The 144,179-nt window shown below is 36.7% G+C and overlaps 1 protein-coding gene across 2 annotated transcripts; it reads left to right on the top strand.

Annotated features, from left to right (window-relative positions):
• The first annotated feature begins 5,809 nt into the window (after positions 1–5,809).
• Positions 5,810–115,612, top strand: FGF10 (fibroblast growth factor 10). Of its 2 annotated transcripts, XM_072605679.1 has the most exons (4): positions 5,810–6,442; positions 6,547–7,626; positions 105,671–105,774; positions 112,682–114,555. In XM_072605679.1, the coding sequence occupies exons 2-4, from the start codon at positions 7,281–7,283 to the stop codon at positions 112,877–112,879; spliced, it is 648 nt and encodes a 215-aa protein (XP_072461780.1). In that variant the 5' UTR covers positions 5,810–6,442; positions 6,547–7,280; the 3' UTR covers positions 112,880–114,555. The 2 variants fall into 2 exon arrangements, with proteins under 2 accessions (XP_072461780.1, XP_072461781.1); XM_072605680.1 differs by lacking the exon at positions 5,810–6,442 and having other exon boundaries at positions 6,524–7,626; positions 112,682–115,612.
• Positions 115,613–144,179: the final 28,567 nt, after the last annotated feature.

Genomic DNA, 144,179 nt, shown 5'->3' on the forward strand with positions numbered 1-144,179 from the left:
GGGTAAGGAGAGCAAAGGTTTGGGAGGAAACTTCAGGGAGCCTGTGCCAGGGCAAGTTCGGCTCTAGATTCTGAAACATCCCCTTGACATAGGTTTCTCAGCAGTTGTGGGAAAAGATCTGCTGCTGCAATTCAGCCTGGAGGTAAAATCCCACCCAGATGTGATTTTCCAGGTCCACATCCACCAGAATATCTCCCTACCTGCTGGCCAATGCCTGGCATTCCTTTAATAAAAGATAAAGTCTTTTATTACACAATTAGAGATAAAAGGCTTAAAATGCAAATGTTGGTTCAGATAACACATTAAACTCACTCATACTCAAGTACAATCAGCCCGATTGTACAATCAGATAAGTGTAAACCCCTGCTATCAAATCCTTTTGGTTTGGCAGTGGGAGAGGGGTAAAAAGAAGTGAGAAGTATTGAGTACCTTAAGTGAGAAAGAGAATTTCTACCAATGACCAAGGAGAAAAGGTACAAATATCAGAGACTGGAAACACAGAAAAGAAACCTAAAATCATGGGTGTAGAGTGGGATTCTAGAAAGGGATTTCAGAGATTATCAAAAGATTACTTTTGTTTTACAGGTAAATAAACTAAGGTCTACTTAACCCAGAAGTTATGTGACAGGTAGTAGAGATGAAGTTAGAATTCTGACTCAAAACCATCCCTCTTTCCACCATAATATGGCACCTCACCATAGATTTAACTTTACCAATGGCTGACCTTATTTAAATTGGGAAAGGACAAATAGAAGCCCTGGGAGATAAGAGATAGATCAATAGATAGATAGATGTACACACAGAGATATATGCATATATATTTGAAAGTATGGATTTATGTATCTCTCATAATTTCTGAAGATTTTTTCTTTTTTTGTTTGTTTTAGCTATAGAGATGGGGTTTTTGACCTTTTTTGTGTGTCATGGATCCCTTGGAAACTCTGATGAAAACTGTGGAACATTTCACAGAATAATGTTTTTAAATGTATTAAATATGTACGATTACAAAAAAAACCAATTATATCAAGATAGTTATAAATTTCAAATTCACAAACCCAAGTTAAGAACATGAAACCCTGTTGGAAAAAAAAAATCAATGTGAAAGGATAATGAGAATTTTTGTGCACAGAGGGACGTTTTCATTTTCCTGGCCACATTTTCGTGTTCAGAAAACAGTATTAGCTCCAGGGATGAAAGGCAGTCAGGATGCTACAAAGCTAAGCTTAATTTTAGACTTGGCAAAAACCTTTGCTTAACTATTTGGCATAGTAGTTATTCTTTGATTAAGTCTGAGGTTTTATGCAAATGCATCATCAGATGCTCAGAAAATTTGTTAATTTGGAATCTGACTTTCTAAGGTTGTAGACCTCTACTAAAACAGATGATACTGAGACAAGAATCTATGAAAAATCTAAACATATCTTGTTCAGTGTCTCTATCCCTGCTCATGGTATGGAACTTTGTAGAAATTTCCTCTTTACATAGAATATAGTAGCAACTGTAAGTACTAATTATTCATTATTCAATAATTAAACACTGAACTATTTTGTTAACTCTCTTTGTTATTGTAGTAGAGATGCATTAACTTGTAAATGAAGACTAGGTAATTGGCTTTGAAGAAATTCAAGGACCTATCCTTAAATATACAAGTATACAGAATAAACATGAGAATTGGAAAGAACATACTTCTCTTCTTCTGCCTGATCATACTTATTACCTTTGCACCTTAGAAAGGGGATTAGGAGTGGGAAAAGGAAAGGAGAGCAATAGAGAGATTTACTAGAATAAACCAAATTAACTAGGAATCCTGAATTCTTTCAGATCCCAGTTCTGCTGCTGAACTCTTGTGTGACCAGATAATTCATTTAACTTCTCAGAGCCTCAGTTTCCTCAGTTGTAAAGTGATAGGCTTGAATTAAGATGACTTTTAAAGTTCCTTCCTACTCCAAAGTACTATACTTCTAAAAGTGTCATCCCAAGATGCTTTGGGGGGTCATTAAAATCATAAAGGAGTAAAATCTTACATGTATACATTGCTGCAGGTTACAGCAGATAGAAAGTTGGACTTGGAATCAGGAGGGCTTGGTTCAAATTATGAATCAGACATTTACTAATTGCAAGTAACTTCAGTTTTCTTTCTAAAAACAAGAACAAAATTTAGTACCTCAATAATGGGTTCAACTCAATGCTCTCTGCAGTCCCTTCCAATCTTAAATCTAGGGTCTTATGATTTCCTTCCACCTCAAGACTTGAGCAACAAACAACTACCACATCATTCCCATAAAATGTTAACATTTATAAAATGGAACACCTCTTACCCTAGATTGCCACATGAGGAGACTGTGGGTCTTCATGCATTCAAGGACGGTTCAGCTTCAAAATTAGCAATTCCTGTATTTTGGAACTTGCACTCTCTAGGGTTGTACTATTGATTTAAAAATGAGGACTGCAGATGTCTACATAGAAAAGCTTGTCTGACTTTCAACCTGACTTATTATTATTTGCAACAGCTTACTGACACTGCCAATAAAATCACAGTTAATAGAATACACACACATCTCTTGTAATTGACCCACTGATAGTTGTGTCCACCTAAAACCATCCAGGAATATTCTGGTGGATGTGGACCTGGAAAATCACATCTGGGTGGGATTTTACCTCCAGGCTGAATTGCAGCACCCAGGAAATATCTACTTAACAAGCAGAAAAGCTACGGAAGCACCTAGTAGTGTAAAACCAGACTGCTTTTCAGCTCTTCATTATTTACACATTAAGGAATATTTATTGGCTGCAAAAAATCTTCCTTGAACACATGCTAACTTCTCAAAATACAGCTTTGCAAAAAGATATATTTATTCTTTTGGATGATGGCTTGATCCAAGATGATTAAATAGTGCAGGGTCCAAGGATGATGCATGTACAAACCTTCCAGAGTTTGGAGGAGGGAGAGGGAGGAAAAACCAACTATTTCAGAGCAAACTAGTAGGTACCATTCTAATTGAGAGCTTGCACTGTCTTTTTCAGACTTAGCAGAGAAACAATTAATAAAGGAACCCATTAAGGTCTGATTATTGCTGCTAAAAAGGGAGGTTGAATTTCAGTCCTTTGAAGTAACTGAGAATGATTCAGGCCTCATTACAGAGATATAATCTACATTCATACATTTATGTTAGTGATTCAAATCTATTGGGAGAGATTGAATTCCGTTAAATAGTGCATCTTTCCTGTGGAACTTTTCTCAGGCTTTCTCAGGCTAACCTAAGAGGTGACCCAACAATACAAAGTAGTGGGGTATTTAGGGATTCGACTGTGCTATAAAAGAAAGGCTATACAGAAAAGAGAAAAAAAGAATGAGATATAATCTAAAAAGCTATGTCAGCTTTTCATTTGGGCTGTTTTGTAAATGCCCTTCCTGTCATCACACAGTAGAGAAAAGGCTCTAAGGGCATTTCACAGAATGCTGGCACTGGAAGGGACTTTGGAGATCATCTCATACAATCCTCTCTCATCTCATACAATGCTTTGACAAGTAAGGAAACTGAGGCCCAGGGAGGTGACTTGATCAAGATCACACAACTAATGAGTGGCAGAGCTGATGCTTGAACTTAAAAAAAATCTTGAGTTTTTTTTTTTTTACTCCAAGTTACCATCCTATTAGTGCACCTGGAATAGCCTGATTTTAATCTTTACTTTCAAAAGATACTATTTTGACATAAACACTAACATCTAACCAATTGGGCACCTCAAGTTGTACTTTGGGAACACAGAACTCCTATACATGTATGTTGGAGGTGAAAGAGTTCCCCATGGGAGGGGAGGATGGGAGTTGAGGTTATCTGGCCTTCAAAGGGGGGGAAGGGATTAAGTTTTCAACCAAATGACCACAAAACTTCAACAGTATTCTTGGTTCCCAGTGCAAAGAAACTCTTAAACAATAATTTCCCATGTTTTGCAACTTTTGACAGCAAGGAGCATTACTTTATGGTTTCATCAAACAGAACATTTTTAAAACACGTAGTTTTGATTAGCTGTTGATTCAAATATTTGGATTCAACTGTGCTCCTGGGCTGAAACTCAAGTCCCTTAGAAACTCTACACTCAGTTTCAGGCATTTGTCAATCTAGGTATAAAACAGTGAACTAGGAGACTGAAATTAGCATTCTGGGTCATTTTAAAGTCACTACGCTTTAATTAAAGAGCAATATTTGGTTGATGCATGTTTTTTATTTCCTTCACTTTCCAATTATTAAACTACAAAAATCAAGTCTAATTAAATTAAACCCAACAATCTTCTCTGGTGTTTACCACACTATTGAAATCTTTATGAATAAGTATTTGGAGGACCATAAACAATGCAATTAAAAATACCAATTTTAGCATTAAACTGTTTCAACTCCAGTCCTCATAAATGCCACCCTGGAACATAAACATATAAACTAAACTTAAAGCTATTTTTCAAGTCAGTAAACAACGTAATTGAAAGTCATTTCAAATTTCCTTTTGTGAAGTTAATATCATTTAAAGTCCATTTTAAGAACTAGATTTAACATTTCTTTAGGGATTTTGTGCTGTCTGTAATGAAAATTCTATTTCAAAGACAGTAGAGAGGTACGAGATAGTTTTTTTTTTTAATTGCATAAATCATACCGATTTTTCCTCTCTAAATTTCAGCTGTCCCTAAATAACAGTCTTTTGACATAAGGTTGATTTTTATTTAACGAAATGTTCATGCTTAGTTAGGCAGTCTATCTGAATGGTAGATATCCAGTAGACATCCTGGGACTACTGGGCAAACTTGGATTTCTTCTTGCCAATAGCAGAGACCACTGCATCATTTTATAAACGGATCAATTTCTGGTAAAACTTTTTTTTTCCCCAGTTCGGGACTGCATTCTTCTTTACCTCACATGTATGTATAGCAGTGAGTACAAACCTTGAAAGGATTGGGGGAGGAATAGGACTGGGAGAAAAGGAAAAGGGGGGCGGGGAAGGAAGGGGCAACTCCTTTTAATGACAGAGTTTGTTTTAGTTTGTTTATTGTAAAACAGAGTTCCTTAAACATTAAATTTGAAGATGGAAAAAAAACACCCCTTTATGGCAAAGTGCAAAGGAAATTGCATAGAAAACAGACAGCAAGGCATTCAGACAGATTTTATGGTAAAATCTTTGCAATCCCAGTAAAGTGCCATTTGCTTTGAAGTGCACGCGTGATTCAGTAAATGACTCATGTTAGCAATTAGAAATTGGTCATTTGGGTCCCTGATTTCATTTGAGGCAAGAGAGGGGCGACTTTAAGGGGGTCGATAAATCTCTCTGGGCTTAAAAGACAGAGCAAGGCTAAAGTGTGAACTTTTTATTTCAGCAACGGAAGCGAGAAATCAGTGATTCATTAAAGCAAAGACCTCCTTGGAAGCTGGCAGAAGAGGAGGAAAGGAAACTAATTATGTCCTCTGTGTCCTCTCCCCCCTTCCCTTCTTTTCCGTGCTCGCCCTGACCAGGGTAAAATCTGCTTTTGAGGGTTGGTCGGAAATGTATTTTTTCCCCTTTCCCCCTCACCCCCTTCTCAATGAGAGAACGAGAAAAAGTCAGCAAAGCAACTAACTCCAGGTGGCTCTCAAGCACTTCACTGCCAAAAAAAAAAAAATGTCTTACGCTAGAAAACAAGTCAGAAAGGGGCTCCCTTGAGGGGATTGGTTCAGGCTGGAAGACAGCAAAATTAGGAAAGCATGAGTATACAACGCACGCTGGTGGCCAGTGCGCAGAAGAACGTTTTAGGAGCTATTAGGGAGAGTCACTGGAGGCTGCGGCTGGTGCCTCTACAGAGGCGAGGCAGGCTAGGGGGTACGCAGCTCCTGCCTCTGGTTCGGCGGCAAAAGCACTGTTCTCTCCCGGGTGCTCTGGATCTCCCCAGCTCTCCGGGTCTCTGTTCCCCCACCCCAACCCCCACCCCTTCTTTCCCTTCCCTCTGTCTCTCTCCTCCCTCTCTCTCCCCCTGGCGTTCTCCCGTCCTGGCGTTCCCTACTGCAGAGGGTTTCAGATGTCCCACCGCTGCCCCCCCCCCCCCCCCCCCCCCCCCCATCTTCCCATTCTGGCAAATAAGGTTTGACCACCAGAGGCATATCCCACCTCTGGCTTGTAATCGTTGACATTTGGGCTACAGCCTTCAACCTGTTTACAAGCGGTCTGGGGAGGGGAAGGAAAAAACAATTCAAAACACCAATCACCACCACTCCAAACAACAAGTTACTTTCTGGAGGCTTTCAAATCAACAACTACCTCCACCACTAAAAAAAGAAAGAGAGAGAGAGAGACTAAGAGAGGAAAGCAACCACCGGCATCCAACTGCAGCCTTCAGAGCCCATAACTCGGAAGCAACGGGCTTCTTTCTGTCTACAGCTGGCTAACTGGTTGTGGGGCTCAGGATAGAAAGAACGAACAGAAGGTGCTAATCTCGAGGGGCTCAGGCATCCCCCTCCCCAGTCCCCACCCCCATTCTCTTGCGTTTTTGTTCACTGTGCTGTCATCTGTTTTTTTTTTTCTTTCCAGACTTTTCCCCCATCTAACATGGTGAGGAAAAGAGTGAAGACGACAAAGTAGCTACTGGAAAATCTTGGGTGAAAGAAGGAAGATTGCGGGCCACCAGCAGCAGCCGCTACTACTGCCGCCCAAGTGACACCGCTTTCTGGGAAACTATATAGGCAGACCTCAGAGGATCTGACAGAGAGAGAGAGAGAGAGAGAGAGAGAGAGAGAGAGAGAGAGAGAGAGAGAGAGAGAGAGAGAGAGAGAGAGAGAGAAGACAGACAGAGCGAGAGAGAGGAGACAGACAGAGCGAGAGAGAGGAGACAGACAGAGGCCAGAGACAGAGAGACAGAGAGCGAGAGAGACAGAGCGAGAGAGACAGGGAGAGAGAGAGAGAGAGAGAGAGAGAGAGAGAGACAGAGACAGAGACAGAGAGAGAGAGGAGACAGACAGAGAGACAGAGAGCGAGAGAGACAGAGCGAGAGAGACAGAGAGAGAGAGAGAGAGAGAGAGAGAGGAGAGAGAGAGAGAGAGAGAGAGAGAGAGAGAGAGAGAGAGAGAAAGGCAGTCAGCCGTTCAGAGGTGATTTGTGCCCCTGAGTTATGGATGTTGGTGCGTTCACTTCAGGCCAGATCAGACCTCTGAGGAAGATAGCCAGCAGCAGCCAACAGCAGCTTTCTACTCGCCTTTTAACGGGTTTTACCCTTCCAGTATGTTTCTTCTGATGAGACATTTTCTAACGCCGAGAGTTTCAGTACAATGTGGAAATGGATACTGACACATGGTGCCTCAGCCTTTCCCCACCTGCCCTGCTGCTGCTGCTGCTTCCTGCTGCTCTTCTTGGTGTCTTCTGTGTCTGTCACCTGCCACGACATGGGCCAGGACATGCTGTCACCGGAGGCCACCAACTCTTCTTCCTCTTCCTCCTCGTCTTCCTCCTCCTCCTCCTTCTCCTCTCCTTCCAGTGCGGGGAGACATGTGCGGAGCTACAATCACCTCCAAGGAGATGTTCGCTGGAGGAAGTTGTTCTCTTTCACCAAGTACTTTCTCAAGATTGAGAAGAACGGAAAGGTCAGCGGGACCAAAAATGAGAACTGCCCGTACAGTAAGTAACGAATGCAATCTTCTCTTCTGCCCCCTTCCCACCCCTCCAGCCTCCACGGGGGAAAAAAATCTGTTCCAGATGTGACCCGCTAAATATCGATGTCCCCAACCCCCTGTAAAATGATTAAGTCAAATAGTTTCACGCTGGAGACCCCCCGCATCAGGCCGAGGACACCCGCTCCTTTCTTTTTCCCCACTCTCCCCACCCCAACCTCCTCAGCTGGCTTGCTGGGGGAAACCTCCACCACCAGAAGGAGGGGGCTCTTGTGCCTGCAGTTATCTCTGTGTGCTCTCTGAATGCATCCGATCTCCACCCCCACCCCTCCCGTTTGCGGACAGACCTCTTCTCTCTCCCCAGTAACTGCTCTAGAAAACAAATTTTGTTTCTGTTAGCTGGCAGCCTTGCTCAGAGTTTTGGGACGAGCCACCTCAATCTGAAAATAATTACCCAATGTCAATTATAGTGGTTTTATGGGAAATTTTATTACACACAGAGAGAAGTTTGATTCCACTCTTGTCGTTTCTTCCCATCCCAGTCCTACACCGCCCGTCGCCGCCGCTCCCCACCCACCCCCCATCATAGGACAGAAAAACATTTTTTCTGGTTTTGATTTTTGTGTGTCCCTCGTGTCGGTTTGAGTGATCGCAGTCCACGGAGTTAACTTTTAAGGCACCACTGCCGCTATTTGTCTTCTGCCTGCCTTCTCTCGTGGTAACATGATGCTCTTGTCTGCATTGTCAATAGCATATGGGCCGCTTTGTGGTGTCCTTTCGTCCTCTTCTCTTCAAAATCCTCTCATATTGCACAGCTATACTGCGGCAGCACTGTAAACATCTGGGACTGTCTTCTCGGAGACCTCACACACATTTCATTGTCATTCTTTATTTTCAAAGTAAAAGGCATAAAAGTCTGTTCCCATGAATATAGTTTATACTCCATAGAGTGAACTTTTTTTCTCAGAACAAATTGTGGAATGGGATTTTGGTGAGGTGTTTTTATTCCTATTATTGGAGAGTGGAGGAATTAATTTGTGTGCTTTCTTCCATCACTCGAGAAATGCCATTATTACGGAATTCAATTCCTTTCCCAGCCACTTTCAAATGGTGGCACTTGGAAATCGCTAACTGTTATTTGAATGGTTCTCAAGCTTATGTTTTGGTACATAGAAAAACAGTCAATAAATGATGAGATCCCAATCATTTTAATAGTCACACTTTGGGGGGGGGGCAATGAATTGGTAGTATCTTTTGTTCTTGTCTTTTGATAACTAACTCCAGGGTTTATATTTCTCCAGGTTAAACGTCTAGGGTAGACAGTGGTAGTGATGGTTGAAGGTGGGGTGGAAGTGACAACTTGCCATATCAAGTAGAAACTCATGGTAGAAATGTGGATGGACAATGCTTTTCTAAGTTTTTGCCCCATGGTATTATATGGTGTGTGTGTGTGTGTGTGTGTGTGTGTGTGTGTATTATATACACGTACATGTATTATATACACGTATATATAAAAGATGAATAAATCTATTCCTAATAAACTATCCCACTTGCATATTTTCTTCTTTAACTTCTCTTCCTCTGTTTTTCAAACCTAACAGCTTGTTTTCATGTTATGCAAATTATTTATAATTTTGATGTTTGAGATTTATGGTTATAATATCAGAAGTGCCAAATGTTTCACTTTGTTTTCATCCTTCTGATTCACAGAAGGTGATATTAGATGATGTCATGTCATAGTAAGACTGCTTGCACTAGAAAGTCATTTGTAACTATCATTCTTGAGATGATGTTTATAGTCCTGTCTGTTTTTGACCAAAATTTTGACTTAACACCAGTGTGTGCTTGAAAGATAAAATAGTTGTGGTTTTGTTTACTTAAGACTCTGGGGGAAAAGCTGTTCAAACATTTATTGACAACTGAGCATGGACTCCTCCTCTGTCTACTCCCCTGTCTTCTGTAGTATTTTTCTGGGTTTTCAACTCACAAAGAAAATTAAAGGGTGAGTGTTTATCTTGAGTGAACTCATTATATTAAGGCACACTTTCTTTATCACCAACTCCAGTCATGCCAAGTTTGTGTGTCTTTATGATGAGATATAAGGGGATCCTAGAAGAGTTGCTTTAAGATTAAAATTCAGAGGATGTCATAAAATCAGTCGTTTCTAAGAGAATGATTTGTGCTATTAACCATTTACTGAGATGACTCATTCAGCTCTAAACAACTATTTTGTGGGGAACCATTTCCATGTAGGGAAAAAAATAAAATATGATTGGTTTTTAGGGGGAAAAAGGGGTGGTATGAATAAATTAAGTCATCAAAACTAGCCAAAGTGTAGCCATGTCTTCTACCTGTGTTTGATCAAACTTAACAAGCACAGGATGTATGCCATCAACTTAAGTATTTTTGATAATACTATTTTATTCTTAGCGGTGCAACTGAAGGAAGGGAAAAAACGTTGAAAGGAGATTATTTTGATAAATTATTCCAAAGTACATACAGTTTAGTCTTTCCAAGAACATCTGTATGAAAACATTACAAGTGAAAAGCAGAGGTTGTACAAGTCCTAATTTCACATGTGCCTGGGTAATCAGAATGTTGCCACAATTTCCAGCTGGCCTGATTCAGCTGAAGTGCATGGTGTCATTAAGATATTGTCTAAATGTTGTGTAATTACATGTGAAGAACTAACTTGTGCCATGCCTACAGGCAAGTCAGCCAGCCCACCAAATGGTAGCCTGTTAAATATTAGGGTATCTAACCTCTGAAGTAGTGTGTCAGTTCCTTGTCCAAACCCACATTTCAGTAACATTTTCCTAAACAAGTTATTAATTACTCTCCATACACAAAGCTGATCTTTTAAGATTTGTTTATTTGAAGCTTAATTTTCGTTGTTACTTTTGACCTTAGTGATATGACTGCTAAAATACAGTCACAGCTTATCTTAGAGGTTACATGCCTGTGATATCCTGGGTAATTAAACAACTGTTTGAATGGGTCTTTGCCAGTAAAATACTAGCAAACAAAAGACAAATAGGAAATGAACCGCAAGTATTGCAAAAGCATATTTAAGTTTCTACCTTCAAAGATGATTCCCAGGGCCTGAATCATGCTAAAAAATATGATATGGGTTAAATAAAGGTTCTCTTTGGCTAACACTTACCATCTTAGTGATTGGAGATATTTAGCTTTTGAACCTTGTGTCTTTTCATGCTTATAGAATGACAAGAATGGAGATGAATTATGTCTCTTCTGTCAGAAGTCTGGGAAAGCTTGAATAATTCAGAGTAGCTGTACTGTGTCTGTCATTAGATATGTGCAGGCTAGGTTAGGCTTTGGTTTATCATTCTTTACATCTAGAGCTTTGCCCTTGAAACACAACCACTCAGCACTAGCTCTTTCCTCAGGGAAAGCCTGGGTACAGCTGCTCACCCCTCTTGCCCCAGTGCTAGTCTGAGAACCTTATTTCCAGGAGGGAATAAAACAGCTGGGGGTTTCTCCTGAGACAATCACTTAGAGAAAGGGGAGAGACTTGGGGAAATGCAAATAGAGCTCTCCAAGGAGTCTTGATAAACCTACTGGTCTCTTGGAACTTTCTATCAAGGTATCACAACAACTAAAAGTCATTGATTGTCCATAGTCAGCTTAAATGTATTGTGGTTTCCCTCCCCCTTTCTCAAAAGAACTAACTCAACTCAAGAACAGAATTTCTTTTTACTGTGAGCACAAATGAGAAGCAACCTGGCAGCATGTACAGAGCGACTGACCAAGACACATACTAGCTGTGTTACTATGGGCTGATCACCTAACTTCTTAATGCCTCTTGGCTATGCTACTCTCTAAAAAGATTACAGAGGGGTTCCTGATCGGTATTAGTAGAGAAATTCTCAATAAGAATGACAACACAGTCTTACCCTTGCTTGCCCCACCCCCATCTCTCAATTTCTCTCTGTCTCTATCTGTTTCTCTTTCTGTCTCTCTATCTATGTCTCCGTCTTTCTCTGTGTCTATGTCTCTGTCTTTGTCTCTGCCTCTGTGTCTCTTGTCTGTTTCTCTCTGTCTGTCTTGCTGTCTCTGTCTATATATCTGTCTCTCTGTCTCTCACTCTCTAAATATCTATCTCAGAATGTCATTATAGCAGAAATGGTATCTTATTGTTCTATACATGCTTTCTCTTTACCCCTCAAGGCATAGCTACCTAGAGTTGGGCAGTGCTACTCTCATCTTCTGGTAATATTTTTCACTTCTATAATAGAATAGTTGGGGGATATAATTGGTCCTGGATGCACAAACAATATGTAGACAGATCAATCTCACTTACGTTAACTGAGGTCATTAGGAATACATGGATACTTAAGGAAAAGCCACTAATTTCATTGTCTATAGTAATTGTTTACAGCTGACAGCCAAATGTTTAATTGTTCCCATGTGTAATAAAATAATCCCATTCTGAATGCCATTGGGAAATCAGGCTGTTATAGAAATGTCTTTCTGTATGTTGATCTCTGTGCCCAGAGAGCTAAGCAGAGATTAAGAGGTTGGATTTTAATTCTTTTCAAAATGATTTTGCCACAAGAACATTTATTTTCTCAGCTAAAAAGCAAAGGCAGTTTTCCAAGAGGAAAGTTTTCCATGCTTCCATGGTTTTTTTAATTAGGACAGGCAGTTACTGTTAGAAGTTTATATGGGGGGGAGAGGGTTAAGGTGGCAATCACTCCTAAAGAAAATAGGAAACTATTAATGCTTCCTAATAAGGACTTTTGAGTAAAAGTCTGGGCAAAAAGAAAACTTCACACATCTTTATGACTTCATTTGGTGTCTCATTTAAGTCCTAGTGGTTTCTAGAGTTCAGTTACATAATTTATAACCAGCAGTGTTCAGTCATGAGCATGGAGGATTTATGAATGTGGAAGGCACTGTATTATTTAATGTTTACATGACACTGTCCTGTTACCTTTACTGCATTCCCACCATATAGACCCTCCACATTGATAGCATTATCATAAATCTATTAAATATGTACAATTGGAAAGAGTGTCCTCTTCATAAACCTGATTTATCACCACCTGCTAAAAGAAGCCTAAGAAGACATTTGGTAGGGATCACAGTGCTGATATAAAAAGAGTACGAAAAGAGCTTGAGAGAATTTTGAAACTCCCATTTTTGAGGTACCAGTTATTTCAAGACTGAAAACCTCACAAGATGCTTTCCTAGGGAAAGTGTCTGTGGTTTGAAAGCAGGTGTTTTTAAAGGGATGTCACAGAACAATGAAACTGTAAAGTATGTTAAACATTAGGTGTATTTCTCTTTGAAAGCTGAACTGCCACCAAGTTTAGATTTAAAAAAAAAGGCAAGCCACATTTCCTATGGAGTACCGTTAAACTTCCTATGAATTATATTAAGGACATTTTACTTCGAGGAAAAGTTAGAAGAGCCTATTTAAGAATTTTTTTTTAAATTGCTGGAAAAGATATGCTAGTTTATTTTAAATAAATCTGATATTCCTCAAATCTATAAACTTCTGTTGAATGTAATTCAACTCCTATGAACCTCAAATGTCAACAAAAACCATGCCAATAATAGCCTCTATTTTTTTTACTAGAAGATGCATAAATCTATATTAGTTTTTTTAAAGTGGAAGAAGTGTGTGGAGAATAATCAATAGCTATATGACATGTCTTCTGTGAGCCTCAGTTTGTTCACTTGTAAAATAAAGTGGTTGGACTTGATCACTAAGTTTCCTTTCAGCTCTAAATCCATAATTCTAAAATGACCTTCTTACTTTAAATTCCATGTTTTCAATGTTATTAGCTGAAATTAGAATAATAAATCTACATGGAGGGGAGGGGGTGGCTGCTATCCTTCATTCCAGATAAGGGAATGGTAATACTTTTGCTCAAAGCAATGGATTTTCCAAAGGGATACTTATGAGTTCCATATTTTCATATTTGAGCAACCATTCAATATTTACTGATTATAGTACAGCAATTAGTAGATGGATTTGTCTTTGTTTTCTGGCAAATCCATGCTTTATCCTAATGGACATTAATCTCATATCTCATACTATTTTTTTCAGGCTCAGAGATCATATCATATTTAGAGATAGATGGAATCTGAGATTTTTTATTTGTATTTCCCCATTTTACAAATGCTTTACATTTTGGACATTCTTATTTATTTCTCAGGACTATTTCCTTTCACCAGGGCTGCCTATCTGTCCTACTGTTGCTAGCCAGCACAATGGTGCTTTAGAACAGATGACAAAAATAAGAAAAAAATCAGATAGAAAAATGATTGAAAAGAAATCAGCCCAGATCATGGGAAGCCATCACTGACAACAGACCATCGAATTAATCTTGAAGAAAGAATGCTGGTGCATGAGGGGAGAAAAGTAGTTTAAAATACTCTTTAATTTGTACAGATTTTACACAAATAGAAAATTTCAAGACATCTCAATGGGAGCCAGGTCACATACTAAATAATGACTCTAAAGGCTCCCATGCTTTTAAATCAGGTCCCTTGTGTTCTTTTTCTGAGCACTGTGTTCTAATTGGAACAATAAATCAAAGAAGACACGCCAAGTAGATTCCCATGTAAGGTGGACAACTGGACAGTGCTTTTATACTGCTGCTAACACGTGCATCCAATTACTGTTTGATAGATTCATAGCACTGGCTGTAAAGCATTGCCTTATTTTATAGTTCACCTAATAATTCTTTAGCCAAAATCTTTCCACATTTACCTATAGCTAATCTGTCAGTGTGCGTGTGTGTGTGTGTGTGTGTGTGTTTCTCTATGATCATTAATGAGGAATTTTCAAACATCTGACATGCTTCCCCCAAATGAATGATGACACGGGCTAATAGTCTAACTGTCCATAATGCAAGAAGGAAAACAGCTCCCAAATCTAAGCATCAAATAGTTGCCATCAATGTCCACAGTTATACCAAATTCTGATGAATACTGCAATACTAAGGAATTCAACTGTCATGTAGTTACTTTTGCTAATATTACTTTCCTCCAAGGACCTAAGTTTGACATGCTTGATTAATTTAACACAGTGATTATATTAGTTTATCTTTAAAACTCACTCTGACGTATTTCCCTTGGGTGGAAGGTCAGAGTGGATATCACTAAGGTTCCTTTACCAGCTCTAAAATTTGGCTTTATGATCTAAGGTGACTTGACACTTTTATAGAGGCTTTAAAATTAAAGACTCATCAACCCTCTTTCTAATAGTTCTGTCTTCAAGTGCCTTAACATTAAAATCAGGAATCAGCACCCATGGCACTGGTATCTCTGAGTAACTGAGGCAAATGTTACTTATAATAACTCTTCTTCCACCCCTTCTATCTCCCTCCAACCATGACAACGTTGATTTAGAGCTGGAAATGACCTTAGAGGTCATCTAAGCCAACCCCCTGATTTTACGGATGAGGAAACATGAAATTGTATCTTTTCTCTGTCCTGTTTTCCTAGTCTTCAGTTTTTACCCTTCTCCCTTCTTTATATTCTTAATCTGTGAATTAAACTATTGGGCCTCAAGTGACCCTAATAGTGGCTCTGAGTACTTAGAAAATTGTAGGAATTTAATCAGATGATACAGACAGCTAGGTGGAATAGTGGATAGAACTACAGGCCTGAAGTCAGAAGATCCTGAATTCAGATGTGACCAGACACTTGCTAGTTTTGTGACTCTGGGCAAATCACTTAATTTTGTTTGCCTCAGTTTCCTTATCTGTAAAATGAACTAGAGAAGGAAATGGTGAACCACTCTAATATCTTTTCTAAGAAAACCCCAAATAAGGTCAATAAGATTTGGTCACAGCTGAAAACAACTGAACAACAACAAATCTGATTGTAGACCCTTAATTTGGAATAGCTAGGGCATGGGTGGGGAAACTGCTACCTTGAGGCACATGTGGCTTTCTAGGTCTTTGGGCATGACCTTTTCACTGAGTCAAAATTTGACAGAACAAATCCTTTTATTAAGAGGATTTGTTCTGTGAAGTTTGGGTTCAGTTAAAGGGCCTCACTTGAGGACCTAGAGGGCCACATGTGGCCTTGAGGTCACAGACTCCTCACCCCTGACCTAGGACTTGACTTTAAGTTTCTTGAAGTCAGGGACTGTCTGTCTCATTTCATCTTTGTTTTCCTAGGACCTAGTATATACCTAAATATGTGAATGAGCTGTAATTTTTCACTTCCCATATAACTCCCTCCAACAAATCAGATAACAAACTTTCTAGGACTTAGGAGATATATCCTAGACAGTTATCTGACAGAGGTTAAGTGACTTTCCCTGGGGTCACCCAAAACATAAATTTCAGAAACAGGATTTAAACTAATCTTCCCTATTACAAGCCCAGAACTCTGTTTAATTTGCTATACTGATACTACCTAGTATATGATAGGAATTTTGTAACTGGTGCTTGAATTATTTGTTGAAGTAAATTGAATGACTTCTGTTCTAATTAAAAATCTCTAATTAGAAATTCATAGCCTCCATCAGTGGCCTGCTTCTGTTTAATCCCTACCTCATTCTATATGAAATTTTAGCCCAATTTCTCTAAGGATAGAAATCAGATTTGTGAATTCACTGGTACAGGGATCTTCCATAAGAGCAAATTCTTTCTATCATTACAAGTAAGTACCTTCTCTTAGAGAGTTTCCTGAGACACTGGGAAGAGGACACTGGACAGTTAAGCAAATTTTCCAGGGTCACAAAAGCAGCAAGTGTGGATGTTGAAACTTGAACCTAGGTCTTCTTGGCTTTGAGGCCAGCTCTTTATCCACTACAGTTATTTTACATTTTAATTCATTTATTTTCAGTTTTCAACATTCACTTCTACAAAATTTTGAATTTCACATTTTCTCCCCATCTCCCCCCTAACCCATCCCAGGGCAGTATTCTGATTCTCTTTCCTCTAATCTGCCTTCCCTTCTTCACACATCACCTGCCTCCTCACCTCATACTCTTCCCTTCTATTTTTCTGTAGGGCAAGATAGATTTCTATACCTCATTGCCTGTATATCTCATTTTCCAGTTACATGTAAAAGCGATTTTTAGCATTCATTTTTAAAACTTTGAATTCCACATTCTCTCCTTTTCTCCACCCACCCTCATTGAGAAAGCAGGCAATTAGATATAGATTATAGATGTGTAGTCATGCAAAATGCTTCCATAACATAGTTGTGAGAGACTAACTATATTTCCTTCTGTCCTGTCCCAAGCTCCATTTATTCTATTCTCTCCTTTGACCTGCCCCTCTACCACAGTGTTTGCTTCCAAGTACCCCTTCCCCCAATCTGCCATCCCTTCTGTTATTTCCCCTCTCTTATCCCCTGCCCCCTAATTTTATGTAAGGTAAGATAAACTTCCATGCCCAATTGAGTGTGTATATTTTTCCCTCCTGAAGCCAAATCTGATGAAAGGAAGCCTCACTTATTCCCTCTCACCTTCCCCTTCTTTCCCTCCATTAAAAAAGCTCCTTCTTACCTCTTTTATGTGAGATGATTTACTATATTCTACCTCTCCCTTTCTCTTTCTCCTAGTACATTCCTCTCAACATTTAATTTTCTTTTTTAGATATCATTCTTTCATATTCAGGTCATCCTGTGCTCTCTCTCTCTCTCTCTCTCTCTCTCTCTCTCTCTCTCTCTCTCTCTCTGTCTATCTATCTGTCTATCTATCTATTCATACACACATATACATATATATGTATATATGTATATATATATGAATATATATTTCCCTCCAACTATCCTAATATTGATAAAGGTCTCATGAGTTACAAATATCATCTTTCCATGTAGGAATTTAAACAGTTAATATGTCCCTTATGGTTTCTCTTTCCTTTTTACCTTTATATGTTTCTCTTAATTCTTGCATTTGAAAGTCAGATTTTCTATTCAGCTCTGACCTTTTCAACAAAAATTCTCGGAAGTCCTCTATTTCCTTGAACTTCTATTTTTTTCCCTGAGGTATTATGCTCAGCTTTGCTGAGTAGGTGATTCTTGGTTTTAATCCTATGTCCTTTGACGAGTGGAATATCATATTCCAAACCCTCCTATCCCTTAGTGTAGAAGCTATTAAATCTTCTGTTATCTTGATTGTGTTTCCATCATACTTGATTTGTTTCTTTCTGATTGCTTGTAATATTTTCTCCTTAACCTGGGAACTCTGGAATTTGGCTATAATATTCCTAGTTTTCCTTTTGGTATCTCTTTCAGGAGGTAATCAATGGATTTCTATTTTACTCTGTAGTTCTAGAATATCAGGGCAGTTTTCAGGTAGTCCAATAATTTTTATAATTATCTCTCCTGGATCCATTTTCCAGGTCAGTTGTTTTTCCAATGAGATACTTCATACTGTCTTCTATTTTTTGGTTTTGTTTAATAGTTTCTTGGTTTCTCATAAAGTCACTAGTTTCCATTTGCTCCATTCTAATTTTTAAGGAATTTGTTGTCTTCATTGGCTTTTGGGGCTTCTTTTGCCATTTGGGTTAGTCTAATTTTAAAGCTGTTGTTTTCTTCCACATTTTGGGGGCTTTCCTTTAACAAGCTGTTGACTCGTTTTTCATGATTTTCTTGAATCATGCTCGTTTCTCTTACCAATATTTCTTCTACTTCCCTTACTTGATTTTCAAAATCCCTTTTGAGCTCTTCCATGGTCTGAAACCAATTCATGTTTTTCTTGGAGACTTTGGATTCAGGAGCTTTGACTTTGTTGTCTCCTTCTGAGTGCATGTTTTGATCTTCCTCATCACTAATGACAGGAAAATATCTCTTCACTGTGAAAGTATCAATCTACAGTCTGTTTGTTTCTGTTTGCTTATTTTCCTAACCAATTACTTGACTTTGGAGTTCTTTGTTAAGTGGAGGGCTCCAGAAGCTACCTCCATTTCAATAGTGGCTGCTCCCACCCCAGGATTGGCCCTAGGCCAGACCACACTGGCCTCTCAGGCAGGTGAGAGACCCTTGCCATTGACCTTCAAGGGTGTCTGGTGTTTGTGGGTTGAGAAGTCTGGAAACGGCAGCAACATCCTTCAATTCAGTCTTCTAGGGCTTGCTCCAGCTTCATCCACACTTGCTTAGTTCACACCGAAATGCACTCCACTCCCAGCCTGATGCAATAGACCCTTCCCATAGACCTTCCAGAATGTCTTGGGCTGGAAATCTGCTTCAGTCTGTCATTCTGTGGCTTCTGCTGCTCCAGAATTTGTTCAGTCATTTTTTACAGGTTTTGAGGGTTTGGGGATAAGAGCTCTAGCATATCCCTGTTTCTACTCTACCTTCTTGGCTCTGCCCCCTGTCATCCTATAGGTGACACTTTTATGGTACTTTACTTTCTCCAAAATCACCCTGTTGTAATGTGGTTTAACTTTTATTGCCCTTGATTTTATAGATGAAAGAGGGGAAACTGTTTCAGAAAGGGAAGGAAACAAAGCATAGTAAAGTATCTTTCAAAGGAAATCCCTGTCAATGCTAGAATTCTCTTTTCCAGGCTAGATTCAGTTCTATTCAATCTAACAACTATTTAATCACTGGCTATATACTAGGCTTTGTGCTAGCCTTTGCTCCTTGTATATTCCCTCTTCAGCTCCATTTTCAATCCTTTGACAAGGTATGTTACCAACTATGTTTCCTATCATACTCTGATACTGCCATTTTGCCAGTGGCATTTCTGGTAACAAAATGTAAGTAGGATTTAAAGATTTAAATAAATTCTTCTTACTATTTTTGATATAGGCAAGTAGCATATCTCAGACAGTAAATGGTATCCTCATAACTGATTTTTAGCTCTTATAAATTGTAAATTACAGATTTGTTTTTATTTAGTATTTTACTTCAAATTTCTCTGGATGTCATTGGTTTATTTGAGTCCTGTTCATGAGTGGGAGAGGGGTTGAGTGAAATCTATTTTCTCACTGTGAACTAATCTATGAGCAGCTTTGAAAGGCAGAAATAGTACTGGATTTGGAGTCAAGAGAGATTCCTGGATAATTAGCTCTGATACTTTACTAGACAGCTATGTAAACATTCTGAGCCTCAGTTTCCTCTTTTATAACATTGGGTTAATACTTGTAGTACCTACCTCTTGGGGTTGCTGGGAGGCTTAAATGAGTTAATGTACATGAAATGCTTGGCAAATTTTGCAACACTAAGTAAAATGTCAGTTATTATTATTATAGAGGGCTAGATATGGAGTATGATCTAAACATGAATCCACCTCAGACTTCCATGCTGTGTGTATCAAATGCTCAGAGGGTCATAGAAATCTGTGGTAGGTGGAAGAAACCTCAGAAACCATTTAGTCCAATACCTTTATATTAAAGATGAAGAAACTGTGTCTCTAAAAGGTTTAGTTTAGTTCAGGAGTTCTCAACTTGCACTCTGTGAATAAAACCCAGGGGCGGAGGAGGAACTCAGAATTTTTAATATTTTTAATAACTACAGGTAGCATGCTAGACTTGTAAAGAAGTTTTTAGCTTGAATTTTGTCTCAGACAGTTACTAGTTGTATGTCCATGAATAAGTTATTTAACCTTCCTGAACTTCAGTTTCCTCATCTAAAAAAAATGGGGATAATAATACATTCCAGGGTTGTTGTAAAAATTAAATGAGAACATGTAAAATGTTTTGTGAAGATTAATGTGCTAAATAAATGTTTATCAATAGTAGTAGTAGTAGTAATAAAGTTTGAATAATGTACCAGGAATTCAGAGGAAGATTTGATCACTGAGAGCTAAGATGTTCTGGGATGAAGGAGACAGTCCCACCAAATATATGTGACATGATTTTGGCATTCAAGGGTGAGGACGCAATAAACGAATGGAGGACTGGGGTATGCTAGGTGGTTGGACCAATTTGTACAAGGTATGTAAGTGAGCCTGTACTTGATGGTGAGGTCTGATTAGAAGTTTTCAGTATACATAGCAAGGTGTGCTACCTTACAAAGAAATCAGAAACAAGATGTACTTCAAACTATATGTCAAAGTTGAGTTATTATGATGGCAAGAGCTTTATTTTTGGAATTTCCTCATATTTCAGACCTTAAAATCTCAATTAGAATGTTGCATTAAAACTGTTTACATCCAATTCTCTTTTATTTCTGTGGGTTCAGGAAGAAGAAAGAAAAAGAGAACAGCAGGATTTTTGGAAATAAAGCTATTAGCTTTGGAGGGAATGAAATATCCAAAGTATATGAACTTCGTAAGAGTTCAGATTTGGTCAATTCAAGCACTTGTACTGAGGGGAGGGGGGATTGGTTGTGCAGAAGGGGAAGAGAAAACATTCGTGAAAAGAAGCAATTAGAACATTGGCTACAATCTTCATTCCAAAGACATTATGTACTTGGGTGTCAGTTCATCATTGAATCAGGAGGAAACATACCACCTACTGTATCATCAATCCAATTGCCTTCAGTTTAGCAACTCAGCTTTCTCTGTAGACCAGTCTTTACTTTACTTAGTTTTGGTAATCTGAAGGGATTATCCCAAGGTAGTAGCCTACAGATGTTTTTCATGTAGAAGTGAAAGTCTGAAACATTTTCTGAAATAGCCTGTTGGTGGATAAAGAGGGAATATTTATACAACTGGAGTTATTCCTTATAATAATTAACTTGATCATGAAGGAAATCCTTTTAAGTCTCTGAGGATCTACTAGTGATTACTACATTTCCTTCTATTTGCTAGGAGGCAGAGTAGAAGCAGTAGTTAAAGGACTGTCCATAAAGTCCTGAAAGTCTGGGTTCGAGCCTTACCTCTGATAGCTACTATCCATGTGACCCTGGGCTAGTACTTTAGCTATGGCTATTGATCTTTATTCATTCCATTATGTCAGTTCTTCATGGCCACATGAACCGTAACACAACAATAGCATCCATAGGGTTTTCTTGGCAAAGATTCTGGAATGGTTTGGCACTTCCTTTTCCAGCAAATTGAGGCAAGTAAAGTGAATAGCTTGCCTAAGATCACACAGCTAATGAGTATCTGAGTCCAGATTCTAACTCAGGTCTTCCTGACTTGAGACTCAGTGTTCTATCCATTGAGCTATGCAGTGTTATATCTAAGATTCTCAGCTACAGACAAATTGTTTATCAGTATCACTAGAGGAGCCTTTCACCAAAATTTGGTCACACTGAAAACACAAGTCCAGAGAATCATGGTGAGGTAGGAGTTATTCCCAGTTTGTAATAAAGCATATAAAGTCTAGAAAGGATAAGTAACATGCTGAAATTCACTGGCAGCCCAGAAATAATGGTGTTGGGAACTGGGAAAAGAATTTCTGACTCTCAGCTTAGTGTTCTTTCTATAATATCATGCTGCCATTGAAGGAAAAGATTTAGTAGTTGCCTACATCCTGAGTAGATAGAGTGGCACAATGAGAAAAGTATTTGAAATAAGAATCGATAGATCCATATTTGATTTCATCCAATTTCTACCACATTATACCTATGTGACTTTAAAGAACTTATTTACTATTAGCTAGATGCAGGTGCCTAATCTATAAAAGTGGTCCTCATATTTGTAGAGATGAGTTTTATATCTTATATGTTTAAGGGCAAGGTGATTTCCTGAGGTCCCATCTAGGTTTTATCATTCCAAGGACTTCTAAAATGTATTGTGATCATCTTCTGTCCTCCCTTGAGCAATATCCAGGTCTGTCTGATGTATTGTCTATGTTATGGCCTCCTTGGCCCCGTGCCTCAGTGTTCAGGGAGCAGGGAGGAGTAGAAACCTTGATAGTGTCAGTCAGGTTGGAAACAGAACAAATCAGAATATCTTTGAGGGATATGCTTTCTGAAGTGATGAGTAGCTCTGCTCTTTGAGTATTGACTTCAGACTGTTCTTATGTATCATCATCACTTCTATGAACATTAATTTAGTACTGTCAGACTAACAACTCTGAGATTCTGCAAAGAGAAATATCTGGGTAATAAAAACTCCCATTTGTCCAGCACTTTACAAATCATACAGCCCTTACAACAATCCAATACAGATACCATCATCGCCATTATACTGATGAGGAAAATTGAGATGCCAAGAAGAAGGAATCTGGTCAAAGTCACACAGATATTGTGAGAGCTGTGATTGTGGTCTTTCATGGCACTAATAGAGTCATATATGTTGGCTATTAAGAATAGACTCGATGGGCTTCTTGTCTCTGCCACGTTCAATGTGGCATTTATTTGCCATGATACCCCTCAGCAGAGCTTCTTGACTTCATTTCATCATGGAATTCTTTGGCATTATGATGAGGCCAATCCTTTTCACAGTGGTTTTAAGTACAGAAAATAAAATATACGGGACTCATAGTTTAGTAAAATGCAAATACATATGCATATATGTGTGTAATAGTTATAATAATTGTTCACTGACTCCAAGTTAAGGATCCTTGGTTAGCAAATGACTCCTTCATCAACTATGTCCATAACGGATTGTAACAATGGTTCCTTATTCCAGGGTCAGCAGCTTTTTTGGTGAAGGAAATAGAAACAAATATTTATTTCTTATTGTAAACCCTTCAGCTTCTAGGATTGGTATGAACAAAGTCCCTGTGGTGAAGTCCAAGGCTGTGCTCAACAATAGACACATCTGGTTGGCTTGATGTTACAAAAAAAGCTTCAGTCTTGTCTCTGGTGCTTACTAATTATGTGACTTTGGGCCAATCCCTTGATCTATCTCCCTGGTTTTTGGTTTCCTCATCTATGAAATGGGGATTATAATATTTGCCCAGGGTTATTGTAAGGCAATGTCATCATGAATTCTCTAATTATTATACAGACACCAGAGAGTATTCAGCATTTTAAATAAGAGGCAAGGTTGAAAGATGCGGACAGACTTTGCACAAGAGCTTTGTCACAGGAAAAACAAAGTATCATCGAATGGCAGAGGTGGTTCATAAATTAAAACTGCAAAGTGGGGAGAGGACAGAAGAAGAAAAACAGACTACCTCAACCCAGGGCATTTCAAGTAGCATATTACATTCCTCTCTTAAGCAGAACCCAGAGGCTGCTTTATTCATGAACATGCTCTGTGCTTTCCTGGCTCAGACTAGAGCAGCTTGGATTAGGGGAGACAGCGGGGGAGTGGGGAAAGGAACACTTCATCAGAAAAATAGATTTTTTCTTCCTCCCTAACATTTTTATAGTATTTCCCCCCAATTACATGTCAAGACAATTTTTAGCATTCATTTTTTACAAGATTTTGAGTTCCAAATTTTTCTCCCTCCCTTTCTCCCCTCCTCTCTACCTAAAATGGTAGGTAATTTGATATAGGTTATACATGTGCTATCATGTAAAACATATTTCTATATTAGTCGCAGTTGTGACAGAAGAAACAGGTCAAGAAAAAAACATAAAAAAAGAATAAAGAAAAAAAATATGCTTCGATCTGCATTCAGAGTTCATCCAGTTGCATCTGGATATAGATAACATTTTTCTTCCTGAGTCCTTTATACTTGTCTTGGATCATTGTGTTGCTGAGAAAAGCCGAGTCACTCATATATGATCATCACACAATGTTGCTGATACAGTGTTTTCATGCTTCTGAGCATTTCCTTTTGCATCAGTTTGTACAAGTCTTTTTCAGATTTTTCTGAAATCTGCCTGTTCATGATTACTTATTGCACAAAGTCCATTACTTTTATATATGAGCTTATTCAGTCATTCCCCAATTGATGATCATCCCCTCAATATCCAATATTTTGCCACCACAAAAATGGTGGAAATAAATATCTTTGCACATGTAGGTCCTTTCCCCTTTTTTGGTGATCTCTTTTGGGACACCTAGTAGTAGGTGTTGTAGTAGTAGTATTGCTGGATCAGAGAGAATGACAGTGTGGCTGCCCTTTGGGCACAGTCCCAAATTATTCTTCAGAATGGTTGAATCAGTTCACCACTCCACCAACAGGGCATTAATGTCCCGATTTTCCTACATCTGCTCCAACATTTATCATTTTCCTTTTTTTGTCATATTATACAATCCGATATGTATGAGATGGTACTTCAGAGTTGTTTTAATTTTCATTTCTCTAATAAAAAGAAAGTTAGAGCACTTCTTCATATGTCTATGGATAACTTTGATTTGTTCATCTGAAAACTGCCTGTTCGTATTTGACCATTAATCTAATTGGGAAATTAGAATATTTTTCAATCAAGACATCCCTAGAAATCAGACTTAGTTGAGATCCAGTCCTGAAGGGGTTCTCAAAACATTTGTCACCAATGGAACTGATAAACATGAAAGGTAGTGGAATGATAGATAATCCAGTATGCCACAGAAAATTTGAGAATTTGTTTTGCAAGTCTTTATTTACTTATTATAAGGGTTTTCTTTTTCTCTTTTTCATTATTTTATTTGTGGGGAGAGTTGTTTGGAAAAAGAAAAATTAATGTGTGATAATTGAAAAAAATGTAATTCAAAAGAAAAAACAAACACTTTCTCTATCAGATTTCTTAGCAGCAGGTTTGTACATACTGGTATTCATGTAAAGACAAAAATAGACAAAGAGAAATAAGTGGACACTTATCCCAGTCTTAATTTGGTATACCTCTCCAACTTTGGAAAGAGAGAGAGGGAAAGCACACTGATTTTCAGTACTGTTTTACCTGCTAGAGAAATAGACAAGCTCCATATCCTCTTGGAGCTGAGAGGTGATTCTGCCTGCTTATCTGCCTGTTTTTCTTCTTGCTAGATAAAATAAAGCTGAGAGCTTAAGGGGATAGTCAAATTGCTTCTGCTCATCAAATAGAATGAATAGCTGAAAGACTTGAGTGACAGTCCTATACATCCTTAGGGCCTTCCCTGTCCTTCTTGCCTAGTTAGGTTCTATATAATAACCTTCCTTCTTGCCAGAATTTTTCTAGGCTCCCTTGGGGGTTGATGATTAAAACCCTATCTTTTACATTTCAAACCTTATGTGTCAGATATGAATGCCCTTGAGCCTTGTTTCTCTCTAAGGGGCTGTTCAGTGCAAAACTGGGAAGATTGGTTAACACAAACCCTATATATCAGATTGGAGTGTCATTGGGGTTTGCTGGTTTGGAACTGAGAAGGCTGACTAACAGAAAGCTGCCTCTTTATTCCAGTCTCATGACCCATTACTCAAACCTTCTCCCTTACTGAAAGCTATTGAATTGGTTGGACTGAAGTGGGGAAGTACATCAACATTCAAGTTCATGAAGGTAATGAATGTTTTTGATCAAGTTATGAAAGTACCAAAGATAGAATTATTGAAGCTCAGCATTAGAAGGGATCTAAGATGTTACCTAGTACAACCAGTGTTGGAGTCTCTTCTGTCATACTCCTCATCAACAGATATCCAAATCTTTTGTGAGGGGGAGCCCACTACCTCTTAATCATTACACTCGGATAGCTCTAATTGATAGGATTTTTTTCTTTAAGCCTAACTATACCACTGTTTTGTTTTTTTTTTACTTCTACCAAATAATGGAATTATTTGAATTCTTCTTCTTAATCTCTTTGAAGACAGTAGTGCTATACTTAATAGATTCTCACTTTTCCAGATCAAACATATTCAGTTCTCCCAACCATCCTCATATGAGATGGATGTCAGCCCTCTCTGGAAACAGTTCGGTGGTTAATAGACAGAGCACTGGGTGTGAAGTCAGGAAGACTGGAGTTCAAATTCTGCCCCAGTTATTTGCTACCTATATGACCCTGGGCACAGGGTCATTTTCTTCAACTGTAAAGTGGGGACCATAATAGCATTTATCTTCTAGGGTTGTTGTAAAATTTAAGTGAGATGATATTTTTAAATCAGTGTAATGCATGGCACATTATAGAAATGATTGTCTCCTTCCTTTCACCATGCTGGTCAGGGCCTTTTCTGATCCATCTTTGTCAATACTAAAATGTATCATTAAGTGCTGAATATGAAATTCCAAGTATGATATGAAAAATGTGCCATAGTACTATTACTTGAACATTATACAGTGTCCTAAAAGTCTCATGGAAGGTTTAAGCTCTAATAGGTTAAACTCTAACAGTTTTGTAAAGCTTAATAACTTTAAGCTCCAACTCTAACTAAGCTTAAAACTCTCCTGAGAAATGTTGGAAAATCCTGTGTATGCTCCTCAGTGTACCCTAAATTCATCATGTTGCACTGATGATTCATACTGAACTTGAAGTGCACTGAAATCCCCAGATAATTTTGATACTGGTTATAGAAAATTACATTTATAAAGAAATTTAAAGTTTTCTAAGTGTTTTCCTTCAAAAACTCTGTAAGGCAGGTATTATCATGATTTTTGAATTGTTACACTTTTATGGTCAATTTTATTTTGTATAGGATTTTACTTGCTAAGTAAACAGACCTCCAAAAAATCAATCAGATCAAAAAAAAAATTCCCTTTGGAATCTATACATAAAAAAGTCTGAACCATAAGGACAGGATTTCATGGCGAGAGAGAAATGGTAAAGGGATTCTCTCAATCCCTTTGGAAGTAGAATAATGGGGATCCTATTACAACTGAAATATCAAACACTTTATTCTGAGGATAGTTTCTGTTAGAGCATCTCTCAGGCTAAACTGTGTTGCTAGAGCAGCTCTCATGTTGTGTGTCTTATATTTTAGGAGAGGCGAGGGGTCCATTTTAGTGTCAGGTAGCAATGATTAAGCCCCAATACTGAGATGAATGAAAATCGAATTTGTCAAAAAGGAAAAAAAAAACTTTTCTCTGGTGAAAGAGAATTGCATATAAAGTTTGAGGATGAAGAGAAATGAATGAGATATTGAAAAAGAAATCTTTGGAGGAGGAGGTTTGAAATATAATATCCAGATCTAACTCAGAAAAAAACTGATATTATTTAGAGACTTTTTAAAATATATTTTTCTTCATCATTCTTTTACAAGGAAAGAAAAAATGTATATTGAAGGCTATCTCACTTATCATATCTGGAAAACGAAATCATACTGAAAAAAGGATGGTGAAAAGATTGTCTTCCCCTAAAAATGTTGTAGGGAACAATGTTTGCCATCCAAAGAAACTACTTTCTGATGACTTCCAGAATCACGACATCTAAAATTTGGAAGGTACCTTGGAGGACATACAGTCCACTGATGTCTGTCCGAGAGTTTCTCCTTGCTGACAAGTGGACCAAGCCTCCACTTGAAAACCTCCAAGGAGGGGAATACTACCTCTGGAAAGAGTGTGGAGCCTAAAGAAACCTTTGATTGAACTGAGTACTTTTGGTTAAGTTTGTGTTCTTTTAAAGTATGTCAGTTTGTCAATTGGAGAGCATGGAGTCTTAGTGCCTTGTACAAATGCTGATTTATTAAGTGATACTGAATGGGAAAAGGAAGCTGTAACACAGTAGGTGAATCCTCAGCTGCTTCTTCTTTCCTGTTCAATGGCAGTGGACAATATGTGGGCCTTTGACTTCAACTACTGTCCTGGTTGTGCTGAGGGCTCACTTGGATCAAGGATGATAATTACTTTGGAGAATCAATGTAAAAAGAAATAGCTGAAAAGGAATGAATATAAGAAACTGGAGCCTCAAGGAATAAGTAGAGTGTAATGGTCAGTCACCACCCCTTTATGACAACTGTAAAGTTTCATTTGTATTAAAATTTTGAACAAGAATTTCTTAACCTCAGTCAGCTGTTCACTTAGCTAATGCAATAATTAATACAATAGTTCCAGTAAACTTAAGCATTGGGCTATTCTTTGGCATTCACTTTAATGGGATTTTCTATCTCTCTGTATTAAGGAAACAGGATGGAATCTTAACTCTAGATTCAGGCGACGTCAATACAGTCTTGGGAAACTTTCTATCCACTTCTTCTATTTCTCCATGCCAGGGACAGGAATTTTTATTTCTGATAAATTTAACTATTTCTCCAAAAAAGAATTATTGTGTTGACATTATTATGTAATATTTGTATATGAAAAAATCCCCTCTACCTAGTATAAATCATTTGTTTTTTTCTTTGTGTGTGTATGTATATTTATATGTATGTATATGTATGTTTGTATGTATGTATGTATATGTGTGTATATGTATATATAATCCTATAAGCCACATTGGAGGACAACTGAAGTAAATTTATTTTTAAAAAAAGCTTTCCTATAAAATATTGTAAATTATTTAAATTTTTAGGAACACCTTCAATATTTTTAAGGACATATGATTCCTTCAGCATAGATATTCATTACCCCAACTGTTTATAATCCCTCCCTGATTTAGTTTCCATGATTTGCTTTATCTGAAAAAAAATACCATCACCTAAAATCAGATTTGTACTCATTGGTGGTGGTGGTGGTGGTAGTGAGAGGGAGGAAGAAATTATCTGTAAATAATAAAATACGTAGAGAGTTGTTTTACCTTCTTGGGTATCATGGCAGGATATCAAGTGCTGGATCTGGTGTCTGGAAAAAACTGTATTTAAATCCTTCCTCTAATAATGACTCACTTCATGATGCTGGGCGAATCTCTTAACCTCTCTGAACCTCAGTGTCCTCATCTGGTAATGCTAATACTTGTGTCTCCCTCACAGAAATATTGCGAGGTTTAACTCATCTAATATAAACACATGCATATATACATTTGTGTGTATATATATATGTATATACGCACATATATGTACGTAGTGCTTTGTAAACTTTAAGCACTACATAGAGGCAAGCAATTACTATCATTATTGAGTACTAAACTTGAAGTTAGAAAGCATAGGTAGACTCACCTTGGACACTTTTTTATGACCAAAAGATCATAGGGTCATGGATTTAGAGATATTAGCCCCTTCAGAAGTCATTTAGTTCAATCCCCCTATTTTAAAGTTGAAGAGATAGAGGTCTGAAGAGTTTCATTTTAACTCAATAGGAATAAATATGTATAAGGGAATTACTATTTAAGTTGCGTAAAGCCTTCTTGAACACCCTGTATTTTTAGTATTGAATTATTATTGTCCATATGTCATTAGTGTACATACTCTGAATTGTATTTTCATAGCCTTTGTTGCCTTGTGCCATCTGAAATTCACCAGTCTTTATATTTCTCCAATTAATCATTCTAGATAAAATTGCTTTTATTTTTTTAAGTCAGGGGTTCTTAATGGAAGACCTGTGAATTTTAAAAACAAATACTTTGATAATATTTCACTTTAATTGTTTTTTTATATATTTAAATATATTCTGTGAAGTATTCATATGATAACTAAAGTGGTTCATGACACCTCCAAAAAGAATCTTTGATTTAAATATATAAAATGGAGGTCAAGAATGATTCATTCTTTTTCAAATTTGTACCAGACTATTAAGTGAATATGACTTGTCTAAGAACTATGTTTTTGTTTCTAAATATATTAATTTATCAGTGATTACCCCTGAGAATGGGGCAGCTAGCCACTGAGCTTAAAATAAGGAAGATTCATTTATCTTAGTTCAAATCTGGCCTCAGACACTTGCTGTGTGACCCTGGGAAAATCACTTAACCCTATTTGTCTCAGTTTCCTCATCTGTAAAATGAGTTGGAGAAGGAAATGACAGGTATCTTTGCTGAGAAAACCCCAAATGGGATCACAAAGAGTGAGACAGAACTAAACAACAACCCCTGAGAATCAACCAGTGCTGTAATGGAGAGCCTGGATCAAAAAAAGGATCCAGGCCTTTGGCCTAATTATATACCTAACTAGAAATGTGATATTACACTTCAGTTTTCTCTATGAAGTGAAGGGATTGGATGACTTCTAAGATCGTGTTCAACTCCAAAACTAATAATTTTCTAGGAGGGTATTTATTTAAAAAGTTATAACCCATAGAAACCCTACAAATACAGTGCCAAACTCTCTAAGTAGGACTAATTGGGGGGAAGATAGTCTGAATTAGTTAGAAGCTTGAATTTCTTCTAATTTTAGAGAGATACATTTTTTATTCATTTAAAATATACCCAGTAATGAAAACCAAAGAAGCATGGCATGGCAGAAAGAACCCTCAAATTAGAATGAAAGGACTTGGGTTTTAACTCTAACTGTGTCACTTCCTGTGTGACCTCTATGGACTTCAGCTTCCTCATCTGGAAAATGACAGATTTGAGCTAAGTATTTTACAGAACTTTCGCTCTCTGATCCTAAAGAGAAGAATTTGAATCCTACTTTTTTTAATTTTTCAAATCCTAGTTTTACCACAACCTTTGTGATATTGAACAAGTTACTTAACCCCCATCAACTTTTTTGTTTGTAAAATAAAGTGGACCAAATTTATTTGGTCTTCCCAATCTAGCCCTAAATCATATGAATCTAGGAATTCAGTCCAACAAACACTTACTAAATGATTATGCTTGTTCCTGATGCTAGGAAGAAAAAAAAAATCCTGCCCTCAAGGAGCTTGAATTCTACTATATATTGATTTATTTTATGCAAATGAGTGCTTCTCTAGAAGCTTTAAAAGTGGTCAGAAACATTGGGTCTGCAACATTTTTAACACTTCCCCATTCTGTCCTCATCTCTCCTGTGCCCCCTCTTTTCATCTTCCCTTTACGTGTTGTCTTCACCTGCTAGAATGTAGGTTGTTTGAAATTAGTGACTGTTGCTTTCTCTTTGTGTTTGTACTCATATCACTTAGCACCATGACTACCACCAAGTAAGTGCTTCATAAATGTTTGTTGAATTGTTGACATTTGATCCTGATGAAATATTGATTTGCCTGAAGAAAGAGTTTGTTTACGGAGAGATAACTAAGAAAGGATTGGATCGGGTCACATGTAACAAATTCCAAATAAATGAATTCAAATTGTTAATACTTTATTTTGAATTCAGATAGGTTACTCCACTAGCCCATAATATCAAAAATTAGCCCAAATTCCTCTATCTGTATAAAAGTAGTCAATAAGATGACCTTGTATTGGTATGATAGATTCTGTTTTTCAAAATTCCTCAAAACATGAATGAAATAAAACAAATCCAGGCTTTTGTTTTAAAATGCTTTGTTTAATTGAGCTTTTATTATTTGTTCATGAATAACCAAAAACTACATGATCTTGTAATTCATGAAGCTATTACTGCCTATATGTGGCAGTCATTAAGTTTGTAGTGAGTTTAATCAAACTAGTCAGCAGAAGCTTGTTTATACCTCCTTCATATATCATTTTCAATTTTAAAATTTTGACATATTCTGCTTTTGTATAACATTATTTTTTATATGTTTGCACCTCATTTTACCTCAGAAATAATTCCCTGAAACAAAGTATTTTAAAATTTAAAAAAACAGGAGGAAAAAAAAACTTCAGCAAAATCAACCAGCCGATCAGTAGAGTGTGACTCTCTGTATGTGTTCCACACCCATAGAATTTTGCAACAACAAAAAAGAAGATGTACATTTTTTCATCTGTTTTCTGGAAATGAAGTCAATTTTAAATATTAGTATCTAAATTATGAACTGATCTCAAAAGTAGCTATTAGATTAGTCTTTGATATCAGAGATGTTTAATAAACTAGATAATGTCCATGTGATACAGAAAGCAGAGGAAATGGTCTTGTGTCCTTGCTTGATTCACATATCAGACTGAAGTTGGGTTACCTGGTACAATAGATCAACACAATAATGAAAGCAGTAGGTCATTACTAAAAATATTCTAGGGATCATCACCTCCTTCACTGCTCTTGCCAGTTGAATAGGAAAAGGGCAAGGAAAATGCAAGCAATGGTTTTAACTTTTTTTTTCCTTTTTGTCATGGTCTCCTTTGGTAGGGTAATGAAATTTTTGTCAGAAAAAAGTATTTAAGTGTATAAAGTAAAATACTTTGGATTACAAAGAAAATCAGTTACATTGGAATATACTGAAAATATTTTTAAAAATTCAAGGACCCCAAGGGAGGAACCCTTGATCTAAAGACATACGTGGTCATATTGGGAGATGAAGTCAATGAACTGGGAATGCAGAGGAGAATAGGAATAGAAAGGGTAGGTGGCACAGTATTAGGATGGGCACCATCTGTTGAGGATTCCCTCTATTAAAATGGACATTGTGTCCAGTCAGCCCTGGAATGGATTTAGAGATTCTTGTTTTTGCTTACTGAAATGGGCAGTCTAGCATAGACCTAGCCAGGGTTGTTGTTTTGAGAATGGGCTGTACCATTGTTGAATTTAGGTAAAAATAATATTAACTCTACTTTGGATGGATATCATTCCCTTGCTTTATCTGAAAATAAGCTTCCTAGAGAAGAATGCCCTACTGATAAAGCAGAATCCCCATGGAAGACAAGATGGGGCAAAGCAAATGAAGACATCAGAGATTCCTGAGCCTGAGAGGAGGTGAACCTGAGTAAACTTCTGAAGGTAGTGGCTCAGAAAGTTGAGGCAAAACTAGGAGGTGATTGGAGACTGACTCAGTGTGAATGATTTAGAAAGCTGCAGTACAACATTCAGGCAAACCCTAAGTGTCCATACTTTTTACTGAGGGGAAGCCTATTCTAAGAGTAAGTTAAAACATATGCTAATGTTTACCCCCAGTTGGTGGGAGATGTTTACAGATGAATCTGAAATCAATTCAATTTTTAACTACATGGTGGATGACTTTTATAAGAGGAAAAGATACCTGCTTGAGCTTTCCCTTTCCCCTATAATATCTTGATCTCTCACCCCCATGTTTACCAGGAGAAGCCCTGGATGCTTCACCCAGTGACCATTGCATAAACAAATGTTTTGTGACTCAGGGCCCCTCCCTCCTTTCTTTTTTTTCTTTCTTCCTTTTCTTTAAACCACAGGAATTTGTACATGAGCTCCCTGCCTCCCCTGAGCATTGGCAAGAGATCATCCCTCCAAGTAGTCACTTGAGTTCATAGTTAAGGCTTCCAAAGCTGGGAAAAAGAAGAAGTATTGACAAGGTCCTATGCCCTTCCTTTGAAAGTGCCTTCTTATACATATTTCTCCACAATAGAGAGGCACTCATTCATGCTTTGTGGAAAGTGATTTCTTCTTTCAGTGTGTGTGTGTGTGTGTGTGTGTGTGTGTGTGTGTGTGTGTGTATGTGTGTGTGTACAATACTGAGATAAGCTTTCCCCTTCCCTTCAGGTTGGGGCTGTCATCACTATGACAGGAGCTGGGATCTATCTTGGGTGTTCATGTGTATGCGAATGAGGGTTTCTCTTCTGGTGATACCGTTGCCTTCTTTCACAGCCATATGATGCGGTAGGCTAAACTCTACATCCCCTATAGCTCTGAGAAATATGCAAAATAGGCATCTGGTATTGTTAACAGAGAATTAGCAACATGTAGTGCATCCTCTAGTACTTCTGTGAGGCCCTACACATTTTTTACTTTTATGATATTTTCTTTGTACTTAAGACCTCACAGTCATTTAACAAGATTAAGAGAATATGTACAGCTGAATTTGGCAGAATATAACAATCGACATTAACCACAATCTGCAGCTTATTAGTCTGTGACTGCCATTGTGCTGATCAACATAAAGCAATAGGGTTCGGTTTTTCAAAATCTGAAATGACTTTATGGGGTTTGAAATAATTTGTTATATCCTGCTGGGTTATGTCTCCTGAGGCAGTTGGCAAAATGCCTTTTCACCCTTCCATTTTGTACTGAGGCATTCCCTGATCTTAACTATTAAAGTGCTAGAAAAATTTTCTCATCTTTGCATTATTTACTAGGGAAAACTCATTGTGCATGATTTTCTTTGCTGGGATTGGACGTAAAGTAAAGGCATACCATTCTAACTATGTCTTAGCCTATGAAACAATGCAGTTCCCTACTTATTTTAAAGGCCTTTGCTATTTAGCATCTTTTACTACGATTGCCTATTAAGAAGAATTTAAAGGATTGCCTCAAGAGGAGGAATTACCTCAACCTAAAATCAGGATGAAAAATTAGGGCTTGGAATAAGTGAACTGTTCATCAGTTTTGCACATCCTCTATATTAAAAGTGAATGAAACATACATCAATATCATCCTCCATGTTCCTAAGACTTATATAAGTATTTCTAGATGTGTTTAAGCTAAGAGTCCTTTATCTTTTTCTGTGTTATGGACACCTTTGGTCATCTGAGTACACCTATGGACTGAGTACACCTATCAGAATGACATTTTAATGCACAAAATAAAATATATGGGAATACAAAGGAAAGTGATTATATTGAATTATAGTTATCAAAATACTAACAATGACAATAACAAAAAACAAGGTTAGGAAATCCTGTCCCAAATCTGATGGATATGCAGTGAAACCTTAAGTATAGGTAAGTATTTGTCTTTACCTGTTTGGACTCTGGCAGAAATTGCTGAACATGTTAAGACATCTGGCCGAGAGTTAGAAAGGACTTTAGCATCTTAGCTCTAGTGTAAGCCAGTCCTTCAGTAGTGATAACTCATATTTATGTAATGTTTCAAGGGAAGAATTCTAATCTAGGTCTCCTGATTTCATGTCCCTGGTTCTTATATACCATGTGACATTTCTTCTCAAGAATCCACTCTCTACCAATTGGTAGTCTACTTTTTGCATAAAGATATCTATTGAGAAAGAGTTTGTAGCCCCTTGAGACAGTCTATTCTGCTTTGAGTTAGTGAAGAAGCTTAGATTTTCTTTGTGAATCTAAATGTACTCCTTTGCAGCCACATAGACTCACAGAGCTAGGCCAGAAAAGAAATCAGAGACCATTTGTGTCAGCCCATAGCTGACTGAGAATCCCCAACACAGTCATCCAGAGACCACTTGCAGGTCTTTCACAAATGGAAACCTCCTAATTACCTTAGCACTCTATTTTTGATTTTCAGAAAGTTGTTCCTTATTATGAGTCAAAATCTGCCCCTTGAAAAATGTCCACCATTGCTACAAGCAAAACAAGTTGAATCCCTCTTCCACAACTGTCTTTCAGATACTAAAATATATCTTATTAGGCAGGAAAAAAAAAGAAGGTAAGTGACGACTGATCCTAATTTTCCAAATCCACTATTTCAGAGAGTTCTGTGTGTTCTGTTTTTGGGACTAGAGGAAATCAATCCATCTTTGTCAAAGTGTTTCAGGACTGATCTTTTTTAAATTTTATATTCACATGGAACTTAAATACCAAAATGTTCTCCCATGTACACAGAATAAAAAGGAGATTCAATATAAAACCATGAATTTACATTTCATAGTTTATTTTTTTTATTATATAATTACTTTCAAAGCTACCCTGCTTTTCTATGCTTCTTTCTAAGTTTTCTTTTGTTCTCTACTGTGTACTTTTTTCTCCCTCCCTCCCCACCCTGCCCTAGAGAAGGCTACCATTTCATACACACACACACACACGTGTGTATCAATATATGTATACACACATGTATATGTATGTATGCATAAACGCTACTATACATACTTCTAGTTATTAGTTCTTTCTCTGGATGTGGATAGCATCTTCATTCATAGATCCTTTGCAGTTGACTTGAGTATTTATAATACTCAAAATGACTTAGATGTTCAAAGTCCTTCTTAAAACAATATTGTTTACTGCATACAATGTTCTCTTGGGTCTGCTCATTTCACTCTTCATTATTTCATTCAAGTCTTCCTATGTGCTTTTTTTCCCTAAAATCAATCAGCTCATCAGTTCTTATAACAATAATATTCCAAGGATTGATCTTTTGTTGTAATTGTTTGGTTGCTGTTCAAACAACCTGTTTTCATAAGAGGCAGCATGGAGAAAGATCTGACCAGCAGTCAGGTATTGTAGAGCCAAATCTTAGCCTTGTCACTCACTTTGTGACCATGAGTAAATCATTTAACTTCTCTGTTTTAGTTTCCTCATCTATAAAGTAATGGGATTGGGCCACATATTTTCTAAGATTTTATGAGTCTCCACATATCTGAAAAACACAGATGTAAGTTGTTTACATTCCTACTAGCACAGCATATGGGCATTTCTCACTTTATGGAATAAATACATGTCAGCAAATTAGTTTATAAAATGATTTTCTGTCAAAAGAACCTTATTTTTTCATTTAAGTTACTGCATCAGTTTCTATGGAAAAATTTCCAGAGACAAATTTGAAAACTTGGTAAGGAAGGAATTAATAGTAGTTAATACCCTTACATCACAATAGGCATTGTAGTATTTCAATGGATTTTTCCTTCTGGGAGTTGTAGTCTTTAGGCTTGTGATGTTCTTTTCTTTTAAGATACTTTTTTCTTCCTTTTTCAAAAGCTTGGGCTTTGCCGTTGCCCAACTATGAATTTGGCCACAGGAATTTTTTCCACTTCAGGGCATCTTGGCACACGTGTAACTTCCAAACTTCAGTCTTTTCTTTCTCGTGTTTGGGTGTTTCTGCTAACTAGGCTGTAATATATTTCTTCCACAGGAATCTTTACCAGCCAAAAAATGAATCAATTAATGAAAATCATATAGTAAGTGCTTACAATATGTCAAATACTCTGTTAAGCATTGGGGATACAATGAAAGAAGAAACTGCATAGTTCCTTCAAGGAGCTCACGTTCTAACACAAGAGACAACAGGAAAAAAATCCATAGATACCTAAATCATATATATAGATTAGAGAGGAGATAAGCTCAGAAGGGAAGGAGCAAAGAGCTCCAAGTGTGTGACAAAGGTTTGCTGCAGAAAGTGGGATTTGAACTGAGACTTGAAGGAAAGCAGGGGTAGGTATGGAGGGACAGCATTCCAAGCACAAAAATAAGTTTTGTGGATACTTTTTGTTTTCATGTCATCAATTCCAGCTATGACACCCCTACCACTTTCCCCCCACCATTAATTGATCCATCCATTGTAACAAAGAAAAGCAATTAAGTGTCTGGGTTCAGTATAGACCCCATTCCGTTCCCTTAGTCTGCCTTCCCATACACATACCTGTCTTTATTGAAAAGCAGAGGTGCTTCATCATCCCTCCCTCAGGGTCACTATCAGTTATTAAAAGCTTTGAGTTGGTATTCTTTCCATTTGCATTACTGGAATCATTGTTTATATTCTAATTCTACTAACTTCACTCTATACCAGTTCTTTTAAGTTTTCCCATATTTCTCTGAATCCCTCACCATTTCTTAAGGCAAAATAATATCCCATTATATTCAGATAACACCAAGTTGTTTGGCCAGTGGGCAACCGCTTTGTTTTCAGTTTTGTTTTGGTTTGTTTTTTATCGCTACTTTACGTATGACAAGAGCACACAATTGTAGAAATGTTTGCCTAATGCGAAGTTATTCAGAGACACCACAACCTTTCCCTTAAAGATCATTTTTAAACCAGTTCATTTTGTAGATGTGGTGATTTTTTCCTGTGATTTGATCCAAGGATTTAATCTTTTTGATAATCTTTAAGGTCTAATTTAGCTCATTTACGTTCTGTCTTTAAAGATTGCAGTGCACTTTACAAATACTGTCTCAATTGATCTTTACAATAACCTTGTGAAAGGAGTCTTATTATTCTCCTTTACAAAAGAGGAAATTGAGGTTAAGTCACTTGCCCAGGGTCACACGGCAAGCAAATGTCAGAAGCAGGATTTGTACCTAATTCTTTCTGCCTCTAAGTCCAGTAGGGTATCTATCATACCAGAAAAAAAAATATTGAAGACTGGTGACTCTAGGCCTAGATCGATTATGCTTCCCACTCAACTGAAACCATCAAAGATTGTAGGATGTACCTTTTTAGAGATTGTCTTTGCCAATAAATTTTAACCTTCCTCATCATACATCAGATTTGGCATCCCTCATTCGAATGGTAGATGTGTTTGCTGCTTTTCAAGGGGAATTGATCTTCACAAATCATGTGTCACAAGCCACTAAAAGTGTCAGAATCCCACAGCGGGTCCTTGGTGGCTTGTTAATCTCTCCTGTTTAAAGGAAACAGGCTAATTCACTTAAATATAATGAAAGCCATGCCTGCCATAGCCTTGTCCCTCAAAGTGTCAGCCCATGCAAGTCCAGCTTTCTTCACTTCCTCCTTTTCTAGCTCTGACAATTAAACATGAAACTAAGAAGCAATGATTCCTTTAATATTTCCACATCTGAGCTTTTTCAGATGTCACATATGTGAAAAATGTCGACTGAAAGTCTTTGCATTGGAAAAATATACAAAAGAACCCCACCCTCCTCCAAGCATTCTCAACAAAGTATAAAAGATAAACCTGGTTATTACTTGGGTAGACCAGATGTATGTATAACCCTTTGCCCTCATTATTCTAATTGGTTTCCATTAGGGGATTGGTGTTGGGGGTAGGGTGTTAAAATGGTAAGGAAAGAGACAGTGACTTAACCTGTGGTTTCTTTCCTGTAGGGAATTCCCAAGTGGGAAAACTCCCTCTACCAATTTGAGGTCTTCTCTTCAAATTATACTCTTACAGTCTATTGTTTTCCTAGAGTTCTGAGAGGTCAAGTGATTTACCCAGGGTCACATAGATAGTATGAGTCAGAGACTCAAATCTTCCTGCCTCCCAGATAAAGTAAGTACAGTACTAAACAAAAATAACTGATATTAAGGTAAAATAATGACATTTTCAACTGGATTACCCAGTTATACCAAAGTACCAGACTGCCCCCAAAACAGCTTGTGAATAATCTTCTCAACTGGGTCAAGTGCTAGGTCCATTTTTTTTCTCTGCTTTTAACAACATTAATAATAGCTAACATTTGTGTATCACTTATTATGTTTCAGGTGCTGTGCTTAGCACTTTACAGTTACTATCTCATTTTGTCCTTGACTGTGTAAACTTGAGGAACTCCTTTTTATGTGTCTGGTTATTCCAAATCAAGAATATGATCCAATGTTGAAAAGAGAAAATCTCTTTGAACTAACCTACGTATCCGAAAGGGCGTTCAGGAAATCCAACCCTACCTAAACTCTGTAACATTAATGCAAAACATTCACATTCTAATCAGTTCCTCTAATGAATGAAGCTGGCTCACTTGGAGTTTGATTGTCTCTCCTGCTGACTTTTTCTGGTGGCTTTAATTGTGTCCCTAATATGAGACCCACATGATCTTGACTGGTGTTGTGCTCTGAAGCTTTTGGAATCAGTGTTATTCTAAGGACAGCTCACCAAACTTCAAGATTACAAAGCAGCTTCTATTTCAGGCCCAGGCAAAATCTATCCTATGAATATAACTGGAGTAAAACTGGGAATGAGGTGAAAATTTGCCACAGAGCAAGCAGGATTTTATTTTAAACATATGAATTAATTATAGCTCAGAATCATAAGGGTAAACACTGGAGTTAGGAAAGAGAAAGGAAAAACAATCTTCTCTGCAAACATGTTCATCATGATTCAGGGAGAATACGAGAAGAAAAGTTTTGAGTCTCCTTTTGTGTATGTATTTCAATATTTCTGGAATAATGAAGAAAATCAGGATTTAGGACGGGGGAGAAAGGTGACAACAGTGGAAAAAAAGACATCTTGACAACTTAGTTGAGGAGATGATCTTTAAGACTAGATGACAAAGAGGTCAAAATGAAACATGATTTAGTAAAGGGGGCTCCCAAATAAACCCAATATAGAGCCACTTGGGATAACCTACCAAAAACCTGCTACCTAACTTCATAGAATGAAAGAGAGGATTCTAAAAGTAATTTCATTTATCAAAAAACCAAGATTATACTTAAACCATTCTAATTGTCTCAGATAAAGTAATATCTGTCTTGTTTGCAAAGTGGGGGGAATGTTAGCTCTGAAACTAAGAAGAAATGAGTTCAAATCAGCCTCAGATACTTACTGTATGAACTTCAGGAAGACACTTAACCTCTATCTGTCTCATTTTCTTTGTCTGTAAAAATTTTAAAAAAGACAATACCTATCTCCCAGAATGAAGATGAGATAATATTTATAAAAATATTTTGTAAATCTCAAGGTGTCATGTACTTCCTAGAAGAAAAAAAAAGTACTGATATGATATACTTCTATAATAGCCTTTGGGAATTTAGCTACCCTATCAGGATATCTCATATCTACCTTAAATCACTCCTGTAGCTTAAATTCCTTTTTATTTCTGTACTCAAGACTAAATTGATACTGAAATTACACGCTCAAGAGTCATAAGTTTCCATTTAACAAATAAAATCTCTAGAAATTGTTGTCCAGGATTTCTATGTTAATTCTTTTGGATAAATAGGCTGAGAGTATTGGCTGAATTCACCAGGGATAAAAGAGCTTATTTGGGCATTTGAGATGTGGGAATAATGACAGATCCAGGTTTTTCAATAATTCTACACTGAAGTCCTACTTTATTGCCTCAGGATTATGTAGTTGACCCTTTGCAAGTGACATACAAGCTCTATGAGGTTCCACAACAATATGAATATCTTAAAGGTCTTCCTTTACTTTTCTTTCTTTTCCCTTCCCTTTCCTCTTTTTCTTTCATTTCCTTTTCCTTTCTTTTCTTTCTTCTTGAAACCCTACAAATAACTACAAATTTACAAAGTACCTTAACTTCTTCTTAAACTTCAAATACCTTGAAATAGTTTTGTTTTGGGGAAAAAATGTCCATTAGATATAATAACTTATTTGAAAGACTTATAGTTGCAATATGAAATTATATATACCTTTTTAAAATATATCTGTTCAATCTGAAAATAGCCAAAACATAATGGAAATAGGAACTTAGGGATTGTGTTTGCCCCCTCAGAGTTGTGAATATAAAAGCAGTGTGTATTAGATCACTTAGAATGAACTCCTTAGTAGCTTAGGTCAAATGACTAGGCAGTTTAGAATATACATTTTCTTTATATTGAAAAGAGAGCTCTATTATGCTGGTGAACCTGATATTAGTGACCAGACTAATATCAGGTTTACCAGGCTGTTCATTTCATATGTCCCTTTTTAATTTTCAATGGACTAGCCAAGTTTAAAGTGGCCAACTGCTTCATGCTGCATTTTCAGTTTTACCAAAATATCTTTTCTGTACTACCAGGGGTGTGTGTAAAGCATTTGTTGTGAAACCCCAAACTCTGTGAAACCTCTTTGGCCCCAAGTTCTTACAGAATATTCAAAACATCCAGGCTTTGTTGAAACTGTTTTCAAACCTACCAATCTGTTTGTCAAATTTGGTCATTATTTTGTTTATCTGGTGAGATATGGATGCCTCATTGGTTCATTGCAAGTGTGACTTAACTTCATTAGGAAACGTCAGATTTCATCTTCTAGATTGCTAATTACTTGACTTGACCACAAGGAAATAGAATGAATTTTGCAGGTGACATTTCCAACCTGGTATAAACTGTGTGTTGTTTTTAGCTTCCCTGGGATCATAGTAGCTCTTTATGGTTAAAAGTCTTTTCTTGTTTGCTCATTCTTCTAACTTATTTCTTGACTTTGGACTCTATGTTAGCATTGGGCTCTGCAAACTTTTGGGGAGGATATCTGACCTGAGTTTCTGACCTTTTATGTCTTTCTGCTATTTTCACAGTTTGGTCTAGGGGTCTGAATTTTTTTAGTGTTCCCAAAAGTGTGATCTGGGGAGAAGTCTTTTCACTGTCCTTCTGGCTGGCTTGAGTGCGACAAGTTCCTAACCCAGTTTTCAATTTGTTGGCTTATGTTTGATGGATTCAATCACTGAGCCCACTGGGGATTGGGGGGTGGGGTCTACAGGTCCAGAGCAATTGAATTGATGACTCACTTTTGGTCTTACTCTCTTGCCCTGGTTGTTCTACTGCACATATGTGGGCTGGGCTATAGGCTAGAACTGAGTCACTACTTTGTTCTCGGACTCAGACAAAGACAGCTTTCTAGAACTTGTTCTTTGCTAAGTACTCAGCTAATCCCCACTTGCTAGTGAGCTCTACTTTATCCTTGATCTGTGACTTGGAGCTGGGTAGTGGGCAATAGAGATGCCAGATGATACTTGTTCCTGCTCACTGTGCTAGTTTAGAGATTCCCTGGGATCTCTTTCTGCCCCAGGCTTCCTGCCCTGGTACTCTGTGTCAGCTGCTGTTCCGTTCTTGATCGGCTGTCATGCTGCACTCCTACCTAGCCTCTACCTCAGTGTTTGCAAACCTCTCTGTTTTCCTAAGCAGCCCTGGGTTGGAGAAAATGAGTCACTGTGAATCTTGGCTCTCCTAGTCAGAATTCAGTCTGGCATGTTTTCTAGGTCATGATGAAGGAGGTATGTTAGGTGCGCTAGGCAAAAATGTTTTCTCATACTGCCATCTTGACCCTGTCCTACCTTATCTTTATACTGTTGTTATTGTATCACTCTGCATCAGTTCATTCAAATCTTCCCAGCTTTCTCTGAAATTGTACCTTTTGTTATTTCTTAAGGCTCAATAATATTCTATTACGTTAACATGCCATTCTTATCCACTTCCAATGCAACACTTCACAGATCAAAGCATCACTATAGGCACTCCCTTCACTAAGGAAAGTGGCAACTTCTCCATATTTAAAAAGATGACCTTCCAAACCACGATAACAATAACAACCAAACCTTGTGTGATCTAGTCATCCCTATAAGCTATTAGACCTCTATCTTTCCTTTCAATCTTAGTTATTCTGTTAGGTATTTCTATTTCCTCTGCTCTCATTAGACTCAACACCCTTCCTCGTAAGGCTTCCAGTGTCCTCATTTTTCACATCCTACTGTCTCCAGAGCTATCAATGATCTCTTCATTGCTAAATCTAAACACCTCTCTCAGTTCTCATCATTTTTGATTTCTCAACTTCTAATGTTATTGATCCTCTCCTCTTGCATACTCTCTCCATTATAGTGGGGTGTCTTTGAGGGGTGACATTCTTTCTTGATTCATCTACCTGTTTGGCCTTCCTCAGTCTCCTTTGCTCAAATTTTATCTAGCTTATATCTACAATCCATGGGTGTCCCCTCAAGAGTCTGTCCCAGGCCCACTTTTCTTCTCCCTCTATTCTAGCTCATTCACTTAGTGATCTTAGCTCTTATGAATTATCCTCTCTGTACATGATGCTCAGATCTATGATTGGCATCTAGATGTAGTCTCTTTCCTAGAATCTAGTCCCATATTGCCATCTGCCCCTTGAATATCTGGAGCTAGAAGTCCCAGAGACACCCAAAACTTGGCATATGTAAAACAAAACTCCTTATCTTTACTCTCAAACTGTCCCCTCTTCCCCAACTTCTCTATTTCCATTGAGAGCACATTATTCTTCCAGGCACTGAGTTTTGCAACCTAAGTGTGACTCCTCACTCACATGTATATATTCAATCTGTAGTCAAGTCTTGTTGTTTCTACCTTCACATTTCTTGTATATATTCCCTTTTATCTACTCACACAAACACCTCCCCAAGTCCAAGCAAGCCCTTATCCCCTCTTTTCTGGACTATTCCATTAATCCTTTAATTGGTCTTCTAGGATCTAGTTGGACCCCATATCAATCCTTCCTCTGCTTAACTGTCAAAGCAGTTGTTCTAAAATGTAGGACTGATCATGCATATATCTTAGGTATATGGAACTAAAATGTGCTTCTTCTGTATGAGACTTAAGTAGCTCAGTTATTAGTCAGTTAATACATGTTTATTTAAGAACCTACTATGTGTCAAGCACTGTGCTAAGCACTGAGGATATGAAGAAAGACAAAAGATAGTCCTTGCTCTAAAGGAGCTCACAGTCTAATGGGTAGGACAACATACAAGGAATTATGCACAAACTTTATATAGGATAAATTAGAAATGATCAGCAGAAGGAAGACAGTAGCATTAGGTGAGATTAGGAAAGGGTTCCTTCCCTAAGGTGGATTTTCAGCTGGGACTTACAGGAATCAAGTTGACGAAATGAGAAAGGAAATTATTCTAGGCAAGAGGAATAGGCAGTGAAAATCCCCAGAGTTGGGAGATGGAGTTTCTTTTTCAAGGAACAGCAAGGAGACCAGGGTCACTGGGTCACAGAGTATGTAGGAATGTAAGGGGTAGGAAACCTGGAAAAGGGGAAGGGAGAAGGGAGCATGCTATGAAAAGCTTTGAATGCTAAACATTGGATTTTATATTTGATTCTGGAGGAGACAGAGAGCCACTGGAGTTTAGTGACTAGGAGGTGACATGGTCAGACCAGCACCTTAGGAACATCACTTTCACAGATGAATGGAGAATAGACAGAGAACAAGAAGAGACTTGAAGCAAGAGGACTAATCAGTAGGCTACTACAATAGTTCAGGGGTGCCAAGGGTGACGTGATGAAGTCCTATTCCAAGGTGGCAGCAGTGTCAAAGGAAAGAAGAAGGCATGGGTAAGAGATGTTACCTATAAGAGAAGGTAAAATCAACAGGGTGATCCATAGGTTGCAATCCTGGATGACTAGAAAGTTGGTGGTATCCTCAACAGCAATAGGGAAACTAAAAAGAGCGGAAGATTTGAAAGGAAGGAAAGATAATGAGTTCTGTTTGGACACATGTTTAAGATGTCTAAGGAACATTTAGTTTGACATGTCCACTAGAAGGTTATACATATGATACTGGAGATCAGCAAAGAGATTAATTCTGGATAAGTAGATTAGAGAATCATCAGTATAGAGGTGACAACTGAATTCATCAGACCTGGTAGACTGCTGAATGAAATAGTATAAATCCAAAAGAGGTCTAGTGGAAGGGGTATACGAACTCAAGGAAAGGCTAGGCCATAGAATCCCTCTACAAGCTTCTCTGTTCTCGCTACCAAAATCAGAATATTGGGTTCCTCTGTTACAGCTGGGTTAGTTAATCCAGGTACAAATATAATACACTCTGGTTTTTATTTCCCTCTCCAACTTATTACTTTGCTCTGGCTTAAAATGTAGTACTGCCACTATAGCCTCAGGGATCATCCCCTGGACCCAGCATTGAATGAATCTATAATTTTCATTTTAGACTATCTCCACTCTCTTACCCCCCACTCCCCCACAAAAACACATATTTCTAGTGCTCCCTAAATAATCACATAGCTCAGGCTAGTGGCCAAAAATAATTTGATGCACCAAAGAGGATGTATTGGAATGTATAAATTTGGGGAGGGGGAAGTAGAAGCTCATTTGCAAAGTGAAAGTAAGGCAGCCAGAGACACATTGGAGTGCAGGCAACTGAAAGAGCTTCTATTTGAGATATTGAAGAGGAACCATTCATTAACAGGACCAATCTAGTTGAGAGGAAAGGGTTAGATTGTATGTGGGATTATCTCCCAACTGAGTATAGTGTACATTACCATTTCTGTCAGCAGCACTGCTGTGGTCACCAGTTCTCTCATTCCTTCTTGGTGCAAATGCTCAGGAGTCTACAAGTTGCCCTACATGTTCCTTTTCCTCTAGATCACAGGTCCTCAAATCTATTTGACCTAAATTGCCCCCTTTAAAAAAATTACTCAGCTCCCCCTACCCAGAAATCTACTTTCTTTAATCCTCTAATGGTATTTTGTTTTTAATTTGCATCATTTCAAAAAATATAAAATATTTTTAAATAATACATCTTAAATTTAATAATTTATTGTAAATTTGTGGATTTTTTTCCTTCATTAAAATGTTGATGACACAATATTGTATCATGTAACCATGTGGTATCATATTATAAACAAGTCATTACACACACATATTCCTGATAATGCATGCTGGACTTCCTGATAATATATGACAAACTTGCCTGCCAACACTTGCTTGTTGAGACCTGTCAGTGGACTTGACCACTGCTTGGTTATAATTTGCATTTTGTGTGTTTATTTGGAAAATAATGTAATCACTATAACTTTACCTCTGTTATACAACAGATGAAGCATGTAAGAATATTTTTTTTCCCAAATTTTTTTATCTTCTCTTTCCTTATGTTTCCACCACCCCCCTTATTTTTACTTAATCCCCGCACCTGAGGCTACTACCACCACCGTCAAGGGGTTATACTGGTGCCCCTGGGGGTGTTATTGCCCATTAGGGGAACCTCCGAATAGAGACCATTTCCCTTTCTCTATTGCTCTGTGCCACTCTCTCCTTTTACTTCCAAACCACCCCCTTGAATTCATCCTGCACAAAACCTAATGACATCCAGTCTTACGCAGCCTGTGGAGTTTTTGTTGTTGATTTTTAATCAACACACTTTCCTGTATTTTCTAAGATTCCTGTGTTTTGAAAGGCAGATTATACTTGCACAGACTTAGTTGTTTGCATGTTGTCTCCATCAAAATGGAAGCTCCTTGAAGGCAGGAACTGTGTTTTTGTCTTTCTTTATATCTCGACCAATTAGCGCTGTTCCTGGCACTTGAGAGGGGCTTAATAAATGCTTATTTGCTTTCTGACTGTCTAACAAAATAGATAATACATTTAAAGCACTTTGTTACCCTTACAATGCTATAAATATTAAATAGAAGGATTACTATTCATTAATAATTCACTTGTAACTGAAGAAAACCACCACCTTGTGGCCACACTTTTCATCATGAACCTCTTCCAACTTTGCTTAACTAATCCTGAGACTTTATATTCTAATTTTTATTAAATGACTAATTTTTTATTATTCAATTTGTTGTTTGACTATAGATGATAGCAATTATATTAAAAGTTATATAGAATTTTTTAGTTTGCCAAGCACTTTCCTCACAAACTCCCTATGAGGAAAGTATGATAAGTGTTATTATGCCCAATTTACAAATGAGGGCACTCAAGCTACTCAGTGTCCAAAGCCAAATTTTGACCAAGTATCCTGACTCTAAGGCTAGAACTCTGTGAGCTGAGGTCAGAGACTGTATTTGACTCCCTCTGTGGATCCCCAGTACTTTGCACAACCCATTACTCATAGTTGTCGTCCAGTTGTTTGTGATTCTGTTTGGGGTTTTCTTAGTGAAGGTACCAGAGTGTTTGCCATTTCCTTCTCCAGCTCATTTTGCAGATGAAGAAACTGAAGCAAACAGGGTTAAGTGACTTGTCCAGGGTCACAGAGTTAGTATCATTCTAATAAATATCTGATGACTTAAATGAACCCAGCTAGTAGAAGGTAGTTAAAAGGTACTTCCTCCCAAGTATGTCACAAGGTAAATCAGCCAAGAGATAAGAAGATAAAATGGCTAATGATTATGGAACATAGAATTATACAAATGGTGAACATAGAAGCTGAAATCAATGAAAATACCTAATTAGTTTTTCAGAAAGCTAAGATATAGATTTATCCAGTACAATGCAAAAAATATATAAACAAACTTATAAAGCACAAAGGACTGATGGAAGCCTAAAGTCTTGTTTTGTTATAAAAGACATTTTCTCTTTCATCCCTGGCTAAATTTCCAAACAAAACTGTTAGCTGGAGAGGTGTTTCAATATGAAATGAGCTCTTCCAAATCACCTTTAGATGATCAGTTACCTGGAGAAGAACCCTTATTTTTCATTGTTTGGTCATGGGAGTGCCTTGAATATTACTTTCCTATGTGATACAGTGGGTCCTTCCTAAGTACCGAGTAGCTCTGAGTTGGTGTCAGACTCTGAAATCTATGGCATTACCCTTGGTAAGGAGAGGGGTGAGTGGCTGGGTCTTTGATTGGCTTTCAACTGCCTGAATGCTATAAAGGATTTCTCTTGAGTGAAGGAAAGTCCTTAGCTCTTCATCTTCCAGTTTCTTTAAAAATTTTGAATTCTAAGAGCAATAAATTACAAACTACAAGAACCCAGGATTGCTTCTGTGGGTCAGCAGAATTGCTTTAAGCTGAACTAGCAAACTTCCCAATTGTCATCCCTCCAAGAAACATGATTTCAACACTAGGACATTAATCATGTTACTGAGTTGCATCTGAAAAGTAGAGGACTATTATAAGAGTAAAATTTGAAAATTCTGATTATTGATAACATTCCTCTTAACATTGATGGAATTTATTAAAATTCGCTGTATTGATTTGGTGAGTTGTGTGGATGTGCTTACTAATTTTTTTATGTTAGAAACTGGACTAAGGGGTTTTAGAATTTGTCCAGAGTTATGTAGTAGGCAGTATAACTATTTGAACTTAAATCTACAAATAATTATTAGGCACCTACTAAAAGTAAAGCCTTATGCTATGTACTGATTACACAATGATTTTTAAAATGACATAATAACTGTCTTTAAGAAGCTAATAGACTACTAGGGGTACTGGTGGAGGAGGATACAGCCTGGTGATGATTACACAAATAAAAATGATGAAAGAAAAACATAAGGGGGAAAGGAGAGGTCCATACAAAATAAAAGAAAATTTGTGGAGGGGGAGAACACTTTTAGCTGAAGAGATCAGGGGAAATAAGTAGTACTTGAGAATTTCAACAGGTAGAAATGAGAAGGAAGTATGTTCTTGACATGGGGAATATTCTTTGAGAATAATTATATAGTAAAACAAGATAGAGAAACTGCTATAAATCCTGTTTACTGGAAATGTAGCAGGTATACTTGGGGACAGTATGAAATAAATCCTGTTTACTCGAAATGTAGCAGGTATACTTGGGGACAGTATGAAATCGTGCTGAAGTTGGTAGGTTAGATTGAAACCATGGAGTCTCACAAATCTTTATTTTATCCTAGAGTAATAAGGAGCAACAAGAAGTAGGAGAGTGACATTGTCAGTTCTGGGCATTAGAAAGGTTATTTTGGTAGTTATGTGAAACATTAACTGGAGGGCTGGATGAAAGGAAACCAATTCTGAGTTTGGAGAGAGACAATTAGGATGATGGTTGTTCAAGTGGAGAGGAAGAGATAGAGTCCAAAGGATAGGGCATTGAAGTGGATTTGAAAGGGAAAAGAAGTGTCAAATATGACTCCAAAATTTTGAGGTTGGATAACAACTGAAATAGAAAATTTGGAGGAACAGGTTTAGCCAGTAAGGTGAGTTTAATTTTGGATGTAAGATGTCTTTGGGACATGTAGTTGAATGTGTCCAGAAACAGGAGACTAGATCTTGGGGGAGAGATTGGGTCTGGTTATATCATTGTTGTGGCAATTGAAAATACGAGAGCATATAAGATTGATAAAGAAGAATATGTGGAGAAAGACCTAAAACTGAGCACAGAATCTTGGGGGACACCCACATTTGGACAATAGGAATAGGAAGATGAACTAGGTGGGAAATTTAGTTCTTAGTTTCAGGCCATAAAACCAAATCATTTGTTAGATATTCATGTAACTAATTATGTTTTGAAGAGAAGGATATTTAGGAGAAGTCCCTGATCACTTTGATTAGCTTACAGGTCTTGAACCTGCTCAAGACAAGTGAGCAAACACAGAGAACACTCTATGTCCTATTGCTTTAAGTTGCCTTAACTTTCAGTTGGGGAGAGGAAGTATCCCCTTTTCCCTCCCCATCTTTTTGCTATATTTAAGAAGTTATGAGGGAAAAGGTGAAGAGGGCAGAGTAGGTCTGTCAGTTTACTTTTACAGACCATCACAAAGTGTGGCTCTTTCAATGAGAATCCATCCTCCTGAGTTCTAGTCAACTATATCAAATGGGAGTCAGCTCTAGTTATTGGAAACCAATTAGGAATTATCTTTGTCCTGTTAACAAGGGACATGTCTTCTCTCTCTGTAGGAGTTGCATGCCTGATTCCAAACAGTTACCTTATAAGTTAATTAAATTCATTACGAAACTTCCTTGATCAATCTCTCTTACATATTTTTGGAATCTTACTCAATTTGGTAGCTGTCATGTTCTCCACACTGAGATGATGATGGAGAAGGCTTACTGCCATCCATGAGGAGGAAGAAAATAAGATATTTGTTGATAAGAGTGCCTGTTCCACAGGACGTGGCATTTTGCACTGAGGACACAAAAAAGTATAAGTCATGCAATCTATTTAAGGAGTTTGCAACCTTATCCAGACAGAACATAAATAACAATAGCAGTAATAAAGTGCTAAATGTAGATTATGGTTTATAGGCCAGAGATCTCAAACTCTTGACCTTAGTTTTAGTTGTAGTCCTTTACTGTTTTGTTCAGACCAATATGTACTATAATTACCAAGAGTCTAACAAATGATTCACAAATCAGATTAGTGGCATAAATCTATGATGAATATGCAAATTGACTCCAATGCCTCTTACTAAAGAGAGTAAATGGCATAGGAACTCAGACCAGTGAGCATCAGTAAGAGGCTAGAGATATGGGGAATCAGAGGATCATAGATTTCAAAGTGGAAGGGACCTCAGAGGCCATCTATTCAAACCTTCTCATTTTACAGATGAGTAAACTGAGGGCCAAAAAGCTAAATTGATTTGCCCAACAGCAAATAGTCAGCAAGTGGCCCAGCCAGATTTGAGCCCAGATGACCTGACTTAAAATGCAAAACGCTTAACACTATACCAGGTTGCCACACTTCTTACTTGAAAGACTTAAATGAAGGCTTCAAGTAGAGAAATTGTGTGAGGGGGGAAAAGAGTCAGAAGTGACATTTAGGATCAATTAAATTCAATAAATAATCAATGAGTAGGTTGACCTGTATGGAATAACTTTTTATTGTTGTTTTTAACTCCCCCCCCCCATAGGGAGAAATAGAAGTAGCTATGTAGGACCTTGGATAATAGCTTTCAGTTTATAGGTTATGGGAGATGTTATATTTCAACTCATATTCCAGAGTCATTTAAAACAATTGAATAGAACCTGTTTTAATTGATGGTTTAGAGTGATAACCCTGGCACTTAGCACTGTGCCTGGCATATGATAAGTATTTAGTAAATGCTTGTTGACTGGACTTGATAAAAATGTCATCATTCTCTGCAGAATACAACATGGTATTTCAAATGTAAAAGATCATCTTGGCAAAAGACAGAGGATCTTGGTTTCCTTGTTGTCATAGAATATTACAAGTTCTGTATCATAGAATAAATATCATTTTTCTGTACGCAGTAGCATAGTTTCTAAGTTGTATTTTACATCTCCCATGTGTCCATGTCAATACCTTTGTTTTCTTGAGTGTTATGCATTTTTGCTTCAAATCTACCTTATACCAAGGTATAGAAACATGCAAAGAAACAGCTGTGGGAACAGAAACTTTCAATTTCCTCAAATAGCCTGTACTAAAAATTAAAAAAATGTTTTTATAAAAAAATCTATCAACCTAATTTTTGTGAATACCTACCAAATGCTCATCACTAATCTAGGTCTTAGGGAGCATGCAAAAAGAAGAATAGTACAAAGACCTTGCCCTCAATGGGTTTATAGTCTCATTGGAAAACTAAATTTAATGCACAGGAAATCAATATGAAGAAGGCAAAGTGCTATGAAGGAAATAGGCAATGCTAATGTCATATAGTCTGAATGTTCACATCTGTGAACACCATGCAATGAATTGCAAAAAAAAAAAAAAAGGGTGAATATGCCAAAAATGCGGATTCTTTGCTATAGTAATCATATGTTCTAATGTTCTCTTTTTGGAGTCCAGCATTATTAATTACATAACTTCTTTTATTCTTGCCTTTGAAGAGAGAGATAACAATTTAAGATATTTTGCATTGTATTGGCCTTTAGAGTTGTCAGGGGGCAGAGCACTTGCCATTAAACGGATGTGTGCAGATAATGCACACCACATGGTTTCTTACTGTCTGTATGTCTGGCTTTAATCACCAACTTCTTCATGAAATGTTGCAATCCCTTTCTGAGAGTGCTGTTAGATTGTTCTGTGGTATGGACTGTGGATTATAGGTGAAATTGCACTGAGGCTACTGAGGTTAATTACGCCTGAAAGTTTCCAGCACAATCTACTGTCAGTTGACACTTTCTGAATACAACATAAACAATCTAAAGGGAAACCCTAATTAAGAGAACAAGAGAGCTACTAGCTCTCTAGAGCCTGGAAGTCTTAAAGCTATCTCATGACTCTATTGTGTTTTTAAATTTATATTTATCATTATTTCATCCAGACCTGATTCTTGCATTAGAAACTTTTGTTGGCGAAGATAGACAACTTGTCATAGATGGTTCCTTAAAGGCACCAAGATGTGAAGTGATTTGCTTATGATCCTGCAGTCTGAGTGTGTGTGTGTGTGACAAATGCAGGTCTCTTTCATTCCAAAACCTTTCCATTATTTGGCGTACCATCTTGCCTTTCATTGTATTTAGTCTCTTATTAATCAAATGTGTGCTCATATGTTCATAAGAAAAATGGTTCAAAATATTTCAGTCCTCAAATTCAGTTTGGAAGAGAAGAAATCATAGGAGTTAGAAATGCCCCTTATTGTGCAAGGGAGAAATCTGAAGTCCCCTCAGAGGCTACTTCCTCAAAGTCACACAGGTTACAGATTTTCTCACTCTAATTCCACTATGTTTTCTACTCTCCCAAGATACTTTTCTCTATAATGGCTTCTTGAAGATAATATTTCATTATCTTTTTCTGTCCTGCACCTAAGCAAAGTGCTGGTCATACGATAGACACCTAAGAAATGGTTTCTGATGGTTACAGTGGTTTTTTTAAATTTTAGTCTATATTTAAGTCTCAGAGTCCCTGAAAGTCCAATGGGCTATATATATGGAAGGAATATTTATATACCAGTTAGTAAGAATTTTTAAATGATCGTTAGTACCCCAGGGAGCCAAATGTAACCTGCATAGGTTGTGTCTATATAACAACACATTTATATATTATATTACGTAATAATTTGGCAGAAGAATTAACCTGTGAGTATGAGTTTCAAAAATTCTATTTTCACAGGAACATGGCTCCTGCCATACTGAAGGAAATTTTTCAGACTGAAGTCCACAGGGAGGTTTTTAGCTGGCTTCACCTTGCATTATCGCTAACATTTTTGGAATATAAACAATAAGGATAGAAAAAATTCTTTTAACCTAAAAAATTCAATCCTATCTGGAAATGCCCCTTTCGTTCAATAAGTCATCAGTATCTTAGTCCTTTCTCTAAGGCAGGATTCTTAACCTTTTCTGCATGTCATGAATCCTTTGGGAATTCTGGTGAAACCTATGGACCCCTCTCTGAATGTTTTTAAATACATAAAATAAAATGCATAGGATCATAAGGGGAACCAAGGGTTAGTGAAAATGGATGTATTTTTGTTCCACTTCAAGTTCAAGGATGCCAGGTTAAGAGCCCATACTCTAATGTAAGTCACTGCAGTAGACAAGCCCAACTTTCTAAACATGGGTTCGAGGTTGGAGGATGAGGTAAGAGGAATAGGAAGAATATGAAGAATTAACACTTGCATATATAATACTTGCAGTGTGGTAAAGAAATTATTGTAAAACTTTATAGTCCAAGAATAATCTTCAAAATTGAAAATATTTTCTCCGCTTTATTTTGTCATCTTTCTCATCTCATTCAAATGAAAGCAGTAATATCTGTAGTATTTATCTCATAAGTTCATTGTGCAGCTCACACAAGATCCTTTCTTGAACTCCCCAGTTAATAACCTCCCTACCCTAAATGTGCACTGTATTTATTTGTGTTACATTTTGTGCATATTTATTTATACACGTATTGTTTCCTCTGATAGAATGTCAGTTCCTTGAAGGCAGAGACTATTTCATTTTTATCTTTGCCTCCCTCAGCGCAGTTCTCAGAACATAGTAAGTACTTATTTTATTGGTTGTTTGAATAAATTAATGTGTATCAAATGTTCAAGTGCCAGATAAATGTCAGCTATTCTCATTAATAGTAGTAGTAAAATGAAAATAAAACTTCAATATATTCTTTATAATGTCTTCCAAACAAATATATTTCTCTCCTGTTCATACCAATCACAATTTCCAATGGTTTGGGGGGATGGAAGGAAGATGTGAAGTCCTCTATTTTAAGAGCAGAGTTAGCTGGAGGAAAGGGGTTGTAAGGTCACTCAGTTAGTCTTTAAGTGTGGCAATTCTCTTCTTTCTCACCTCATTCTCGCTTTTTCAGAGTAGGAGCACAGTAATTCGAAATCTGTTTGAGAAGGTTCACATGCCCTTCGTAAACATTAAAACCATCTTGGACACCTTTTCATGGTGACTCCCTTATTACTCACCCCTTCTTACACAAGATCAGAATGGGAGAAGTGTCACAGACATTTCAAATTCCTTTACCAAATTAAATGTATGTGAATGTGTATATGTATATATCTATGTGTATATCAGTGTGTGTATGTATGTATGTTTGTATACATGGGTATATATGTGTATGTACATATCTGTGTTTGTATATATACCCATATATCTGTGTGTGTGTGTATATACACATACACAGTTATCAGATGAAGGAATTTAAAATTTTCTGGGAGAAATATTTTATTTGATAGTGAAAAAGGGTGAAAAATAAAATGAAAATGCAGTTTATGAGATCATTTTATGCTAAACTAAGACATGGGACATTTCTTCTACCTATAAAAAAATCCTTTATAAACATATGAATGGGATGTTAACAAAGGAGCAGATACCAGTTGCATAGCTTGTCAGTGCCAGTAAATGGCTCATTTTGTTTACAAGTTGTTACTGTCCAAAAGAGACAAGATGAGATTGTCATTATCCAAATGTTGCCCAGTGTTGTCCAACTCAGTTCCTGAATTAAAGTCAGGATTTGCCAGAAATCATGTTTATAACATTTAGTGTGTTGTGTAATCATGTGTTAGGTAGTTCAGTTAATGAAATTACTTATTTTAGACTTAGGTTTAAGTCAAATGCATGTTTAATTCTGCTCCCAGAAACAATTTCATTTTTTGATGAACTGAAACTGATCCAGACTTTGTTGATATTAGGAGACCTTATCCCTACTTTGACTGTTTCCCCATGGAGTCTACCCCTTTCACAGAAATTAACCAATTCAGAATTGAACTATTAACATCTCCTGTATTTCTAAGTGATTTTGGTGGTTCATTCATTAAAATATAATTGGCAACAAATATGCCTTTCTGTCCTTACTGGATAACTTATTGGCTGCAAATGGGTGGAGCTGATAATAGTTGGGGGAAGCAATTAAAGTCTTAGATTTTATTCAATAGTTCCTTGGCACAAGGTTTGGAATCATAGGCTGTTGGAACTATAAAGTATCTCATAGCATCTAGTTCAACTCCCTTCATGTTAAAGAGGAAATTGAGTCCCTGAGAACTAATTTGTGCAAGGTTACAAGGAGTTACCTACCGCACAATAGTGCCTATAGGTTCACACCACTGAATGGGTAGTTCTCATGAAAGATCCCCTAACAACAAAAGACATAGAGGTAATTTTCCAGTTTAGAATGTAGGTAGATTTGAACTCCTTAGGAGTTATTAGTATATTTTTAATTAAGATGATAAGTCTTATCATTCTAGAATGAAGAATGAGGTAGCCACCTTATATTACCTTCATATCTGAAATTTATGTAGCTTTCTTTCCAAAATGGTTTTATGGAGTAAAATCTACAGAATCTCCTCTTTCATGAAGAGTTGTACAAGACCAAAATGACTGAACAACAATGAAACTCTTAAAGAAACTGGCAAAGAAGTTTTACTTCTTATTATATGACACTTTCCTGGACACAAATTCCATTGTTTGAGCTTGTTAATCTAACAGAACCTGCTATTCTCTCAGCTTTCTTACTGAATGAGGCTATTTCCTCTGGATTGAAGAAGCAAAATAAAACATAACCATTTTTAAAGGCTTCACCTCTCTACTTATTTTCCATCTCTAGTTGCCTCAAGCCAGATTCTTTCTGGACATTCCTGAAACTTCTAGCTGTATGACTTCAGGCAAGTTGCTTAACCCTTCTGAGTTTCAATTTCACATCTATAAAAGAAAGATGATAATAGCAGCTGCTTCACAAGGGGGGATGAAATGGCATTATAGGTAAAGCCCTTGACAAATCTGAAGGTCCTATATGAATAAATTCTTATTTAATAAATGGTCAGAAAGGATGGCTTATGACTTTTCTCCATTTAGGCAAATAAGTTGAATGCAGACATTTATTTTAACAAGATCCCACTATGTTTATTGTTCGCTATATAAAAATATTTGATTCAGCGGAGAAACAAAAATGAAAACATAGCATTTCCCAGGAGCCATTTGATACAGGAAAAGATCATTGATTTAGTAGTCAAGTACCTTTACCTCTCATGCTACCTCACAGAGTTACCTTTAAGAATGATGGATTCCAGATTCATAGAATACAGTAAGCAGAATAAAGTATCCTGAGTGCCCCTAAATTTTTAAAAATTATTTTTAAAATCTTTTATGGTTTGTTTCTCATCCTTTTTCCTTACCCTAGATTTGAAAGAAACAAACTATCTCCTTGCAAGTTCCATTTTGCTAGAGCCGATGTTTATACCATGGCCACATATACACACATATGTGTACATATGTGTGTATATATATATATATATACATATATATATATATTACCACAGAGGTTTCTGATAATTTACAGAGAGCCTGATCACATGAAATAAGGGCAGAGGATTGCCTGCTGAAGACTGGCTTCATTCAAATGCTGGCCTAGCCAGTGTTGGATCTAATAAGTAGCAATGGAGACCAGTATTACCAAGTTCAGTGAATCATCAAAGGTAATAAAAGCAAGATCAGACCAAAGCAGCATCTGGGAGTGAAGTTTTAAGTAGTAGACAGGAATGTGTACTAATTATTGGATTGTTAATTCATTACATGTGTTGTGGAGAGGGGATGGTGTGACTAAGGGCAGGCAGTAGCTGAGCCAGTAGCCCTGGGTTTTATCCATCACAGATTTGGTATTAAAACCCCAGCTGCTTTATAATGTTTCTAATGCAGAAAAAATTCCTTTGCAAGGCTTGTTACTTCAACCAAATGCAACACCACTTACAGATGTCTTGCTATTTATATATAAGGCCTAGAACCATTTGGATCCCTAATGAGCAGGATGGAAAGCTTAGATAGATTCCCCTTAATGCTTTATTGTTGTGGTTGTGAAGAGTACAGAATTTAAGGGGTTTAAAGTTCCTTAGATATGGTTAGTTAGATTGAAAAAAAAAAGTTGTTACTTACCTGAAAACAAGAACTGTCTTCCTGAAAGTGGGCTGGCCCATGATAGATGATCAGTTTTCAGTGGTTTGGTTCTGCACAGTAGAATCTTTGGGGATTTTAAACAAGAGTAATAACAAAAGCAAAAACAGTAGTAGTTGAAGGAAAAAAGCTTATGATGAAAATAACTTATTCAGTGTTCCAGATGCCACTCCGTGTGTTAAGCCACATGACCGTGTCAACACCTTCATACTGAGCAACATTCAGAAAACTGCAGAAGGTTGTGCAGGATTAACATGAGACCCAGCTATAACTTCTTTGTTTCAATTGCTAAATCAGAAATTATTTGAAATGTTCATCAGGCTATAAGACTCAGAATCTTGTATAAATTCACATTATAAACAAGTGGAAAAAATATTGGATGATTAACACAAGAGGGTGGGTACTCTTTGCCAATCTCCTTCAATGAGGATACAAATAGCTTTATCTTTACTTTTCATAATTTTTGTTTTATTTTTAATCTTGTGGTTGGTAGTTTAAAAATACATATGGGGGGATGTGAATTTCTTCAAACTATTAATTTTATACTAAATGTGGATGTTCCAATGAAATGAAAAAGATATTAGAAAAGTAGTATGACATAAAGGAAAGGACAAGGTAGTCAATCTTGGCTCAAAATTCTTTCATTTTATAGGAGGGAGAAATTGAGGCTCAGAGAGTTTTGGTTTACATGGTTAGTGTCAAAACCAGGCCTGAAACCCCAGTTTTCTAATTTCGTGATTAATATTCTCTCTGCTCTACTCTGCCGACTCTCAAAATAGGTTCTGAGTCATGAATTCATATCATTGTAAATGTATCTATAAAAACAATTATGAGAATTCTAACTATGTGTATATGGGAGACCATATGGTATAATGGAAAGAATACCAGTTCTGGATTCAGAGGATTTGGATTCAAATCCTACCTCTAATTCTATCTGTGTAAACTTGGACAAGTCACTTAATTTTCCTAGGTCTCCATTTCTTTATCTGTAAAATGAAGGGATTGAAACAGATGGGTTCATAGTGCTAGACTATGAGTTTGTGACATGTGATCCTGGGTAAGTCACTTCTCTCAGTACTTCAGGAAACACTCTAAAACAATATAATACAGAAGAGTGAGTTGCCCATTTGTTTTGGAAGAAGAATTTCCATACCGGGAGTTATTAATGTCAATGAAGTCTCAGGTCTGGACAAAAAAAGTCACAATATAACAAACAAGTGAAGACATGTGAATGGATAATATTGCTTAAAGGTGGTCCTAAATGTCTTTACCTTTTAATCTTCAGTGTTCAAATGTTTTCTTAACATGATATATATGTATGGAAAAACATAATAGCAAGAAATCCAACTTGTTTGGATCATAAAGCACATGAAGGAGGGTGACTAACCCAGGCTAAATCTGAAAAGGTAGGATGGAGTCAAACTGTGAAAGGCCTTTAAATGTCAACTACGCAAGTTTGTATTTCACCCTAAAGGTAATAGGGAACCACTGTTGGTGTAGGATACTTTCCTCAAAACAGTACTTTGAGGTAGTAGTATAAGTATTTGCCCTGTTTTATATTCCCTTTGCACTACTGTGGGACTTCTCTGAATTCTAGGAAGTTCATTGTTGGGAAAACCTCATCACTCCTGCAAGATCCTATTAGCCTCTATCTCTTCATTACTCTTTGCCCATCTTGATTGAAGGTTGGAGCCATAAACTGCAAAACCTCCTTGTAAGGAGGGAGCTCTACTCAGAACATCTCATTCTCACCTGCTTTCACCTGCATGGGATTTCTCTGGTTTTGTCCAGTACCTTTATGCCCCTCCCCAGTCTCGACTTTTCTTCTTTCTTTTGTGTGTTGTTTTCCACCATTGGGCAGTTTGGTATTACAATTGATAGAGGGCCAGACCTGGAGTAAGGAGGACTTATCTTCCTGAGTTCAAATGTGGCCTCAGATACTTACAAGCTGTGTGACCCTGGGCAAGTCACTTAACCCTGTTTACCTCAGTTTCATCATCTGTAAAATGAACTGGAGAAGGAAATGGCAAACCACTCCAATATCTCTGGCAAGAATACCCCAAATGAGGTCACAAAGAGTTGGAAACCACTGAACAGTAGTTTCCTCCATTAGACTGTAAGCTCCTCAAAGGTAGGGACTGTTTCATTTTTTTTTATTTATGTCCCCAGATCTTAGCACAGTACCTGGTAGAAAATGAGCACTTACTAAATGTTTTTTGATTGACTGACTCATAGTGAGAGAAAGTGAAGTGCAGGTTTCAGTTACTTGTGAATTATTGAGACAAGCCTTAAACAGTCCATTCTGTTTCAGTCTGTTATTCTTTCTGTTCTCTCAAAAGAGTTTCTGAGTTAGAAGATTTCCTAGCATCTAACTCCCATAATACAAGAGGATAATACATTTAAGACTTTCTCTTATGTTACCCAGAAGATGTTTGGGGAAAAAAACAACTGAAAATGCTGAATGGGTTATTAACATTATGTTTGTTAATATGTTTAGAATGTTTGTGGATGTGCTCACATCTCGTACTGCTTTCTGTCAGTGAGCATGAGCCCTGGCCTTGGATCTAATCAGCAAAGTATAGTATGATCGTACATAAGGTTTGGGTGTATTGTTATTATTATTGTTCAGTAAAGTAGGAATTAATTCATTCCATCTACAAAATATTGTGGATTACATTCTGATTAACCCTGAAATAAGTACGCTGAATTTTCATTAGATCTGAAATTTCAACTGTTGCTTGAAGATGGAATTACATTCTTTTTCTTTCAAAAGATAAAGTCACTAAAGTTTTTTTTAAATCATACCTGGCTGAATAATCTATGCTTTCACTAGGGTTGGTAATTACCAGTGTGGGAATTCACAGGTACAAAAATTTTAGTGCTTGAAGGGAACATAAGGGTCATCGGTAGACTTAGAACTGGAAGGGATGCACAAACAAATTCCCAGAGAGGTTAAATAACTTATTCAAGATTATATAGGTAATAACTCCAAAGCCAACATTCCCTGACTCCCTCCATTTACGCAAATAATAAACTCACAAAGCATCTGTGATTTAATAAATCAGACAGAGAGTTGTCTGAGGCATAGAGAAGTTAAAGGATTTGCCTAAGGTCAGACAGTAATTGTTAGAGGTGGAATATAAACCCAAGTCTTTACGATTAAAAGTCTAGCCTCTGCCTGCTAAGCTAGACTGCCTTTTAAATGTTTTTCAAAACAATAACAAAAAACCTCCTTAGGACCCAGGTAAAGTAGACCAAAACGTTTAATATAAATAAAACAGGCAGCAGCAACAGCCCCAAAAGGGAAAAAATGTGTCTATAAAAGCCAGTTTACACTGATTGGCTTTATGCTATGATCTGAAAAGGAATTCTCTTTTCTTAGAGAAAGAAAAGAAGTCCAGAAACTGAGAGCTTTCTTGCCTCCAGTTCCCTGGAGAGAGTAATGTTGAAACATTTCTTGGTTTATTTCAAAAAGGAGAACATTTGTCTTCATCTGACCAGAATTTTATTTTAAGTAGTTCTTGAATCCTCAAGGATTATTTTTTTAATCTTTAAAAAATTACTTACATATAAAAATGTGAGGTAGAATCAAAGGGCATAAGACAGAGAAAGTGACCTGCATTTTATCAAGAGGGTGACATCTCAGCCCAGGTCCTTACTGACCAGAAGAAAAGGAGAGCAAATTTCTGACTTTTTTTTCCTTTATTGGGTAGGAGATCAAGTTAATACCTTATAGGAGAAATTGACAGAAAACATCATGTCCTCAAGGCATATTTTGCCATTTCTAATTAGAGTATTTTAAGAGAAGAGAAGCAGTTTATGTTATAGATTGCATTGCATTACCCCAGAAGTGTCTGCTTTCTAAAGTACAAAGAAAAGACCTTCATGGTCCATATGGATCTTTGCTCTTACAAAAGCTGCTCTTGATTAACTTATTTGTTTGGGGATGTGGAGGAAGGCAAAGTTCTGCCACTTCCCCTATTTTGAATTCATTCCAGAATGTTGTAATGATACATTAAGTTATCGAGCTAGAGTAGTTTGAGAAAATCGGTATCCATCTGCCTACCACGAGAACTCCCTTGTCCCCCAGTCTTATGCAAGTCACATATAAACATTATAACCTGAATATTGTACTAATTGATCTGTGGAGGTAAACAAATAAGATTTGCTGCTTCAGAAACTGATCAAAGTTATAGCATCATAAGCCTTAGAAGAGCAGAGGAACCTTTAAGATCTAACACTCCAATCCCTTATTTTGCAAACAAGGAAAGTATGGTCTGGGGAAGTTAAATAACATGTCGAAGGTCACACAGGTATCAGTCTATCATAATACACTTTTTAAGTGTTTATAAACATCTGTGTTTAAAATGTGCTAATGACTAAGTATATAAGAAAAGGCAAAAACATGGTCCATTAGTTTACATTCTAATAGGAGAGATAACATAAAAATAATTGTTACATAAAAGGTAAATACTGAGTGGATTGAAGGTGATCTTGAAAGGATAAAGCTCCTGTAGGTGAGAATACCAGAGAAAGCCTCCTGCTGAAGGTGAAATTTGAGCTAAGTCTTGAAGAAAGTCAGGGAAACCAGGAAGTAGAAATGTAAGAGACAAAGTATTCCAGGTATAGGCAATAACCAATGAATGGTCTTGGAGCCCAGTAAAGGTGTATTGTGTGAAGGACAGCAAGAAGTTCCATGTCACTGTCTCTTAGAGTGTATAGAGGAGAGTAATGAATGGGTAAGAAGAAAAGAAGGAAGGTGTTAACTTATGAAGGGCTTTAAAAAGGATTTTTATATTTTATTATATGAAGGAGAATTTATATTTTATCACAAAAGTATTAGGGATCCACTGGAATTTATTGAATGGAGGGATGAGGAGGACATGGTCAGACCTCTGATACAAGATCGCTTTGGAACCTAACTGTTTTATATGTTTTCTAAGACTACTGAACAAAAACAAAACTGGACTATTGAACTATTGTCTGAACTAGACCATCGTTTCCAGCCAAATTACACTATTAAATGTTGCCCAAACTCTGGATCTTATTTTTCACTTCTGTGCCTTCACATAGGCTGTTCCTGTAATACACTCCTATCTCACCTTCACCTCTCAGTTTTTATCTTGTGCTTCTTCATGTACAATGCTTTCTCCATCAGTTCAGCTTACTGCTTATTCCTCTTGAAATAAGCTCATATTGACTTTTCTGTATTGGTCTTGTATCACTCCAATCAAATTTTGTCTCCTTGAAGGCAGGGCTATTGTGTCTTTGTGTCCCAATACCTAGCATCCTAATTGACTCATAATAAGTTTTTAATAAATGCTTATCGGTTAGTTGTATGTAGTAAGCATCTAATAAATGTTTGTTGAACTGAAATGAACTTAGACTAATATGTCAGAATGTAGTTCACGGAGTGATCATAGACTATCAATGATAGAAGGGGACCTGAGGGATCATTTAACTTCTTAATTTTATCTTGCCCTCCCCCCAACAATAAAATGAGGTCCAGAGAATTTAAATGATTAGCTAGTTTGGGTTCTCTGAACTTGTATCAGAGTTAAGACCACGCTCAAGGTCTCTTGACTCCCAGTAAATTACTTTTTTCATTAGTACAGATTTTGTTATCATTTCAAGTAATATCAAACCTCATGCTTTCTCATTATCATACCATTAACTCTGCAAAGGATATGGAACAAAATTCACTGTGGCATTACATTAAGGATCATTCTAATATCTCACTATCCCACTTCTGAAATCATAATAGTTCAGCACATTTAAAATTTCTCTAAGCAGAGCCAACAGCAAACTGCTTTTGTCTTACCCAGGAGCCTTATATCTAAGACACATCCATTATCACTGAGTCATAATGCAGCTACATGGTGAATGGAATCTCTGGAGAAGTTTGACCTCTGTGACTGTGTTAGACTATATTCCAACAAGCATATTTATTTAAGAGAGTCTTAAGGTAAATAATATATTGCTTAACTGACTGTGTGGAAGATTCAAAGGTTTATCTCCTAAGTAAATTAAAATATTTGAACTCAGGGATTCTAACTAAGTAGTAGGATGCTCATTTCCCTTACCATAAATTATAGGATGGGAGAGAAAAATCAGAAACTGTATGGAAAGAAAGTACATCCTTAAGTAATAGAATTAATTTTAGCATGTATGCTGGTGACTGAAAGAACATCAGTAACTACTGAGCTAACTACTCTCCTAATTTGTATAAAATATGAGAGTCGTTACTCTGAGTCAAGGGCATTCTTGTAAGGATTTTAAAAGGGAACAAGCAGATTTTTGCAACCTATATTCAACACTATACCACATCTATGCCATTTCATAAATAACTAAAAGATGCAGAGAATATACTTATTGTCCATATTGTGTGTTTATTACCCAAAAAGTGTTTATTTTGGTACAATAAAATACTATCTATTATGCCAGCTCTCTTACAGCAAGGTGCCTCTGATCCATACATCAAAGTCATTCAATATTGCTAGGAATACAGAACAATAGAAATAACTCTGCTCTGTGACTGTCTGCTAATTAACAACTGAGGCGTAAATCAGAGAGAGGTATACTTAACAAATGTGTTTGCCGGAGTGATGGAGGAAGTCCAGCATAGGGCCCAGGTTGAAGAGGGATTCCTGATGGGTAGTGAAATCTTCCAGATTCTCTTGCTTGTAGATGATGTTGTGCTAATTACATCAAAACACTGCAGAATCTCCTGGAAGAGTTATGTAATAATATGGAGGAGTTTAACCTGACCATCCACAGACGAAAAACAAGTGGATAAAAAGTGTCTATTGCCCGAATTTCGACATGTTTTTGGAATGATACTCTGTACAGTTTAAAAAAAATAATATGTGTGTCTGGGACAGGGTACATACAGATGATGAATTGGGCCCAAAGTTGAATGAAAAGAGGAGAGTGAGCTGGATTGTTGTTGAAAAATTAAAAAGATGCTTTACTAACCCCAAGTTTACCATGGAAGCAAAGAACCATTTTTTTAGATACTGAAATTTCTGCTGGTATTGGAAAAATGAAAGCAAGATATAGAATGTAATTATCCCTGAAATATTAAAAAAAATAACATCACACAAAAGATAATGGAGACACATGGTGGATATATACAGGCTTTAACGTATAATAATCAAGGAGGACTTGCAAAAAGGAATAGAAGTAAGGCAAGAAGCAATGATAAGTATCTAGGTATCTAGTAGTAAGTGCCTACTATGTGTTAAGCACTATGCAAAGAATACTGGAAAGGTAGGAAGGGGTCAAATTATAAAGGGCTTTAAAAGTCAAACAGAATTTTATGATAAGAGTAAAAGACACGATCAATGATTGCATAATAGGAAGGGAAGAGGGGCTGGTCATATGGTGAGACATGACAAATGGACAGTAGAGTGTTTTACTAGAATTTTTGATGTAAGGAGAAACTGAAAAAGGCCCTTTGCAAACTGGATGGACCATTTCAGTGACCTTATGAAAGAATATGGACAGTAAACATGGATGGGTTGCAATCTTCATCATTTCAGGGAGCTTATGAATCAGTGAGATAACCAGTACATTTGAAGATGTTTAGAATATTCTTGTAAAACTCTTGAGTAGTTCCATATTTCATTCAGTATTCTATAAGCTTCTTGTGTTTAGTGCAACTAGCTTAATGTCATTGACATGCAAGCACAACTGGAAGAGGTCTCCATCTACAGGGAATTTTTCCTTAACTTGAACTCTGTATCAGATTTCTTTCATGGTAGTCACAGATATCTCTAGCAAGCATGCATCTCTATTTTATGCCTCAACTGATATTATTGGCCAAGAAAATAACAAACAAGATTATCTCTGATTGAATCTTATATAGTTTTGACACATAAGTAGAAGATACTTGCTGGAGGAGAGTCTTTAAAGTAGTGTTGGAAGGCAGTGGAGAGGCACATGGTGAATGTGAGCAGACTGTAATGTTTTAAGAACAAGGAATGATATGGATATCATATTTCTTGCCTTCTCAATATGTGGGGGATGGTTAGAGTGAGAGAAGATTTTGGAAATAGAAATACATTTTTATTTTAAAAAAGAAAAAGGAATTATAAAGGAAAGTTAGAATAAAATATTTCATTAAAGAACTGTATAATTGGAAAGGCTAGCGGACACGACCATAAGGCAAAAGTGAGGGGTAAGCTACAGATTGTCCATGAAGTCCACTGGTATATTTATAAGGTTAAGAGAAATTGAAGAAGGGCTCTGTCATACTGATTGGGGCCCCTGTGGTGCACCTGTGAGAAAACTGAGCCAAGAGTCACCCAGGATGGGCAGACATAGAGGAAGTTTGATCTTTATTGTTAGAGGGAATGTCCACACTGACCACATTGAAAATCCATTTGAGAATGTTTTTATAATAAAGTTTTGTTCAACTCCCTTTTGAAAATGAGAATAGTGTGTCCCTTTTAATACAGTGTACTAGTCAAATGCTGCCAATTCCCCTTGTAAAACTGGTTGTTTTATTTCATAAACATAAAAATTTCCCAAGTAAAAGGAAATTAATTTTTGTGAATTAGAAAGAAGTACATTTTTAATGTAAATATGAAACCTATGTCAAAGCTATTACTAAGGCCTTCATCCAACTTTTTTCACATTTATTTTTCCTACAAAAGAATTTAAGACTAAACAAACTTCATTTCCCTTATTAACTCTGAAAATATTTGAACTGAGGCATAAACCATGAAATTATAACTTAGGGAAAAATGGAATTTGATGATTATCAGACATCCCAAAGAGTATCATCTTTAAAAAGAAATGATTGATGCTCTCCCAGCATTTTTGTATAATTTTTCTTTTAATGTAGCTTTTACTTCTGAATATATTCATCTCCCTTTCCTGATCTAGCAAGCTATCCCTTATAATGGAATTTTAAAGAAAGGTAGGGGGTAGGAAAACAATTGAACAAAACTAACCAACATGTCAACTTGTCCTTACAGTACATACAATGTTCCACACTCATGGTCCCCCATGTCTACAAAGAAGGGAGAGAGGTACATCTCCTCACCTTCCCTAAGACCTAGAATGGACATTACAGTTGTGTAGCATTCCGTTTTAGTTGTTGTTTCCATTTATATTGCTGTACTCGTTGTATATGTTGTTTTCCTGTTTCTGTTTCCCTCACTCTACATCAGTTTATATGTCCTTCCTTCCAAGGGACTCATTTTAAAAGAGAGTATGCTATCTGCCATTAGTAAGCATTAGAAGTAGGAGGTACTAGGCATCAGAGAATGATATTGGGAGAGAAAAAGCATTAAAATTAGAGATAAAGAAATGGTTTTGCTCAAATTAAAACAACAATAGCAAAAAAGACTAGATATTACTTTGATGAGTCTTTGATCTCATCAATGTGGGTAGCCCTTCAGTGATGTAAATCACACTGAATCCATCCCTGCCAGTTCTGTGTGACCCTCATCTGTATCTTCCCTTTAATTCACCATAGACTGTCCACCAATGGGTTGGGGACCTTTCTTGGGATTTCTTAACATTATATAAATGCAAGTGGAGCATACAGGCTGTTTATCAGATATACCTAACTCTTGCTACATGGGCTACCCGTCTTTGCCCAGTTATAATTTCTCCAATGTTGTCTTTCGTGCTATTTCTCTTCATTTATCATGTGTTGCAGCCTGATCACAGGCTTTTCTTTATGCACTACTCGGCTGCTTCTTTGTGGTGTGAAGTTGACTCTGGGTTTTCAAAAGCTATAGTCATAGGCTTTATGGAGTGTAAGCCCTGGAAGGTCCAGCCATGGTGGAAAGACTTTGACTATGAACCTGGCACCTGACTATGTCTGTTTTCCTTTACCCTGGGAATTTCTCTACCCTCTAATCCTCTCTTTACTGATTGGTGAATCTCTGGCATGGACCACCATTTAATGAAGTACCCAGGCTGTGTTCGCTTCACGTCTGGCTCTTTCCTTACTATGGATTTCTTAGCTTCCTTGCCAGCAGCAGCCTTCTCACACTGGAGATGCCACTCTCCTGCAGTCTTCTCATCTAATTGTTAAATCTCTATTCAAAGTCATCATTTCATTCACTTCACTCCTAACTCCATTCCACATTCTCTTTCTTGTCATCAGTCTTGCCCCTTGCTGATGTCATCTACTCTTTTTCTAGCTTCCTTTTATGTATATCTTCCCTCATTAGAAGGAATGGAATGTAGGAACTGTCTTTTTTGCTTATATTTATATTTCCAACACTTAGTACAGTTCCTAACATATAGTAAAAACCTAATAAATACTGTATTTATCTATGTCAATATTTCTTTATCAGTTGTGTGTATATATACATGTGCATGTATATACGTGTATGAATATATATGTACATACATATATATATACATAAGAGTATGTGTATGCACACATATGTATGTATATTTTCCAGGATTAACTTAGGGAAATATGGAGTTTATATATAGTAGTCTGGCCACTTAATGATACGATAACTCATAAAGCTTTATAATTCAATCTGCATCTCAACTCTTTCATAAGCTGGTAATTGAGAAATTGAGCTAATTTATTTTTCTCTTGTTTTCTACATTCACTTATGGTTCTATCATACCATAAATAGGAGTAGAAGTGTTACAAATGTCACTTTCCTCAATTATTTTTTTAGGAACAGAATTTTGATCCTATTTTTTACATAGATGTTTTCTGTGACCAGGTGTGCCTATATATTGGCTCCTTTTGATCCAAGTCTGGCTTAGCAAATTAAAAACTTCTAGACAGAGTAGGAATTTGATCTGCCATCAGGGTCTCTTTGGTGCTGGTACCTTGATGGTGTTATTTTGAACTTTAACTAGCCATTACCTTCATTTACTGTGGAGGTAATGGCTGCTTTCTCAGATTTTATCATCCACATTGTCTTGCTTTTTAAAATATTTCTATATATTGGTATGCATGTGCCTCAGTATTTGACCCATTGCTTCTCCTTACATTTTACATCTCTGCCTGCCTAGACTTCTAAAACCAAGCTATCTGTTTTGTAATCACATTTTGTCACTTATTTTAAATTTATGAAGGCTTGAAATAGGAGTCATTTTCCAGTAGAAATTTAGGCCTCATCATTTAGATGATCTGTAAAGCATTTTTTGACTTTAAGATTTTTCTATTCCATAAGCACATCTATGTTTGGAGGGCGTTTTGCTTGTTCATTTGTTTTTTGAAACAACATTGATTCTGGTGCCTGGAAATAAATACAAAAACATCCCAGAAATAAAAATGTGAGAGGAGAATTACTTGGAATATTGTGATCTCATTGTTAGATATAAAAGTAAACTCTAAAACAAGGTTTCATAACCTGGGGTCTGGGACTTCATATTTTTAAGATTTTGATAAGTATTCCAATATCATTAGTTTCTTTTGTAGCCCCATGCTTTTGATTTTATGCATGTAAGAACATTATTCTGAGAAGGGGTTCATACGCTTCACTAGACTGTCACCAAAAGGGTTAAAACTCTTGCTCTAGAATTTTGCTAGTTTTAGTCATAGGATAATTGACTGTTCTAAAAAGAGCATTTTCCTCCCATTGCTGCCACTTGGAGTGGACATATTATTGTTCTTTCAATCAGGATAACCTGGGTTCAGATCCTACTTTGGGTATTTTCCTTTGTGTTAAACCCTGAGCAAGTCATTTAACTTATCTCAGCCTTAGAAGTTTCCTTCCTCATCTGTAAAATGAATATGATAATAGCACCCACTTCACAGTTATTATAGGATCAAATGAGACAATGTGTCCAGTGCTACATAAACCTTGATAGTTCTGCATGAATCATTATTAATTGTAATTTTTATTCTTTTGCCTTTATTTCCCCTCATGAACAGTGTGCTTCTTGAAAAGAGGGATCATATGTAATTTATACTTCGCTGTATACTAGTCGCTGTCTTGTGCAATTAATTCTCAGAGGATGTTTGTCAAATGAGTGAGTCAATGAATGTATATTAAGAATTCTTACTATTTTCTTGTTGTTGAAAGTCACTTTTCTAGCAGGCTTCTGATCAGTTACTTAGTTGATGGCAGTGTTCTGTGTAATATTGTGAATTCATCATTTTGAAGTGACATTGTCTATCCCCTCTTTGGTTAGGATATCTGGTTCATTAGTGTACCTCTCTTCTTTCTTAATAAACATGGAAACTCCTTGCACCAAAGTCAATTACCATTGCCTCATTAACTTAGCCTGAGATATCTGGTATATGTCAAAGGAAGAACCTGAACATTACCCCAGGGCACTCTAACCACTACACCATACTGATTTGTTAAAATTATGTCATAACAATTGAAATTTACATAGCATTTGAAGTCTTATAAAGTGTTTTCCTCAAAATAATTCTATGAGGAATTAAAAATGTAATTATCCCTTTTTTAGAAATGAAGTAATATAGGTAGGTCACATGAATAGTTATCAGAAATGAAATATTATTTGTTCTCTATAGTGAAACAAGAATTAGAATCATGGCATTTTAGAGGTCAAAACAATCTCAGAGACTGGTTAGTGTTAGAAGCATAGGACCAGAGATTTAGAACTAGAAGGACCTGAGAGGTCTTCTTATTCAGCCCCCTCATTTTACAGAAGAGGAAACTGAAGCCCAGAAAACATAAGCAATTTGCCCAAGGTCACATATTGGCAAACACTGCAGTTAGAAAGCAAGTTTCCTGTCTTTCTTGTGCGTATTTCTCCCCTAGGAGTCTCCTATTATTCACTCTTTGGCAGTGCTTTCCATTTACTGTGCTATTGTAAAGCTTCTGTCATCACTGGTCTTTTACGGATTAACTTAGGTCATTTGTGCTTCTTCCACTGATCAAATAGAGTATTTTATCGTGACCATTTTCTCAGGTAGAATTATTGGGCATTTTGTTTACAACACCTGTTAACTACTTTCAACTACAATGGCAGCTTCCAAGTGAAATACACAATGAATGCACAATTATGGTTATAACCTTCATATATATATGTATGTATGTATGTATGTATACACATATTCGTATATATCTGTGTATACATATACATATGGACATATGCAGGTGCGTACACCATCTTTTCACCCTCCCCACAGACAATATCTGCCCTTTCCTCTTTGAACTTACAGGAGACTTCAGGGTAGTTATCTGCCTTCAAAGAGTGGTTTTGCTCCCCTTTTTTCTAGACTTAATGCCTACTTTGATGTCCATTTCTCTTTTCCTCAGAGGGAAATTCCTTGTTATGTTTTCCCTTTCTGTTTCTAGGAATGTACTATTGCTGGTGTATCTAGAAACTGGGATGGGTAGAAAGGATCTCTAAACTACCTGAATGCAGTTTAGGCCTCCTCTCCAACTTCCTTATGGTTTGTAACTGAGTTTGTAACACTAAGGCAGAAACTGCAAGTTAGCAAGCATTGAACTGAGAATGTAAACTGATAGAATGGTCAGGAGCAACTTTTGGGAAGTGTACAACAAAAAGTTTCAGAACATCCAGAGACATTTCTTCTATTGTGTGCCAGGTGTGAGCATCTGTATTCTTAACTGCTTAACATATTCCATGATGTAGTGAAGATGGCACTGGATTTGAAGTCAGGAGACACAGGTTCGAATTTCAGTTTTACCCTTTACAAAGGACGTGACCTTGGAGCATACACTTAACCTTTTTGAGAAGAACTTTCCTCCTAGAAGTTGGACTAGATCTTTACAAAGCCTTTCCACCTCTTCAAATCCTATGTTTTCATTCGATGAGCTGTTTTTCTGAACTATATCACAGTACATTCTTTTGAGGTTGCTCCTATAAGGCATTTCTTTTATAGGTAAAAGATCTGAGTTACACAGAGTGAAAGTCATAGTTTGGGGACATGCATAGAAATAAGAATTAAGAACTGATGACTCATAATCCAGATCTTTCTCTCAAGCAACATTTAAAGAAGGAGTATGATTCTAGTTCTTTAAACAATTTTATTTAACTTTTCCAAATCTGAGAAGAAACAGGCCCCTTTCATCCTTTCACATTCCTCTTCTACCTGTATCTATTTCCTTATTTCTCACCTCTTCCTTCCACAACCTCAAGAGGTCAGTGGCTTTGCGGGTGCTGGAAAAAAAAATTGGCTAGGATCGGGGTAAAGAGAAGGATGTTACAGTATTTGTGAAGTCTTTCAGTTTTTCTCCCTCCTACTTTCTAATTTCAAGCCTTACAGTCTCTTATATTATTTTTTCCTACTTTACTAACTATACAATAAAAGGAGAAATTAAACATAGAGAAACTTAACAAGACTTGACCATTCTTTAGAAGACGTGTGAGGTTCATGACTTAAGTCTTTAGAGACAAGAGAGGAGTGTTGATAGAAACATAAAAAGAATCATGATATCTCTGAAGTGCTAGTAGTTTATTTCAAGTGATAAGGGAACTAGTTAGAGGGTCAAAAGTCCTTTGCAGCCTGAAGAAGAAAGTGAAGTATGTTAAAGGCAGAATGCTTTAAAAAAAAAAGTGACCAAATGCATGGAGAAACCTTTGTGATAAGGTGCTTGTAATGAATTCTGAAGGAGGGAGGAAACAAGTCATCAAGTCTAAACATTGCTTGTTTGGGTTCATATTTTCTTATACTGAGTATTGACAGAAAGTTAAACAACTATAATTTAGATAGTGACAACCTGAAAATTGTTTTTGCTAGAATTCAGTAAGAATTATTTAACATTAAAAGATAGCCTGAAATATGCCGTGTACTAGAAAATAACTTTGATTACATCTGCTCTCCCTCTATGTATACAATGCAAAAACATTTAAAAGAAATAAAAATATTTTCCTAAGCTTTAGGATTAAGGGATTTGTGTTTCAAACAAATATTTTATTTTGTTTTCCCCACTATGTATATGCAAGCCTACATCTAGGCTTTACAATGACTTTTTAAAAAGCCTTTATTTTCTCCTTTCAAATATTTACAAATCATCATGCCCAGTTTTCCAGAAATTTCAAATAAAAAATAATGCTATTCATTTTGTTTAATAAAATAGGTCATTTTTTCTGAAATATGTGCTTTTTTTGTTGTGGAAATTTTCAGATGTTTTTGAAGTTTTCTCAAAGTGTCCCTTCTTACCTAAAAAGAAAAAATAAATTCCTTTAGCAACTTGCAGATACGGGGAAGAGTAAGAGAGGGAAATCATCTATAAACTAAATTCATCAATTCCCTTTTCCAAGGGCTATCATTTACATCCGACACCTTCCCAATCAAGCTCTTAATGCCTTTTACTTCACTTTTAATTAGGTGGCTAGATAGTTTCAACCTACACACATCTCCAGTTTATACCTTAAACCTGTGTTATCTTTCCCCCTCCTTTCCTTCTCAGCCACAACAATAAAATATTCACTTTCTTTTGTCCATGGCACATGAAACGGATCTTACTCATTACAAAACCACTAATGCCAATTAATAGGATACTTTAACTCAGCCATTTAAGTATTTCTGATAAACAATGTTATAGTGAAGCTTAATGTTTCAGTTCAAAGCTTTCGAGGAGACTTTTGTTACAATTTAGCTCCTTCATAATAAATGTCTCTTTGAACTTGCATTGCTGTGAGGAAAGGCAAGGGGAAAGCCTTGCTGATCTTTTAAGCACATCAAAGCCTTAAGAAACTAAACATGCTGGACAGATGCTTTTGTCAACCTGAATGGTATCTGCTTCTCCATCTTTAGCAGAAGATAGAGCAGTTTTACTAAAAGGCAGGGAGAGGTTCACGTGCCACAGGAATTCTACCAAGACTTCCTAGATTTTTATGAAATTTCCTTCTACTTCCTTCCCCCATCTTTGGCAAATGCTTGTAGGAGTTTAGTTATAGGGCTGAAGGGAATCTTAGAGGTCATATAATTCACCTCCCTCACTTTACAGATGAGGAAATTGAGATACAGGAGAGATTAAGTAACTTCCTCAAGTTCACACAGATAGGAAGTGTTAGAATTAGGATCCATACCCAAAATCTTTGACTCTCTATCTGATTCTTTTACTTTTCTTTCAAACAACAGAAACAAACACTTTGGTGATATGGTTTCTCCCTTCTCTCTTCCTCAGTTGATTAACAAGCATTTATTAAGTGTCTATTTTGTGCCAGGAAATACAGTAGGCATTGTTGATAGAAACACAAAAGGGCAACAGTCTCTCCCGTAAAGGAAGTTATAATCTATCTGGGGAAAACAATGCACTCACAGTTAAATGGAGAATGTATACAAGATACACAAAGTATTTGAGGATTGAGGCACTGACCATTAGGGAAATCAGGGAGGGCTTCTTGAAGGAGGTGATACTTCAATAAAGGACTGAATAAAACTAAGTAAACCAAAAGTCCAATGTGAGAAAGGAAAGAATTCCAGCTATGGACAACAGCTTGTGCCAAGGCACAGAGTTAGGAGAGGGGATGTTATGTAAAGGAAATGAGAACTAGGCCACTTTTGCAGTAGCACAGAGTGAGTAAGAAAGAGTAAAATATAATTAGACTATAAAGACAGACTGGAGCCAGAAGAGTTTGCATTTTGTCATCAGGATAATGGGGAATCAGTGATGCTTCTTGATTAGAGGAGTGGCAAAGTCAGACCTACATCATAAGAATTTCATTTTGGCCACTGTATGGGGATAGATTTGAGAAGAAAGAGTCTGGATGAAGGGAGGCAAATTTCAAAAGTCCAGAGGAAAGATAGCAAGATCCTGAGAGTGTTTGTGGTCTGAGCAGAGAAAAGAAAGAAAGAAAAGAAGAGATGTGACAAATGTCAAGGAGAGTGAATTGGTAAGACTTGGCAACTAAATTAATAAGGTAGATGGTAAGAAAGAGCAAAATGTCAGAGATGACTAAGTCATAGACCAATTGATGATCTTTTTCAGTGGATGGAGTTTTCTCTTTCCCCCATTTTCCTTCTTCCAATAATGAATCATTTTTTTATAAATTTCTTATTTTTAATGAATTACATATCTAGATTGAGATATACTTAAAAAGAGATTCTAGAAACATATTTCTATGCCTTTGATTTCCCAAATACCACCCTGCCCCTTGCATACAGGTTTCTGATTTTTTTAGAATGAATAAGTTATTTTGTTACATAGCTCTAGAGTCTAAAATGCAAGGACCTTTAGGGTAGTAACCCATGACTTAGTCATTTATACTTTGGTATGAATTTAATATCAGGCCTATTCAGAAGGACAGGCTTTGATTGCAGAAAAAAGGGTCCTAGGCACCAGAAATCAAAATGGAAGAGACACTCTAAGAAGAAGAGGGTAACATCACTATTGTGCCAACTGTGGGCCCTCTCTCTGTAAGGGGGGGGGGGGGTTGCAGGGAATAAGGAAGGAAATGTACATAACCCAGGGTGGTAACTAAGAAGAAAGGTTCTGAAAGAATTGAAGTATATTTATTCATCCACTCTTGTGCTTACATCCAGATGTATCAATTAGTACTGTCATTTTGTCTTAGCCAATATTATTCTTTTCCTCCATCATTACCTTTTCTCCTGCTGTCTTCTTCATTAACGTTTAGTCCTTGGCTTAGTTAAGCCATGGATTGGTTTAAAACTTGATCATTTCTAAAAGAGATGAAATTAATAAATTGTTACTTTTCAGATTCTATCCTGTCATATTTCCCTCCTCTTGGAGGAAGATTAATGGTGAAAATAGAAAAGGAAAGGCTTAGAAATTTTAAGGACCACTGATTCAGAACATGAGATGTTGTCTCTGTGGTTGAGACTAGTCATCTTTCATTAGTTCTCTAATAGGAAGAAAAAAAAGACACAAGGATGAAAGTAAAAATAAGGCTATCACCTTTCATATAAGGAGTGGAATGACATTTTCCCATGAGCAAGTTTTTATCACCTTGAGCATTATTCTCTCCCCCTCTACTTTTCAGCAAGTTGAAAGTAAATTAAATTTTAAAAAATAAGTTAAAAGAATCCACATGCTTTTGGACTTATTCAATGTATTAAGTATAATTTAGAAATGTTAAAAATCATGAATGATGCAACTTAGAAAAGCTAGCTTCTTAAGGAAAAGAGCTCTACTCTCATATTAGAATCATTTTCTCTAAGGTTCTATAGGTTAGGGAGCCTCTTTTCTATCTCCTACCAATGAACTATGTGCTTCTATGGAAGGTGTTCACTTTCTCTGTGCTCTTGGTCTGAGCCCAGCAGGCATGGCCTAATCTGGTTGTTAAAACATTTAGCTCATGGGCAGAGAAATGAGTTTGTTGATGGTTACAAATGGGGCCAAAAGTTATAAATAAGAGAGAACTTTTGTTTACACATAACTGCTTTGGTGATCAGCAGTGATGGGAAGCAGGCATCTGTGATTCCATTAATGATTCACAGATAAAGCTTCCAGTTTTTATAAGTTTGGAAAAGTTTATTACTCTTTACATTATCACAGAAGGATTCATTTTATTTCCCTTGTTACTCCTTGTGCTGTTAATTTTTCATGTTTATTTACTATTGATGTCAAATATGGTAAGGGGTCAGAACTATTAGGTTGCTCCTTGGTTCTTCTTAGACCTGGATTGATGTCATAGCTAAGCAATATTTCTTAATCAGACAATGAGATAACCCCCTTTAAAAGAAACTTTTATTGATGATTCTTGCTGTTTCTGTTTCAGCCATGTGCCACTCTCTACCTCCACCCCTCCCCCTTGTATCCTCCTTTATAACAAAGAAAAGTTAAGCAAAACTGATCAACAAACACAGCTATATTTGGTGACACATACAACATTCTGCCTCATAATCATCCCCAATCCTTCAGGTCTCTACAAAGATGAAAGAAATGTGATAAATATTTTCAAAAAACAAAAAGGAATTGCTATGGTTATATATTATTAAGAAGGTTTATTTTTATAGACATTGTGGTTTCTGTTCAGATTACTATTCTATATTAAAACTTTCCAAACTAGTATTCAAGATAATAATAGTGGCTGCCATCTTTATAAAATATTAAAAATTGTAGAGTGTTTTACAGACATCTCATTAGATATTATTAGATACATCTTATATAGATTAGATTATATAGTTTAGATATATAGATTTTATATATATTTGATGTCTTAATTTATTAGGTATCTTTTTAATATATATACATATATGTATGCATATATACATGCATAGATATGTATATATGTGTGTGTATTTATGTCTACAGAGAGAGAGAGAGAGAGAGAGAGAGAGAAAATCCTCCAGCCGAAGATAATCTCTCTTAAGGCAAGCACTAGCTTATCATTTTCTTTGTATCTCCAGCATCTAGTTCAGTGCACTGCACTTAATAGGAGCTTAATAAATGCTTCTTTAGTGCATTGATTGTGAAAATGAACCATGTCACTTAGGAGTATTACTTTTTCTCTGCATTAATTATAATGCAATAACCTTTCTTTAATATGAGGAAACATTCTAAGACTGAGTCTAGACTATTTCACAGGTCTTATCAATGACAATATTGAAATTAAAATGAACAAAAATAAACAAAACAAGGCACTAAAAGGAGACAGTTGTGAGATGAATAAATTGAAGCTAGATTGTGTGGTCTGGGGAAGTTCAGACTTCAAGAAAATTTTGCTTTACATCTTTGAAATTTTTTTTCACTTCTGTCCTTCCAAGAATATCAGTGTTGGCGTAGAACTAAGTCACCCTAATTATCCTTATGACTGGTACATTTTCAAATAATTGACCAGGATTGGAAGGGCAGGACTTTCTTTTTCTCTCACCACAATCTCAGCTGATGGCTATTTTTCATCATCATGTTTGTCACATTAGATAGCCTGTGAGCTAGGAGATCTGGATTATAGCTCTAGTGCTATTACTAACCAGCTGTGTGTCTCTGAACTATTCTTTTTATGTCTCTGGACCTTAGTTTTCACATCTAGAAACTGAGCAGATTAGACTATGTAAGATGCTGCAATGTGTCTTGTGCTGTTAATTTTCCATGTTTATTTGCTATTGATGTCAAATATGGTAAGGAGTCAGGACTGTTAGGTTGCTCCTCACTTCTTTTTAGATCTAGACTGATGTCAAAGCTTAGCAGTGTTTCTCTACTTGAAAACCCTACATTTTAATGAAGATTTAATGGCTCGTTGTGAATATTAGGTCAAATTTTAAAATTCCCCCTCTCCCTTCCCCCTTTTATTTGAATTTTTATGATTGTTTGGAATTATGTTAAATACAACTCTTTACTCTTCCTCTTAATCAGGAAAGAAGGTCAAAAGAATCAGTTCATAAAATGATTATTTCAACACTTAAGTAATGATGACAACAGAACATAACAATTATACGATATCATGTCTGCTGTCTTTTTGAGGGGATGCCGTAAAATATTGTGAAATAATTTGCCATAGTAAAAACATTGCATTAAAGCCATGATGTATTATCATTGTCAACATCTAATAAATTCATTTTCTTCCATTAAATCTCACATCCTCCTGCTTCTAAATGTTTTATGTGGGCTAAAGCAGATTACAGAGAATTCAGGCACTAGGTTTACATACAAGTAAGAGAAAAATCATAATCCATATTTAGTTGTTGGTATCTTGAGATATAAAATAAGTGTGACCATCTCTGAATCTGAAGAATTTTGCAGATCTTTGCCTGAATCCAAGAAGGCTTTGTGTTGTTGACAGGATTTAAAAAGATCTTTGAAGAAAGGATATGAATATTATTGCAGAAAGGTGGCATAGTGGATAAGAGCACTGGACCTGGAGTCAATGAGTCAACATTTTGTAAGCACCTACTATATGCTGGGCCCTCTGCTAAGGACTGGAGATACAAAAAGAGGCTATCTCAAGGAGCTTACCATTTACTGAGGGAGACAACATGCAAATATATACAAAGGAATCTCTATATAGGATCAAAAGAAAATAATTAGCCGAGAGAAGAAATCAGACTTAAGAGAGATTGGGAAAGACTTCCTGCAAAATATGGGATTTAAGCTGTAACTTAAAGAAAGCCAGCGAAGTCAGGAGAGAGAGTGGAAGAGGGAGAGCATTCCAGGCATGGAGGATAGCCAGAGAAAAATACCTGGAGCTGAGAAATGGATTTTCTTGTTTGTGGAACAGCCAGGAGACCAGTATCACTGGATTGAAAAATACATGGTAGGAATTAAGGTGTAAGAAGACTGGAAAAGTAGGAGCAGGTTAGGTTATGAAGGTCTTTGGCCAGAAAACAGAGGATTTTGTATTTGATCCTGGAGATGATAGGGAGCCACTGGTGTTCATTGTGTGAGGGTGGCAGTGACATAGATTTGAGTTTTAGGGAGAAAATCACTTTGGAAGCTGATTAAAGGATGACTTGGCACAGGGAGGAATTTGAGTCAGGAAGACCTACTAGTGGGCTATTTTAATAGTTTAGGCATGACATAATGAGAGCCTGCCCTACCAGGCATTATCAGAGGAGAAAAGTGCACATCCTTGAGAAATGTTGCACATTTCACAATCAATAGGCCTTGGCAACAGATTGGATAGGAGAGGCTGGAAAGTGGAGAGTTGAGGAAAACTTCTGGGTTGCAAGCCCGAGGAGAGTGTTGCCCTCTCTAGTAACAGGGAAGGTAGAAGGGGGTCAGGGTTTAGGGAGAGAGGTGATTAGTTCAGTTTTGGACATATTGAGATTAAAATGCCTGCTGTAAGAAATGATGAGCTAAATGATTTTTAAAAACCTTGGAAAGACATGCATGAAACAATGAAGAGCAAAATGAGTCGAACCAAAAGAACATTGTATGTAGCAATAGCAAAATTGTTTCAAGAATGCCTTTGAGTGAACAAGTTATTTTGTCTATTGTAAACACCCGAATTAACTATAAAGGACATGTGAAGAAAGACATCTGCATCCAAAGAAAGAACTGATAAATAGAATTATGTATAGAATAGTTACACACACATACACTCATAATTACGTATTTGTGTCTATGCTAGCCATCTCCAGGGCAGGGGAAGGGAGGAAAGAAAAAAAGAAATTAACATGATAATTTTGTTGTATATTTGAAAGCATTGGCAAGTTGTGCGTAGAGGATTTGCAGCTTTGTGCACGATCATCTTTTTATTGTACTATGATGTGGAAATTGTTGTTTTATTCCATAAATTAAAAATAAAATAAGCTCAAAAAATGTCTACTAGACATCCAATCTGAGATGTCTGAAAGACAATAGAAGATATGATATCATCAGGAAGTTAAGGCATGATAAATTTCAGAATCATCAGCATATATGATAACTGTATCCATAGGAGCTAATGAAATCACCATGAAAAAGTGAAGTAATATAAAGGGGGAAGAGAAGTAAGAGGGTCCAGGACAGAACCCTGACAAATACCTACAGTTAAGGGTCGTGATCTACAAGTCCTGTGTCAGAAAGACGAGTTCAGATATGGCTTCAGACAGTAGCTGTGTGACCCTTGGCAAGTCTGTCTCTGTTTTCTCATCTATAAAACATGAATAATAATAGTACTTTTCTCCCAGGGTTGTTATGAGAATCAAATGAGATAACATGTGTAAAGGACTTTGGGGTACTTAAGTTACTGGTATTATAATGCCATCTATTTTTGGTAGATGAAGATGAGAGTAGGGGGCCACAGGCTCATGATTGTATGATATAGGAGGTTTGAAGAGGAACTAAGTTATCATAAAGAAGTAAGAGAACCTAGAAGTCCTGCTGCTGTGAAAATATTACAAGATTCTAATAATCCCACAGATCTGTGATCCTATTAATCTGGATATTCCTAACAGCTGTGTATATCTCAACCCATCCATACCTGCCTATGCTATGTGACTTTTGCCTGGGTCCTCCCAATAATTGACCTCAGAGTTTACCCAGTGGATGGAGGGCCTGCCTCAAATGATCCTGACATTGAGAGGATCCTAATGGAGCATATGTGTCATCTACTGACTGTCTCTTTCTCTGGCCACATCATCAATCCATCTTTTATTTTTCCATCACACATTCTTTGTATAATATCACAGCATTTTTTTTTCAAGGAAAAGGGGTGGTTATTTGGGGTTTGTATCACAGATAATACTTACCTGAAGTAAGAAGCCCAGGAACTATTAGGACAAGTTGTTTTCAATAGAATATAGTGGGGTATACCCAATTCTTCATGGTTGAGTTCAACCCACATAAAATTTGGCATATTACAGTTCGAGGAAGAAAACTGTGGCAAGGTTAGAATCGATGGAAGAGAGCAGAAGAAAAGTCTGTCCCTTTTTTGATAGCTGTGGAAGGCAGAGTGGGAGAGTTAGCCTAGACAGCTTGCTTTCTATGGTACCCAGATCATCCAAGCTAAAGTCACATAACAGCTTCCAAACTCTGATTTGATACTTTCTCTTTTAGTGAAGACAGAATTACTATTTCTGTGTCTATGGGAAATGCTGCATCTGCCAATAGTTACAGTAGAACTTAATAGTAAATGATGAATCAGCTTTTTTATTAGCATGCTCATAGAATGTATATGTTTTAGGCACACCCATTTGTTATTTTGAATTTATTTGAAATATGATAAGAAAAGATAAGTAATTTAAAGGGTTTTTTTAAATAATTTTCTTTCATCATAATTTGTTATCTGTATTCTTCCATGTGAAACCTACAATTATCTTTCCATAAGAAAGTCCTGGCCTAGGGAAGTTTATGATAAATAGTACACACTACCCTGCCTCATGACACCTTGTGGAAATTCAAAGTACAAAAATTGTGGCGAATGAAGTGGTGTGATGGTTTTACTCCTCTGCTCCTGCATTTTCTGTGAAAGTACATACAAGTTTTATTAACCAATGGAACTTCAGGATTTTTCCTGTTTGCAGCTTGGGTGACTGAGTCTGGAAATTGACTCCATCCTGATGGGATGGCATTTGCTTTAGACTTGAATATGGGAAATGTTTGGAATGTTATGGTGGCCTAATGGCAAGTTATATTTTTATTTTTAGTATACTTTCATGTTTGGGAGGGGAGATGACAGTTTAGGGGCAATATTAGCTCACTGAAGTTGGGAGGTTTGTCCAAGCAGTCATAGCCATGTGACTGGGCAATCCACTTTATCTCCCTCAGTTACAATTTCCCCATCTTTAAAATGATCCCTTGGGCTAGATGGTCTCTGATGTCTTTTCCAGTTCTTGATATATGCTCTCACAAACCTTTCAGGTGTGATGCTTCAAATTCATCTCCTCCCTCCCGAAGCTTATAGGATAGAAGTTATGAGAATAGATCCCAGTAGTTTTTAAAAACATGATGTATTTCTAAGCACATGTATTTCAACCTCTTAAATTAAAAGAAATTCTTTAAAATAAGGGGTTTTATATCTAAATATTCTAGGCCAAGCAGGGAAGATTAATTACACCCACCAGAGGGCAGCAGTACACATATGCCACTAGGTAAAGCATTATACTTTCTAAATTTGGGTAAAATCTTTTGCAAATCCATTAGCATATTCAAATCAATTCAGCATTTACTAAAGAAATTAATGTGTGAGGTTTTGTGCCAGTCTGCAAATTCAAAGACAAAATTGAAAAGAATAGATATATAAGATTAATGAAATAGGTAGTTTAAAGGCAAGTGCTTAGAGCAGGAACAGATGGCAAACTCCAGATTTTACTTCCTGGCTCTGTTACTAACCATATATGAAAGAACCACCTAACATCCTGAGTATTTCCCTAATATTAATACACAGCTCATGTTCTTAAATACTATGAGGAGTTTTGTTTGTTTTTATAACTGAAGATGGAATTCCTTTAAAAGATTGAAAATGGGAAAGATAAGCTGGAGTGATCAGCAGACCTCTCCCAGAGAGGGCTCTATTCTGTTTCTGTTGAGTTATTTGCAGTCAACAGCACAAGTTTCAGATCAGACAGGGCCAAAGTATCTCCATATCAAGAACAAAGTCAACCTCAATGTGAATCATCCAATTTTATTAATAATTATTGGGGGATGACAAGGTTCACAGCACTGTTCCACATTCCTTTTTGCTCACTGCTAATATGATTGCTGGTTTCTTAGTTGTTTTTCTGCTTTGCTTAAATTTGCCTAGTGAGTGATTTCCATCTTTGATCCCATGCCCACATGTTTCTTGTATGCAACAATTGAATCAAAAAACCTGGAAGATATACTCCAGGATATGTTAAGTAGGGTGATGAAAACTAAACCATTGGATCATAATCCTTCTAAGAAACTGGCAAGGCCATTTAATGAGAAGAGCACTAATTGCACCCAAACCCCCTCAGCATAACTTGCTCACATGTCTGGAAAGTGACCTCTTAAAAATGCTTTAAATGTCAGTGTGTTTTTAGGAGACACAGATTCACACATGGAAACCTCATGAGAGAAACTGTTCTGACCCTCCAATTAAAAGACACAAGTCAGACTTTTGTAGTTTCCTTTGCCTTTTCAACTGCCCCCACATAGAGATACAATTAGTTGGCCAGAGCCAAAATCATCCAGGCAATTATTTGCATCAGTGGTTGGCCATTTTTTAGGGATACTATCAACCAGAGAGAAAATGTTTCAGGAGAAAGGCAAGGTGACATGTATTGTTGGTTTTATTGCTAATAAAGCATGGCCTGAACATGTGACTCCACCAAAAGAAAAAATTTAGAAGCAAACGCATCATGCTACAATCATTTCTGGCCTAAAATATTGGAGATATTTGTAGATGCCATGAGTGGAAACAAAAGTATAAATTCTGAATCTCCATTTAAAATTTTGCATGAAAACCTATATAATATGCCCCCAAATGGGTCACTTTCCCTTACCACACCACCATGCCCTCCCCAGTGGAAATATAGAACTTATATACATGGAGATGACATGACTGAATTTCCATGTATCTCAAGTAGACAGTTTGAGTTGAACGATTCATACTATCTTGCTGTTAATGACCAAGAGTATGCAAAGCAGTTAGCCAAGATCATGGTTTGTCTCTGTGGCAGAAAACAGAATTTTTGTTTACTTTGAAATAGTTGGCTTTGCAAGGTTGGCCTTTATGGTGCAGTACTAAATTCATCTAAGCTAAAGTCCCATGAGCATTATTATCATTACTAAAAATTCCAAACTCCAACTTGATATACTTTCTTTAGTGATAAGGGAAATACTATTCATATATTTGCAGGAAATATTTATTCTACCCTTAATAAAATTAGAGATCTCAGTAGTAAATAATGAATCATCTATTATTAGCATACACATAAAATGTATATGGAGTTCATTCTTTTTTTAGGAAAGTGATATGCCCAATGAGAATAATAAAAACTTGGCTTAGCTAATAATTTTTGCTTTCTTTTTGTTGTCATTTCAATTACAATAAAACTAACAGTCTTTGATCATCCCCAGTAATATTAGTGGTACGATAATGTTTGCATCTCAAATATACTTTTAATTTTCCTAGTCAAAGGCAAATTGTTGGTGATATCTTAATGTCTTAAGGTAGTTAATGCCAAAATACTTGGGTCTGATCTTGAACTGAATATTCCCCAGATGTGTAGTAAGGTAAAAGGTGGGACAGCTAACAGAAACCAACTTCCTATCTATGTAAGACTAACTTAAGAGAATTTTAAGTCAAGCTTAATTAGACAATGAGATCCCATAAGCTTTCACCTTCACAGCTCCTACAGATAAAAACTGAGGGCTTTTGTGATTGTAACATAATCCACATGTTGGTAAAGGAAGAAGGATCAGCTGCCACTGTCACCTTGTACATGGTTTATAATGTCCCTGTTAACCACTGTCTTGTAAAAAAAAAAATGTAGTTGTCATGGAAACATTAAAAAGTTTATGAAATAAAGTACTGAAAGATTTATAGGCTTTAGACTAGGGTTAAATACTGACATAATTAAGTCTTATAAATATGCTAATATATATGCAAATCATGTAAATCAATATGGGTAGAAATAAAAGCATGATTTCATGTGATATAATGGGAAACTTAAAAAAGAATGAATTAAGATAGTTTGTCCAGCTCCACCTCAATCTTGGCAAGCAAGTGGGAACACCAAGACTTTGAAGATTTTAAAGGAAGTTCTGCCACCATTGTCAGAATTGGAGCAAACGTAGACTATTTATTCAAAGACAGCAAGGTTTAAGGATGAACTGGAACAATTTTCTGACAATGGTCCAATCAATATTAAGGGCTGGGTGTTCTAGCATGACATAATTGTGTCCCCTAAAACAGCTGTTTTGTGTCAGACAGTATGGGGCGGAAAGCCAGGACTATTTGGGAAGATGACATGAGCCCAAAAGTTAGCGCAAATGTTTGTGACTGTTGATGATGCAATGCCTGTGCTCACTGTCTGGATGTTTCTCTTTGTAAATGATCGAGCCTATTTCAGGTAGCTAATAAGTATTTTCTATTGGTGTTGGTAATGGTGGGATCATATAGAGTGGGGTTCAATGGAAAGAAGTGAGCTAAAGGGAGATGGAGGGAATCTGTGCAAACTGGAACTTCACTCCCAGGGTACCAGATCTAGGACAAGAAGGAATGTTAAACACTGGCTAGCTTGACCTCCTCATTCTATAGATGAGAAAACTAAGGTTTAGGGAGGTCTAGTAACTTGCCCAATTGCCACCAGATTATAAATCTTGGATCCAGATTCTCTGTCTCTGGAGTTTACAGTCTTTTTTTTTTTGCACTACCAAATACTTCAGTGAATCTGTATTCTCATCAATGTGAGTTATCCCCTGTAATGATGCAATTTATAAGCTATCCATGCCTACCCATCTTGTGTGATTCTTGACCACAGGTTTTCCATAGGCAATCTTCCCAGAGTGCTAAGGGCTTTTGTTACATTCTCATTTGTATGGTGAAATAGGAGTCATGATGAAGGTTGATAATAATCAATAATGGAGGCATAGAATTTGCTCACAAGAAAAGTAACTCTCTTCAGTGAATGACATCATCTCTTCCAATTGGAGTTTCAGTATAAAGTCAAGTATATCCCAAACCAGGGTTTCTTGGTGGAGGGTTTGAACGCAGTCAAATATTTTTGCTTCCATCTTTTCTTTTGGCCATTTGGGGGATCTTCAGGCAAAATTGTGTAAAATTATCAGGCTACAGATAAGGGAAAAGGATTGTTGTAGAGCTCATGTGCTTGGGGGAATGCCTGTCTCAAATAGAATAATTGCATTTACAGTCTATTCTCCATAAAACATATAAAATTTTGACTATTGCCCTTGTTTCCAAGAATCTGTGTTCCTTTGTCCCAGCTATCCCATTGCAAAAAGTCAGCTTGTCAGTATATTGTATCACGTTTAAAGCAACAACGACTCCCCCTCAAGGATTAGCTTACAGCAGTGAACTAAAAAGTGACAGCTGGAAAATGATCCAATTCCAACCAACAGCCTGCCCTATCTGGTATGTGAAACCTAGAATATTGGTGGTGTGAGAGAAAATAACTCTGAATATATGGGTATGGTGGGGCATCCATTGAATTTTGAGCATAGGAGACAGCGTGGAAAATATCTCTGGGAGCTACCCTGTGGAAACAAAGTCTGTGTAACTGACTCGGACATGTGGTCCAGACTCCATAATCAGATCATGCAGTCCAGTGCACAAAGTTTAATTATGAGCTGCTGTCTTTGTCAGGAGGCAGGTTGGGGAAAAACAATAAAAAGAGGAGTTGAAAATAATGAGAGTAGAAGGGTGTGAACTGATTGCACTCTTCTGTAATCTTTAACATTTGAGAAAGAAGAGTCTGTCATCCTGTTTGAGGATGGAGGCATTGAATGACTGAAATAGCTGTGTCTTCTGCTGTTCATCAGATTTGGGTAGAGTTGGGGGCAGTGTGAGGGGAAAAGTTAAAATATGGAAGGGTGGGAAGGAAGAGGAGTGACGAGGGGTATTTGTGCTTTAGAGTAAAAGATAGCACCTCTGGCCACATTAGAGAGCAGTAAAGTACTAAAGATGAAAACACTGAAAATGTGTCACGGGAAGAAAACTATCATTTACATTTGTACTCTTGGAACATGCCCTGTTACTTACTTAACCTCCTTGAACAGTGTTGTCAAGAAGTTTATTTGATGTGCGAGGTGAGAAACAAGACTGTTAAGGGATTGCCATCTCTCTGGGAGTCAGGGAATCTTATGACCCTCTAGTTTTAGGAAAAGGTTTGGGTATAATAAGAAAGGTGACAAGTCTCCTTGGCCTTTGTTCTTTTTTAACCAAGTGAAGTTCAACCCATCCATAAATAAATATCTATTAAGCACCTGCTTTGTCTCAGACACTGTGCTAATAGACTAAACTATAGTATTCTGGGTTAAAGTAAATGGAAACTAGTTTTTGATCATTCTGTGACCACCATGCCTGGCTTCACATAGTAGGTACTAAATAAATTTTTGAGTGATTTCACAGATTATATTTTTAAATAGAAGGGGAAAGAAAAGGGGGAAGAGAAACAAACATTTATTAAGCACCTATCATGTGCCAGAACTGTGCTAAGCACCCACAGGCAGCATTACCATATAACAGAAAGGGTACTGGATTTGGAGTCAAAACTGGTTAAGAGAAAGGAAGGGGGTAAATTATTGCATAAATACTTTAGAGAACTTTAATAAGTATCTATTAATTGAATAGATTTGGTGTCATCTGTCTTGAATAGAAGTGTACTTTTGCTTACTTCCTGGTTCTAGATGGTGTTCTAGTGTATTTGAAATTGTTGGATTATTAAGGAACTACTCTAATAATACTCAACCACGCAATCCTTTCAGATCTAAAGTTATTACCATTTAGTTATACTCATAATGAAAATATCTCCTTGAGAAAAAGAGTAATCATAAATATTGCTAGTCCTTTTTTTCCCCTCACAGTTCATTGCTCAGATCAGGCACTTAACAAATGTTTAATTGAAAAGCAAAGATTTTTAAAGAAGAAAATAGAAGCCTTCAGCATGTCTATGTCATCCAAGAAGTCAGCAGTGAAAAAACATTTTTATTTCTATGACATGTATGAACTGATGCTATCCTTTGGCTTCTGGATTCCTAATTTGACTAATGAATAATAATGATTTAGCAATCATTTCTCAGGCACGCAGGCTAACAGGTTATGACTATAAATATGTGATTTGTTTATTTGGAAGTCTTTTGTAAGAACTAAAATCTTTAACTTGAAAATAAATATATCCGGTTTTCTTTGAATGGGATCCAAGGATGAGCCACAGTGACATAACAGTTGCTTATGACTGAAGTTAAGGCTGTAATATCTTTGTTGTCACCTGTTAGTGTTTCCTGTATCTCAAGTAATCCAGTAACCTTGTCCCTGACCTTTTGGGAGTGGCAATAATGGGAAGTATGAAGGACAGGATTAACATGGCACTGCTCACTAATCTGGGTGTTTCAACAAATGTACTTCCCACAGACTGAGCAGGTTAAGTCTGAAAAATAATTATTTAATCTAGCTCACTATGAAACTAACCAAATTGTCTGCATGCCCTATGTTAACAGCTTTTGGGAATAATTTGACAAGGTATTTTCTAGGTGATTCAGTTTTCCCTCAGGATGAATCACTATAACTTTCCCAGCTTTAACGGATTATAATTTTCATATTGGCATCAGTTGGCAGAGGCAGCATGACATAGGGTGCACAGCTAGAAGACCTGGGTTCAAGTCCTTCCCTTTGGATAAACTGCTTCATTTTTCAGAGCTACAAGTGGCAACTCTCTAAGACTTAGAAGTGACAGGGAAGTGCTGGCATGCATTAACCAAAGGACTTCCTCATTAAGAGCTTCCCATACCAATTAAACCACAGGTCCAATCCTGACCTCTCCATTAGATATCATAAACTGAATGTTTCGTTCAAAGCATCATGGAGATTTTTTGGAGGTTGCCATAGTGCATATCAAGGAGAGTCAAATCCACTCAGAGGTACTTAAAATTAACTCATTCATAATAAATCATGCTCCTAAACACCTCATTAAAAAAAAAGTTGTCGACAGATTTTAGCAAAGAATATAAGTGAAAATAGAGATAGCAATAGATATAGCTATTCAAATATAGCACACTGTTTTCCAGTCCACCTGAACCTAAGAAATGCTGTCAAGCTTTTTTCATAAGACTATTTTATATAGTTTCCAGATTAAAAGAAAAGCTGTGCTGATTTGGATAAATATGTTTGAATGTGAAGTAATATCCATTTGTTGACTCATTTCTGATACGATGGGTCTTTCCCCCCCAGATTTGAGACAGAACCCATTCAAATAATTTGATTTTCTTTTGTTTTCTTCAGTTTTAGCTTTTAAATTTGGGCTTTCTAAAACCTTCCATGGAATATTACCTCAAATCTCGATCCCTGCAATGCTCTGAAAATATAAACAAACAAAAAAGAATTCAGAAGGAGATTAAAAATTCTGGCAGAATGGTGAATCAAGACATGCCACAACATAGTATGAGCTAAAACTCACATCCATAAATGTGTATCTCTTAGCATATAAGACTGATCTACCATGATTACAACATGTCCTTGGTGCTATTTTTCCTGGTGATAGGAATAGGTTTTGATTTATAGGATCATAGTTTCAGAATTAAATTGATTTTAGAAATTATCTTGTACAACGCCTCATCTGACTTCACCAAAATCAGTTATTAAGTATTATAGTAGACATGGAATTTGAAAATAGTTTCTCTGATTCCAAATTGTGGGCTTTCCCCACCCTACCATGCTGCTTATCCAGTTATTTTGTAACCAAGAGCATACATTTTAAAAAACTGATTAGGGTTTTGGGCAGCTGGGAGGTACAGTGGATAGAATGCCAGCTCTGGAGTTAGGTGGACTTGAGTTCAAATATGACCTCAGAGCGTGTGACCCTGGACAAGTCACTTAATGCTGTTTGCCACAGTTTCCTCATCCATAAAATGAGCTGGAGAGAGACATGGCAAACCACTCCAGTATCTTTGGCAAGGAAACTCCAAATGGGGTCGTGAAGAGTCCGATACTGCTAATCACATAAACAACAACAGCATTTTGGAATGCAATCTGTAGTCATAACACAAAACAAAGCTTACTGGTCAACAATAAGATTAAATTTCTGACCTTTGTTTCATTAGTATTTTGCTCTATTTATTATCCATGCAACTCTTCTGTATACTATCTGGTGCTGGAAGGAATACTAGAAGGTATCTCATCTAACCTCTTTATTGTACAGATAAGAGTGAGGTGCACTGAGGTAAAATAAGTTGTGCAACATCATAGAGAGAATAAGTTGCAAAAATAATGTTTAAACCAGCTTTAGACCACATCCTCATGATTGGATTGAAATATCAAATCTCATTAATGCATATTTATGTATGGAGAATTGCTACTACTAGACAGGGTACCTTCAGTTAATGTACTTATCCATTAATTCACACATATGGATGGTTTGAGATTTCTATATCTCATAAATTTCAGAGCCAACACCAAGGGTCGTTTTGTTTCCTGCAAATATTTTGATGACCTATAGGATTAGTTACTACCAGGTGAGTGGCAGTGACTAGATTCTGACTCTGGACATAAGAACTAGGCTTCTTAAAGTTGTGGTCAATAGAAATTGGCATGCTTTTTTATTCAATAATCTTTCATGCTTGACTGCTTTTGCTCCTGCTGCTGGTTAAAGGATTAAAGAATAAATAGTAAAAACAGAAGTAAATCCACAGGGCAAATTATCAAAACACACAAAAAAATTTTAATATTTTTTTTTATTTATGACTTTCATTCCACCTTGGTTCCATTCTCTCCCCTTTCCCTCCTTTCACCCAAATAGCTCAGTAGAATATTTCTTCTTATCTTATCTTACATATCTTGTAGTTACAGTGTTAGAATTTTAAGGATTCTCTGAAATCCCCCACACCTGACTCAGGCCCCTCCTTAGATAGTTCTGAAATATCATGTCTGGCTAATATCAAGAGATCCTTCAGCAATGTGTCTTCAATATTTTGGCTATTACAGTTTTTCTCTACTTCAGCCAAAAAGAAAGTACATCCTTTTAAAGTTTGTAGATGAAAATAAAAGGATGGCCTCTCTCTTCTTTCTGTCTCCTCTGTTCCTACCTTTCTTATCTCTCCATCCATGGGCAAAAACAAAAAGAGAGAAATCCTGGTCATACAGAGCATCTCTGTATATACTGCAATGAAACAGTCCTTAATTTTTGTAGAGATTTGGATTATCTCTCTTTCTTCTTTTAGATATTCTCACCCGTGTTTGCTACTTAACAAGTACCTGCTTGTTATCCTCCTTCAACAGTAACAATAACTCACATTTCTATAGTGACTTGTGCTTTCCTAGGTACTTCCCTCAAAGAATTCAGTGAAGTAACTAGTGCAAGTATTATTATCTCCATTTTACTGATGAAGTAACTGAGGCTATGAGATGTTAACTAACTTGCCAGTGATCACACCATTTCCTAGCTTTTTTAATGTTTTTTTCCTGTTGTGACTCTAGAACGGTGCCTGGAACATAAAAGGTACTTAATTCTTTTTGAACTGAATTGAATTGAAAATTTGGTTTAGTTGCAAATTGCTTTTTTTTTCCTTAAATGGACAATATCCCTTTCCATAGAATATACCTCAAAAACATAATGAGCTTAATAAATAATAGGCTTATCCAAAGCCAGAGATAAATTATTGCTGCAGTTTAATGAGCATTATATGTAGAAGACAGAAATGGGAGGACATATACTGCAGCCCTCAGCACTGCCTTATAACTAGTAGGACTTTCCCCTATCTTCTGTCCCTGTTGTGACTCTAACATGTCCATTGTGACTCTAACACTAGCCAATTCACAGACCTTTCCTTCCTCCCCCTCCCTCAATTCCTGACAAAATGGATCAGTGCCCAGACTATTTACAGGTTCTGTTGATTTAATTCAAGTATGTGGTGGCCATATTAGTTCATAAAGAGATTTAGTGAGATAGGTGAGGTTGCCGTCATAGAAATTGGCAATGATGTGCCTAATGTCAAGAACCCAGTCCTCCTGGCTTCCAATATAGTGTTATATCACTTGCCAAGAGAATGGGCTTTAGAGGGGGAAGAAAGGATAGCTATTTCTCTCCATTTTTATTGTAAAGTTAGTAGATTTGCATATAGATATGCTAATGCTGACCTTAACGGTACTTTCTTTCTTGTTAGAATTTTACCTCAGTAGAACTATGATCTCTTTGACCTGGAGACTCACCCCCTCTGTGTCTTCTCACTCTGTGTGCATTTTTACCCCAAACATCTATAGCAGATCTGCCCAGTGTGTTGGGGAGTGGGAGGAGAGGAGTGTTTCTTTGGGCTTTCTGAGGTTTCCTGGATACCAGGGCAGTACTTGACCCTGGCATTCTTCATTCTTGTGATACGACGTTAGTGCAGTAGCCATTTGGGAGGAAGTGTGTAGAATTGGTTTTCAGACTGTAAACCTTCATGTAACTGTTCGTATTCTTACGCCCAGAAATTGATAGATCCAATATGGATACCCTTTGTGCAAGAACTGAATATTAGTTGCTTCTGTTTTTGCTCCTGCTCACTTTCTAATGAAGAAGACAACAAAGAGAGAGGTAAATACATAGGAGGCATATGCAGAATGGATGGGAGGTGATCTGGGAAGAGGAGGCACTGAAAGTTTTGGGGACTGGGAGCTGCATCCTGCAAAGGAGGTGGAATTGCATCTGTAACTTGAATAAAGGCAGAGAAAATGTTTGAAGAAGATAGTCTTTATTTTCTTTAACCATATAAGGAAAAGAGATGCCATAGGGCTTAGTAGGTAAACAGTCAACCTTTGAATCAGAAAGACTGCGTGTTGCACACATGACTGTATGACTGTTGGCAAGTCACTCAAACTTTCAATGCATAGCTTACAGATGAATTGCTGATGTGCACTGGTAGACAGAATTTCCACGCTGGGATGACATTTCTCATTTGGACAGAGTATAAAAAGGAAATTCTTGGAACTATTTAGTAATATTTGGTAGATATTTCGTTGCTCTATCTTTAGGGGAAACATCTGCACTGGCTTATTTGAACAGTGCCTTGATTTAATTGTACTTCTTCAGGATGACCCCGTTCCTTATCAGTAAGATGGAATGCACTAGTTTAAGCAGAGCAAGCTCCTGCTCTGTGCATACAAGTTAAATACATTTCAGAGATGTTCCATGGATTATAAACTCTGCCTTGATGTCAGCACAATCCTCCAACCTACATGGAAGCACTTTCGGAAAGGAGCACTATCCTGACAGAAGATTTCTAAAATAATGCCTAATAATTTCACTTCAGTGTGTGAGAATGGGCAAATCTTTTTACTCCTGGGACCTCATTAGTAAAATAAGGGAATTTAACTAGATGATCTCTATGATTCCTATTAGCTCCAAAGTTCTGCGGTTCTGCAACTTAGACAAGTCATGAAAAAAGACCATTGTGTTTTGAGTACTCAGTATAAAATAGGGAACAGGTCTTTTCTAATCAATAGCTTTACTAGTTTTTGAAGCACTGAGAATGGTATCTCACACTTTGGTGAGTGAGCTAAGCTGAGGATTTGATTGAATGGTGACTTTCTCCAGTGACACACTGTACTGTGCAGAGCAGACTACGCAGCCAGAAAAAAAACCATGCCAAGTAAGCTTGTCCAAAACCTTGTTGTAGCAGCTTTCATTTGGGATGTTGCTTGGTTTTACTAGTTCATAACTCATTCCTAATGTTGTTTTGCCTTCTCTGTAGATTTTTCCAACAATAACATAGCTTGCATTGATGTTCTCATAGCTTTGTGCTGCTGGTATTTGGAAATTGTACATAGACAATAAGTTGGACTCTCCCTTCCTCCTGGCGGGAAATGAGAAGTCATTTAGCCACCAGGGGAATGCCCTTAGACATCTGGGCATGGAACATTTCCCTTCCTATAAATGAATGCAAGAGAACTAATTTGAATGTGACTCAAAGCATATGGGTAGGAAAAGGGACATGACTTAGATGCTTGGTAAGGAACTGGGGAACACTTCTTTCCATGATGCTTTTAGGGATCACTCTCTGGTTTTTCCTCAGTCTAGTAAAGGCTTTTGGATGCTAACATAAAAGTACAAATCACAGACATTTTTCTTGGCCTATGAATATAAGAACGGTACCATGGTATATCAATAAGCACCCCAACAAACACAGGGAGGTCTCCTACTACAGGTTCTTAGATATGCATTCATAAAGGGAAAGGCAACTTTTGAGGGGTTAGCAATCACTTTAATCAAGCACATGTATCCATCCTTTAACCAAGCACATATATCATTCACCTAGTTCAGGAGAGTTAACACCCTGAACCTCAAAGAAAATACAGAGAAATGAAAAGTCAACAGACATGCTTCCAAAATTTCTGACCATAATTCAACAGACAGATATAGCCTTCTGACCAGTTACCAGACAAGGAAGCATGACATCTGGAACACTATCTCAGGGGAGGAAGAGGGAAACCATACCAGATGAGTGCACAGTACTCCGTAGCAATTATTTTACCATATTTTTATGTGTATATATGTATGTGTGTATTTTTATGTGACTTTGAAAGGGGGATTTTACATTTCGCTTTTCTTTTGGAAGGAGTAAAATGACAATTTGTTCTTTGAGAATACTTTTTGGGATTCTTAAGTGAATGATAGAAGGTGTTTATGAGTCACTGAAGTTTTACCGTTCCTACAAATACCTAATTTTAAAATATACATAAAATGCATATTAATCACCAGCAAGTGTTGGCTACACTCTCCTCCTGCATATACTCTCCTCTTGGGTTATTGTGCCACTGGCATTCTTGGGGTCCTCCTTCCGCTTCTCTTACTACTCCAACTCCCCTTTCTTGGATTATCAGGTATAGGAGCTCCATTTGTGGCTATACCCTTTCTGTTATGATAGTCACAATAGCTGGCATTTATATAGCATTTGCTATATGCCAGGTCCTGTTATAAGTATATTACAAGCTATCTCATTTTTCCCCTCACAGCAACCCTTGAAGACAGACTTTATCATTATCCCACTCCACAGTCAAGGAAACTGAGGCACACTATCTGTTGAGGACACCAATATCCTTCACTACACAATTCCATAACCTTCTTGAATCATCCTCAACTCATTCTCTATCATTCCACATATCCAATCAATTGTCCAATCTTGTTACTTCCACCTCCATGATATATTTTGAATCTGTATGTACCCTTTTCCGAACTTACACAACTTCCACTCTAGTTTAGAATCTAAATTGTACTTCTGATACTCACTAGCTGTGTAGTTTATTTAGTATGAGTCATTTAAACTCCCTGGGCCTCAGTTTCCTTATCAATAAGGAGCTTAGACTAAGTGGTCTCCGAGGTCCCTTCCTGCTCCAAGTCTAATCCTGTGTTCACCTGCTGCCTGTTTCAGTAGCCTCCTAATTCTTCTTTCCTCAAGCCTCCACTCTCCAAATATTCCTCTGAACAGCAGTCAAAGTGATATCACAACAGCATAAGTCAGACCATGATGCTCTCTCACTCAATAAGCTTCAATAGCTCCCTGTTACAGCTAGGATCAGCTCCAAATTATTTTGTTCAACATTTAAAGCCTTTTACAATTTTATTTCAACTACCTTTTTGTGTTTATTACATTTTACTCTCCCTATGCTTTCTGCTCTATCCAAATACCCTTTCTTCTATTCCTCATAAATGGTATTCTAGATTCTCTCCATCCTTGGAATGCACTTCCTCCTCATTTCTGCCTTTTATTTTGTCTCTTTCAAAACTCAATTCAAACACTCTCTCCTATGTGACTTTACTGATCTTCCCAGTTTCCACAAATATCTCTGTCTTCCCCAAGATATCTCAAGATTGAGATATATTTATATGAGTACATATTATTTCCTAAGATAGTACATATGTCTCTTGAGAGCAGAGACAATTCTGTTTTTCTCTTTGTATAACCAGCACACAACATGGTGTCTGGTACATAATAGGCAGTTTACAAGTGCTTGCTGATCAATATCACTATCTTTCTGGTTTGAAAATGACCCACAACCAAGATGCTATGGTTGTGATTTAAAGAATCTCACAATTTGTTTTCATGATGTGTATGTGTAGAAGGCTGTAACTTGGTATAAGATGACTTTATTTACTTATGATCTACTGTTTTGCATGACCCATCTCCCTGATGCTTGTTCTGCCCAATACTATAAAAAAATTTTTTTCTTTAAACCACAAATAACAGGAAGTCTTGCTGCCCTAGTTTTTCTCTTGACTCTAAGTATGCCAGATATCATTTCAAATGTGGTCTAATAGTATTTCTTTGGTTTGTCCTCTTTGTGGTTGTCCCACTCCAACTCAACAGACCGTGTTAGCTGATCTGCTGACAGGAGTTCTGCTGTTTGTTTGTCCCAGAAAGGTTAGTCAACAAAAAGTATTACATTAGAATTTAAGCTAATAACATTTTCCATACAATGTAGGGGTTGTTTCATTCTTAGTATTGAGCTGAGCACAGTGTCTGTCACATTTTAAATCCTTAATAAATATTTGCTGATTGATTGACTTTGGTTTAGTAAATTAGCTGGGATTTAAGAGCTTGTTAGTGACTCTGTCATGCATCTTGCCTTTTAATGTTGTGAGGGGTAGGTAGTTAAACTTCTTCTGTTCTTTATTTTTCATTGGATTTGGGAGCATGGCATCATGCCCGTTATCTTCTCAATCCCCATATTGGCCCTCTTAATTCACAGGATCATAAGGTCATAGATAAAGAATTCGAGAGGAATACAGGATCATTGACTTAGAGCTGGAAAGGACATTAGAGGTCATCTAGCCCAGAGATGGCAGTATATGGCTGTGGCCTGCCACACTCCCCAGAACACTAGAACTAGATTAAAATTTAGTTGGGAAATATTTAACAAAATAAATAAAAATACAACAAAACATGAATAACATTACATTTTAAAACTAAGTCAGTATGTGGTTTACAGGGATCTTTATGTGTGGTTCCCGTTTCTATTTAAGGTGGACATCAATGATCTAGTCCAACATCTCAGGTCCAGAAAGTTAAATAACTTGTATGACATTAAACAAATAGTAAGTCATAGAGCCAGGATGAATCAAAGCCCCCAGACTCTAAATCCAACGATTTCTTTTTTGTTAGATTATACTGCATCTGCAGTCAATTCACTACTTTGATGCATAGAAGGCTACATGATGTTCAGTTATTTTTCAGTCATGTCCAACTCCTCATGATTCCATTTGGGATCTTGGCAAAAATCCTGGTATAGTTTGACATTTCCTTCTCTAGTCATTTTACAGATGAGAAAACTGAAGCAAACAGGGTTAAATGATTTGCCCAGGGTCATACAGCTAGTAAATGTCTGAGCCTGGATTTGAGCTCAGGTCTTCTTGACTCCAGGCCTGGAAATCTATTCACTGTGTCATCTACCTGCCCTGAGAATTAAGTATTTTTAATGCAAATATTTTTACTTATCCCTGAAGAGGTTTAAAAGCCAAGCATTTCATCCATAGTTTAAATTAATTAATCAATATAGAATTTCTTACAATACTTCTGCATGACATTTGATGGCAAGTCATACTGCTATAATATAGTTTGTCTTTTATTAAATGAATGGCTGTAGACACTACATAGTGGAACTTCCTTATGAGGAAATTCTATTGTACCAACTGTGCACAGCAGAAAGTCAATTTAAGATTTTATAACACATCCCCAAAACTTAATAATTCTGATCATAATCAAAAATGATTTAGATAATTAAAAAACTACTACTCATTTCCCCTTGATGTGGCATAATGAGTGGAGCCATTATTACAATTCAGTTATAGTTGTCCACAGAGTTATAACTAGGAAAGAACATTAGAACATCTGCTGAAAACCGTAAAAGAATTGTTTGTTTATTCAGATAGACACAAATGAACTACCAGATGAAATTATAATTGCTGTGTTAATTTCATCTGGTAGTTCATTCAACCAAATGGACACTATCTAGTATGTGTAAAAATCATAATTTATTCAATTAATTAACATTCCTAATTATCTTATTCAGAGTAGTTTTAATTATCTAAATCATATTCAACTTATTATAATCAGAATTACATATGTCAAAAATTTGGAGTGTGACCTGGACTCTTTATTAATGTATACTATCACCAAATTAGGAGAAAACAATAGAAAACAGAAGTCCATCCAATGAAAAAAACATATACTTTATTCTTATGGAGAGTTTTCAGGAAACCGCTCAGGATCCATTTGTTTTTATTTTACATATTATTTCTAATAAGCTTGGTGATCTGATTTTCCAGCCTACTTAACTTAGGGGCAAATAGCCCTAGTCATATCTCTAGGCTCAACCTCATAATTATATTTATAATAATGACCCTGAGGTATTGAAAACATTAAATTCTGTACCATCTATTTTGCATAAAAGAAACAGGGAAATGGGTAATACATTTTGGAAGTATTTCCATCAAAAGTTTAATTCTTATCTGGAAAAATTATCCTTCTTGAAAGAGCTCATTCCCAATTCCAGATAAATAAGATTTCTGTAGCACCATTTTATAATTTAACAGTTGTTTGTATTTATTCAATGACAGTTAACAAATGTGTAAAATTAGGAATAGGTTAGTCCTTACCACTGACATTCTTACTTAATTACCTCATCCATTTTGTGGTGGTTAATTGCTTTAAATTTAGTCTGAGTTCAACTGGATTTTCTATTTCAGGTTACTGCCGTTTTCAATATCCTAGTTCCTTGCATGGCTCCCCAATACTCTGTGCCCAGTGCTTTCTTGTTCTCTTATACAAGCTCACAATAAAAAACTATTTTTTGTGTATAGTTATAGAAGTATATTTTCATGTCAAAGGAGACTCAAAGTAGCGAAAAATATTAATCTAAGTATATACAGAATATATGTGACTTGCTATGGGGTTATTCATCCTCTTCATAAAAAGGAAAATGCTTTTAAAAAGTCTTTTGTACCTTCTTGATTACTTCCTTTTCTGTCCATTTCTGTGAGTATTCAAGCACCAAATTAATCTTAGTGATTTGCATTTCCAAAGAAGAAAAGTTTCATTTTTTCATTTGATTTGGCTGGTGATTGGATCAGGCTTTTGCAAGACATGCACACCTCTTCAATATTTGTGTACCATAGTCAAAAGCTGTCATTTTTTGTGGTATGTATGAGCACTCATAAGAAGATGAGATTGATGAGAATTCCAAACCACATTTGGAGCCAGTTAGCCCCATACTCTTATTTGGAATGGTCACACATAATTCCTGTGGCGTATAGTGAAAATCTGATAACAACCCTAAGGAGTTCTCTTGGTTTTATAAACTTTAGATATAATAGATTGGTTTGGGATTCTGACAACTTTCATACACACCAGAACAAAAAGCATAGGATTTGCGAGTTGCATTATTCAAACTGTGAAATATATTGCCATGCCTCCTAAAGCTATCAAGCTATATAACACTAAAATACGTTTTATCAGAATACTGAATGGGAAGGACACTCGTGACTAATTCCAAATTCTCTAGTTTTTGTCGTTATGCACCAGATGCTTTTATATTTCAAAAGAAATTTTTTGGAAAATGCCAGTTAGTAAATGAGCTATTTCTGAGTTTTAGTCTTGGTGAACACCACAAAGTAAGATTTAATTTATTATAATGGAATTTTTTTTGTGTCCATATTCTTGTCTTCTAAGAGATTATAATATTGAATTTTTGCAAATCATTTTTCCTTACCATAACCTTTACCCTCCACCAGGTGTATCCATATTATCAAAAACATATTTGTTTCTTCTCTTCACTAGGTCTCCTCCTCTGCCCCAACATACCATAAACAAGAAAAATTATATGAAGCAACCTTAGGTTTTCATGAGTTAAAATATTTTTACTCATATCCCTAATGAAAACCATAAAACCTTTTTGCTTTCCATCATGGGGTCATATGGAGTCCCCCACAGGAAGGTGATTTTAGCTACATTTAGTATCTCCAATAGGAAAGTGCTTCTAGCTATTCTGTGCTTAGTATCTTTATGTGATACACCTTGGAATGGAAGAAAAGAGGTAGTAGTGTCATCAGAGCTAAAAATAGCTGCAGATCACTCAAGAAGTTCTGTTCTGCCTTGTGTTAAGCACATTCCAATAGTCTAGATTCAGGGTAAAATAAGATTTGGTGACTTTCATGGAAAGGGTTACAAATGCCACATGTAGAAAGACCTGATTCCTGTATTTGCCAAGGGAACAGAGACTGAAAAGTCTTCTGAGCAGAAATTATCTGAATAAAGCCTGATATAATTGTTCTAAAGGTATGCTTCATTTTAAGAAAAGCGGATTTGTATGTAATAATCCTATGCATTACATCATGGCATATGGGAGTTGCTGTTGGAAATTTGACAAATGAATAAATCAATTCCATTCATGTATTTCATTTCTATTCCAATCGTTAGAAGAATAGGACTGAAGGAAAGACGTATTTGTGCTAATTGGTCTATCCTACTTTATTTGGGGGGAGAGTCATTTTAAATTTCTCAGTATTTTTAAATATGATTTTTATCAATTTCTTTTGACTTTGTGTCACCTTTAGTTCTGAATATATCCTACTTCCTGCCACTTCAGTGATCCATCCCTTCTTCCAAAGATAAAAAAAGATCATAAAAAAGTTGAGCAAAACCAATCAATACATCAGTAATCTCTGATAGTACACATAGTGTTCTATGCCCAGAGACCTCTATCTCTGCAAATAGGAAGGTACATTTTTTTCAGCATTCCTTCAGGGCCAACTCTGGTCATCGTGATGATACACAATTGTTTTGTTTTGGTTCTCTGTCTCTATCTGTCTATCTGTCTGTCTATCTATCTCTTTCTTTTTCTTTCTCTTTCTCTAATATATATATATATATATACATATATATATACACATATATATATATACACATATATATATACATATATATACATACATATACACCCACATACATACAATTAAAGCCAGTGCAGAGATTATTTTTCCCAGGTTTTTTATTTTATTCTACATAAATTCAAATAAATAGCCCTATGTTTATTTGTATTTTTCATATTCATCATGCTTGCATTATAATAATATCTCATTACATTAATGTGTCACAATTTGTTTAGCTCAAATTCCCTACTCCATGGGCAGTTAGTTTGTACAATGGGTAGAGTCAATTTTATAAATGCTTAGAGGGCCCCTTTCTCATCTTAGTTAGGTGTAGTGAGTGTATAATCTGATTCACAAGAATATAGCTGTGAATTATCATCTGAAATACTTGACAGAAAGCTAATTATATAAAATTACTTTTTCTAAAGATTGGGCCAAGGTTTAAGTTTGCTGATTTTCATTCAGGGTGCAAGGAAATAAACTTTCGCCACAAACTCTGCAATAGGGTAAGGAATTAAGTTCAATGCAACAGGAGATGTAAAGGGATGTTTAAGGACAACTAGCACCTAGTGAGGGCTTTTTGAATCTTTCTCAGAGCTACTCATCTACCTTAGGTGTCCACCTGCCACCCAACTTTTAACTGTGGCTTCCAAGAAGTTTTAGAATATGCAGCAGCCATATTATGGTAAAATGTGTCTGTCTTGGTAAACGGTTTTGGTAGAATTTTCTTGGCAGATGGGTTAAATCAGGTTGAGGGTAGCCAACCTCAAACCTGTCAATGACTTAGGGCATGTCTACTCCAACGGTGGGAAGATATTCTCCTAGAAGAATGGGCAGATGAGAACCATGTGTTCTAGTGGCCATGAAGGTTGCTGAAGAAGACACTGGAGCATATAGAGCTTGGTCAGGCATCAGAAACACCATGATCATCCACTGAATCCCATGCCATTCCCAATCATCTTGCCTTTTGCCCTACCCCTCAGGAAGAGAGAGCGAGGCTGATGATTTTGTGTAACTCTGCCTCACTTAAATCCAATTCACCCACAAGTCAGGACATCACTTGTGACATCATTGATCCTCTTTGAGAAAACCCATGATGAACAACAGCTCTGTACCAGGCATTGAACGAGGAGCTGGAGATACAAAGATAAAACCAAACCGTACCTGCTCTCAAGGAACTCACATTCTATTGCAGATCAATAATGTAAACACATGAAAGGAAACGCAGAAATGAATCAGGGCAGACTCCTGTAAGAAGTGACCCTTTGGTTTGGGTTTGAAGGAAATTAAGAATTTTGTGATAACAAGCAAATGTATTTCAGGAATGTGGAAAGACACAGAGATGGGAGACAATGTTGTGTATGTTGTTGTTCAGGCGTTGTTAAGTATGTCCAAGTCTTTGTGATGCTGTTTGGGGTTTTCTTGGCAAAGATACTGCAGTGGTTTGCCATCTCCTTCTTCAGCGCATTTTGTAGGTGAGGAACTGAGGAAAACAGGGTTAGGTGACTTGCTCAGGACCACATAGCTAGTAAGTGTCTGAGGCCAGATTTGAACTCTCAAAGATGAGTCCAGGCCCAGCACTCTATCCACTGTGTATGTTGTGCAGAGAGAATAGCAAGCAGACCAGTTTGATCAGAACAATGAGTTCATGAGAAGGTGCATGAGTAAATATGGAAAGGCAGTCTGGAGCCAGATCGTGAATGGCTTTAAAAGTCAGACAGAGAAGTTTGTATTTTATCTTAGAGGTAGGAGAGAGCTACTAGAACTTCTTGAGCAGAGGGGGTCATATTTGCTTTCAAAGTATCAGTTTAGCAGATATAGATTTGACGGAGATTTGAGACAGGGAACCAATGAGAAGACTGTTACAGTAGTCCAAGTGAAATGAGAGGAGGGTTCCACCTTGGGTAATGTAGTGTAAGTAGAGAGAAGACAGATGTGAAGTACGGTGTAGAGATAGAATCAATAAGACTTGGCAACTGTTTGGATATAAGGTGTGTTGAAGAGGGAAGAGTCAAGGATGACTCCAGTCTTATAAACCCAGGGGACTAGAGGAAAATATTTCTGTTAGGGGAAGTTAGGAAGATGAGAGAATTTGAGTCTGTTTTGGACATGTTAAGTTAATATACCATTGGAAGAATGGTTGGAAATATCAAATAGGTCATGGATGAGATGAAACTGAAGTTCAGGAGAGAGAATAGAGCTAAATGTGTATGTATATCTACATATGATATAGTGAATATATCTATGAATACATAATTGCCCATATGTATATATAGTGTGCATACATGTATATGTATGTATGTGAATTATTTGCATAGGTAATAATTGAACCCTTAAGAACTGAAGAACTGATGAGATCATTAAGAGAGATCATGGAAGGAAATGGGGGACCAGTTAATAAAACAATCACCCTGTAAATTTGTCCTATTAAAAAACCCACAGATGCTATGTTTAAAAATCCAAATTTGAAAAATGGAATGTTAGGGGGGTGACAGTTTGCCTCCTTTGTTTTTTAAAAGGATTCTTTAAGGAGATCTTAAAAATAACAAATGCCCTGAGGCACAACTTTCAGGAATATGTCTATTGAAGTCCAGTATAATTGGGCACTTAACTACTCCTTGTTCATTTCTGATTTACTGAGAATATTTTTAGTTTTGTATACTTACGGAGCTCTACTTGGATGAGATCACCTTAAAGCTCTCCGAGAGGCTGAGGCAGGCTGTGCCATGAGTTATGCTTTTACAAAAGTAAACTCACTTCGTTAACTTGGTGAATAATTTCTTTCAGAATTCTTCTCTCCTATTCAGTGCCAAGCTTTCAGTATAGTTAGTATCTGTAGGCATCACTTGCATTCTATACTTTGGGGCCTGGCTAAACAAAGGAAAATAGGAGAACTATAACTAGTAATTGTTGTACTTGGTGTCAAGTGACTGGGAAATAGTTGTCCAGGACATCATCGGTCTTTGACATCCTGGGGCCCTGTGATTTCAGGGCAGAGACAGTGGTATGGCCACTGGAGGGAGAAAGCACAGGTGAGGCTTCCATATGGGAGGGAAGGGAAGAAGAAGGGCTCATTTGGGGTATAGTTGCAGCATGGGGGGAGTGAAGAAAGTATTTCCAGATTAGTTTGTGTCATTACCATTTGCTTTTCATGTTCTGAGACAAAGCCGTTGTTGAACTACCCTATTTATGCCAAAACCTCAAAATGTCCAAATCCACCAATAGAGCTGACAAGAATGACAATAATTAATACAAATATGGATTGAATTACCTGTGCTCTCTAATCCCTGCTATGCTGAGATTTCATAGATATGATTTTGTAATTACAAGGCCTAATTTGTAATTTCAATATTTCAAGGAAGTCTGATTTCATTAGAAAGGGTTTTCCATCCACCAATGCAGATTGCATCCCGTCTGCATCTTAGATGGTCTTGTTAGCTTCTGGGTTTATAATAAACCACGGTCCCTTGACTGAACCTGTGATATTGTCTCCAAATTTGGCTAGGCTCATGCCAAAAATTTTTTCAGACTGCCATAGTTTGTGTTCTAGCTTTCAAGAATCTAGCATCTCCTCTACAGTATAGTGAAGCATCACAGTAGATGTATGGTGAAACATGGTGCAATATTGAGAGTTTGAAATTTAAATAAAATCAGTTAATTTACATCCCCATTTAATAGTTAGGTGGTGTTACAGTAGATAAATTGCTGGACTTGTGAGTCAGGAAGATCCAAGTTCAAATCCTACCTCATACACTTAGCTATATGATCCTGAGCAAGATCCTCTGTCTGCCTCAGTTTCCCCATTAAAAAATGGGGATAATAGTATCACCTCCTAGACTTGTGCAAATCAAATGAAATAACATGTGTAAAGTATTTTATAGATCTTAAAATGTGCTGTGTAAGAACTAGTTGCTATTATTATAACTATACCTGTGATATGATTGATTCTGCAGGTTTTAAGAATAGTCTACCAAGTCCATTCATTTCTGTTTTCCTGCCAGAGTAGATAAACCCGGCTTATATCATGTTGGGTGACTGGAAGAAGTACTTCTGGTTACTTGCTGTAGTAAATCCGTGGCTGCTGGCTGTTGAACACTGTTGTAGCCAAGGTTGACTTGTGTCAACCTAGAAACAATGTATTCCGACACTCCATGACCACAAGAGGCAGCTGAAAAATGGGAGGAAATTTCTCTGCCAGATATCACAAAGGCAAATGACTCCTGCCCTTGTAGTTGGGAAGGACAAAATCTGGGGTGCAGACAAATGGCATCACATTTCATTTAAAAGCCATTGTCCCAACCCATCGTTAAGAAACAAAGGAGAACTTTCTTTTATAACCACCTTTGGGCTATAGTTGTAGGACTTTCAAAGTATATTCCATTTTGTATTTGCTCAGAAGATTCCTACCCCAAATGTTCACAGTCACAATTCTGAGAAAGAATCCCAAAGCTTATTTGAAAAAGGACCTGCCTCCAGATCTGGGCATTTAAATTTTCAAATGACAGGATAGACTTTAGCTATCTTCCTAGATGGTTGTAACACTAAGAACTGGGGTCCCCAATGTGTGTTAGCCTAAGAATGTAAGTGGATGAATGTGATAAGGACACATTTCCAAAGAGACTTCAAAAATTTCCACTTCATTTCACAGGTTTCAAATAATCAGCTATAAAACGACCTCATAATGATTTCCCCTTCTGATTATGTCAATTCTATCCCTGTAAAATACAAACAAATTGTATTGTCTATTAATACCATGAGTTCTCCATTTCCCCAAAAAAGTTTCTTTTCTTGGAGGGAAATGTTGGTTTTTCTCCTCCCCCACACAGTATGGCCTCCTTGACATTGGGAAGACAAAGCTAATGTAGATGTAAGGAAAAGTCTTTCTGTATCCCAGAATGTCAACACCCTTGCCAAAAACGAATTTATCAGCTAAATATAGCCAAGAGATTTAGTTTATCTAAAATATCCTACAAGGAAGAAATAGTTTACCACTGTTTTTGCAGATTGAGGTAAGTCTGACATATTATTGACATATGTTACAGATTTAATTTAATGCTGTAGTTCAGATGTGTGTTCTGATAAATTTGAGTGAAATCTAGGCTAAGATGAGTAGAGTTGTTTTAATATTTATAGAGTTGAAAATGCAGAGTTAGCAAAGGAAGCATTTTAATTAAAACAATGCTTCTCCATCAGTGCTCATGGGAGAATGGAGAGAAACGCTACTAGAACTTGCTGCTCATTGTATTTTGACTTGATTTTTTTCTGCATTTTGAAGGCCTTTATACTCTTAGTTCTGAGCAGCAGAAAACGCACATACTCTCTCTTTGCCAAATAAAAACAATTTTTTTCCTGCATCCCTTCAGGATTTCTTCTTTTTTGATGAGGTGCTGGAAACTCCTGAGTGCTATTGACCCTTTTTTCATTTCTCTTTTTCTGAAATTTTAGGTATCCTGGAGATAACGTCGGTGGAAATAGGAGTTGTAGCAGTCAAAGCCATTAACAGCAACTATTATTTAGCCATGAATAAGAAAGGAAAACTCTATGGTTCAGTAAGTATGCTTTTTGTTTTCAAAATTGACTTTAGTAAGTCGGTATGATCATTTCAGGATTTTAAGCCCATCTATTCCCCCAAATAATTCTGTTATCATTAAATTGCTTGAAAATAGACCTGCATGGGCAATAATTCTCCCAAACTTCAAGCACTGAGCAGTCAGCAGTTCTGAGCAGACAAACCCCATGTTGTTTATCTGTTTGCCTGCTACTGATCATCAGTAAATATTCTGACATGGCAACTGGTGAGACCTATCAGAGGAACTTCTGGTCAGGTTGGCCTGAGAGCTATACTCAGGTTAAAGGGAATCATTGCCAAACCAAACCATTTTGTTTCATTTGATTTAAAACACAGACTGCCTTCATATGAGTATCATGGCTAACAGTGGAATCTAACCTATGGATTTCTGGTGTCTTCTGAATATCCCCATAAATCCTTCTTTACTTTTAGTGAGGAAAATGATTAGCATATTCATTATTTGAAACCATTTTCTTTCTAATCAACTATACTGTTTGTTGTTTTAAGCCCTCAAAAACAATCAGTAGTGCCTCTCTTTGAATGATCATGTGCTGGATTTTCACTTGTATATATACGTTTTCTCCCCTATAGTAGTGACCCTAACACAGTCTTACTTGAAGCTAAATGGATATCATCACAGGTAAAGTGTGACCCAGGTTTATATATTGTCCAATTTTTAATTATCCTCTGATAATGTCTTTGTAATATGTGACTGTATGTATGTATGTGTATATATATATATACACATACATACATATAGTGAATACATGAATTCATTCAATGATAACTTTCATACATAAAGGTTATATGTTATATGTAATATTGTGTGTACCAACAAGTATATATTGATTACCTATTATGTGCCAGTTAAATTATAGAATAGATCATAATAACATCAATTTTAAAAGACTTTTTTAGTCTTTAAAAGACATCTTAAGATTTACAAAGCACTCTACATACATTATTTTATTTGATCTTGACAACAACTTTGGGAAATAGATCGTTTATTATGATATTTATTTTACACTTGGGGGGATCGAGGTCCAGAGAGGTTAAATGAATTACTTGTGGTCACAGAGCTAATAAGCATTAGGTGTGGAATTTGGAGCCATATCTTTCAATTCAATTCCTCAATACCTTGTAGTTTTTTTTTTTAAATGTACAGGAAGTTTAGGTTCTGAGTCAGAAGACAAAACTATTATGCATGAAACAATTAAGTTTCAATTGTAACTAGATACAATGGTAGTTCATTATAGATTGTAATAATTATGAAGGTTTCAAGGAAGTCTTGGAACTAAATCTAGGCAATAGAAGATGGAAAAATTTTGAAAGGGGCTATGTAGGCAATTAAGAAAAAAGACAATGGAGTGAAGGGGGAGAATCTTTAGGGAGAGGTCCATATAGGGAAGTAATAAGAGGTAAGCTTGATATATCACTTGTTTAAGTCTCAGTTTCCTCATTTATAAAATAGAAATAATCATACCTGAAAAATCTTATCTCCCATGGCTGTGGTAAGGATCAACTGATGTTAAACGTATTAAATTCTTTGTAGATCATAAAGCTTTATATGTGTCATTATTATTAATTACAGTAAACCAGAGAGAATATTGGTCTTTATTCTGCAGATAAAGGAAAATCAAGTGTTCAATTATTGTTGAAGATAAGAAATGAGTTAAATTATCAGTCAAATGCTAATAGTTGCAGTAGAATAATGGATAACCAGAGTTTCAGGTTAGAGATTTGGAGGGGGAGTGCATTCCATTGTACTGGTCCCAAAGCTAAAGCAGGGAATACTAGCTGGCTTTGTGGACATTGAAAAGAGAAATACAATTGTGACTATAGATTCTAAACATAAGGAACAGGTAGAAGGCATATCTAAATTTGGGCTTCTATGAACTCAAGTATATCCTGGCTACAGAACTGTATGACTTGAAGTAAAAGTAGGGACTCTGTGGAATGAAAACGGAACACTTAAAAAAATATGAATATGCATATAAGTGTATACATATAAGTGTGTGTGTATATAAATATATACATACATGTTATATAGATATATAACTGTATTTCATACATGCACACACACACGGTTGTTGATGTTGTCCAGTTGTGCCTACCTCTCCATGACCCCATTTGGGTTTTTATTGGCATGTGTATGTTTGTAGATGTGTATCATCCTTAATAAATTCCTCTGTAAAACTTGGACTCAATCAAAAAGCTGCACCCAAGTACCTAAAAGGTCATAGGTGGCCTTGACGCTCCAGGTTCTCCCACCCCTGTCCTACATTCAAAGAGTGACCTATACCTGGATCAACAGTAACAACCATGCAGTGCATCCAGCTGGTAGATGTATCAGAAGCACAAATTATTTTTTGACGTATTTTCACAAAATTTGAATTTAAAAGGGAACACTGAATCCAGTTGGTCTAATTGTTACCCAGATAGAATCTTTTCAACACCATACATGGTCATCCAGCCTTGGCTTGAATGTTTTTATTTGTAAAAACCCACTATCCTCTAAGGGAACCCAAGTTATTTTTTCCTTATATTAAATGAAATTTGCCTCTTTGAAATTTCTGTTCTTCCCAGTTTTGCCTTCTGCATTAAGAAAAATAAATTTAGCTCTTCTTCATTATTACTACCCTTAAAATGTTTTGAAAGCCATCACTGTGACTATGTAAATCTTCATTTCTCCATATTAAATGTCCCTTACTTTTTCACCTGAGTCACATGTGGCTTGAAACCTTTCATTATCCTGGTTGCCCTATCATCTGTTTGTTGTTGTTGCAGGTGGGAGGTTGTTTGTTTTATTTTGAGGCTGGATCTCTGCCTATCTTTCCTAGCCTGGAAGTACAGCGGCCTCTCATGAACGCTATCTGATCATTGCAGAAGCTTTGCCTTGCTCATTTTATGACTCTTCTTGAGATAGCCTGGTAGCATGCTGCTCTCAGACACTTAGCATACATTCATGTCAAACAGTGAGGACACTCACTTAGCTTAGTACTATCCCAGCTCAGAATTCTTCATTTCAAGTAAGTCACAGGCTTGGCCTTCCTAGTATCAGGGATTATATAAATGTAGTACAAGCCTGATTCTTTATCCTTTTTAACTTGAGTGATTTTACTAAAATATGATGTCCAAATATTTCAGGGTGAAGTATGATGAGAATATCACCTACCTGATCCTAAAGCCACCTTTTTTAATGTAACATAATGTCAAATTTGCATTAGTAACTGCCACAGCAATTAATTAATTTACATTGACTTTATATTTCACTAACACCATCAGTTTTTTTATTTTTTTTAGACATAGCGTTATCTAGTGATGTCTCCTCTATCTCCTTACTTTTGAAGTTGATTTTGATAACCAAAATATAAGACTATACCAGCAGTTCTCAACGTTTTTGGTCTCACAACCTTTTCATGAGCTTAAATATTATTAAGGAGCCCCGCTAATAACTTGTTTATGTAAGCTACATAGATAATTTACTGTATTATAAATTAAAATATTTTATTATTCTAATGAAAATAGATTGCCTCAAAGAGTCTCTCAAACTCCCAGGCTACCCATACCACACTTTAAGAACAATTCAATCTCTTTTAATTTCATTTTACTAGATTTGATCCAACTTTTTTGCTTTCTGAGATATTTTAGATTTTGACCCTGGATTCTATCTAACATCATATCTAGCCTTCCTTGTCTTGTATCATCCACAAATTTGATAAGCACATCATTCATTTCAGTATTTTTGATGAAAATGTTAAATGATATGCAGACAAGTACATACTGATCCTTAATACACTTATTAGAGACCACCTTCCAAGTGACCATGAATGATTAGTGACCACTCTTTGGATCAACCAATTTCAAAACCTTTTTTTGTGATTCTATCTCGATGATTCTCAAAAAAATCCTCTAACATACAGAAATAGATATTTAAATGGTCAGAGGTCTGAATTGTGGGGACGGAATTGTATCAGCATTGTGCCACATATGATAACTAGATACAGAAGACAATAGACATCACAGCATTCTAAATTGACCATACCTGCTGATTAGTTAGTATAAGTTGGGGATGAAAGAGGAGGGAACCGGGGAGTAAGTAGATTAACTATTTTCTCACTTAGCCTAGGTAGCCTGCCATCTTTTCATGTTCTCTGTGAATGAAAGAAGGGCTTCTTCACTGGAGTCCACTGATCCATGGATAGGTTCCAGGGGATCCAGGAAATTGTTAATTTTTTAATGTTTCACAATAATTGATTTCCTTTGTAGTCCTATGTGTCTTTATTTTATATATTTAAAAACATTACTCTATGAATGGATCTAAAGGTCTTGCATTGTCAAGGGGATCCATTACACCAAACAATTTCAGCAACTTCTGTGCTAAAGGGTCATCCTTTTAGTTCCTGAATTCTCAACACATTCAAATAAATTGCATTTGTAGAGGCATCTAGATGGAACAGTAGAGTAGCAGATAGAGTGCTAGACTTTAAGGCAAGAAGTCCAGATTCACTTATGTGTTGTGTGTCCCTGGCAAAGTCAATTAAACTTTATCATCTTCTGTATCCTAATTTCTAAAATGAGAATAATAGATACTTCCCCAGATTGTTATGATGATCAAATGAGATAACATATATAAAGCACACTGCAAATCTTAAAGTGCTGTAAAGTGATTTTTCTTATTATTATTCTTATTTAATCACTAGAAATTCTAGGAGTCAGAGATAGAGAAGAAGAATATTACAGGCATGAGAGGGCCAATTGGAACAAAGGCATGGAGACAGGCAATGGAATATTGTCTGTGACAACTGAGCCAATATGGCACATCCAGAGAGACATAGAAGCAATGTGTCAGAAAACTGGAAAGATCGAAAGGGCTATTTGTGAAGCTCTTTAATGCCAAACAGAAGCTTTTAGATTCAAGCAGTAATAGGGCTTCACTGGAATTTATTAAGTAATGGAGTGAAATATTCAGGTCTCTTAGGAAAATCATTTTGGCAACTGAGTGGAGAATGAACTAAAGAGACTTAAGGCAGTGAGATTGATTAAAAGGCTACTTTAATAGTTTGAGATTGAGGTAATAAGAGCCTGTCCCAGGTGGAAGCAAGAGCAAAGGGAGAAAAGGGATAGATACAAGAGATGTTGTAGGGAATGAAATAAGAGATTGGAGAAACAGTGAGAATCAAGCATGACAATGAAGTTGTGTACCTGCATGACCAGAAGGATGGTACTTCAGCAATAGGTAAGTTCAGAACAGGAATAGGCTTGGCAAAAAAATAATGATTTCTGTTTTCAGACATGTTGAGTTCCACATGGCTATGTACTATCCAGTTTAAAATATTCAAAAGTCAGTTGATGATGCAAGATTGAAGGATAGACTAAAGCTAGACGTATAGATCAGTGAGTCATCTCTATAGAGAGGATGATCAAATCCATAGGAGCTGTTGAGATCACCAAATGAAAAAAAGAAAGAGGACCTAAGACAGAGTCTGAGGTAATATCCATAGTAAGAGAATGTGACATAGATAAAGATCCAACAGTGCAGACTGAGAAAGGTCATTTAGAAAGTTTTCAGGAGAACCAAGGGAGAAAAATGTCATGAAAATCCAGAGAGAAGACAGAATGATATTCAAGAAAGGTGGTCAAAGAATTTTGAATGCTACAGGGTGGGGAGGAGAAAAGATGAGAACTGATTAAATGACATTAAGTTAAGAGATCATTAATAATTTGGAAAGAGTGATTCAGTTGGATGATGAGGTCAAAAGTCAGATTACAAAGGGGTTAGAAGAAAGTGACAGGAAAGAAAGTGGAAGGGTGGAATGTAGAGAAATTTTTTTTAGAATGTTTATCTGAGAAAGGGAAGAGAGAGATAAGACTCATAGGAAGGGGGATAGTAGGATCTAATGAGGGTTTTTTAAGGATGAGATAGAACTAGGTATGTTTGTAGGCACCAGGGAAGGAACTAGTAGATAGGGAACAAACTAAAGATTAGCAGTGGGAGTGGGGCGGATGTTTATTGGAGGCAATCTGCCAAAGAAGAAAGGAAGGAATGGGAAGAGTGTGTGTTTGAGTTAACTTTCACAAGGAGAAGGGTAACCTCTTCATCAGAGACTGAAGTGAAGGACATAGTGGGGGGATAATGTTAGAAGGACATGACATGAGCAGAAAGGGAGAATTGCAGGATAGAGCATAAGGTAACTCCTCAACTGGGGGGCAGGAATTGGGTACCATAGAAGAATTGAACGTAGAAGGCTTGGAATATCCCTTATGATGTGTGGTATACAGGAATGATTAAGAGGAGTAGAAGGATTTATATTTAAATGATGAAATTCAATATATAAAGTAGCATAACACTCTTTAGCTCTACATTCCCATCGGGATTCATTGTCTATTTACTTCTCTTTATTTATACTTTGAAAATTTACTGTGACCTTGCAAATAAGGATTAACCATTTTCCCAATCCACATTTTTCCCCCACTGCCAGCGCCCTCTCATCCTGGGGCACACAGCTCCTACTGTGAGAGAAAGACGAAAATGACATTCTTTATTTTTTGACCCACCTTGCCCTCCAAAAAAAAAAAGGTTAACGGCACTACTTTTGGACAATCTAGACACTTAAAGCACTTTGCATTCTAAACACACTGGATATAACAGGGACCCCAATTGGTGGTTACATAAATATATGAAAATAAATCTTATACTTTTAAGCCTGAAAGTTGTTTTTTATGAGGTTTACTGTACATTTTTGGTTAATATTTCTTATGCACAACTGGCATTGAAATGGCAACAACCAAAACACCTCCAAACCATAATTCTCTTGACAGTATTGATTTTATGATGGAGAAAGTCAAATTCTATTTAAAGATCACATTTTGGTTTTCTTCTGCAGAGAGAATTCAACAATGATTGCAAGCTGAAGGAAAGGATAGAGGAAAATGGATACAACACCTATGCATCTTTTAACTGGCAGCACAATGGGAGACAGATGTATGTGGCATTGAATGGGAAGGGAGCTCCAAGGAGAGGACAGAAAACACGAAGGAAAAACACCTCTGCTCACTTTCTTCCCATGGTAGTACATTCGTAGATGAAGTATTTCTTGATGCAAGTGGAATCAAAAGCTCTCTTGTTGAGAATATCTGGTAATCCTCGAGAAGAGTAGTCTTGAAAAGCAAAGACCTTACAGACCTCTGCTTGTTTGAGAGAGAGGGAGTCTTTGAAGGTTTTGTACTCACTGCTGGCAAAGAAATCATTCGAATTAGTTCTGTGTCATATCTTATAATGAAGATATAGACTAGATCAAATGGGATGGATGCTCTTCCCAGAGTGAACAACATGTCTGTTTTTTGTTTTGTTTTGTTTTTTATTTCTGTGATAGAACTTGGAGGACGTGAGACAATCAGATGAATGATCTTTGGGGAAAGTTATTTATGGAATACTAACTCATATCAAAGACTTTCAATGCTCATTCAAGCCTGATGATCCAATGAGCAGTTAGACACGCAAGCATTTACTGGAAGCACTTGGGTCATAATGCACAACCAAAGGAGTTTTTGGTGTGGCAACATGGAAGAATGGATAGGATTAAGAAATATAAACACATTAGTGCAAAACTGTTCTAACAAAACGAATAGTATGGTATGCTTGTGCATTCTGCCTTCATCCTTTCTATTTCTTTCTAAGTTATTTATTTAATAGGATGTTAAATATCTTTTTGGGGTTTGAAATATTTTCCTCAGCAGCTGCCTTCTGGTTTGTCTTTTCTTTCAGCATATCACATTCATGTTCATGAAGTAATAGCTTTAATATTTGGCAAACATTTGGAAAATGGGAAATGAATGTGACTGTCAGACCAAGCTGGGGGAGCAGATTTTGTCTCTAACCTGCTTTCCTTTGGCTGACATTGCACTTACTTAATAAGCGCCAACGAACAATGAATCTGAGAAGGGCTGGGGTATGTGGTCAGTGTGAGGTATCTGCCAGTCCTTGAATACATTGACCCCAACATATCATATCCATGATGAAATGAGCACAAGTGGCCAAATTCTATTATTGGTAAGGCATTTCTGACTCCTATTGCATCAGCTTGGGGTCCTCATTCAAAGAAAAAAGTTAGATCTAATTATAAAAAAAGACCCACATAAAATTGCTTGGCCCACATACTTACTAGTGATTCATTGACACATATCACAGCAACAAACAATGAAAAGCCTGTCTGGATGTGTAAGAACCATTTGTGACTCTATCAGTATCAATCTCCCCTAAAGGAGCTTTTGAGGCATTTGTTATAAAGTACAACTCTTCCCATGAATTAGACTGAGTAAATCTATCCTGGTATATGTGTAATCATATACTAAAATCTGTTCAAGCTGTATGATCTAGTTTTTTTTTTTTTTTAATCTTCTTTTCTGTAAATTTAAAGAGCTCTGGAAAGCTCCTTAATATAACCATATGGAAATTCATTTTGTTAGAGCAGGTAAATAGAGAACAGTACATCAGAGTGTACCAGTCTTCACATTGTATTCCACTAAATAAATGCATAAGCCTTCTTTGCAGTGTCTGTAGTGAGAAAAAAAATGTAGTATAATATTATTTGTTCTAAATACTTTAAGTGATAACTGAGATTATATTGATGCTGCAGTTTTATCTCCATATTTCTTGTTGTGAAAAAGTCTGTTTATTTTTATTGTTTGGAAACTGTATTTTGGTACAAAGGAGAGACTCAGTAAATGTGGCTTTTTACTAAAGTTTAACCTCTAGAAAGGCTGGTGTTTTGTGATCTTCTTATAACTTATTCGAGTCAATGCTTAACCAGCACTTCCAACGTCAATCTGTTACTGAAATATTAGCTGTATAAAGAAGCTTTCCCATAAAGTACTGAGTGGTCAGACTTTTCTCCTTAAAGTAAAGCTGGATGTTTGAAAAAAAGAAATGCATTGGAGGCACACAGCATTTTGGCTTATAGACAAAGTTGCATTTCATGGTAATTAGGTTTCAACTTGCTTGTTGACAAATGAGATTTTTAAAAATACTTACTCCAACCTATGGTTGGATGTTAAAAGTTAACTTGGTAATAGAACTGAAAGCAAAAATGTAATTCACTTCTATCAGGGTCAGATATTCTTGGTTACATATTTTAAAATAATAATTGGGTATGGCAACTCAACATGGACCACCCACAACAACAATGCACCATTTGGTTAGACAAATACAGTATTGGATGACCACTCCAACAGCATCTAGGGCATAAACTGGGTTTTCATTTCACGTAATCGTTTAGATTACCAAAGAGCCTACACGTAAACATTCATAATTATAGGATTCAAAACACTAAAATAGCTTCTAGCAAAATGTATCAGTGCTTGCAGAGGCCAAGAATAGAAAATATCCAAATATCCTTCTTCCTTCTCCCTCTCCCCCTCCCCGCCCCCTCCAAGTGAACAGAGATAAAGACAGGAATTATTTCCTGAGAAGTAAGAAAAAAAATCTGATTTAAAAATGGTGACTCTGTGTCAGACAGTAACTTGGTCCCCACTGTGGCTGGACTGCTACTGAAGATAAGGAATGTTCAATCCTGAGCCCTTCAGGTTAACAACTTCCTGGAAGTTTGGGAAACTCTGTCCATGTGGAAAATGTGGACCCGGGATGTGACAGTGCTTCAACACAAGCACGTGTTTGTGTGAATGTTGGTAACTGAGGGGATGCCTCATAAAGACAAAAGAATTGCTCCTCCTTCCTACCTCCCCCCAAAGCTGAACCATGTACAGTATGTTACCTTTAAATAAAAACAATAAAATGCTGGGAATAGAAAATACAAAAATGCTTCTTGTTTGTTTTATTAGCCTAAAATTATACAGAGTAATAAAGAAAAAAAAGTCTGATGGCCATGTGCACTTCAGGATGTGGTTAAGGGCTGCATAGCCTCAAACAACGAAAACAACAACAAATCCCTCGAACGTTTGTAAGGTTTCTTTAATGTTTTGCATGTGTGAGTCAGCTATCCTTCCTCTAATAACAACCAAATGCTTCAGATTCTTCTGTTAAGTATCCAGGTCCACCTAGTTTATATAACGGATAAAAAGGAATGAACTGAAAACAAGCTTGCTTTATGAAAGCGGGAAAGGCTTTAGGAAGTGAGTTTAGAAGGCTGTGTCTAAAAGGGGCCCCCAACAATGGGCTGAGGCATTGTGTGGGAGAACCTCCATGACTCGGCACAGCACATGCTCAGCCTAGATGGTGGACACTGGCGCAGGGCCCATGGGCCCATGAGATAAGGGAAGTTGTTACATTCTAGTTAAAGAAGATGGTCATTATTCCCCACTAATTTGGACTCTGTTAAATCCAAGTTGATGAAAGTTCAGAAAACTTACATTGGAACTTTGCAGAAAGAGATGAAGAAGGAATATGGAAGTCATATCTGCTCTGGGACTTTCATAATCCCCTTTACTTATCAAAAATCGCAACTAAAAATCACTCAGTAAAGCAGTTGTTTTGTTTGTTTGTTTTTTTCCAGATAACTAATCCCGTTCAGGGTTCTGCTGTTTATTTTATTATTCATTAGTATGGGGGTTTCTTCTTTAGGATGTAGGTCACCAAGTCAGCTTACAATCTTAAAGGGTTGCCTGGGGACATTACATAGTTAAGTGACTTACCCATGGCCACTTGGTGAGTCCCAGAAAGGATCTGAACCCAAGACTACCAGATTGCAGGCTGACCCTCCATCCATTATGCCATCCCATATTTCAGTTACCTGTCTACCTAGTTCCAGTTGCTTTGTTCTGTTATATACCTAGAACTGGTGTAGGTTCTAAGTGATAAAACTGTACTACATTGAAGAATATGTATTCTTTAAAGTATATGCATATATGTATGTATATTTTTTTCAGACTGATAGTTTCCAATTAGCCCACTCTAGAAAAGATTTCCTGTAACTACAGAAAGGAGCTTGTGAATACTTGCCCCCAAAGCTCGGTACTTGAAAACAGTTAAGCATAGTATATTCAGTATTAACTGCTTCTAGTTAATAATGTTGTCATTTAGATAGCACTATAGGGGTTACAAAGCATCTTATCATGTCCTATATGATTTTCATCTTTGTAACCATCCTGTGAAGTACGTACTTTTGGGATTAGCTTTCTCATGTTAGAGAGGAGGAAAGAGTCTCCTGGAGGTTAAATGACTAATCTGTGGTTGTACAACTAGTAAGTGTCAGAGGTGAGACTGACCCACTTCTCACTTGACTCCAAATCTTGCATTCTTCCTACTATAATAAACAGGTGAGATGAAATGAGTGCTTAAGTTATCTAATGATGTGGTCTTCTTAGCTATAAAAAACTTCCTAATTATATATTTTTTTCTATCTTGTGAATATGTCATCATGGACTTTTTGTGTTCTTAAATGTGCTGCTAAAGAAACCATGCTCAAGAATGTCTGAAACATATGGGGTACAAATTATTTCATCATTTCTAAGGAGAGAAGGTCCTGGAAACTAGTGATGGTTAAATCCCACCAATAAGGAGTAGCCTGTAAGAAAATGACCTGACTTAATGATTAGTACTATTACATGGATATATGCATGACATAAGAGAATAAAAAAGAAATGCTTCCTTTAAAACTCTCTGCAGATCTCAGGTTATGAGATAAATTGAATGCCTGAGTATTGACACCTTTTAGAGACACTGCCCTTGGGTTTTAATAGGAACGTTTTGTGATAAATAGGGTAGTTAAAGCATATGTTTTATCACTCACTGGTTACTAGTAAGAGAGAAACATCCTATTATTTTTGTCATGTAAGGGCAGCATTTGCCCATATGATGGCAAATGCCAAGACACATGCAGGCATATGAAGCAGATTACGATAGCCAAGATATGACCAAAAACCATAAAGAGCTTACATTCACATTAAAGTCCAGACTCTCACATCCTCTGGAGATGAGCGCTGCAAATGAAGAAGCAAAACATTCCATGTTCCTCATTAGGATCATAAATTGAACATATGCATTTTTACAACATAACCAGTGACCCCAGCTGTGGAGCAGCCAGTTACATTATGGCCTTAAGCCTCCTACAGTGTGGTTTTAATTACCTTTTACACATCTTAAATGCCTAAATCATCTTATGATTTTCTAAATTATTTAGTTATCATTCTGTGGTCAATTTAAGCTGCTGACAATGCAGATGCTGAGAGAGGTCTTGCAAGGGGGCTTAAATTAGAACCAGTTTTTCTGTAAGGTCCTGAAATTGGGTAAATGCTGCCATTTCTGGTTTCAAGACCCTAGTCCTCGTGCAACTTCTTGTGAGGAATGTTTTATTAAATATTTATTGCAGTCAAAACACCAGAGCACTCAGTAGGTAATTCCTGTTCCCTTGAAACAATTAGAATTGTGCTCGAACCAGTATCTACAGAGGTGGTCAAACAGTACTCTGTGGGTCTGAAAATCTCTAGACCAGAGGGATCAATATGGAAGCACTGAGATGGTTTTAAATGTTTGATCAGGGTGCCACTCTACCCCAGCCCATTTCCCTTTTCTAGTGCACAAGGTCTTGTGTACCTGTACCGCAAAAAAATAGTCAATGACTAAAGAGCAGCCACTTCAACATGTTATGATGGGAAGCTTCCTAACAAATAGCAACAGAAAATTACAATATGAAGATAGACCTTGGCCTTTAAAATTAATATTGTAAACTTAAATCAGATGTTCTTAACCGTTTTTTGTATATCCTGGAACCCTTAGGCAGTCTGACCAAGCCTGTGGACTCCTTTATCAGAAGAATGTTGTTAAATGCATAAAAGAAATTACAAATGAAACTGAAATACAGTCGGCAAAATGTGTTTTTTTTTAAAAATTAAGGTAATAGAACACAAATTAGGAATGATGGATTGAATGAGACAAAGATTTCAATATGCAAAGAACAAGAATGAGAACTGTATAAGAAACTGAACTTCTATTACGTACGGTCACACATAAAGAACAGATATAATATATACATTAAAATTAACAAGGCAGTAATGACCTTTTAAATTTTTCTTTTTAAAAAAGCATGTAGTTAAATATAAAAATTTAAATCTACAAAGAGAATTATATATTAAATCACACTTATTAAGTTTCACATTATAGTAACAAAAGGCCTGAATTATCTATGTCCCTTCCTGAAATTCCTTCTATTCCCTTCTATGTGTTTTAAAATGTTGAATTGATTCTTTTTTTCACTCTCATTACCTATCAACTCCACCACCTCCAAAGCCCTCCTTTGTAACAAATTAAGTATATAACCAAGGAAAATAAAATGTCTACACCTCATTCTGTGCCTGTCTTCCACCCAACATCACTCTGACAAAAAGTCTTGTTCCTCTTCTGATGCAGGTGACATTATTAATATGCCATTGTATAAGACACTTTACACACCAGGAAACAGGAATGTGGGCCTTGTTTAAATGAGAATCTGTTTTATACCATCTCCCCTCACCCCCATGCTGATATGAGTCAATCCAAGACTTACTACAAGGATTTGCAGTTCTGTTCAGTGTGATTTCTCCTTCTTTCAATGCAAATACATTGTTAATGATGTGTTGTACTGTTCAATTGAAATATTCATCAGCTATTAGCCTAGACCTAGGTTAATAGATTATCCCTATCACAGCATGGAAACCTTTCTAACTTGGTGGGCGCAGCCACAATCCGTGTTGCACTGGCACAAACTCAGAGAATCCAGATTTCACTCTATGCCACAGTGAGGTATCAGAGTAGGAATTTTGCACATATGAACCTGAGTTGGCCCTATTAAAAATTTCCTTTACAAGATGAGGTAAAACTGTTTCACAGTGTGAGCAGAGTTTGTGGAATCTAGAAATTATTGCTGACATATCTGGGATTATTAATGATAATTCCAGGAAGCCCCCTAGCTTCTGGAGAGCATGTGAAATGAGAGATCCCTTTGCCTTCTGGGGACCAGATGAAGTTAAGAAGAAATCCACTTTCTGAGGAACTCTTAAATGCCAATAAGGCTGAAACCATGGGGCAAAAAAGTGAATTGTTCATATCTTGTCCCAGATAAGTACACACCTGGATCTCTAAGTATTTTTTTTTCCTTCTTGGAATGTGAAGAAAGCTTCCCTTAACCTTTACCTTTACCCATTCAGGACTAAAATTCCTCCTTCTCTTTGGTCTGTCTTATGCCTCTGTTCATTCTGCTGCTCCACTGATCTCCTTTTACCTTCCCCTCTCTAACTGAGCTAGTGGGAAGATGTACATTTATCTTACTTTCAAAAAGAATTGTTGGTATTTTAAATCCTAATGATTTATTTAATTTATAAAGGTAAATCTCCTGTAGCCTTTTAATTCTCAAGTTGTTATATTTCTTTATAGAGAGGGAGAATATGCTTAATGTGTATATGCATATATGTACATATAGTATATATAATATGAATATTTCAGTCAGTTAAATTGGTTATTTCAAGATGGACTTCATTTCCCTAAAATATAGAGAGCATTGTTATGCATCTGTCTATTGTTCAATAAATATTTGTTGACTGCTGTATTGATTGTACATGTTCTCTTAAGTGACTGTGTTACAAAAAGAAAGCCCAATTTTATTCATGTAGTGACTGGGGAAGTGCGGGACAAGCAGTCCTGCCTTATACTCTCCAGAGCCTTCCTATCTATCCATTGGCTCCTCTCTTTCAGCCTCCAAATATGAAAAAAAATGTCTCTTGGCTTTGCCATTGGTCTGCCATTTCTAAGCAGCCACATCCTCCCAATTCTTTCATTGTATTTCTAGTTTAGTGGCAAATGGATTTAATGAAATACAGCTAACAGTACCAGCTGAAAGACTTTTAATTATATCCTTATTCTCTTACACCTAATGTGACTTCTATGCCTTTTGAAAGCTTCTTCACACAAAATCTGAAAGCAGAATTGTAGACTATTTCCTACTACATAGCTAATTCTAAGGGAAATTGGGATGCAGTCTTCAAATAATAGTCAGTTGTTCATTTTTATAAATGGGCATTAGATGATGGAAAGATGACCTGCCAAGTTGTGTTCTGATTGGTCCTCTGATTTTGTTTTTCCCACTCCCTAGAGAGCCTGGGATTATTGATTTATTCACGCTTGGTTTAGATACATTTCAAATGCTTCACAGTTTTTGCTTTGTGCTGAGTGTTTGTCCCCCCCCTTACTTGCTCAAAGTGTAGGCAACAATGAAAATCCTACAATTTCTCATTGGTTTGTACTTCAGAATATGATTACAAAGACCCTTGACACACTGAATATGAAGGATGTGAGGAGAGATGGATTATACAGGTTTCCTAGTGTTTGGTAATGGCAAGTTCTATTTTTCATTTCATCAAAATGCATAGCAGTTAGTTATAGATGACTCTTTAGTAGCTCTGCCTTCTCCATTCAACATTAAGAAAGATGGGCTCTTCTGGCATTTCAGGAATACTGACCTTTGGAAAAATGCCAGAAGGACCTATGACCCGAAGGACCTTCTTTATCTAGTAAAGAAAAGTAGAAAATCTGTCTCTCTTACTAACTCTTCTCTCTTTAATTGGGAAAGAACTCACCCTGGAGCTGAAGGGAACACCCACAATTGAAAAACTGTAAATCTCAGGAAAGGAAAAATGTATAGGATAATAACATGCCCTTTGAAAGGCAATCTGGAATGAATCATGTTTAAGTCCAGATAAGAGGAGCAGCTGGAGGATGGCATGAGGGAATGCCATACAATTCAAAAATTGGAAAACCTCAACCTGAAGACCTCTAAGGTGATAGGGACAACATACACCCCAAGCACCTAATGCGGTGCATTAATGATAGATGATGGTCATGTAGGATGTAAACATTTATATTGAAATTTTTTGGTTTTGCATTAAATTTATTTCTAAAAAGAACCTTTTCCTACCTCTATCAAGATAATCATGTCCTATTAAAAAAGAAAAATTTTTAAATGAAAGGAAAAAAAGGCAAAGGTAGTCCAATTAAACCGACCAGCACACTTATCAAGTGAATCTATCAATATGGAATATTATGGACTCATAACCCCGACCACTGCAGTACATTAAGTTTTGCATAGCACCTTGTACTCTGTCCATTATTTTGTTTAATTTTGACAAGACCCTTGGGAGGTAAGTACCATAAGTATTATTAATCCCTTTTATAGATTAGAAAACTGAGATTGAGATGAGTAACTTTGTCATGATCACAAAACTAATAAGTGCCAAAAGAGGAATTTTGCAATTCTAACATTCTGTTCCCTATACTAGGCTGTCTTCATTTAGTAGAAAACACAGGAAAATATTTGTTGAATTTAACTCAAAATGTGAATTCAGAAATAAAAGATTCATAAAAAGTAAAATAACACATTAAAAAAATGACTATCCCTGCCCTCAAGGGGTTTATAATTCCATACTTAAAGATATTACACATTCAAAAGATGACACAAGTATACAAAGGGCTGTTTAGTTTAGGAACACTTTTCACTTTAAATGACAGATCTATATATAGCATGAGTATAGTTCACCTGAGTCTTTCAGTCTATTTACTAATCAATAGTTTATATTCAAGTAGAGGGAAATTACAGTCTAGCAGCATCAAAAAGTAATGTTTTAGAGGCAGAAGGCAGTGGGTCAAGGGTCTGGTGAAGTACTATAGTAGTTCACACTGACTCCAGGCTTTTTAAAAACTTTGGAGGATTGTTATACTAAATCCATCCCTGATAACTTGGTTTCAGTCCCAAAGTGCTTGTTTAATAACAACGAATATCATTTGCCTTTAATCTGTCTCTCCTCAAAGGGGGCACAAAGGCCACCAAATACAACCCATACTTACATAAGAATTTACTCTATAGCCTCCTTACACAGTGGTCACAGCGATTTCACTTGAACACTTTCCCTAGTGAAAGGGAACCCATGATTTCCTGAGGCAATAAGTTGACAGAAGAGCTCTAAAATTCAGAATTCCTGACATAAGCCTAAATGGGCCTCTGAATCTTCCATCCACTGCTCCCGGTGCTCATGTCTGTGGTCAGGAAGAACACATCCAATCTCTATTGCACATGACAGCCCTTTAAATGCTTGAACATTGCTATCAGGATCCTCCTAATCCTTTTCTTCTCCAGACTAAACATTCCCAATTCCTTCCAAAGGCCCCTCTTATGGGATGGTTTTAAGGCTTCTCACCATTCTTGTCATCTGGTTGGGCATACTCTCCAGATGACCAAACCCTTCCTGAAATGCAGAAAGTGGAAGTGAACACAACATTACAGATATCGTCTGACAGAGGAAGCTCAGAGCATGTGCTAGACATGTGGCCTCCCTTGCACTGGCCTAAATTGCATTAGCTTTTTAGTTTGCTGTATGGGCTTTTAATACCTATTGAATTTACAAACCACTTATAACCCCAGATCTTTTCTCTTTTTTTTAGAGAAATTGTCAGTTAGTTACTGTCTCGCATCTTATAATTGTGGCATTTGTTTTTCACCTTGGTGTGAGACTTTATATTTTCCTCTACTAACAATACTTTCTTAGACTCAGTCCCTTGTTCTCCCTGTTGAGAACTCTTTGAATTCAAACTCTGCCCCATGTCCAATAAGTTGGCCATCCTAACTTGACTGTTCTTTTCCATGACCTATCAGATCACTATGAAATAGGAATTAGAAAGCATTCTACTTGGCCCCAGAGGATAAAACTAGGATCATTAGGTGGCAATTGTAGGGAGTAGATTTTTTTAAACAAAATACAAAGAAAAAGTCCCTAATAATTAGAGTTGTCCAAAAAGAAAGTGAACTTCAGAAGGTAGCAAATTCCTGTCACTAGAGGTATTTAAATAGAAACTAGACAAGTATTTGTCAGAAATATTAAAGGGTTTTTGTTAAAATCCACATTTTTGAACTAGATAGCCTAGGAAGCCCCTTATAACTTGTAATATTATTTTGCTTATTTTTCCAGCCTATTTCATGACTTTTAAAGTTGGACTCTGGTCCTGGGGTAGAGAGGGCACTCTCCCTAGCTTCTGACACTGGGGAGCCAGGACCTGGCTGCTGGCCTTCTGTGTCAAGGCTGTAGGGCCTTGCCATTAATCTGTGCTGGGACTGGAGGCCTTCCCCTGGCTTGCCCAAGTACTGCCTACAGTGGACTGTGCTCCCCTTTTACCTAAGTGAGATTTTACCAATCTTCTAGGTTTTCTTTGGCTGGAAATTTACTCCATTTTCTTTTTTGTTAAGTCTGCTGTTCTAGAATTCATTTTGAGTTATAAATAGTTATGTACTTAAATATAGTTATTATATTAACTTATAGTTGTTTGGAGGTGAATTTGAGAGAGTTCAGGTGAATTTCTGCTTTATTCTGCCATCTTCTCTCTGCTCCCTCCCCAGTTATAGGTAAATCAATATTATTTGCTGGACTGAATTACAGAATGAGAGGGTGCATAAAAGACAAGACATGAGAAAGAAAAAGATAGATGAAAATGTGTGGCATATGTTAATTAAGTCAAAGGCTAACAATGGAAGGAAAACATCTCCTCTTGTCTCTCACTAGGAAGAAACCCTACAGGAGACAGCATGAAGCAACAGAGAAGGGGATTGAAATGGGGAAAAGAAAGGGAGAAATCTTGTTTCAATGAAGGGAGGGAGTAACACATTCGCCTAGGGGAAAGAAGATATTCTATAAAGGGAGTGGCCTCCAGAACAGTGAGACAATATAGACCCAGAGAGGAAATTCCATAGCAAAAGGGAGAGGGGATGACAATGAGGAAGGCAAAGGTTAATAATGATTTGCACAATCTGGGACATAAGAAAATTCTTCCCATAGGGAAACAAATATCCTCTCCATCACCTGCAGGATGAAGTATGACAGGATTGTTAATTAAGGATGAGGTATAACAGACAAAAGTCTCAAAGGGGAAGAACTATAACAGAAACAATTTAAAAGAGGAAACTCTAAATAGATACCTTAGACTCTTTGATTCCATGAGGAATACATTGATTAGAGAAGAACTAAATAAGTGTAAGGGCCATGAATCAAGTAACAGTATAGAGTAAAAAGAAAGGGAGAATGAATAATGAAGAAGAAGAGGGAATGAAATCTTTTTTCAGGAAAATATGAAGAAAATGACATTTTGAAAGCCGGTGAACAAAACAAGCTTAAAGAGAAGAGGGTAGTGAAGATTTTGATTACTGAACTGAGAGAAGAAAGGGGAAAGAAATAATGCGATAAAAATGAAAAGGGAACTAATACCTTAAGCAAAACTAAGGAAAGGGACAGTGAATAGGAGGAGGAAATAGTTAAGGGTGAGAAGAAAGCTAGTAAAAATGGGATTACCTTAAAAGAAATTAAGCTGAAATAACTAAAGAGCCAAAATTCTATCTTTATGGAGGAAGAGAGAGAGAAAAATTCCTAATTTGAGAATAAAAAAAATAGAGATAAATGGAGGAAAATATAGGCCTAACTCTCATCACTTTAAATAGTGAATAAATTGAAGAATGCAATAAAATGAAAATGAGTGAAAGGTTGGAGGAGAAAATAGATAGAGAGTGTGTGTTGCATATATATAGGAAAAAATGAGGGGCTGGGGGAAAATTTTCCTGTACATTAGGTGAACCCTCTAAAAAGCCACAGTGGCAATTATCCTATCATCATAAAAACAAAGTAAAAAGAAATATTTAAAACACAAAATGGGATAAATAAGGAAAATACATTGAGTTGAAATGTAGACAGCTAACCAACTAACTTCTATGTTCAAAATATCCTAGCAGGCAAATTTGTAAAGGAAAAATTAACTGAAGTACAAGAAAGCATAAAAAGTAGCACAATGTTGATATATGATTTCTATGCCTTTTTCTTCATTTTGAAAAAGCCAAACTGAAAGAGAGACAAAAGACAAAATACAGAATTGGACAAATTGCAGAGGAAACTCGAGTTAGATTCTGTAATGTAAACAGAAATTATGAAGATGGAGCACATTTCTCAGCATCATATGACACTTTTATAAAAAAAAATACTATTGGGGCCGAGAGATATTGCAAATAAAAATAAATAGTAAGAAGAAACAATAAAAAACATCCTTTGCAAACCATCACACAATAAAAATAGTATTTAGTTTGTGGAGTGCAAAGAAAAGACAGAGCTGATTAGAGACTTAATGAAATCCTAAATAAAGAATGGTTCTTTATAATGATAATGATAAAACATCATAACAAAATTCCATCTAAAGCACTCTTTTAGGGAAAAATCATATCATGACAAATTTACATTAACAAAATAGAAAATGATCAATGAATTGAATATACATTTAAAAATTATAAAGCAGCAAATAACCCCACTAAGATATATATAAAAGATATTTAAAAATTAAGGGGAAATAGATAAATTGGAAATAAAAAGATGCAAAAAAGATTTTTAAAAACCTAAGATCTGTTTCTTTGAAAAGGCTAACATAATTGATATGTTTAAGTCATTTGATTAAAAAGAAGAGGAAAGAAAATAAAACATTAGCCCATGAGCAAGGTGAAATCACAACAAAGCTAGAAGAAATAAAACGAATAACCAGAGTTTATTGTATGCCAACAAAATTGAGAACATGAAAGAAATAGAGAAACACCTTCAAAAGTATAAAATACCTCAAATGACTGAAGCCCATCCAGAGATCTTAAATAACCCAATCTCACAAAGAAAATAGAACTAGCTGTAAAGGAACTACTGAAGCGTGTGGGTGAGGGAACCTCCTGGTCTTGATGGATTCATAGGAGAATTCTATCAAATGTTTAAAGAACAGTTGGCATAATTGTTCTTTATATATGAATTATTTTTATACAAATATAATGTATAAATTATTTTCAAAAACTGATAAGTAAAGACACCTGCCAAAATTATTTTATGCTTAAACTAGGTAAGGATAAAACATAGGAGAAGAATGATAGACCAATTACAATAATATTGACATAATAACGTTAAATAAAATCCTGTTAAATAGACTATGGTGATAGATCCAGGAAATCATTCACCATGAACCAAAGTTACAAGGATTACTTATCATCAGGAAAATAAACAATGTAATTAATTATTTTAAAAAATCCAGTCACAATTATTTTGATAGATGGGAGGAAAACCTTAGAAAAAATGTAATACTTGTTTATGCTAAAACCATACAAAGTATAGGCATGATGGGACCATTTCTAATATCATAAAAGGTATCTACCTAAATTAAAAAACAATGTGGCCACACTAGAACCTTTATTGCACATGGGAATAAAAGAAGAATGTCAATTTTCCACACAATTATTTGATATGGTTTTGAGAATGCTAGTAATAGCAAATAATAAAAGAAAAAGAATATAATCATATAATATAATTATGTAATAATTTAATATGTAATATATCTAATATATACAGACAACATATAATAAAATATAATTATATGAGATAATATGAAATATAAATATTAAATTAATAAATCAAGTAAAAAATTAAAAGGACATAAAATTACTCTTATCTGTTGATGACAGTGTAGCCAACTATCACATCCTATAGAATTAGTAAAGGTACTATCTGAGGAAATTAATGGCTTCAGCAAAATTTTAAGCTGCATAATAAACCTTCAAAACTCAACATCATTTTAAATACAATAACAAAATGCAAGAAGAAGAAGCTATAAAACAAACAGAAATCTACAAAATAAATGAAATATGTAGAGATCATGCTACTGAAGTAAAACAAATATTTCCATAGGTTTAATTATAAAATGCTCCTGATTGGAATAAAGACTAACTGCAAAAGTTGCAAGAGAATTCATTGCTTATAGTTAGGCTATGTCAATTTATTTTTTTTCTTTTTCTTTTTTTAAAAATTTATTTATTCATTTTTAGTTTTCAGCATTCATTTCTACAAGACTTTGAGTTCCAAATTTTCTCCCCATCTCTCCTCTCCCTCATCCCATCATACCATTCATTCTGATTACCTGTTCCCTGAATCTGGCCTCCCTTCTATCACATCCTTCCCTTCCCTTATCCCCATCTTCTCTCTTTTCTTGTAAGGCAAGATAGATTTCTGTATCCCATTACCTGTATTTCTTATATGCCAGTTGCATGCTAAAATAATTCTCAACATTCGTTCCTAAAACTTTGAGTTCCAACTTCTCTCCCTTCCTCCTTCCCTACCCATCCTCACTGAGAAGGCAAGAAATTCAGTTTAGGCTATACATGTGTAGTTACGCAAAAGACTTCCATAATAGTCATGTTCTGAAAGACTAACTATATTTCCTTCCACCCTGTCCTGCACCCCCATTTCTTCTATTCTCTTTTTTGACCTTGTCCCTCCCCAAAAGTGTTTACTTCTAATTACTCCCTCCTCCCATTTGCCCTCCATTCTATCATCCCCTCCACACCTTACTTATCCCTTTCTCCCCTACTTTCCTGTAGTATAAGATAGATTTTCATACTAAATTGAGTGTGTGTGTTATTCCCTCCTTAAGCTAAATGTGATGAGAGTAAGCTTCACTTTTTCCCTCTCACCTCCCCCCTTTTCCCCTTCATTGAAAAAGCTTTTTTCTTGCCTCTTTTATGAAGGATAATTTGCCCCATTCCATTTCTCCCTTTCTCTTCCCAATATATTCCTCTCTCATCCCTTAATTTTATTTTTTTAGATATCATCCTCTCCTATTCAACTCACCCTGTGCCCTCTGTTTATCCCTCCAACTACCCAAATACTGAGAAAAGTTTCAAGAGTTACAAATGTTATCTTTCCATGTAGGAATGTAAACAGTTCAACTTTAGTAAGTCCCTTATGATTTCTCTTTCCTGTTTACCTTTTCATGCTTCTCTTGATTCTTGTGTTGGAAAGTCAGATTTTCTATTCAACTCTGGTCTTTTCATCAAGAATGCTTGAAAGTCCTCTATTTCATTGAAATTCCATTTTCCCCCCTAAAATATTACACTCATTTTGCTAGGTAGGTGATTCTTGGTTTTAATCCTAGTTCCTTTGACTTCTGGAATATTACATTCCAAACCCTTCGATCCCTTAATGTAGAAGCTGCTAGATCGTGTGTTATCCTGATTGCATTTTCACAATACTTGAATTGTTTCTTCCTGGCTGCTTGCAATATTTTCTCCTTGACCTGGGAACTCTGGAATTTGGCTGCAATATTCCTAGGAGTTTTTCTTTTCAGATCTCTTTCAGGAGGTGATTGGTGAATTTTTTCAATATTTATTTTATCCTGTGTGCAGTTTTCCTTGATAATTTCACAAAAGATGATGCCTAGGCTCCCTTTTTGATCATGGTTTTCAAGTAATTCCATAATTTCTAAGTTGTTTCTCATGGATCTCTTTTCCAGGTCAGTTGTTTTTCCAATAAGATATTTCACATTGTCTTCTATGTTTTCATTCTTTTGATTTTGTTTTGTAATTTCTTGGTTTCTCATAAGTCATTAGCATCCATCTGTTCCATTCTAATTTTTAAATAACTATTTTCTTCAGTGAGCTTTTGAAGCTGTTTTTCCATTAGGCTAATTCTTCTTTTTAAAGCATTCTTCTCATTGGTTTTTTGGACCTCTTTTGCCATTTGGGTTATTCTATCTTTAAAGGTGTTATTTTCTTCAGCATTTTTTTGGGTCTCCTTTAGCAAGCTGTTGACTCACTTTTCATGATTTTCTTGCATTGCTCTCATTTCTCTTCCCAATTTTTCCTCCACCTCTCTTACTTGATTTTCAAAATCCATTTCGAGCTCTTTCATGGCCTGGGACCATTGCATATTTTGTTTAGAGGTTTGTTTGCAGAAGTGTTGATTTTGATGTCTTCTTCTGATGGCATGCTTTCTTCTTCCTCATATTAAAGGATGAAAGAAAATACCAGTTCATCAAGAAAGTAACCTTCTATAATCTTATTTTTTTCCCTTTTTGGGGCATTGTCCCAGCTAGTTACTTGACTTTTGAGTCCTTTTTCAAGTGGAGGGTATGCTCTATGGACCTGTAAGGTCTCAGTTCCTCTAAGGTGGCACAATCAAGGGAGAAGAGTTTACTCCTCTCCTGGCCTGTGCTCTGGTCTAGGAGCAACCAAAAACTTTTCTGCCCAGGATCTGTGACTAGAATTCCCTCTCCAGAGCCTTCACCAGCTCCACCAGGCCAGTGTTCCTCCTCACCCCAGGACCACCACTCAGGACTGAGATCCAGATGAGGTGCTCAATTCCACCAGTGTCTTTAGGCAGAGAACTCTTAAAATGGACCTTCTGCCTCAGCCACTGTCACCACCATGGGACTGGGGCCAGACCTCGTTCTCTTTTCACCCAGGTGAAAGAGCTTTCTCACTGACCTTTGAAGCTGTCTTTGATGTTTGTGGGTTAAGAAATCTGGGAACTGTCACTGCTACGTATGATTCCATGCCATGAAGCCTGCTCCAGTTCTATCCCTGCTATGCTGCATGGCCAAGGCTGGGCTGTACTCCACTCTGAGCCTGGGGCAATAGACCTTTTCTGTTAGCCTTCCAGGCTGTCTTGGACTGAAAATCTCTTTCACTCTGCCATTTTGTGTGTTCTGCTGCTCTAGAATTTGTTGGGCCATGTCAATTTAGTAAAAATGATAATACTGCCAAAGTTCTAGAACATCAAGGAAAATAGCAAAAAAAAAAAAAATAGTAGGAATGAAGGGGAAATAATGCCTCTAAACCTCAACCTATATTATTGTCATCAAAACCAAAAAAGTAGAAAAGTAAATCAGCTTAATAGACAAGGGCAATTAAAAAACAATAGGCCTTCATAAACCAGTATTTGATAAGCTAGAAAATACAAATTAATCAGGAAATAATTGGGAAAACTGGAAAGCAGTCTGGCAGAAATTAGAGTTAGAGGGGCAGAGCCAAGATGGCGGAGTAGAAAGACGCACATACACATAGCTCCGAACCCACAACCCACAGAACAGCTACAGGGGAGTAACTCATGGTGAATTCTGCACCCAGAGGCCATGGAATATTGGAGCAAGGGAGATTTCTGTTCCGGAGGGACCTGCAAGGGACCCTCTCGTGGGGGGGTCCTTTGAGCTGCTGACTGGGCGCCGGGACTGGGAGCTGAGGGCAGCCCTGCCGCGGCCGTGGCACCGAGAGGAAAATATCCGAGCGGGCTTCAGGGACAGGATCTCCAGCGGCCGCACAGGTCCCTCCACCCACAGGTGATGGGGGTCAGTGAGAGAGTCTCTTTGGCGGGTCGAGGGGGGATTGGGGTACCCCCATGGCTTGGGCCCCCTCGGGAGACAGAAGCTGAAGGGCGGCAGCAGACAGGGGCTCCCCAAGCAGGCAGGAGGCTGGATCCATTGTTGAAGGTCTGTGCATAAACTCCCTGAGGGAACTGAGCCTGAGAGGTGGCCCTGCCCCAACCTCAGCACCTGAACTTAATCTCACACTGAATAGCAGCCCTGCCCCCGCCCAAAGCCCTGAGACTGGAAGCAGCATTTGAATCTAAGACCCCAAACGCTGGCTGGGAAGATCAGGAGGCGAGGTGGGTGTGAGGAGAATATTCAGAGGTCAAGTCCTGGCTGGGAAAATGCCCAGAAAAAGGAAAAGAAATAAGACTATTGAAGGCTACTTTCTTGGAGAACAGGCAATTCCTCCCTTCCTTTCTGATGAGGAAGAACAATGCTTACTATCAGGCAAAGACACAGAAATCAAAGCCTCTGTGTCCCAGCCCACTCAATGGGCTCAGTCCATGGAAGAGCTCAAAAAGAATTTTGAAAATCAAGTTAGAGAGGTGGAGGAAAAACTGGGAAGAGAAATGAGAGAGATGAAAGAAAAGCATGAAAAGCAGAAAAGGAGACCCAAAAAAATGTTGAAGAAATTAACACCATGAAAACTAGCCTAACTCAATTGACAAAAGAGGCTCAAAAAGCCAATGAGGAGAAGAATGCTTTCAAAAGCAGAATTAGCCAAATGGAAAAGGAGATTCAAAAGCTCACTGAAGAAAATAGTTCTTTCAAAACTAGAATGGCACAGATGGAGGCTAAGGACTTTGCGAGAAAGCATGATATCACAGAACAAAGAGAGAAGAATGGAAAAATGGAAGATAATGTGAAATATCTCATTGGAAAAACAACTGACCTGGATAATAGATTCAGGAGAGACAATTTAAAAATTTTGGGACTACCTGAAAGCCATGATCAAAAGATGAGCCTAGACATCATCTTCCATGAAATTATCAAGGAAAACTGCCCTGAGATTCTAGAACCAGAGGGCAAAATAAATATTCAAGGAATCCACAGAACACCGCCTGAAAGAGATCCAAAAAGAGAAACTCCTAGGAACATTGTGGCCAAATTCCAGAGTTCCCAGGTCAAGGAGAAAATGTTGCAAGCAGCTAGAAAGAAACAATTCAAGTATTGTGGAAATACAATCAGGATAACACAAGATCTAGCAGCGTCTACATTAAGGGATCAAAGGGCATGGAATAGGATATTTCAGAAGTCAAAGGAACTAGGACTAAAACCAAGAATCACCTACCCAGCAAAACTGAGAATAATACTTCAGGGGAAAAATTGGTCTTTCAGTGAAATAGAGGATTTTCAAGCATTCTTGATGAAAAGACCAGAGCTGAAAAGAAAATTTGACTTTCAAACACAAGAATGAAGAGAACCATGAAAAGGTGAACAGCAAAGAGAAGTCATAAGGGACTTACTAAAGTTGAACTGTTTACATTCCTACATGGAAAGACAATATTTGTAACTCTTGAAACATTTCAGTATCTGGGTACTGGGTGGGAGTACACACACACACACATGCACACACGCACACATACATAGAGGCAGAGTGCACAGAGTGAATTGAAGAGGATGGGATCATATCTTAAAAAAAATGAAATCAAGCAGTGAGAGAGAAATATATTGGGAGGAGAAAGGGAGAAATTGAATGGGGCAAATTATCTCTCATAAAAGAGGCAAGCAAAAGACTCATTAGTGGAGGGATAAAGAGGGGAGGTGAGAGAAAAACATGAAGTCTACTCTCATCACATTCCACTAAAGGAAAGAATAAAATGCACACTCATTTTGGTATGAAAACCTATCTCACAATAAAGGAAAGTGGGGGACAAGGGGACAAGCAGGGTGGGGGGGATGATAGAAGGGAGGGCATGGGGAGGAGGGAGCAATTCGAGGTCGACACTCATGGGGAGGGATAGGATCAAAAGAGAATAGAAGTAATGGGGGACAGGATAGGATGGAGAGAAATATAGTTAGTCCTATACAACACAACTATTATGGAAGTCATTTGCAAAACTACACAGATTTGGCCTATATTGAATTGCTTGCCTTCCAAAGGGAAGGGGTGGAGAGGGAGGGAGGTAAAGAAGTTGGAACTCAAAGTGTTAGGATCAACTGTAATGTTCTTACCACTAGGAAATAAGAAATACAGGTAAAGGGGTATAGAAAGCTATCTGGCCCTACAGGACAAAAGAGAAGACAGAGACAAGGGCAGAGAAGGATGATAGAAGAGAGAGCAGATTGGTCATAGGGGCAATTAGAATGCTTGGTGTTTGGGGGGGAAGGGGATAAAAGGGGAGAAAATTTGTAACCCAAAATTTTGTGAAAATGAATGTTAAAAGTTAAATAAAAAAAAAAAGAAATTAGAGTTAGACCAACACCATCCATCATATTCCACAATATATTCTAAATGATAAATGAACTCAATATTAAAAATAATAGTTTGTTTTAAAAAATGATATACATAAATGGATATAAAGTAAGCAAAGACAAGAAAACAATATACACATTGACTATAACAATGTAAGTAGAAAGAACAGCCATATATTTAAATCAAAACTGAATGTTGCAAAGAAAAAGAACAAGCATTGCTTGAAAGAAGAGATATGAGAAAACTTTTCCACTCCTTTGCAGTGAAGGAAGGTCCACAAGTATAGACTTCTTTTTTCAATTAATTGATCAGTTATGCTGATTTTTTCTTTTCCCTCTCCTTTTTCATCTATCTTTGTCCTTAAAAATACAATTTTAACATTTTTATGTGTTTACAAAAATATATCTCTCTAGGAAAGGTGAAGGAAAAATACTGGGGAAAATTATAGTAATGTTAAAAATATATCAATAAAAACATTTTTTAAAAAGTATACAAAGGAAAGAACAGAACAGAAAACCATAAAGAACCAGACCAGCTGGTTGCATATTAGATTTATTTTTTGTTTTAAAGGAAAACCAAGCCATATATAAAAAAGATTCTCAGTTTCAGATGTAAACTTATATGTTGCTATTTTTCTATATGATACTGGAAAAATGTTCATTTTATCTGGTGTTTGTTCAGATCAGAATTTTACAACATCACTGTTCACATTTTATTTGATAGTATTTTCAAATCATGTAGTACATTTTTTTTCTCAGCAATACTTCTGGCAGTGTAGAAATATTTCACATGTTAGAGGAAGGCCTTTTCATTTTTCTGAGGGAGACAAGAAAATGCAGTCCTCTGACTAGGTCTAGCTTACTATTCTAAGCACATGTAATAATGAAGTCCTTTCAGAGCTACGTTTCTTGACTCTCCAATACAATAGGATTTACCTTGCCCTTATTATTAAGGACTCATAGATGATTTTGAAATGAATATTTTATTATAGAAAATAAATAATGATTTACATGGGCAATGAAGAAGTGGCATTTTAGCATTTTAATGTGAACAAAATGAAATTCTTAATTTTCCACACGTCAGTGAATTTGTGATTTCACTTATGTGGGTATTTCCTCTATTGTGGCAGAAGATAATCTCTCCCTTACCTTCTCTTCATCCTGAGTGGTTCTTGTTCATATTCTTCAATAGTTACTCCATAAAAGATCTGTCTAAAGTGCTAGATGAATTCCTCCAACTTTTTGCATTTTTTGTGCAATGTCTTGACTCTTTATTTGTTACTCCTTGCTTTTGCCAAAAAATAGATAAAATAAACTAACAAAAAAGTCCACTTCCTTTTTTAATCATGCATGTAGTATCATAGAATCTAGAGTTGATGTTGTAAGAACCATCTCCTATAGTTTCTCCTTTTTACAGGTACCTAATCCTAGAGAGATAATAAGTGACTTGCCCAAGATAACATGGGAAGTAAGCAAGCAGTGAAGCCAGGATTCCAAGCTAAGTTCCCCAACTCAAAACAAAGGACTCTTTCCACTATACTCTGTTGCAAATACATCCCTTATATGAATTATGGACAGCAGATCCTCACTGGAAATATACAACATGCCTTCACCATGAGATTTTTTGTAGCCATTTGTAACTGCTCAGAGATTGTAGTGTTCCAGAGAGCATAGCTAAGAGAACATAGCTAATAAAATTATTGTCAGAGAGAGGTCTTTGTACTAGGAGCGATTTTAGACTAATGAAAAATTTTCACAATTTCTCAAATGAAATGTAGCCTACTCTCTTTTCAGTTTTTTTAATGGATCTCAAGTCCATAGGACCAGGAGAACCCAGGTTCCATCTTCTACATGAAGCTAACACCATTCGACATGCTTTTATTGTCCTTTGTCTTGAGTCCACTGAGCAGGCAGGAAAGTAAGCACCTTCTTTCAAACCTTTGCAAGATGAGAGATAGTATGGCTAATGTCCAATCTGTTTCTAGCCCTTTAACACCTATTGAAGAGACCAGGAAAAAGAGACACCAGCTTGTGGGTGTGTTCATCCTTTGTTTGCCGAAGACCATGCCATCAGAGAAATAATGACATGACTTGCACTTGACTTTGTTTTGAGTGAGGGAGGGCTGTGCAGGTCACTAGCCTCACTTCTCCTCCAGAGCCATCTGAATCCAGTGACCAGATATTCATCAGGATGACTAGAGATGACCCAGGATGAGGCAGTTGGGCTTAAGTGACTTGCCTAAGGTCACACAACTAGTGAGTGTCAAGTGTCTGAAATGAGATTTGAGCTCAGGACCTCCTGACTCCTGCACTGGTGTTCTAACCACTGTACCACCTAGCTGCCCCTCCTTTTTGAGGCAGTCACAAGTTAAGTAACTTGCCCAGAGTCACGTAGCTAATAAGTGTCTAAGTCCAGATTTGAACTCAGGTCCTCCTGACTCCAGGGCCAATGCTCTATCCTATGGATCACCCAGCTGCCAGAAAGTAAAAGGAAGCCTACCAGCAAAGTAAGCCCTGAATCCATCCTTATCTTGTGAAAACCATGATGTCTCCTAAAAGTACCTTTATTCTGTTCTTGTGTTTCAAAATTAATCAGTTATTTGTCCTAAATGCAATGTTCTCCTATTATAGATACCACAGTATTACGTAAAAATAGAAAACATGATTAAAATAGAACACTATTATGTGGCTTTCAGAGATCATGTTGGAAACTTAAAAAGCCAGAAGGAAATTCATAAATACATTACCCAAAATGTCATATTCATCATTTAACTTTTTAAATTAAAACAATTCTGGGGAAAATGTAGTTTGTTTTCCTTTAGCTTGTCTGCTCTCAATTCTTATTTAGAATTTTGCCTCTATTAAGAAGATGAATTAATGAACTCTTTTGTTGTACTACCTTGTATATCTTTTGCATACGCTATCAAGCTTAAATAGCATGTTCTATATAGTGAGTAAGGCACTTGATAAGGGCAAGGACTGTTTCGTTTATTTCTTTGTATATCTAGTACCCAGGATGGTGCCTGGAACATAGGGAGGGCATTAACAAATACTTACTTGCTTATTAGGATAGTGAGGCAAAAGTATTGTAGTGGCCCTAAAGAATGAATATATTTCCCTTAGACCTTCATTTATAATGAGGAAATGACAAGTATTGCTGCGAACAGGACCTAACTAGTTTTTTTTCTCCTTTCCAAGCATACCTCTTACTATCCCCTTTAATGGTTCATTTATAAATCAAGTAAGAAGGTATGGCCACCTTTAAGACCATCTCTCTGACTTCTGTTGCCAGAACTGGAAACAAGTTTAATTTGAGGAAAACCAAGGAAAGTTTTCTTAAAGTGGACAACTCTTGTTACCAATAACTGTGGTGACCCAGCTTGCTTCTTCCTCTGGCTAATGTCTGGCTGCTTAGATTGAACTCAAGTGACATATGTGTTCAATAAATGCTTTGGAAGTATCTAAAGACTCACACCACCATCTCAGAGAATGAACTGATGGCTGAGGGACCCACTTTTATGATTGGCTCTGAGACAGGCAGCAATGGAAGTATATGGCTACGCCCAGTGTCTCCCACACATGTACTAACAGCACATGCTACTAGACTGGTTAGGGATGAATCTTTCCTTACGTGGGTGACAGTGGACAAGCATTCTTTTTTTTCTTTAAGAGAAGAAGTCTTATTTTATGGATAACTTTTATTTTTCCATAACTTTTATTTCCAAGTGTATAACTTCCACCACCCCCACTATCTCTACCCAGCAAATTGACTCTTTTAACAACAATTAAGAAAACGAGAAAAGGCAATTTAGCAGAAAGCAACCAATTCATCAACTGACGATATATACAGTATTCTATATCCACAATTTCTTCCTCTGCAATGAAGAGGAGAATTTTGACAATTCTTTTCTAAGCCCAAAAGTGGGCATTTTAATTAGAGAGGTAAATTATGATACCTTGGCTCAGGCCCCTTTCATTCCAAACAAGTACCAGTAGAAAACTCATTATGCCTCCTATGGAAAACTTGAACACAATAACATTTTCTGCAGATATTTTCAAGAAAAAACGGTTACTAAAATGTACTCACCAGAGAGGGAAAGGGTAGAAAAGGCAAAAGGAAAACATACAGATGAAGCTGTGAGGCTTCAGAGTAGAGCTGAAAAACAGAAAGCTAAAGAGTAAAACATTCTCTCAGATCTAAGAGCAGCCAGAGAAGTGGCCTCTCTAAACAATTTTTGGCACCTGCTTATGCATTTTTTAAAATCATCAATTGCTTTTCACTATTATTTTTTTTCCAATGTGTTATGTTGAAATTGCTTTACTGGGAAGCTCAAACATCATTATCCAACACAATCCCCTATTATTATGTTTGAAATGGAACTTAATTTTAGGTTTCCAACTCCAAGTCCCAAATGGGAACTAAATGTCACAGAATGAAAAGTCACGCAATGAGATAAGATGTTAAAAAATGTGATGGGCCACCAGATGTTGCCCAAATAATTACCACATAGCAAAAGCCAGTCAAAGACATGATGTGCAGTACTTCTCTAGAGGCAAAGGTCACCTCATTCTATTGTTTAGAATTTTCAAATACTTAGCATTTGCCAGTTGCTTCTAGCCCTGGCTTAGTAATTCTGCAGTTGCCCAAAGTATTTTGAAAGAAAGATATTGCTAAAATGCAAAGAAGCCATTGGTAAGGAACTGGATGGGATTTCATAGGGCAGCCCAAAATTATAAGCATCATCATTAAGATTGAAGTGAGACAAAAAGAAATTCTAATTACTCCTTTCCCTTTAAAGTCTCCTGAAAATGCCTATGTCCATCAGTGGCTTTAGAAATGAAAGGACAGGGAAAAGAAAGAAAGAAGAATTAGGGAGTGGCACTGGGCTTAGAAATGGGGGTTGAAGAATTAAACCTGCCCAAAGGGGACTCAAAGCACCACCTTCATCTATAGGGAACACTGCTTCTGTCCTAGAAGCCTTGGTTTTGCTCAGTCCAAGAGGGCAGTGGTGAAAGTTGTAAAGTGGCCAGTCTGGGGTCAACATCAGAAAAAAAAATAACGTTAAATTGAATTGGCTAGAAAGTGAATAGTTGCCTCAAAAGATGTTCCTTAGCCAAAGTGAAACTATAATCATATTTGAAACCTGGTTATTGGAACTTACATTTTTAGATGCTATGGGACTGTTAAGTGACTGTTCTTCTGAGTCTAACTCCAGGTATGGGAAGCAAGAAAGGCAATCTGAGCCTCCAATACATGATGCCAGTAAGCTGATGAGATGCTGGTATGAACTGCATAGGTGATCTCAAGGGAAGGGTGGGAGAGTGGCTGTTCAGCATGGGCTGAGGTGGGATTCTCCTGACTCAATTTCCCCACTGACACCTGGCAGACTTTAAGCCTCACTGAAAGCAAGTGGATAATGTAATCCTGCCTGGAAGTGACATGAAGTTGGGGAGATATGGTATCCCTGCAATGTCCTTACTTACTAATGGTGGCAATTTCCTATAGTCAAAAGGTTTGTAAGCTTAACACCAGATCTATTCAATTATAGATTATGGGTAGGGGAATATCCGAAGTTGTCTAAAATTAAGCTATTAGGCATAGGACTTTAGACCAACAACATTAAGTTAGGGTCCTTTAATTCTTAGTAATACTGTGGAGACAATTAGGTCAAGAGCTTGTGAAGTTAGCAACATAAATATTATCCTTCTCAATTGGTTAATGTTTAAAAAAAGTTTTTTGTGGTCCATATTGTAAATGCTTTAAAAAGATGTATCACCTGACCACAAGTTTGAATTGCTTTATCTGTTATAAACTGTGTTAAAAATAAATTAAAAAAAAAAAAGAAGTAGAATAGTCTGCCTAGAGAGGTGCTGGGTTCCCTCACCTTGGAAGTCTTCGAGCAGAAGCTAGACCACCAAGTGCTATGTATGTTATAGTGGGGATTCCTTTGAATATGAGTTAACCTTGATGATTACTGAGCTCTCTTCCAACTCTTAAGTTCTGTGATTTTGATTTTGTGAGTGCCAGTCCTTAGGATAGTTCTTAACTCATCAAATGGAACCTGCCATTTAATAGAAATTACAAATAACCCATTGATTTAATTGTGATCATGCCAATTTCATTGCTGATTTAAACCATATAGAAACCAAGTAAATCCTAAAACAGATTGAAAGACCTCTTGAGCCTAAAGGTACCTTGGATACCTGTCCTAACCATTAAGAAATACGAGTGACAGGAGAAACTATTTAGTAACCAATGAGAACCCATGAATATGAAGATAGGGATACAGTCCCTTGGACCAATGATTTCCCTGGCATAAAGAATTTCCTGGTGAGGAAATTCCCCTACTAAAGCAGGCCAGGACTTTCTCTGCAACTTTATAAGCCTTAGAGAGTTACCTAGAGCACTGAGAGGTTGAAGGTTTTGCCTAAGGTCAAAGAGCCAGTATAACACATCAGGATTTGAACCTGGACAGTTCTGGCCCAAAGGCTGTTTTCGATCAACTCTGACACATCATCTGGTGAACAGCACCTATGAATGTATCAATGTAAAATATAAATATTCGAAACTCATAGATTAAAACCATTCTTAAGTCATGTTGAAATAAAAGAATGGAATAAGCCTTATAATTACTATATGGCTTTCCTAGAGTGGAGAATGTCACAACCAAATAGAAAATAATATATATAATTAACTGTATTTTCCCTTGGGGACTGACAGACACATATAAAATGTATGTGAAGTTGATCGATTTTTTTTCTCTAGACCTATGATTTCCTTAATGTGATGACCTCCTTGGTGGAAAAACTTCTTTTACCTATACAAATTATCAATTTGCTGTAATTTATAGTTATGGTTTTCTGGGGTATTGAGATTTGCCCAGAGTGTCTCAGCAAGTGTGTTTCAAAGATCAAACTTCAACCTATTTCTTTCTTAATCCAGAGTTATTCCTCTATCCATTTGGACATACTACATCTTGCTAACAAGCAACAAACATTTTTAGCCATATTCCTGAGATTGAATTATGAAGTAATATCTCCAAAACTTCCAAAGTATCCATCAAACTCTTGAAAAGTTGCCTTGACATGTTTCCCAGAAGATATCCTTTTTCTAGTATATGCAAGATATCGCTGAACAGAAGAGGAAATTTCTTCAAGACTTGACAGCAAGAAATGACATAGGAATGTAATTGATGAGGTTTTGTTCTGCTCTACTTTACCCAAAATTCTACAATGGTAGAATTTCTGGTGCTCTCTTTTTACTTTAAGTGCTGTAATCTATTTTTGACTCCTCCCAATGCTAGATCATTTGTAATGCAGGAAAGTCAGAATAACCTTTCTGCTTGCTAAAGGTCAAGATCAAGGTGTGCTTTTCCATGGCCTCCACAATTACCTGTGAAGGTGGTATTAGTGGGAGAGCGACTACCTTTTCTAGGAAACCCTGAATCAGGAAGGTCATAGCACCAAACTTCACTCCTAGTCCAGGGTTCTCAGAAAGAAAAAATTTGCTGGAGTAGAGAAGTGTGAACAGATTCCAAGAAATTCTATGTATGATAGCCTCCATTTCTAACATTACCACAAGCTTTCCAGGAAACCAGTTTACTTTGAGAAAATTCTGGCTCTTATATGATAACTGGTGACAACTTAATAGGCTTTGTGTGTGCTGTGTGTGGTTTTTTTTACTTTCTTTTTTCACTTGTTGTAATAGAAATGAGTGTCTGTGAAAGGTCACCTATGCTGTCTATGGGGCAGCATAGCTTGCTCTCCCTATGACAGCTGTGCATCTCACTTCTCATAGGAAAGGATCTTGAGGGTGAGTAGTCAAGAGAGGTCATCAATCAGCCAAGTGCTTTTATGTGGACTTTAACTTTAATCCTCTGATGGTCAATTTAACAGAACTTGTTTAGATACTCACCTATCTCAACAGAAAACAAGTCATTGAGAAGGCATCACAGTGTATGAATTTCTGATACCCATGTGAATTAAACTGTTTTCCCTGCTATTATTTGTTTTCATGATTAAGAGTATGAGTAAGAGTAAGTTCTATCTTTGTAATCAAGTCCAGACAAGTATTTCTCTTGGACATTGTGGAAAATACAATAGAATTTCTGCCAATAAACATTATAAACTGGACAATTTGAGGTTACACACTTTTACTCTTTTCATCTTAGGGGAAAAACAAACCCTATTCTATTAGACTCAGTGACATATCTTAACATTCAGAATTACTACAAGTTGCAACTATGAATTACTATGAAGTAGCAACACATGAAAAGGAAAGATGGAAGTGACTCACACTACTAAAAATCTATAATTTTAACTTTTCAAATACAATGTGTAGAGGAAAATAACCTTCTTTTTGTTGTGTTGGCATAACAGAAAGATGGAATATATTCAGATAGGAAGCAGTCTCAAGGAATATGACACCGGGCAGCAGAGAAGGGAACCAGTTGTGAATTCAGGGGAGAACTAATGCTACAAGGTAGGAGAGGAACTGCAGAGAGGATCAGGACTGGTGTGCCCCAAAAGGCAACCTGCTTAGCCTTTCTGAAAGGAATAGATTAAGGTCTTCCTTTGACCACTACAATTTGCACATAGGGGGTACTTTCCCACAGAGGTGAAATAACCACAACCTTTTCTAGTTAACCTCAAGGCAGGTAAGTCATAGCATGAAATTCTACCCCTAATCCATGGTTATCTTGGCCACATGTGTTCTTTATACTTGTAACTTATGACCAGGGTACCCCAAGTTAGCTCATTCTCCCCTCAGTGACAATGTATTTGTGAGAGCATGAGACCCAGGAAAGGCGTGAAGCTACTGTTTTAGCTATGCTATCTTAGTAAATGTCTTTGCTTTGAGCTAATTGTATCTATTGGTTGATTATAAAAGGTAAGCATAATGCTGGTGGCTTCTGAGTTGTCATTTTAAGAATATTAAACCACAAAGTACCTATAAAACTGGGGTAGTCCAATTCTGGAAAATGAAATTCAATGTTGTTAGTCAGTGCTAGCTGGGAAAGAGTAACTCCTGAAGGGGCCACTGAAACTACAGTTAGTTATCCCTTCCATATCATGACATTCCCCACTGTGGTTTCAATATATCGTGGGTCAGCATAAGAAATTAAATGGAAATTTTTGAGGAGTTTTGCAGAGACTGCAGATTACACATAAAGCCCAACAAATAACACAGAAAAAGTTTAGGAACTCAGAAATGCATAAAATATATGTATAGTATTGTATACTATCAACATTTTATCTTTTAATACCATAATAATGAAGACTTCTTCTCTGGTATAAAGAAAGGGTCAAAAAATTTCATGTGGATTTTCAAGATCACAGGGGCACCATATTTCTATCTCCTGAGATGTGGAAGGGATAAATATATATGATAATAGTTTAATTATTTCACCTCTCCAAAACTCAATAGCTTTATGTGTAAAATGTTGATAATGAGAAAGGGTTATTGTAAGGTTCAAAAGAGGTCACTTATGAACCTGGACATTTCCAGACTTTGTTTCTTGTACTCTAGCCAATCGCCCTTATACCTCTCCTGCAAGAACCGTTGCTTTTATCTTTCTATAACTTCTCCATAAAGGATCTACACAATGAGTTGGAGACCCTGTTTACTTATTAAAATCATTGCTTGTTAGACTCAGTTGGAACCATGATTATATTATATGAAAAAAATATACATTTACCTTATGGATTCATATATCCCCCAAAATTAAACATCTGGAGATGTACTGCCTCCAGGATTTTCAGATGGAGAAACTAAGGTAGAGATTTTTTTTTAAAAGAAAATAATCTCAATTTACCAAATTTCTACTTTAAAAGGAATGGCAGAAGAGAGCATCCAAATACATGGACTCAGAGTCCAATAGTGTGACCTTTTCTAAATGTTACAGCATAGTTCTCCCTCCACCCTTTGCATATTTATCTGGACTTCATTCTAATTATCAGAAGTTCTTGCATTTGTGAGGCAAAGCTGGAAACTTTACAAGGAGGAGCTTCTTTTTTTTCTTTTCCTTTTTTTTCTGGTTTTAAACATGAAATTTATAGCAATTCTGGCCTCTTCTAGTCAGACCCCAATTACCACAAGAACAGCCTTCCCCATAGGATTTTGGCATTTCCCCTCCTGCTCGTTGCCAGATCCCAGAAGCATGAAGTCGCTCAAAAAAAGTAAAGAGGAAGAAAAATTAACCAAACTCTTGGACACTCCAAAATGATTGGTTTCAAGTTTCATTTGCATTTTGCCTGGGATGAGTAATTAGAGGTGAAGGGAGAGGGCTATTACTTTATTCTAATACAAACATCCAGGCGCAAGAAGTTAGTCCCATTGTTTGCACTTTGGGGTTCTCTTTGTTTCAATCCTGTCAACTTCTCCTCATTGCTAACAATTTTCTTTTAATGTAGTTTTGCTTCATGTAAATTTGAAGAGCTTTTTTTAAACTTGAGCCAGAACACATTTAACATAATCAGGACAGTCCTAAATAAATAGGGGACAGATGGCAATCTTCCTGCAATATAAGAAAATCTTACGATTTTTTAAAAATTGAGCATGAAATATAAAACAGATTTCTTCTCACCTAGAGAGAATTGGCTGATACCAAAAGAAAAGGGGGAAAAATCTATAACTTTTTTGAGGAGAAGAATAGTGAAAATTGAAAATCATCTTAATTTTACTAATTTCAAAAGTTGACCTAGAACATTTCTTTTTTCCTGCAAAGGAAAGATGTTGGCATGAGAAACTTTAAGAGAGCATCATCCTTTTATTTCAGCCATACCTATGGAAT

This window comes from Notamacropus eugenii, chromosome 4 (genome assembly GCF_028372415.1).
Source record: "Notamacropus eugenii isolate mMacEug1 chromosome 4, mMacEug1.pri_v2, whole genome shotgun sequence".
Classification (NCBI taxonomy): domain Eukaryota; kingdom Metazoa; phylum Chordata; class Mammalia; order Diprotodontia; family Macropodidae; genus Notamacropus; species Notamacropus eugenii.

Excerpts from the sequence above, each read along its gene's own strand:
- FGF10 (XM_072605679.1), top strand. The coding sequence starts at position 7,281 with ATGTGGAAATGGATACTGACACATGGTGCCTCAGCCTTTCCCCACCTG. Across the intron at positions 7,627-105,670 it reads AAATGAGAACTGCCCGTACA|GTATCCTGGAGATAACGTCG; the intron begins GTAAGTAACGAA and ends CTGAAATTTTAG. Across the intron at positions 105,775-112,681 it reads AAGGAAAACTCTATGGTTCA|AGAGAATTCAACAATGATTG; the intron begins GTAAGTATGCTT and ends TTTCTTCTGCAG.